The 144,179-nt window shown below is 40.3% G+C and overlaps 2 protein-coding genes across 2 annotated transcripts in view; both read left to right on the forward strand.

Moving 5' to 3' along the window:
- Window positions 1–3,294: 3,294 nt before the first annotated feature.
- On the forward strand, window positions 3,295–116,891 carry chrm3b (cholinergic receptor, muscarinic 3b). Its single transcript, XM_017484339.3, has 3 exons — window positions 3,295–3,679; window positions 35,565–35,648; window positions 113,754–116,891. The coding sequence occupies exon 3, from the start codon at window positions 113,785–113,787 to the stop codon at window positions 115,522–115,524; it is 1,740 nt and encodes a 579-aa protein (XP_017339828.1). The 5' UTR covers window positions 3,295–3,679; window positions 35,565–35,648; window positions 113,754–113,784; the 3' UTR covers window positions 115,525–116,891.
- A 6,742-nt stretch (window positions 116,892–123,633) lies between these two features.
- The window catches only part of fmn2b (formin 2b), an 86,813-nt gene continuing 66,267 nt past the window's right edge, over window positions 123,634–144,179 (forward strand). The window contains exons 1-5 of the mRNA XM_017484338.3: window positions 123,634–123,719; window positions 125,994–128,105; window positions 135,996–136,165; window positions 141,636–141,786; window positions 143,742–143,803. Coding sequence (XP_017339827.2) covers window positions 123,692–123,719; window positions 125,994–128,105; window positions 135,996–136,165; window positions 141,636–141,786; window positions 143,742–143,803 — 2,523 coding nt within the window. The 5' untranslated portion in view covers window positions 123,634–123,691. The remainder of the gene's footprint in view (window positions 123,720–125,993; window positions 128,106–135,995; window positions 136,166–141,635; window positions 141,787–143,741; window positions 143,804–144,179) is intronic.

Below are 144,179 nucleotides of genomic sequence, written 5' to 3' on the forward strand. Positions count from 1 at the left end.
TAATCAAAAGATGCAGGTTCTTTATCAGTACCTAGAATAATGAAGGCTATAGCAGCAGGCAGAAATTTTTCCTTTTTCCTTTTGTCTTTTGATTAGTGTTCAGGACTCAGACACATTCTCGGCCTTTAAGACTGTTTTGAAAACCTATTTGTTTAGTCAGGAATTTAGTTGAATAACCCTTCTATTAGGTTAAGGTGCAGATCTGGGGGTTCATGGTCATGCAGAGTCATGGTAAACTGATATATTTTGATGCTGTTAATGCTGCAATTATTAGAGGACATGTTATTCAGTAATTAGCTGATATTAAACCTACATGTGTGCTTGATGGAAAAAATGCACAAGAGATCCGTAGAAGTGTTCACTTGAGCCCAGTCTCCTATTCGCATTTTCATCTCACAGCTACAGTAATATAGCAGCACACATATCAGAGTAGCCCAGAATGATACTTGAAAATAATACAATTCTTGATGAAAATATGTAGCAAACTAGAAGGTGGCCACTTTATGTTTCTGTGTCATAATGTAATACATGACAATTGTAACATTGTCATTAATTCACACCTGCTAGTGGATGGCCATGAACTCATGAGGCATTTTTGCTGTGATATTTCTCGCAACATGGTTGTTTCACAAACTCTTTGACTGAGGACAGATTTATTTTCTCTGTATTTCTCTGTAAGTTTTAACCTTGAAGCAAGACAGTAAGTGGGGAGCTTCGTCAGTTCTAGGAAAATTGTATGATTATTGCATGCACATACAATCCTCCCTGTTTAAGGTAATGACAAACATACAGAAGGGATAACATGGTGATGACCTCAATCTAGACAGTTAATAAAGAGCTGTAGGACTTCGACCCAGCAGCCTGTTAGTGCCCGAAGGAAGGCTGAATACTGTGGATCCATGTACCGATTTAATCTCACAGGCATTCTTACATTACTTTCCTTTCTTTCTTTTTTTTTTTTTAAACAGATTTTTAATTAGGTGTCACAGATAAGCAGCTGAGCGTTGGCCCAGTGTCAACCCACGTTTACACCCTTCATCTGGCCCAAAAACTGCTATGAACTGATGCTGAGGAACTTCTCTTCACACATCTGAATAAGTCACAACTCAGCTTTGATGAGACCAAATCTCATATCTCAGGCCAGACCTTAAAGTGGGCCACTTTCAGCCTAAAACTGAAATGCTACATACGCACGATTTAGATATTTTTGGTTGCATTTAGGCCACTTTTCGCCCAGAACCCCAAATTCAAATAAAACCTTAACATAATTAGCTGTTTTCAGACTTACCATAACTATAACTGAAATTTGTGTGCTTCAAAAGGAACTATATATTTAGGTCTGTAATCTGATAAATTAGTTACGCAACTGCTTAAGAGACTGTTGTTTATTTTCTCTAAAGAATGACAGACCTAATGTGGAACTTCATAAGCGCTGCCTACCCTTTTGAGTTTCTATTGACTTGATATCTAGATTTTTTTTTTAGTTTACTAATACTCTACAACCTAGCATTATTGTAAATAAAGTAAACAATTATACAGCCAGCTTAAATAAACGACCCATTTTTACCCACAGTATTAATTGGCACTGTGGATTTGTTTAAAGACAGCAAGGTGTTAAAAGTGATCATTTATTGTTCAGCGTGAGTGAGTGCAGATTTCAAATGAACATGGCTATTATACAATAATATGAAAACAGATTTGTTAACCTTTAAATATACACTACAGTTTTGAGCATATGCGTCACATGAATGTTTTCTGTGATTTAGTCAGCATTGCCAAAATGAGTCACAGTCACTGTGGTGAAGAATATCTTTGGACCCGTATGATTATTATAGATACAAATTATTTTTATTCAGTATAAATATCAATTTATTTATTTATTTTATAACTGAAAAGACAGTTGGCTACAGGTTGGCCTGTCGTTTGTTAAGAACGAAGAGTTCTGAGAGAGCGAAATCATAAGGGGAAAAAAAGTCAAAGGAAAATGTTATGATTGGCTGAAGAAGTGTCTTCTACACACAGAAGAATTGTTATGTTTTAATCTTTAGTTTACATTAAATGCAGTTTTTTTTTTTTTTTTTAATTAAAAATAAGCACCACTAAGACCGACAAAAACAAAACATGTAAACTCCTGCTGGTTTACTGAATATTACTTTGAGGTCTACAGGAAAGCAGAAGCTTGTGACGGTGCTGAATAGACTACCACAGAACTTTCCATCAAAGGTGTACTTATTCATTCCTTTTTTTACCATTACCCATTATGCCATGTCTACACAGAGCAGCTACAGAAACTAAAAGCTGACAAGCACTGATAAAACTATACAAGTCCAGTGCACATTTCCTCACACAATAGCATGCGACTATTAACATGAACATTTACAGAAGAGCATCATAGAAAAAACAGGCTTATTTATCTAACAAGCTACACGGTCTCATAGGCCACTTTATTAGATACACGTACAATGTAGGTCCCTCTGTAAGTGTACACTTACTAACTCATCTTTTACTATGTGTGATGTGTCTATCCATGATTATTACGGGATAGGGATCAACACAGGACCACCACTGTCCAGATGATATTTGGCTGGATATTTTTGGATTATTTATTTATTTATTTATTTATTTTACATGGAAAATGATCAGCGTTAGTCTCTAATGATGCATTTACACTCTGGACTAAGAAAGATGGCGTGTCTACTAAAGGTAGCCTATGTGATGCACTCACACCAGCGCCACACACACCACTGAGTGTGAGGATCACTGCTGTGTTGAGAAAGGCCCACCATCACATAACATCTGCTCCATAGATGTCCCTTTATTCATTTTAAAATTGTCCTCATTCATGTAGTGGTTTAGCTGGTCCTTGACCTTATTATTATTATTATTATTATTATTATTATTATTATTATTATTATTATTATTATTGTTTTGCTTCCAGCAGAGCAAAGCATCAAGAACATTCACTTACAGCAGCCTGAAAACAGATACAGAGAGTGCCTTTGTCATTCTTAGATCATATTTAATAACCCTTGAGTAGGCTTAGATTTATTTACATATACCAACTAAAATCATTTTGCATCAGCATGCTGTGAATATAGTGAGTCGTTCAAATCAAACAGAAATAACTGGAGTCAGATACACAGTTATATGATTAGGGATGATGATGATAATAAAAAAAGGTCAAAGGGTATGCTCCAAACCACACTGCTTTGTGTTAAATAGATAGTATTCTAGTACATGTTGCTACATCATTGCATAGTGGCCACAGGTGGCAGGTGCTCCTGCATGTAATCGGAAGTGACCGAATCACCATAGTAACTCCCAAAATAAAACATTTCTTTCTTCCTTTTTCTTTCTTTCTTTCTTTTTTTTTTTTTTTTTTAAATTCCTGCGGCTCTCCACCAGTGCGCGTGCATCCCCGGGTACATGTTTGAATGCCCGGCGCGCCACCTGGCGACGCGCGGTTACGCGCACTCTATAGCGCAGTGCCGGTAGAGCGCGCGGTCAGATTCCAGCGTTAGTTTCACGTGGAGCACGAGCGCGAGAACCACGACTTTCCTCCCCGTTTGTTGCTTCCGTTGAACTGCTTTGCCGTTGAAGCCACCGGATTAGGGCGCTGGACACCGACTCCGCGCTGTACGGAAGTTGTGCCGCGCGCGCTCGCATGGAGATAGTAGAGGTATGAGTTTTCTTTCTTTCTGTGTTTTCTTTTCTGTTCTTATTTATTTATTTATTTATTTATTTATTTTTTAAAAATCACACTTCATTTGTTGCACTTTGACTCGAGCAAAGCTGTGCACTGGCACTGAGAAGCTTTCTGCTTCTTACTGCCTCTAGATTTGGGTACACAGAGATGGTAACTTTTGATAAGATGATATTTCAATGTAAGATGATGTTTAGGGGATTTTATTGCATGCAGCGTTTGGTTGTTAGTTATCACACACACACACACACACACACACACACACACACACACACACACACGCACGCACGCCTGACTTTTTAACTACCTTATCTCTGAGTAAATATAAGGGTTAGGTGTGTGCACTTTGCAAAAGAAAACCAATTACATAACTAGTTCCATTCACTGGTTATTCCAGGCATAACCGGTTAATATTCCAAGACTCATTGATTATTATTATTATTATTGTTATTATTATTATTATTATTATTATTATTATTATTATTATTATTATTATTATTGTGCTTATTTACAGAACTCTGGACTGTGATCATTGTTTTAGAGTATGTAAGGAGGGATTGTTGATTAGTGCAGAAGGTTGCCTCATATTTGTAATTAAGGAAAATATGAATGAAACAAGAAAAATATGTGGAAACTTAGCCCAACATGTACAAATCTGATGGGGATGATTGGAAGGTTATGAGAAAGTTGATTTAACATTTAATTAATCCCTGGATTCCGAGCCTGCTCTAACACAGTACACCTCTCTGTCTCTGTCTCTCTGTCTCCGTCTATCTTTTCGTGTTTAATTTTTATATTGAAGCAATGGCTAGTAGCCTAAATGATTTCTCCTTAAGAGGTACAATATAAACACCTAGCCTTCATTATAATATGTTTAAATGTGTCGAGGCACTAAAAGCCCTCAGCACGTCTCCACTCGCACGCCGTGTAATATTCGTTGGTTGACCGATTGACCATGTTTGTGTTGACACTGGATCTTGGTGAGGTACAATCATGTGTAGAACAGAAACATACATGTTAACACCACCGACAGGGTGGAATTGGAAATTATTAGCAATTCTTGTAGTCAGAATTCTTCCTGAAGTCCAGGTGAGTACATCTGTGGTCCAGTATGGTTGTGGTCTTGGCTGTAGTAGTGGCACGAATTCTGAAGGCATTGTGGGTTGAATTTGTGATAGCCTCAACCGTGAGAATTGCTCTAGAGAGAATATTCCTAGATGCTTTGACCATGTGACGTACCTGATGCTGTAGTTCACTGTTAAATGCCGCGATGTGGTTGTTTACATTTAGTCATTTAGCTGTTAGCGAATGCTCTTTTCCTGACTTAGAAACTGTACAAACTGCTGAAAACCTTGCTAATCAGAACAGATTCATATTCTGAAGATTGAAGTTTGTCTAGTGGTCTGTGAGATAACAAAAAAGACCATTTCAAACCCAAATGCATACATAATATAAATAAGTTAAAAAATAAAGTAGGATAAAGGCAATCAATGTAAAGTAAATACAGAGGAAAATAAAGGTGTTATTCCATTGACCACTCTAGCACCAGATCCACTCAAATCTTCATACACCATTAGATTTTCCTAGACTTGAGACTGTTTGTCGTCTTTTTCAACAGGAATCCCATTCAGAACTCTTCTCTTCTCAATCCATGCATCAAAGGGTTCTGCATCTTCCCATAAGACACTGTTTCTCAATCCTGGTCTTGTTGTATCACCGCCCTGCATCGTTCGGTGACTCTTCTCCTCTGAATTGTTCATTAGCTGATACATTGAGTCTGGTGTGTTGGGAGCAAGCAAAACACAAATGTGAAGAACAGTGGTGCTCCAGGACCAGGATTGAGAAACACCATTGTACATTATAATGCATGGAATCGCTTTAGAGAACTTGTTTATGAACCTGGTTTATGAGCCAGCCGAGGGCAAAATGCTCTGTAGAGAAGATCATTCATATGAATGGAGACAAGCAGGCGTCAAGTCGAACGGGGTGTATGAGGATTCGAGTGCAAGATTCTCGACTGTGTCTGCCAGATGTGCAGTAGGGGTGTCAGTGGTGATCGACAGGTAGAGCTGAGGGGTATTTTTCACTGGTAGGAATATCAGTTCAGTCTTGCCCATGGATGGATGGAGAGGTCCAGTGGGGTTGTATTATTAAAGAGCAGTGGGGTTATCTCTTGGGCTTCAGAGTTGTAATATGGGTGCACAGTGGGTTTGGACATTACTGGGTTTAGATTGTTTGGGTCCAGTGGGGGTTGTTCTGAAATGAAGTGGGCTTGTGTTGATGTTCATTGGGCTTTTGATGAAGTCAAGAAGGTCTCGTGCTATTGGAGTTCAGCGGAATTGTTTTATTGGAGTTGTGTGGTCTTGGGCTGTTGGGTTCCAAGGGTTACACGACTTGCACTTAGGTTAATTTTTGGTTCTGTTATTGCAGTGCAGCCTCAAGGCAATGCTATTTTTTTGTCCTCTGGTTTAATTTGTGGTATTTCCAGACGTTTAAGATGAATTGTTGAAGTCAAGTGGGATTCTGTTGGTGCGGTTCAATGGGGCTGTAGTTGTCTCTTGTGGGATTGTAGCTGTCCAAGACAGCTTGCAGGATTTGTTTCCAGAGTCATTGTGCTACTGGAGCCCAGTGGGGTTGTGTTATTGGGCTGCAATTCATCTAGGATATTTATTTGGCTGCTCTCCAAGTGTTCTTGCCTTTTAAGCTCACATGACTGCAAATGTACTGCAGCTGCCATTCTGCTGTCTCCTGTTTTCTCTCACTCTTTCTTTCTTTTTGCCTCATGGTGACTTTGAGTGAGTGTCATTTCCATGGTGCTTGCTCAGCTAAATGCTTGGTGATCTGAGAGGCTTCACCTCTAATGTGATGCCAGTGGATTGATTGATGATTCTGTCAACCAAGCTGGGTTGTAATACACCACACTGTCTCTATACTGCAACACACACACACACACACACACACACACACACACACACACACACACACCCTTGCCTTGCTTTAGATTTCTTACTGTATTGAGCCCTTTAGGACATGGAATTGCTTCTATTCCTCTATTATTGCTCTGGGAGCTGGTATTAAGCTCACATTTATCTCCTTGAACTAATGTTTGTTGTAGGATTTGTTTGGTGTAGGATTTTTTTTTTAGTATTTTTATTTTTTTAGCTCTGACTGGAAAAGATTGGATTATATCATATCTTTTTGAAGGATAAGGATTTTTTTTTTTCAATAAAATCGTGCAGTTCAGAACTCAAGACTGTTTACGATGTAAAATAGTCTTTTTTTTTTTTCCTGAGGAATCTGTGTGTTTTTTCTTTGTTTATTTATTTCAGATATGATCATACCCTTCAAGTGTAGCGTTAACACTGACTGCAGATTTTCTTGTCAGTGAAGTTAGGCCCTGGCTGAAATATTAAAGCTACCCATCAATCTGTCAGTCAGATATCAGTATAACAGACTGCTGTCACAGAGGCGTACATTCATTAATGCGCAGAGCCACGCTGAGCTGTCAGAGCTGTTGTGCTGTTTCAGTTTTATGAAGGTAACATAAATGCTTTTTGATACCTGGTTTGAGGAGCATTTGTTGTAGTGTGATAATGAAAAGCTGCTGTGATGGCAGGCTTTGTGTGATAAATGTATTCTATTTGTATAGAGAAGGGTGTGCATTCAGACGCGCTGTGTGCGTCGGCATATTATTAAATATACAAATAGCATTGTAAGTCTGTTGTTTTAGCTATTGATATTTACGAGAGATCACTTTTTCGCACAATCCTACTTTACTGATGTAAAAAATTTTTTTTTTAATATTTCCATATGCATTGTGTTATTGTTTACTTAATCTGTATTGTAAAAAAAAAAAAAAAGATATAGTTTTCTGACTAAGCATGTAATAAATGTCCATATAAACATTTCTATATAATAAATGGATGAATAATTAAATGAACATCGATCGCCATAGGCCTGAAAACGTGTCAGTGCTAAAATGTTCCCTGAGGCAAATTCCTTCTGTTCTCTCAATGTTATAATAAATGGAGTGCAATATTCAGGCTCGCACCCATTAGGAAATAAATGATCCTTACTGTTTCTTGGCCGGCATTTTATTTTGATGGTCATTATTGTAATTAAATGTGAATATTTAACACACCTGAATAGACATATGCTAATAATTCTTGTGCACTATAATTCAGTGTATTGATAGCTTCAACACACATTGTTGTTGCTAATGTAAACTTCAGACACCTTTATCATTCATTTTTCCATTCAGTCGGCGTCTCTGCTGAGAGGAAGTTGTTGAGATGTATGATAATATAATACCTATAGGTCATACTGTGATACATACATATACATATAGACATACACAGTGAAAAAGTATGTGCCCCATCCTGATTTCTTCTGTTTTTGTGTATATCTCATACTAAATAGTTTTAGATCTTCAAACGAAATAAAACATAAAACAAAGACGAGCTGAGTAAACACACAATACTGTTTTTATTTTTTTTTTATTTTTTTTTATTAAAGCAAAAAAAGTTATTCAATATCTATGACCCATGTGAAAAAGTAATTAAACCTTAAACCTAAAATCTGGTTGTGAACCTTTAGCAGCAATAACTGCAACCAAACGCTTCTGATAACTGAAGATCAGACTTTCACTTACTTCTAGGACTAGGATTTACTCCTATGCTTTGGATCATTGTCTTGCTGCATAATCCAGTTGAGCTTGAGTTTCAATTCACGGACTGAAGACCGGATATTCTCCTTTAGGATTTTCTGGTAAACAGTAGAATTCATGTTTCCCTCAGATATTGCAAGTTGCCCAGACCCTTAAGCAGTAAAGCATCCCCACACCATCACACTGTCTCCACCATGCTCGACCATAGGTATGATGTTCTTTTTGTTGAGATCTTTGTTTGGTTTAAGCCAGATGTACCGGGACTCCTGTCTTCCAAACAGTTCCACTTTCAACTCATCAGTCCACAGAACAAACAAGAGGTTTGACGATCATCAAGGTGTGTTTTGACAAAATTCGGACGAGGTTTAATGTTCTTCTGGGTTAGCAGTGGTTTTCACCTCACAACTCTTCCATGGATGCCGTTTTTGCCCAGCGTCTTTCTGATAGTGGAGTCATGAACAGTGACCTTTATTGATGCAAGAGAGGCCTGTAGATCCTTTGATGTTGTCCTTGGCTCTTTTATGACTTCCTGGTTGAGTCGCTGCTGTGCTCTTGGAGGGATTTTGGAAGGTCGGCCAATTCTGGGAAGGTTCACTACTGTGCCGTGTTTTTCCATTTGGAGATAATGGCTCTCACTGCGGTTCTTTGGAGTCAAATACTTTTTCCAGCAGTCTATATATAATATACAATCATATCATATAGGCAGATAATTGTTAAATATCATACAGTATGTATTGAAGCCATGTAATGAATCCATTTGGCTGATAATTCAAACTGATTTCTGATGACTCCTTGCACTTTGGGTGAACGGAATGTTTTGGCAGTTTTTTTTTTTTTTACTTTAACATAATTTTATCTTTCTTTAGAATAGCGTAAAATAATTACTACCGGTAAATGCTATTTAAGTGCAGGCATTTGATCTTAGAGCTTACATATTTATGAGCAGTTAGTCAGCCACATGTGGTTACGGTTCAACACATCTTTCTTCCTAACACATCCTTGAACGTTAATATATTATACAGAAATGACATCTGCATCTGCACATATGTACAGTACATGACAAATACTGGATATTCACATCAGTCTATAATTCTCACATTGGTACTTCCCTTGTAGTAGGCTGCACTATTGGTCATTATCGGTCTATGCATCAGAATTGCCATCTGTTCAGATTTACCTTATTATAGATGAGCTTCCCTATTTTGGACAGTTTTAAGAGTTATTACATGTAGATTACGCGAAGAAGGCAAATCCATTAATGTTTCATGATCTCTATTCAGCTAAACTGCTTGCTATCCAGCAAGACTTGGGGATAAAAAAAAAATTAGAAGCTGTAGCTATATAGAAAAGGTGAAGCTCAGCGCTTCTGGTTTGCAACTCAGGAAAACATTACGTTGGTTCACAGAGGCATGATCCGGGCTTGTTTTCATTTCACCTCGGTTCTTTATGATGTGTGAAGCAGCCAAGTGTTGGATCTGAGATGGCGTTCTCTTAATGGGGTCATCAGACGCAGCGTAAACACCAGCCTTTGTTATTTCTCTTTTTATCGGATGTTACGTTAGGAAGTCTTCCAGATGTTCCTGTGGCTCGGACGGCCCTACAGTTTACGGTGCATTTGAGAGCTTGGCATGCATATGGCTTTAGTGTGGAGCATCTTTATGCTGGATATTTTGACCCATCGGTCCTAATTTGGCATAATTATAATTCTGAAATTCTTCTGCATGAGCAGATTGAGTGCCGGTCAGCTCACCTTTTTTTTTTTTTTTTTTAAACTACACCACATGGAAGAAATGTAATACCCTTAGTATTATTCTTAGTGTCTTACATTGCACAACATACCTTATGTAAGTGAACTCAGTTCAAGTTCAAGTATCTGCACTTTAACTAAAAATATCAAACTTTCAGCTATAGACTCCAGTTAAAATTGCATTACTGCATTAGCGGGGTCGGAAGTACAGAACGTCTCACCAGAGCCACTCAGCTGTTTAAATTCTCATTGACTGTAAGTTAAATAATGTATTTATGGTGTCAGAGCATCCGGGGACTGCTGCGCTTGGTTTTTATGGTCATACACTAGGTTTGTCTGGACTGAATTGTGACAAGGAGAATGCTTTCGAAATATATCCCATGTATAAACAGTGATATGTACAGTTGTGATGCAGAACATTTAGTTTTGTTGATGTCTGTAAAATACAAGCAAGTAATTACATACATTTTCTCTCACATCAATGAAGTTCGATGGGTTTCTTTAGTGTTGTACTGAAGACCCAAGGTTAATTTTATTTAACCAGCAATATACTTTAAGTATTTGGAAGTGGCGCTTGAATTTTATTATACTCCAAACAGCATTTTCAAAGCATTCTTCTAAATAAGCGACTGTGTAAAAATGGTAGCGATAGTCCATATTTACACATTTAATTTCAGGAACACTAAGTCATCTACATGACCTCCAGCGTTCGGGTTCAATTTCATCCCCAGACATTGGAAGACAGGACCAAGAACTTGAACGAAACGATTCTGTTAACGAAACAAGTGATTACGAGACGTCACGCTGTGTCTTAAACCATATCAGAATATTTCCGTCATGAGCCTGATGAACTGGACGTCGTGTGATGCAGATGTTTTCAAAGCAACATTAGGCACCAAACACATCTGCGGCTGACTGACTACACTGGGATACGCCGGGGTGCGTATTGTGAACGCAGCACTTGTGTATATCTTTTAAATGTGAGTCATCACTGAGGTTTCATTCAAAGCGCCATAGTATATTCAGCTGCTTAAGTTTGGTAAATAGTTTCCTGACCCTCTTGTTTTAAAGGCTGCCGGAGGCAATTAGATCACGAAAAACATCAGCATTTCAAGAAAGACATTCTCATGCGCATAATCGACCGAGGCAAGCCGAAGATGATGAAATACGAGTGAGCCGAAACTCACTCACTGACGGAGTTCATTAATGCGACTTTTACTCACAGGCAGCCATGTTGAGCTCTTATCACTAATTAAAGTTTTAACCTTGAAATACTTTGTAGCAAGAGAAACTAAGACAGCAAATGAATTGAAATAATCACAGAAACACAACCGGAACCTTAACTGTAATCTATTACCATTAGGATGTAATATGTAAGGAATACAACGCTTGTGATTATCTTTCAATAACAATTACCGAACGAAATGTAATTATTATTGAGGAACGCTTGTGAGACAAGTTACTTCCTGTTAAAATGGTAAATGGTGCACTTATATATGGTTAAAAGCGCTTTACACTGAGTCTCATTCACCCATTCACACACCAATGGTAGCAGAGCTGCCATGCAAGGCGCTAACTTGCCATCGGGAACAACTCGGGGTTCAGTGTCTTGCCCAAGGACACTTCGGCATGTGGCGTCATGTGGGCCGGGAATCGAACCGCCAACCCTACGATTAATGGACGACCCGCTCTACCACTTGAATCACACCTGAGCTTGATGAAAAAGCAGCTTGCCACTAAAAAACTGGATACGGTCTGAGGCAGATACAGTATTTGCAAAGCAACATTGGGCACCAAACACATCTTCGGCTGACTAACTACATTCGGGTACATCGGGTTGCATATTATCAAACGAATCACTTGTATAATGTGTGAATGCATCTACACAGAGTTGTTTCCTCACCAACCAAAACGTGCATAGTCCTCTGTCCTGAAGATTTTATTGCGGCGGAAAACGTGCTAACCGTTACAGAGTGCTGACATCGGAGACTCCTTCCCTAAATGTTAAATAATACTTTCCTATAAATAAACAGAAAAGTTCACCGTAGTGGCACTTATACTTCTCATTGTTAAATGACAACACAGCAACAACGACTGTTTATTAGTCTTTGATTTTGTAGCACATCTGTCATACACGTCTTAGTGAACGAGTATTACAATGAGAACCTTAATGTAAGTTAATGGTTTCGAAGTAAAGCCTACTGTCAAAACTGCCAATCCGCACGATCGTAGCGATCAGAATTCAACCGATTCACTGGACCGGTTGAATTCAACAGCACCGTGGTGTAAATTTGATTAGTTTCTTTCTTTAAAAAAAAAGAAAAAAAAAAGTTTAAACGTCAAACTTGAAACTGAGCTTGAAGGAAGACTTCACCCAATGAGAGCTGGTCATGATATTAAACATGACGGCTGAAACCTAATAGCTTAATAATAAAAATTATTGCACACACACACACACACGTAAAGGCAGATACAGTACACAGCTGGATTTGTGATTTCTAAATAAAATCTGGGGGTGCAAGGTGGTTTAGTGGTTAGCTCGTTCGCCTCACACCTCCAGGGTCCGGGGTTTTTCGCGTCACTCCTCCAGGGTTCTCCCCGTGCTGCGGGGGTTTCCTCCGGGTACTCCGGTTTCCTCCCCCAGTCCAAAGACATGCATGGTAGGCTGATTGGCGTGTCTAAAGTGTCTAAAGTGTCCGTAGTGTATGAATGGGTGTGTGAGTGTGTGTGTGTGATTGTGCCCTGCGATGGACTGGCACCCCGTCCAGGGTGTACCCCGCCTTGTGCCCGATGCTCCCTGCGATAGGCTCCAGGTTCCCCCGTGACCCTGAAAAGGATAAGCGGTATAGAAGATGGATGGATGGATGAAATAAAATCCGTATTGCTTTACCAGCTTCCTGAACGTGTTTCTTCTCACAATCAAACATGGTAAACAGAAAATTTGAGATTTTGTTTAAAAAAAAAATACAACAACGACAAAACAACTAAACTTATGGTTCTGTCCCTTGTCCTTTTGTGTACTTCGATTGGACAATCTCTGCGTAGTCTATCTACTTTTAGTTTCTCCCCAAAATGCGTTTTAGGCAGAAAAAGGATGATAGAGTAAATAATCCACTTTTTTCACCGCATCTCCTTCTCAATCACCGCTCATCAGATCTATGGGTTTCGCGCCATGCAATCACCGGACACGACTGTTACTGATAGGCTGCATGAATCCACAGTGTGGGCTAGAAAGAAATCAGCCCCAACCTCGCTTCTTCATACCTGTCAGGCGGGATAGGCGGGAAAATAAAAACAAAAACGGGTGAAAGTCAGGCAAACAGGATAAACTAGGCAAGATGAGATGTACAGAGGAAGCTATTTCCATGTTTACGAATAATTTGACCCAGAGGTAGCCTATATAAAGTAAAAAGCAGTGGGCCTAAAACAGAACCTTGTGGAACAGCAAACTTTACCTCGGAATGCGCGGAGAAGTCGCCATTTATATCTACGAACCGATAGCGATCAGTCAAATAAGACCTGAGCCAGGAGAGGACCGTTCCCTTAATGCTAACAACGTTTTCTAGTCTAGGCAAGATGAGATGTACAAATGAGAAGGACAAAGATCATAAACAGCTATATATCAACAGCTAGAACAAAGGCATGGAACATGGTTTGGAATTCTTTTAATATCGTGTGATGGAAAATAGGTGTGTGTGTGTGTGAGAGCAGGAGTCAGGTGATTATAACATGACACAGTGAAGCTGTGCGTTAGGAATTGTAGTCCTGAGCGGTCATGTCTGTAGGCTGTGATGCGTTGACATGACTATCCCATTCAACCAAGCGCCGATGGTGGTGTGTTGCTCGCTTTTACAAAAATCCAAAACATTCCTCTGTAAGACGTTTGTGAGCAGCAAATAATCTGATGTGTAGCCCTGCTACACAATTATACCATCCCTGCTAACATGGCTCATCATTTCTAATTTCTTACAGACTTTCATTCATTATTAGCGATTTTTTTTTTTTTTTTTTTGGGGTGACGTGTTTCTTTAACAGTCACAGCACGCACCTTCCGAGGAACACGGCCATGACCTAGAAATGTGACTCCTGTCTCAAATATTTACACTGCTAGATGGAGGATTTTATTCTGAACACCATCATCCATCTATTCAGGAACACTTTCTGTTTTGTAAGGGAAAAAATGTTCAGCATCTGGGTACACATAATCCAGAAGAGAACAACAATCTTTTTACGACTGAATAATTGTCCCGAGAGAGAGAGAGCGAGAGAGCGAGAGAGAGAGAGACAGGAAATGAATTAGCCTGTCAAGGTGTGAATAACATTCTCAGCTGTGTGACTGACTGATTCCAGGGCACAACGCTGGAGTAAATCTCACTGATGTACGTCATTATTATCTGCTCAGCCCTGCACGCCATTCCTAAAATAGACTTACCCTTTGAGCAAAAAATGCAAGATTGATAGCATTATTCAGCAAGGCTGCATGCGGTGTGGAAAAAAAACAAACAAAAAACAACCAAACAAAAAAAAAACCCTTCAGACTCAGAAGATTTTAATTTCCAGAAACTTTCAAAGTTTTAATCGTCAGCAACATGTACACACAGGGGAAAAGAATTCCAAACTCAGAGTGGAATCCAGCCTGCGAAAGTGACACCACCTGGATGGATGATGCATAATTTAAAACAAAAGTCAGAGCATAATTTAAACAAATCACTCAGTAACATAACATTGAAATGAATTGAATATAGAGGAAAAATGGTGTGCTTTTACATGATGCTGCGTGCCACACAGAAAGGCTACATTTAGCATAATCTTTCACTCACCCAGACACGAGCCCTTGCATTAGCTGATGTCTATTGCGTCCGTCTGGCACCGAGTGCCTACAAGGCTTTATTAGGGTTAAACGGGTCTTTGACTGGTCATTTACTTCAGCTGACAGCTTTGACAGGTCGTTAGTGTGACTCTGGCCTGATGTCGCGAGGCTTTTTTCGTAGCCAGACGCCTGCTATGTGAAACACAAACACAGTAACTGAGGCCTTGCAGCTAGTGAGTATCAAACATAAACTTCAGGTACTTAGGGCTCATGTAGTGACCCTGGGCACTGAGCTCACTATGGATCTTAAAAGTGACATTCACAAGCTTGAAGTAAACAGCGTAGACATGATAGCTTGGGTGATTCACAGGTCATGTACTGCTAGTAGCGCTCTTAGAGGGTTGGTTTAAAGTGGAGGTGTGCATTTTTTAATACCCATTTCATTCCTGAACAATCCTGCCCACACTTATTATTGTTCGCACCTGTTGGCCATATTTTCCGCCCATTTCAGTCTCGCTGCTCTTTATCCTAGCAGGTTTTCTAGCTATCTGGCTAGCTAACTTAACTAATGTTAGTGATGCTTTTGTGGTTGCTCTGTGACAAACGGTGGCTGCTAACTAACCATCGTGCCAACTATTGGCTCAAGTTAACATATTTTGATTGTTATGATATGGATTATCGACTGTGATATACTGTGAATAATATGATGATGTAAATCAAGACACAGATACTGAAATCCCACCTATGTCTACTAACCAAGTAAAATCCAACTAATTACTAACTGTTAGTTTGTGACCTAGCAGGTAGTTCGCTAGCAGACAAGGTTATGCTAGTTTTGGGTGATATGGGTAGATAATTTGTCAGTTTATGCAGGTTATTATGCTAAATAGATTATTGTATTGGATTAAAATGAGATTTTAAGGGGTTACTCTAAACGTCTTCCAGCGAATCTATGCCTAAATCACAGGGTGCGTCTCAATCAGATCGCTAGCTCCCTAGGTCGTGAATCAGTGTATAGTGTATACGAGTTGGGTCACTGGTACGGACCCTGGCTCACCACACACTGGTACACTGATGCCTTGGAGTTTTACTCCAGACTTTGTCAAAAGCTTTTTTCTGATGAAGCGTTAATTGATTTTGTGCTCTGAAAGTTCGAGAGTATGTCGACAGTAATCAGTGCAAGTTGGAGTTCAGTGCAGGCCATCCCACATTAAGCTGGTCTATCAAAATGCCACCACTTGGATAAGACAATCGATACATGCGTACTTAATTGACGCCATAAGGGAAATTACCTTGTTACAGCAGCGACACAAAGCACAGAGCACCATCTGCTTCTGAAACATAAAAGAACATCAATAGGCCTAGATGGAAATAACCAGCAGCAGCTGATCTCCTCAATTCATTTACCACCAATACACACGTGTACGATTCTGCTGGAGCTGAATAGATCACACAACTAATTAGAGCAATGATTACTAAGGAAATCAGAGCCATCGGTTTTGTGGATGAAATGAGGTTTTATCTTTAGTGGCATTCATGAACATAACTTGCTGATTTGCATAGATAGCCATATAATATAAATCAATTTACTATATTTTATCTGCACTCATAAAAAAGAAAAAAAAAAGTGCAAATTACTGTTTATATGCCCCATATGAAAGAATATGTCCTCTCATATAAGCTTTGAGCGCCTCCCAAATGTTTGAGTGTGAGGCTGAATTAACGTTGGCCTTTAAAAAAAAATCTGAATCTGAGTGGGCATGAATTTAATAAACTCCGGGTCTTTTAGCATATAAGGTTTAAGCCTCCAGTTTTTGAAGAGGGGTGGAGCGATCGCTGGTTCCTATGTAAATCTAATAGGGTTGTGGTCGGAGATGGATGCAGGAAGATAACATTTGAATGTAAACTATTGAATGTTAGATTAAAAAGACGAATGTTTGAGTAAAAAGAGTAGTCAATTTGATTTGGACAGAAAGTCCGCCACACATCACACAACCCCAGATCAGCCATTTCCTATCTCAGAGTATTTGCTGCTTTGGACTTAAATGATTTTTTCGAGGACCTGTCCTTAAAAGGATCTAATACTAGACTGAAGTCTCTAATTATACACTTGCCCTTGACAACTGCTAAGCGTAACAGCAACTTACTAAAGAATGTGGTGTTGTCATGCTTTGGTCCATAAATATTTACCGGGGTTATGCGTTCTCTGTTCAGTTCACATTCAACAGTTACATATTGTATGGTCAGAGTGTGTCGTAATCAAATTATGCTTTTTTTCCATAATCAAATTATGTCTCCATCTGCTTGATGGAGACATGAGTGCAAAACTGTTTGTGGCAGTTGTAGTCCTAGCCATCATAGTATGACCGTTCATGTAAATTGAGGTCCAAAGCCATCTTTATGGTTTTTAAGTGGTACCATCCTCAGCAATCTCACCGATCTTTATGCTGCACCATGTGGGGCCATCCTCAGCAGCAGCATGTGACTTCCAATTGATGAGGACTCCAACCAGAAGTAGGGCATCAGGATGGATCGGGCCTTTCCGGAGTGCAGAAAGGGTCGGGATCACTGGTATTTCAGGAGTATCATGTGTAGCTTGACAGAAAGAGAGAGGGAGAGAGAGGGAAAGAGAAGGAGAGATTATTAGGTACGGTTATTGTACCGTAATGGTTCAGGACAATGTGCTTTGTGTGATTGCAAGCAGGGAGTCTGGCAAGACTAGTTATGACAACATAACTAAATGGAGAGCCAGAAGGTAACACAGACATGAGTGCTCCCCGGGACATAAGGCAGCCAGCCACCCCACTATCAACAAACATGGTTGAATGCGTGAAAGTTTGGGGGGTGCTGAACAGACCAGCCTTGCCCTCAAAATTACTCCAATTATCTATAAAGCCAACATTGTTTTTGGAGCACCACCTGGACATCCAGCAGTTCCGCGACCATAACCTGCTGTAAGCTACATCTCCATGTCACAGTGGGATGGGGCCAGTGCATACTACTGCATCGGACATCGCCTTCGCTAATTTACACACCTCTACATCGTTACTCTTAACCGCTGACTGACGAAGGCGTATATCATTAGCCCCTACATGAATAACTATCTTTGAAAACCTAGGCTTGCCTAAGACCCTAAGATTACCTGCTATGTCCGGCGCCCTGGCTCCCGGTTTACACCTAACTAAAGCTGCTGGAGCCTTAAAGGCCTAGCTAATTTCACATACCTTAAGGTAGAATCTCCTACAACCAGACCTCTTTCAGGGTTCTCAGCGGTTGCTTCACTGAGGAGAGCAAACCTGTTGGACACGTGAAGTGGAGAGGAGTGGTGCTCCCGTGGGCGAGCCTTAGTGATAGACACTTTGGCTTTGCGATTGCCATTCGTCCCGCTGCGAGGGCTCTAATGACGGAGTTGGGGATTGAGGCATCCAGACTTTCCCCTACAGAAACGACACTGCTGTCACTCTTACTAACCCTCTCTAGAGTCTGGATGCGCACTTCTAATGTTGGAATCCTCTCCAGAGCGCTAACTAATATATACTTAGCATAAATAAAGCTATTACTAACGACGAAGGAAGAATGACTAAACATCCTGCACTCAACACACTGAACAAGCTGAACATTTGCCATATTGAGTGCTTAATGTACTTTAATCGAAGAATAGTTGATATTATTTTAGACGGATCCGATGTCGATGGACTCCGCTTGCTGTACCAGCAAGAAGCTCCCGGCAAACTATTCGAAAACAGGAACTACGTCACAGCATACACATCGATTGGGTTCGAGTTTGTGAAATGAACGCAAACTCAAGGAAACTCTGAGAAATATTCGGAGGAGCTCGCGACTCTTCAGAATTACCGCAGATTTGGGTCAAGACGTATCATGTGATGTCATCACAACGTGCATTCAGCCAAAGCCCTCTTCGATTCACGTGCGTCAAACATGAGTACAGATAAAAGGTCTCATTTACCAACAAACATCACTGTGAAAGACCCTGCATAACAATTTAGTGCAATTGCGATTTAGACAGTTCAAGTAGTTTTCCTCAAAAAAAGCACAAAAAAGGTTGCATCTCAAATTTTGAACAAGAAGCTGCGGCAGAATCTAGCCTTTTTGGCCGCAACAATCACAAAACAGCCACCCACCCACCTTGGGATACATTGGATGCATTATTACTGTAAAGTCTGGCCTTATAGATGAGGGACATCAACTGGGAAAACTATAATCTGTAAAGATGCCTCAGTCTTATCTTAACCTTTTAAAATTTTATCTTAACTTCTTATGAATTTTCTGTGATGATCTTTACCTAGACTGTGTTTTCTCCATCCTAATTAGGACACTGTCGATCGAACTCGGGTGATTTTTTTGGCCTGTTTGGGTTACAGCCTTGATGAATGAACAAATCTGGAAAATAAATGGGGTCATTTTAATGTACGTGTTGGTAATTTGTGAGATTTGGTTCTCTCTTTTCATTTATAATGGCGTGGCATCGATTTTGGGTTGAAGATCACATTGAAGCAGATGCCTGCCAAATTTTACACCACTGTGTAAAATTTACACTTTCAGACAAATAAAAGTTAATAGCATCCAAAAGGGTTCTTCAATTTGCCCCTCTGGTTGGATGTACATGTAGTATGAGTATAGTCTGGAGAACATCATGTTCATCATGTCTATCCCAGAGGTTTTCCAGATGTTCCTTCTCAAAAGGGTTTTTTGGTTTGTCCTTTCTAGGGAACCCCAGAGGTTCTGTGTGGAACCCAACACTACACTTCCTTTTCAGAAAGTGATTTAAGCAAAACCCCTGTAGGAACGTGAGATTGGTTAACTTTGCAAAACAGAGAGTGGGAAAAAAGCTTGTTTCTAGGAAGATCTTGCTGGCTGGTAGAGGAAAAAAGCTACACTTGGCTCAATGGCATCACAACAGTGCCGGCTGTTTTTTTGGGGTGATCACACAGTCCAGGATTTGGATGTTAAGATAGCAATTTCGATTGTTTTTCTCAGATGCATTAGGAGTGGAAAAAACCCCCCCACAGGTTAAATCTTTTTGTACTATATGTCCATACAGTTAGAGAACACCCTGATTGGCTGCATGCTTGACTTAGCTAGCTACCAGCATCCATTTTGACTCAGTTCAATTTTGGAAATGCTAAATTATTATTTAAAACCCTGTTACTACATTCTGGGGCAAAAAAGCCCCCCCCCAAAACAATGGCCGTAAACCATGTAGTCATCATCTGCATCCTGAAAAATGGACGTTTTCTACACTCTCTGTGTGTGGTACTAAAAATAAACTTCGTCAACCAGCCATATACCGCATAGCAGCCGTATTTTCACTGATAAGTGGTGGCCAGTGTGAAAGATGCGCGTCTGGTCTGAGTAAAAAGTGCTTTTATTCGGCTTGACACTGATTGAAGAGTATTTTAAACTTTGTCTAAAGTGGACAATTACTGTATTTCTTTGAGAAATTACAAACCCATGTTTTGGTCTTACAAGGTCATCTCACCAGCGAGAGGAGTGGTAGAGTTCGATTAAGCGTCATTAACGAGGCCATTGTACAGTTTGTCATTTTTGCCCTTGTTCTGATCTGAAGTGATTTTCTGCCTGCCTTGGGGTGCTTTTGTGTTGGGAATGTAATGGGGTTATGAGACCCATCCACAGCACTCTTTTTTTTTTTCTTTCTTTTTTTTTATATCTTGGAAATACTATATAGACACCATGCCACCATGTTAATATTCGCACTTTCACATTTAAATGAATTTGAATACATTTACCAAGATGTTCACGTCTTCGCAGATGGATCTACTGTACACTCTTTAAGTTCAGCAGGAGAGCAGTGTGTCCATTACTAGCTATATTCATAGAATCCATAAACATAATAAAGAGAGAGATAAATTATCTGCTTTTTTTATATGCCATGTGTTAATTCACTAAGTTTCGCTTTGCTGGTTCATTGAAGTCACTTCCACTAAAGACACTAATCTTTTTCTTTTTATTATTATTGCTTTGCTTCTCGTTTTCTTAAAGGATGATGACCACTTCCTGATGTCAGTGACTTTTCTAAATACAATTCTATCAAACCATCCTGAACACCTTTAACAGAAGACCGGATTTTTCCACTAATACACGCAAAAGAGAATTTGGCAATATAAAGTTCAACAAATCCACTTAAAACATTTCTCGACTTTATAATACTGTGCTTTTAAAGATCCCTGTACGAGAAGTGACGCTGTGAAACAGGTGATAAAGCAGAGTAGCTGTGTGGAGGGAAGACGTTTAGATTAAGTAGTTAGAGAGGCAACTTTCCCATACCGGCACTTCCCATTTCACTGCTCTGTCACATTCTTAATAATTAATAATGAATAATGCATTCGTAAAAAATTAATATTCATAATCCCGTTTCAGCACAACTCTGAAAGAACGATCTCCTGCAGGTAGTTCTCACCGCATCTGTTTCCATACTCGATCAAAATGCACTAAACAACAATCATGTATGCCAAAATGTATGTGATGTCATACCAAAGGGATTTGTGTACACCGTTCTTCCTCTCTCTCTCTCTCTCTCTCTCTCTCTCTCTCTCTCTCTCCTTACTTACACATGTTATATATTTACGTTTATTTATTGTACTCTTATTGTACTTACTGTATTCCATTTTGGTCATTTGGTTAAGGTGTGTGTGTGTGTGTGTGTGTGTGTGTGTGTGTGTGTGTGTGTGTATTGTATATTCTGTTACATGTAAGCATCTATGTATCTATCTATCTGTCTGTCTGTCTGTCAATCTGTCTATCTATCTGTCTATCTGTCTCAATCTGTCTGTTTATCTATCTATCTATCCATCTATCTATCTATCTCTCTATCTATCTATCTATCTATCTATCTATCTATCTATCTATCTATCTATCTATCTATCCATCTATCTGTCTATCTATCTATCTATCTATCTATCTATCCATCTATCTATCTGTCTGTCTGTTTATCTATCTATCTATCTCTCTATCTATCTATCTATCTGTCTGTCTGTTTGTCTATCTGTCTATCTATCTATCTATCTATCTCTCTATCTATCTCTCTATCTATCTATCTATCTCTCTATCTATCTATCTATCTATCTGTCTGTTTGTCTATCTATCTATCTATCTATCTATCTATCTATCTATCTATCTAATCTGTCTGTTTGTCTGGCTGCCCCTCTGCCCGCCAGCCTCCCTGTTTGTCCGTCCATCCATCCCTCCATCCCTCCATTTATCCACCCATCCATCTATTTATTTATTTATGCATGTTTCAACAATTTATAAGCTACATGGAAATTCTCATATATACTGTATGTGTATGTGCATTATGGTCTACTGCTGTGAGTGACACGAAGCCAACAAATAAAGCACTTCGATCTTAAATCTTTATCAAATCCACAGTAAAATTCATAATCATGAAAGTCCTAGTTAGCCGAGGCATGCTTTACCCATGCTTAATTCTCATTTGCTAAACGAATAATAATACGAGTGATACCCCAGTGCCATTTCACTTTAAAACAACGGATGAGATGTCCACATGTAACATGAAAGATACACGACTCATGTATCAACTCTTTATTTAAAGCAACAGAAATCGGCGATGACTGAACAGATTTTTCTCTGATCAATTTTATATAATGCTCGTGCGGCCGAGGTGGTTTTCTGGTGCGTGTGTGTGGGTGTGTTTGCCTTTTAGCTCGTATAATTCCTTTCGAATAAAGCACATTTTAGAAAGTCGAAATTGTCTCCCCTGTTTTTCCGACAGGCAGTATATAATGGCATTCTTTTTAATGAAGTTTTCCTAGTAATGAAATAAATACTGCAATATTACACTTTTATTCACTTATTTTTTTATCCCAGTGTGCTGTCAGTATTGCAGGAGAACCGGGAAACCCACTCCTGATCATTTCTTTTCCATGCTGCAGCTTTCTCAGCCACTTCATTCCAGTGGAATAATAAAACACAGCACGGTAATCTGCAAAACATACGGAAAACTGCACTCTGAAATACTGAGTGACGCACACCATCCAGCCCCGTGTTGAGTTACCGGTGCCGAATATTAATGTAGAGAGACAGCAAAGTGGTGTTTTTAAATGGCCTGCAGCTAGACATACATCTTCTTTCTTAGTTGTAAGTGTTGCTCTCATCCTTCTTGTCACAACCAAGATGGATGGGACCGTTTGTGCTCACGGTGGTGCGTCTCTGTGTGATGTTTTGTGGGCTTCGTTACAGTAATGATCATTTTCATTTCCTTTAGCGCCTTTCGAAGAGGACGCTTTGAAGAATCATAATAGAAATGTAATATAGGTAATACAAAACAGATGTTTCCCTGGAAAGCTACAGTGACGAGATGAAAAAGGAGGGAATGGTGATAAGGGGATCTCTGGGACGGTGTTTTGAGTCGACAGGCGTCGAATCGCATTCATTTATTATTGTTTGTGGGCCTTTTTTTTGTGCAGTCATTTAAAATCAACCTTTATGATAAGATGTCTTTTTTTTTGTGTGTGTATGTTTATGATTTGCTCAGATCAAGAAATGTGCCACATTTATTTAGGATACATCTGGCGCAGTCATAAATGATAAGAGCTAGTCATGTGTCAATACGCAAGCGTTGCTTTGCCAGTAGAGGGGTGGGACACGTATAGGGCTCAGGAATTTTCCAATTTCTTTCAGAGGTATCTGTGTTTTTGTGTGTTTTTCTGTTCTCAAATGGCATCCTTTTGTGAAACTGCACTGTCACACATTTATAGAACCCCCCCCGCCCTCCCACACACAAACACACACACACACACTTTCACGATGTTCAAAAGGTTTCTTTGACTTTTAGACCACAAGGACACAGTCAGTCAGTCAGAACGGACCTGGCTATTTTGGCTTCTGTAATGAGGCACGGTTTTACTGTGAAATCGAGCGCAAAGAGTCAAATCGCTGCCGTAAGCCACACGTGAGGGATGAAGGCAGAAATCCTTCCTTCTCCCATCCTAACCCTGTGATTACTTGTATTTTTTTTCCCGCGTAGTGTCATGCTTACAATTCACAAACATTGCACAGGCCAACTTGTATGAAAACGTTTGCATTTTGGTTATACAATAAAACCATTCCGTCCGGGATTTCAGGATCGAACGCAGAAACTGAACGCGAAATCAAGGAAACTCCGCAATATCCGCGAGGAGCTCACAGTGTCTCTAAATTACCGAAGATTACCGTCACGGCACGCGTTCGGCCAAAGCCGTCTCCGGTTCGCGTCCGCCGAACATGAGTGCAGCTAAAAGGTCTCATTTACCGACAAGACGATCGTGCAAAACAGTTTCGCGCAACTGCAATTTGAGCAATTCGAGTCGTTTTCCCGCAAAAAAAAAAGCACAAGAAACTCTGCAAATTGTATCGAGATTTATTTTAAAAATAAATAAATAAAAAAAAAGCAGCAGCAAAATCGAGCATTTTTGGCTGTAACAATCACAAAAAAACTCAGTGAAATCCTGTATGGACTGAATGCAGAATAAAGCACAGTTAAAGAAAGCATTCAGTCTGTGGTAGAATATTCACCATGCGCAATGTGATTATAGCAGACATTTTTAAAGATTCAGCACTGTACCTGTGTTCCATTTTACTGAAGACTACCTAGGATGGAAGATGTCTATTTTGGATAGAGCCCCCCTACCCTCACTTAAATAGGCCTACAGTATGACATGAAAGTTGAATATCATTGCATGCCTACATCACAGGTATATAGGTCACCACCGTCTAAAATGAGTTTTTTTTTTCTCCTGGCATGTTTGAAGCTTGAAAAAATGTAAAGCCTCCATTGCTCTTCTTCCCCCCCCCCCCCCCCTCTTTACTATAGTGAGTTTTGAGTTCTGCAAGGAAGGTGTTTTGCCCTCCTGAGAATATATTTTTTATCTTCTCTCAGACATGATCTTCCATAGTAGAGTTGGATAAGATGAAACTCGGTGTGTCCGGTTTTGATTTGGAGCTCAAAGGAGTCAGACGTGCGTGTGTTTCTTTGGAACGGCACAGATTGCTCTCCTTTCGGTGCACCCTAAGTCACCTGCTCCAGACCAGGTGAGAGATCAGTGAAGACTGGCTGGATAAGAACAATCATGATTTCAGAACAATAAAAGGCCAGGACAATCTTGAAGGAGGATCTGTCTGAGCACTTGGCTCACGTCTGGTGGTGGTCTGGATTGTTTTTGCTGTTGGGAAAGACTGTGTATTCTCAGACCTGAGAGGAGTCGTATAGACCGTATAACTGAGCTCATTTTGTAAGGTTATGCCTCGTTTAGTGTGTAAAGATGTATATATATATATATATATATATATATATATATATATATATATATCCTTAATGCCTGCTTTGATAGTAGTCAAGTATGCTGTGGGAAATTGACTATAATTGATACATGCACATGCAGACAAATGTATATCAAGGGAGGCTTAGATGTCTTCTCATTGTTTGTACACTTTATAGCTAATTCTGCCTTATTGGGGTAGATGTTTTTTTTTTTGTGAAAGTTCTAACTAGGCTAGTTACCTGGAGAATAACTCAGCATGCACATCACATGGTTTTTCTGCTCCATTATGCAGTGTGTCAAAATACAGTGCAATGTCTTAAAAAGGCAGCGTATATTTCTCAAATGTCTTATTATTATTATTATTAACTAAATAAAAACGTTTTACTCAGTCTTAGCTAATCTTAGTAGAAAGGGAGCTATAAACGGTGCACTCTTACAACAAAAAGCTTAATCTAAGACCCTAAATGGTTCTTGAAATGGTTTGTGGTTATGGTTGACATAGATCTTAAAAGGTTCTATATAGATCCCTATAGCAGAGGGTTTCCTTATCAGAGGGGATTCAAAGAAGAATCATTGAGAATTCCTGTCATGAATCCCAGAATCAGAGAAGGGCGGACAGGCCGTGTTCTTATTGTGACATTTTTTTTTTGAATTTTTAAAAATTTCCTGGTTCTGATCCCCTTTTCTGCACTTGGCGGGGTTTCCCATTGTGTTCATTTATTTGTCTTCGGTTCAGTCTCATTCAGTGAATGTGCATTTCCGAGCCTGGGTTCAAGTGTTTCCTTGTTTCTAATTCCTGATCTTTGGTTTTGGTAATATGGATTTGCCGTTTTTGATGCTGCCTGGACGTTTTTCCGTATAATACTGTGGATTATGATGATGGTTGTTGGTTTGCACCTACTAAACATTCTATGCGCTTGTGCTCTGCCTCTTACCAGACGATACAGTTCCCATTTTTAAGGGCATAAGAACAAGGACATAAGGTGGAGGATCTTCTTACGGGCCGGTGAAGTGGGGTTCCACATTGCCTTTGATTTCGATCGGTCAGATTTTAATTTCCCCTACCAAAAGAGTGTATCGTGTGCATTGCATGCCATCTGAGATGCAGTTTGTGTACTTGGAGAGTAGATTTTACCATGTGGCTGACCCATAAATGGTGATGTGTATATATAAACAAATTAAATCTGATAAGGTTTCTTATTTAGCTTAAATTAGAAATCTCATTTGTAGTTACTTTTCTCACCTTTCTTTTTCCTGTGGTGCAATTTTGAGTTCTGATTCTAGACAGGCCATCAGCTTTATTTATCCCTGCTCATTTCATTAAAAAAAACCCCAAAACAACAAAACCTGTTTAGCTATTGAGATTCAGATGAAGCTGGTTAGACACACTGTGATTTGATGAGCAGATGTGCTAGTGCCAGATAACATCTGTTTGTTTGTTTTTCCTGCTAGACTTAGAAGAGACAGTACTCAACTGCCACAATTCTGGTTGTACAAAAAGTCTGGTTTGTTTTCCTAAATAACGAGAGATATTCCTAAGCCTCCACCAGCCCCTCTGGTCCTCATTCCTCCTCTCCTAACTCGTACTCCGAATAATATTCTATAATAATCATAAATATTCGTTTCAAAAAATGGCACAATTCTTCAAAAGAACAAACAACAGCGAAGTGTCTTTAAGGAATGAACGGGGCGACTGAGTCATGGTTGTACTTGCCGTCTCGCCACTGACGCATTACACATGGAGCACATTTGTCAGGAACTGACTTGAGAACAAAAACATTGCCACGAATAATTTTAACCAGGCGTTCACAGTCATGGTTTCCTTGTAACTCTAGGAGTATACACAGCATTCTTGGCACTCTATTATAATGTAGTAAATACTAAATAGCAGTTAATTTTGCTCAAGAGTTTGGCTATCGCAGTACAAACCTGCAGTAAATCAGTAATTACAAATCCAGACCATCCATCATACACAAACATCAGCTAGAAATGGAGCTTCCATGCTCTGCTACAGTAATGTAGGAATTTCATCGTGTTCCGCACATCATGATCTCATGATTTCTAATTAAGCAATATTGCACAAGCAAAAGTATGGTTATAGTGAATATCAGCATTCAGGATATGTCAGGTATTCAGTACAGCCGCACGATCGTGAGCGCGGTATTGCTTTTGTACAAGTTTCATAAATAAGAAATGAACATTGAGGAACTGACATTTCGGACACACTACGGCCAAGTAATTTGTTAATTTTCGCTCTGCTAGCGGAAATGGATCCCGAAGAAGACGCGCTCACTTTATGGCCAGCCGGCTAGCTGGCTAGCTCGCTCGCGTTGATTTGTACATTCCTGTTACAAGTGCATCCGGTGGGAATTAGCTTCCCTTCTTCCTTTTCATCTCAATCCCATGAAGTTTCACGTCTTAAGTCGGAAGTTATAATGAAGAAGAAGATGTTGATGATGTTCCGCTGATGATGTTGCTAACACTACTATAGAGATCGTTTCAGTTGGACTGCTGCTAGAAGTGGAATTTTACTCGGCGATCACAGACAAGTGGAGTGTGAAACATCCCAGTGTGGTTATACTAAATATAAGCATTCTTGGAACACTGCTCGGTCCAATCAGATTAGTGAACCGGAATTAACTGTTGTATACGCCACTCATCAAGAATCCTCAAGAACCTAGTTTGGTTTAGTGTAATTGTTGGTGTAATCGCTTCTAATCATCACTGAAAGCACCCCTTTTATGCATTATGGATCTTTCTACTGTTTATTATTCTTGTATCATGCTTCAGTGTGGTTCACCACTGTAAATAGGGATGTCACGATACCAAAAAAATCTAGTAGTCGGTACTGATACCACCAAAAGTACACGATACTCGACACCAAAGTCGATACCACGGTGTGGTATAAAAATAAAATTAAAAAAATTATTAAATTAAAAACTCTCCTGGAGGACATCCTAGTCTGGCTGATACGGGCAGAGAGAGAGAGGGAGAGAGAGAGATTTTAGTTATCAAACACTGTCTGACAACGAGTGGAGGCTACAGTGGAGGTGCAGCACTCCTAAACACACGCGCGCACACACACACACACACACACCTTATACTCTGAATGCAAGCATTAGTTTAAATTCACTGATATGGTGGCAGGATAAAAAGATTTATTAAAAGCATGAACATTTGAATAATTATTAGTGACATTAGGCTACATGCTGACAGGACACGGGCTGAATGGCGATGCATGGTGGCCCATTAGGAGGTAGTTTATAACATCGCAATGAGTTAGCGTCGTTAACAACTAACAGGCTATCGCTAACATTACATGGAGCATAACGTTAGCTGGTTTCACGGCAACAATGCCAGCTGCCTCAAACAAATATAATATAGGACCGTCTTTCAGGTGCTTCGCCAAATTCCGGGTGTTTCCTCGCTTTTTTGAAATGAACGATAGCATCGGTTGCGCACCGGCTTCAGAGCATCAATTATACGTTTGTTGTCATCCGCCTCGAAGGCGAAGTATTTCCATATTCCCTACCACCTTTCCTCTCAACGAGTCGCGGCGGAGCTCACACTTGGCGTATCTGCTGCCCCCATCAGGTCCGGAAGAATTGCAACCACGGTACCGTCATAACAAACGGTACCCACGCTACTCCAGAAAAACAAGTACCGTCACGTTTTAAGAATGTTGGTACCGACTTGGTACCGAAGTATCGGTTCTCGTGACATCCCTAATTGCAAATAAGCCACACTTTTCTAAACAGCTGCTGCTTGATTCATCATCGAGACAGATGTGTGTTCAATAAGGCATGGAGTCAGGATTCGCGTTGTTTAACATCAATAAGGCTGTACATCTGTCAGCTCTGGATCTCATAAGCTCCTGTTAGGGAATACAATTCTACAAAGGAACTCTGCACGACAGAATCAAATAAATTATGGGTCATTAAGTCTAATTAATGGTTCTTGGAAAATTTACATATGTGTCTTATTATGTGGTTAGATTGGAAGTCGGCTCCCTATGTAGTGGCAGGGCACCCAGGGCACAAGCTAAAACCTGTTAAGTCATGACAACTATGGAGTCGTGTTTAATTTACCCTGTGCAATCGAACAGAACTGAAACATGTGCAGCTTTGTGGAAGTGGAAGAATTTAAAAGGGGGAAAATACATGTAGTCGACAATTTCTTGTCTTCAAAGCACAAGATGTTGGAGCAGGAACGGAGATTCATTGTGTTTTGCAAAATCATGCTCGCTATTCTAGTCACCATGCTAATCCATTCCCATACGTTCCCATACATTTAGCATGCATCTACTGTATGTGCACAGGAATGTCACAATGTGAGTGGTTCTTATCTATCTATCTATCTATCTATCTATCTATTTATTTATTTATTTATTTATTTATTTCTTTTCTAGTTCAAATCCCAGGACAGCCAGGAAGCCGCTCGTCTCTGTGTGAAGTAATATACAGCCTTTGTCCATTCCAGTGACATGTCCTGTATGCAATACACTCTTAATAAATGATATCCTGCTCTGTAGATAATCCTGTTAAGTGGTTTGGCTGAACAGCGAAAGTAGACACACAATGTCCAGTCCAGAATATTCACTGAGAGGACTCAAATAGATATACGGTCTTATATCAAATGTGCAGATCATGAATGTTTAAAATGTTTTAAGCTTTTTAGTATATCTGAGGATATTATATCAACTAAGGGTGGATGCAGTAGTGCACTGTGTTTCTATTTTGGTAGCGTAGTATAGGCTTATCTGCGGTGTACTGTATGGCCAGTAGAACATAATAAGGAATACAGACATAGGAAGGAATGACTTGGATGCCATTTGAGAATGAAATAATTATGTAGCCTGATAGTACTTTTACATATGTATCTTGGTCCAACATTTATGCGTACACTATCAGTTGTTGCAAATTTTTTCAGCAATTGTAATAAGTACCGTAAATTTACAGTACAACATATTTATACAGTAGTAAAGTAATATCTTCTATAGTATAACGTAATTTTGTACATTTGGCCGATGCAGGATACGACGCTGAATGGTTCTTGATCAAGGACGCAACCATGGCAGTTTCACAGTGCTGGGATTTGAATACATGACCTTCTGAGCTCTGAATCAAAGCCTTAACCTCTGAGCCACCATAACTACCTCAGCAAGCTTAAATGGATCAAATGTATGCCATGTAAGCCTTTTATTTAATAAAACACACACAAAAAAGTGTAATCATTGGCAAATTGCTGCGGTATAAGAAGAATAAAACACTTTTGTGTGGTAATATTACCTTCAGTTTGCACTGGGTTGCATCACACTACCTCATCTTTGATTATTTGATTACTAACGTTTTATTCCTGACATATTACTAGCGTAACTGATCATTGGTGCATGTCTGCCGTGAAGCCCAGGTTTTATTTGATTGTCCAGAAAAGGAAACGCAGAGTATAGTAGTATTAACAATAGTTTAATAGATTTCCAGTTTATATAAAAAGACTAGACAGGTCGTATAGCTGAGACACTTTTCTCTACGCTCTGAGACGAGAGGTTGTGTTTTGGTCTGAGGCAAATTGATTTGATTCGCTCTTGCTGAGGAGACTGATGTGTTCTCACACGGAACCAGTTCATATTCTCACGTTCACCTGTGACGATGGCCTTGTCACCACATTTTACCGCAGTGTTTATGTCCGAAACGTTCGACGATGGCAGTCGCAGTAATCATGAGACTAATATCATGTAATGGCAGGAATAGAGTAGAATTAAAAGTAGCCTTGGCCTCGCTGTTGCTTCACTGGAGGTTCTTCAGTGCAAAATACACCTTGCTGATGTATGTTCACAGATCAAAATTTATTATTAACACGATGATATTTTTAGCAGTGGCTGCTATCGGATGGACACCCACGGAGAGACAGAATAAAAGGAACAAGGTTAGACTGTACAACACGTTCTTGTAGCTGCGATCGTCCCAGTTTACAGTGTATACTGTATATCAATATTTGTTCGCTCAATATTTACCATCTGCCATCACCAGACTGACAGATCAAACAGCTTTCTCTGACACGTTTAAAATGATATTACCTGATAATCACTTTGTTCCAAATAAATGCCACATCAGGGGTCAGGCCATTTACCCAACATTATACAATTTAAGGCTAAAAATAACAGCTTTGCCTTTAACCCTAAGCTTAAATTAAACTTAAGCTGGAGGTGCGTATGTGCACTTTGGTGTCATTTCCATCTACTTATTTGGCAGATGCTTCTTTTTTTTTTTTATTGAAAGTGACTTATAATTGAGCAGATGAAAGTTAAGGGTCTTGCTCAGCATCAGACTGGCAGTGCAGGGATTTGAACTCACAACCTTGTCATTAGGAGACATGTCATTAGACGTCTGATCTACACCCACGCTGCACTGTGGGAGAGCTGATTTCCAGCATGATGCAGCTGTCAGACGCAGGAGCAAAGCTGTCTGGGTAAAATGAGGCAGATCACTGTGGTTTCAGCAATTACAACGAACCTCACATTGACACTAAATGCTTTTTTTCCCCTTTCTCCTGGAACGTTCTTTGCACCAGTTCTGTTTGTGTTATGCCGTGCTTAATTTTCAGCAGCAGCATGCATTAATGAAAGCAACACATTTGTGCAGATTTAAGTTTGTTTGTCTAGTTAAGCCGATAGCAACCACAGCGAGAATAAAGACACATTGATGTTAGTCACATAAGGAAACATGATAATAAAATATCATTAGTACATTGGTGTGAGGTTTCAACATACAAACCTCTGGCATACATTATGGCTGCACAATTCATCTTTTAATGTGTTAGAACAGTATTAATATGAGTAAAATAAATCTGTAGTGGTTTCAAAACTAATGCATACAGTAAGTTTAAATAAACACATACATGTTTGTCCGATCATTAGCAGATCGTGAGTTTGAATCCCGACGATGTCACAGCCATCCATGGCCGGGAGGTTGGGAGGGATGACGTACTCTCTATACGCTGTCAATCACAGTGGCACTAGCTAATTGTGGGCATCTGTGAGCTCAGGTATGCGGAAGAGGGTTGATAGCGCTTTCCTCCGACGGAGTTATGTTGCACTGACGCCGCAGAAAGACATGGCTGACTGGCTTCATGTGTCTCAGAAGAAGCAGGAGTTAGCCTTCACGCTCTCTGGTTGCTACAGTAGTAGTGTATGACGGGAGAGAACACTCGAGTCTAAGAGTAATTACAACTAACTATCAGACTGTAAAGTTTCATTTCGTTGTGTTTTGTTTGGCATTCCAAAACATAAAAAGTTCAATCGACTAAGTTCGATGCGCCGGAGCGTGAAATATTCCGTCATTTGCTGTTGACAGATTTGTTATGACAGTTTTCGCGTACAGCCGTAGTTCAAGCTCTAATGACGCTTCTTTAGAAAACATCTTACATTGCATTTATATTTGTAAGCTGTGCAGCGAGCTGGGATTCAGAGCCGCTGTTCACTGGCAGGCGTTTTATGACAGATTCTGTTGCTGCCTTTGGGGAGTTTGGCAGCGTCTGCATTTGCGTTAGAGGGTGAGCTGCAGGATGAGTGCACTTCAGAGGAGAGCGAGGGAGCAGGAACATGCTGATCGAATTTAACTCAATCTTTACCCTCCTGAAAGTGTTGGCGGTCAGTGCAGTGCTGTGCTTCAGCTAAGCAGCTTAGAAAGACTGAACGCGTGTTGGATCAGAATCTGAGTTTGTTTACTGGGACTAGAGCTGGTTATGACATGACTGTACATATCATGGTTATGATCAATACGTTATATTTATACATTGACTTATCACACAAAAGTTTACTTTTACTTATCAAAGAATTTCTTTCGTTGCCTTAAATAAAGATATTGCAGTAGTATGACAGTGCTGGTTTGCTTTTTTTTTATTAAAAACATAAACCACAATATGATCTTTAGCTACTAGATGATGTTTTAATGGTCACAGAGAGAGTGAAAGTTACAACCCACACCAAGTGTTGTAATAATAATAATAATAATAATAATAATAATAAAACATAGCAATAAAGTAGAACATTGTGCAGTGCTGTACATATTCAAGTGAAGTATATGTGAAATAATAGAACAATATATAAAATACAGTGAATTTCTCCCATCAGTCATGTGCTCTTTAGTACAGTACACATCACTGGCTGTTTTATGAAGTGCAAGCAAACTATATAAATGTCTCTATCAGTCCCAGTTCCAGTGGCCCTGAATCATTTTTCAGAAGAAAGTGCTTGGTAAATAGTGTGGTCTGGGTGAAGACAGTCAGTGTGCAATGTAAATTTCCTTAAAATAAAATAAAAATAAATAATAATGATTAAACCTGAGCCTAGCTGTAATCTGGGATAGTATGTGTAATTATTAGGAAAGGACTGTGACAAAATGTATATTTTAAACGGGCGTTTTCCACTTCGGTCAGAACTTCGGAGAGAACTGCGGTACTTTGTTTAATGAAAAAAATGGCGGCACGAACGACGTGCTTTGTCTGGAAAAGAAAACATAGCAAGGTTACGTGGATACATACAGAGAGGTGACAAATGAAAGGAAAGCTCATTATAAAGCATGTCAGTAAGGTGTTTGGGTGACCAGATCAGTGATGTTCAGGTGCTGAATGTTCAAAGCACTGCTTCGGCAAGACATCGTACAGTACAGATAGTAAACGAGTGATGAGCCACATTTTTATCACCTTCATCTGCCTGACATGACATCATAAAAATTGATGGCAGGGTGCAACTGAGTGAATCAATTTAAAGATAGTTCCTACAGCGCATTTTGTTTAACCTGTGGTAAATCAACGGCAATGAAATGAAGACGTGACATTTAGCATTATTATTTTTTTTCTACCCAGAGCGTGTTTATTTTAATGTAAGTGACTGAGTGGTTGAGTGATTCGGATTTCCCTCCATTTTCGCCTCGATTTGGTCACCTGCTCGTTCCCGTCCTCCAGCCAGCTCTCCCCTATCATATCCCAGCTACCAACCAGAGAGGGTCAAGAATAACATGCTCTGCGTTGAAGACGCATGAAGCCAGCCAGCCACATCTTTTCAAACTGCTGCTCTTGCTGTGTAACACACAAGCACAGTGCTTCTCCACCAGGGGGGAGAGATCGCAAAGGGGGCGCAAATTGTTTTCAAGAAAAAAACACAGACGGGGGGTACTATGTGTCATTTTATTGCTTTTCAAATAGAATGTGCATAAATGGGAAAACCTCACATTCCCTCTCCCTCTGTATTATCTTTTAGCTGGGGAGAGGCGGAGCTTAGCCTGCCTTTTAGCTAGCTGTCAGTGCAGACCAGTGTATATATATATGTATTTATGTATGTATGTATATATGTATGTATGTATATATATATATATATATATATATATATAATAGATATATATAATAGATAATCATTATTCCTCAGGTTGATAATCATTATTCCAAAGGTTGAGAACCTCTGTACTAGGAGGAAAGTGCTATCTGCCCTCTTCTGTATACATGAGCACAGAGACACCCACAATTGGCTGGTGTTGCTGTGATTGACAGGGACAGAGAGTATGCTTTTACCTCTTACCCAGACAGCATGCCCAGATGTGCTCTCTTGGCTTGGCCATGGCTGGCTGTGACATCGTCGGGATTCACACTTTTCAAAAAGCGCCTTTAAATGTACATTTTTCAGAACTTTCCCGCGCAATCCCCGTGCAGTTTCAGAGCAGCTCGGCATGCAATTTTTTACAATTCTCCATAAACACTGTTCTTAGGCGCTAGACTAAAGATTAAAACTGCTCTTTCACGGACAGTTATTATTAATTATACCGAATGTCAATTACAGCGCAGGAAAAAATGTATTTTGATCCACCATGGAGTTGTGAATGCCTGTGAAGAGAGGGCGAGTTTTTTTTATCGGCTGTTCGTTCACGCACTCTTGCTCTGTCACTTTTTGTGCAAATGTGTCAAAAGAAATCATGGAATGAAAGCAGTCCTGCTATAAAGGCAGCTGTTCGGATTTTTTGTCGTTGTTGTTGTTGTTGAAGGTCAGCTTTCAACAAAGGCCAGCTTGTGTTCAGTCCGATGCTGTGTCTTACTTGCCGATATAAGAATGTGCATGAAAAATAAACTTTTGTTCGCTTTGTTCATCGCCTTATGACCTTCAAATGAAATCAAACCACGTCACCTTAGCTTATTTGAATGTGTACATTTGTCAAATTTCTCATTTGATTAGTTTGTTCGGTTTCATATTCGGAACCTACATCAATACATGTATTTATCTCTGTTTGAGATCATGTGTAACTCAAATGTAAGCATGAACTGAGTACTTGTTATGCTGTTGTGTTGTCCAGGTGGTGCGTGCGATGTGTGTCAGTGAGGACAGTGTCTAAGGGGGGGGTGGAGTGGACACTGCTGAGACTCATCCTGTACTTCAGGTAGGTTCAGCTCCTCTGTCGTCGTGCCACTTTACCTGCTAGCAGTTCAGTTTTCAGCAGCAGCTTTTATCTCTATTGTATGTTCAATACACCATTTTCAGCTATTGAGGCACATGCTGTAAGAGAGTGATTACAGCAAAGATCTTACATTTGCATAATGCTCTGTGATTATCGTGAATAGACACAAAACCAAATCATGTCTTTAGAGTGCAGCTCTGGTTGAGAAGTCCAGCAGGATGATGTATCTATGATTAGATATCTAATTAGAGATGTCCTTCTGGGATGCAGGTGTGTGTATCTATAGTCAGTTGCAAGTTAAGGTTAAGATTTTATTCACAGAATTGTGTGCAAATGTACGTAAATTGGTAGCGCAGCTGGTTCCTTGAGTTTCCATACGCCTTGCAGAGTCTTCAAAGTCATCTTTAAAATCATTTTTAATCATTTTTTAAAAATAACGATCGCTGTAAAGTGTTATTATTTTGTTTAAAGATCTTACTTTTTCCATTTAGTACCGCCCTTCGGAAGCTACTTAAGATGTTTTCATGTTTCCCAGAAGACAAACTGATAACAATTTAACACCGATCATCTTGTTCAAAAGTTTACACCCCCCGGCTCTTATTGTATCGTGTTGCCTTCTTGAGCATCGGTGAACATTTGCACCTTTTGTAATAGTCGTGTACGAGTCCCTCGGTCGTCCTCGGCGTGAAAAGATGGATCTGAACATCATATAGCCAATGTTGGAAAGGGGTCAAATATGCAGAAGATGCTGGAAAAGTAAAGAATGTGCAGGACCTGGAGGATTTTACTGAAGAACAGTGGGCAGTTTAACTGCTCAGGACAAACAAGGGACTCGTTAATAACTCTCACAAAACATAGACACATAAAGTCGATGATCATCCAGGTAACGACTCACAGTATTAATAAGCAAGGGTATGTAAACTTTTGAACTGGTTCATTAGTGTCAGTTCAGGTATTATTGTGTTTTGTGGACTACATGTGAACACCTGTTATGTGAGATAGCTTATTCAGAGCAGGACTAAATAAACAACGCAATGCAATTTTTATTATCCCTGTTATTTATTAAAAAATCGTTTTTAAATATTCCACAAGGTGTATTTAAACGTATGACCACAACTCAGGATCAGAGACTCATTCTGAACATTATAGGGGTTAATAAATTGACAGTTCTCTACCTTTTCACTCTTACGTGTAAAGGCCACAATTTTATCAATCCCAGCTCCTATATTGTTATCCTGAGTTTACTCCATGGATATTACACTGACTTATCATCCACAGTGCACGATATATCCAGTGTACTACTTGTACAAAAAGCAGAATGTACAGCATAGTGAAATCTTTTGGCTTGGAATTTACTGCTCAGGACATATCACGGTGCATATAAATGTCAATAAACTGTTGTTTAATGACCACTAAATCTAGGTACTTTTGGGTGATTGTTCTATTTATTACAGGAAAATGCTTGTAATAGCCTACTTCTTCCTTTTTTTTTGTGGTATCAGGTTGCTAGGCGATTTGTAACATTCGGATAGTTTATGTAACTGCACATCACGATGAATGCATTTCCAGAGCTCACGCTGTCTGAATTCAGTCTGGTGTCTGATTTACTGCTGCCCTATAGACAGACCAGTCTCTACATCGTAAATAGTGAAGGAGTGAGTGTATAACGGATAAACGGCACTAAAGTAGGGGACGATCGCCGGCACTTTAAGCCACAAAATATATGATGGAATTATTATATCTACAGTTAAAACTGACATCGAATAGTTTGTCTTCATAATTCTGCCGTCTTTTTAAAAATAGTATACAGTATGTTTCAAACATTATCGGTTTTGCAGCTAATTGACTGCATAGCCTTAAATTTACTCCATAGTTTGCAAAAAGTAAAAAAACAAAAAACATAACACCTTAACATTACCAAAGAGCAGAGTACGGGTTGCTTATTTCTTCCACTTCGCACCCAGAGGAAGACCATCTGCATTCTGAAAGAAATCATGGAGCAGGCATATCTCTTACTACTGTGCTTTAGGAAACATCAGAGGCTTAGAATTCTTGCCAGTGACTTGGCAAAGCTGTAGGTTCAAAAGCTGACATAAATCTGTGGAGGAAGAGCAACACAGGAGACCTGTAGCGTATAAACAATCGTGCCTGTTTTCTCTCCAAGTTCCAGCCAGTTGTAGGTCATTTCCACATCATTAGTAAGCACTACCAGCTTAGGAGGAGAGATATATAAACAGAAAGGAATGTAAAAAAATTAATTGCTTCTGAAATCTAATTTGAATATGGATTTGTTTTAGAGTTGTTGTTTTAATTTTTTCTTGGCCTTTTTTTTTTTTTTTTTTTTTTTTTTTACAGTATAAAAATACTACCAGTTCTGAATGATCTTACAAGTGAGATCTTTTTTCAACTTTTTATTTGACCGTTTAAAGACAAATTCTTGAAGTCAGTCCCTCCAGGATTTTTTTTTTTTTTTGCGAATGCAGAAATGAACATAAACGTGAAGGAAACTCGCAGGAGCGTGCAATTTTTCAAAAGAAATCGAGTCGTTACTTTCAAGACGCGTCATGTGACATCGTCACAACGCGCATTCAGCCAACGCCACCTTCGAATCACGTCTAAAAGGTCTCATTTACCAAACAACAGTTTCGTGCAATTGCAATTTCGCCAATTCAAGTAGTTTTCCAAAAAAAAAAAAAAAAAAGCGACAAAAAAAAAAAAAAAAGTTCGCAAATTGCATCACAAATTTTTTCAACAGCTGCAGCAAAATCACGCGTTTTTGGCCATGACGATCACAAAACAACTCTGCGAATTCTTGTACGGACTGACTCGTCGTTTACAGATAGCAGACTGTGTCTGATTGGCTAGCGTCTGCTCTGCCCTGCTGGAAAAAAAACCCAACAGAAACCATGACATCAATTCTAATGGTTTCTACTAAATATACCATTACAAACCATCTGCTAACCATTAAAACCATTAATATTATCATTATTGGGCCTTAATGGTATCTACTAGGCATAACATGCTACCAATAGAAGGCAATAAATTACCGGAAGAGACCCACAGGGACCATTATAGTTCCCATTGAAACCATTACAATTCCCATTATAACCATTAAAACCATTACAAACTCTATGAGAGTTTCAGGTCGTTTATTTTCTCAGGTAGGGGACTCCGCTACAGATATTTATGAAATTGTCTGGATTTGAATTCACAGCTTCCTAGGTACTAGGGCAGATGCTTAGTATGATTGTTTGTCAGCTCTGAGTATGTAAGCTCTCGAATGCAGTGGTGCTAGTATTAGCCACGTAGCTCCCACTCGTGTCGTTGCTGCTGTGCGATACAGTTGTTTCTTCCTCAGACCAACCATTCGTGATTGTGATATTACTTTTGCTTTATTCCTTCCAGGACAATAATCATCTAAACCCTTGTTGCTTTTTCTTAAATTCAGCTGTTGCCATGGTGACAAAATGACACTGGCTCCAAGCTCGCATATCATCGGGTTCCCTGGCTCCACTCCAGCAGCATTTTAGTACTGGAACAGAACCGTCTTTTGGTGGATAATACTTGTCTTTTTTTTTTTTTTGTGACGGAAAAGTGTGAGATGGTTAAGCATGGGGGCTTTGTTTCTGGAAGGAGGGTAATGGGTCAAAATCGATATGAATTTTGAACCAATCGACATAAACCTTACTGCATTCATACTGTATATATTATTTTCTTCGTTGTAGAGGTGTTTCCCTTTAGTGAGTAACGGAAAAGCGTTTACACCAAACTCACTTATACCGCATGCCTTAAAGGCAGTTGTCAAATCCAGCAGTAAACATTTAAAGGGGCAACAGACAGTTTGCTTTCTTCCTCACTTGTACAAATAACCTGGAAGATGCAGAACATCTTAGCAAAAGCGTATCGAGTCGCTGAGAAAACTTCGAGCCCGGAATGCTTGTTTGTGTTTGTATACGACTCCTTGACACTCTATGGGACGCCATAGATCCTGGAGGCGGAGCTTCGTGAACATGGGCGGGAAACATTCAAATGTCGTACTTACCTAACCATTAACCCTAATCTTACCTAATGCACCTTTAAAAGACATGACTTTATAATTTAGAGCAACCAATCCGTATCCACATACTGGCAAGGGTTTGGGAGGCGGGGCTTAATATGTGCAAGGTGAACATGTGACAATTTGCACAGGCGATAACCAGCAGCACCACAGAGCAACAAATTCTGGAATTCTGGTGACTTTAAGGTGCATTTTTTTTCAAGATTAGCTCTCTAACGGTCAAGTAGGATGATTGGTCATTTCAGTTATTATTGAGGAGACGAGATCTTTAACTGCAGTGTTAATTATTCTAAAATTATACTTATAATTAATTATCAAAGGAGGCTGTTTATGAGCATTTCTGAAAGGTCAACACATGCTCCACAGTCTGTCTAGAGATCAGGCACTGTAAGCACATGCGCGCGCACACACACACACGCACACACACACATTTTTAAGACCTGATTTACAGCCTGATGCCAGGGCTATCTCTGGCTGAAGTATTAATTATTGAACAGTGCTCTGTTTATGTAGGAGTCGGCAAACGTGGTGTTCATAGACACTGAATTTTGGAGTTGTATTGGTATTGGTGTATTCGATTTCCCGCCCCCACCCTGTGTGCACAGTACTGTACTGTATGTGGTTTTTTGACAAAAGTTTGGTTAATGAGCAGAAACCTGCCATCCTTCTCTTGCTTATTCATCTCGGTCTCTGAAATCACATACTGTTCTGTCCTTTTGAGTGTCTTTCTAATCCATTTGCTGGTTGGAAGAGCAAAATAAATGCAGTGTTAGGAATAAAATTGCCTTTGAATCCTACATCGCTTAAAAAATACTATTATTTTTAAACCATGGGTGTAGGAGCCATTATACATGTCCCCCCCACATTTAAAAGCTAGTCCCCCTCCCCCCCCCGAAATGGATTTCAGACTTGGACAGTGTCCAAATTAATCCATTCCGCAGCTTTTACAAACACAATTCAGTAAAAAAAAAAAAAAAACGAACTTTCACTATAATAAGCGCATGGGTCAGACTCGAGTAGCTAGGGCTCGCTGAACCCGTTTGCATGTGAGCTTGTTTCCAAGCTTGACGAGAGCAAAGTGTCTGTCTCTGCAAGGTAACAAGCAAAACCTGGTATGGATTTTCAGAGAGGTGGCTAGTCTTCCGCGATGAAAGCGGGGGAAAAAAACGACACAGCTTTCAGGCGATCTCGAGCACACTAACGTATAGATGAAAGATTTACCACTTTGTATTTGAGGTAGGATATCGTAGCTGTTTCAGCCCATGAAATCGCTGATCGTTGGCTGGTTCCCATCGACAGTTTGGTTGTGGAAATAATTATTTAGCCTGTGAAACTGTCAAATATGCATGAGTTTGCAAGCTAGCTCGCACACCAAAATTGTACGTACGTGCCATCGCTACGTGTCCATAAACGCTTTAATGGTAACGTTAGTCAGAATGTTCACACAGAGATGAGCATCCTGCAATATTTGAAGAGGAAGAGGACAGAATAGGAGTAGAAAAGACTGAGGATAGCTACCAGTTAGCCAGCTAGTTCACGTCACACAGTGTTGGATGTTTTGGACGGGAGCGCCATCGTGTGAAGATCGCTCCCACTGTTGGTGAGCAGGAGCTAAGAGGTGGCATTCCTCACAGAATGGCCCCCACGTCTCAACATGTACTGTGGCTAGCTACATTGACTAGCAGCTGTTCTTAATGACTATAGTAGCTAGTGTTTTAAATGAACAATCCTCTGTTGGGAGTAATATTAATGAATAAATTGAGCTTCATTCAGTGACCTACATCAGAACTTGTATCTCCGTATTTAGGTTTTTTTTCTTTTCTTTTTTCTTTTTCCACAAATCAATGCTATTGGTCACCCTTTATGTCTGTCTGCGTGTTTTACAAATATTCAACCAATGAAAAGTATTAAAGGAGGTTGTGACTAAATCTCCCCAGTATTCTCAATCTTCTGTCACTGCAAATACGCTCTTACAACCACAGTAATTAGTACATTCTGGTCCCTATAGTGATTAGAAATGAGCTTTTAAGTGCTTAATTAAAAAAACAAAAAAAAAACCCCTAGCATCCTAGCATTTCAGCTTCCAACCCCCCCGTTCAAAATCGTCCCCACGCCCCTGTTTTAAACATTAGATGGGAAGTGGTGTTCATATCGGACCCATAGTTTACGCCCAAAATCCATAAATGATATGTTTTTTCATACCTTTGCTCATCACACACAGTCACACACACACACACACACACACACACACACACACACACACACACACACACACACACACACACACACAGGCATCTCTTATTTTCTGTTCCTTCTATAGAGATAGCTATAGACATTGCTTCACAAATAATAGTCTGGGTTTAGCAAACCTACAGCTGAATATATCGCAAGCGTGTGTGACAGAAAGAGAGACAGAAAATGCTTTTAATGCTTTTAACACCTAAATGTCTTCATCACTATTTAACACAAAGCCTGTGTTCTTGCTTTTGAACTGTCTTAGCCCATGACAGCGCTTTGGCATCGCTCTAAAAAAAAAAAAAAGAAAAAAAAGGAAAAAACAAAAAAAAACCCCACACACTTTTCTCGCCACATGGCACATTACCTTCCACTCATTACCCATTTCGATGGCGTGTTTGTTGATTTACCCATAACATTTGGGAATGGGCGAGTGATCAGCCTCTCGTTTTTTCAGATTGCGTAATGGACACTAATAGCCCCACGGGGGTGTGTGTTTTGATTGAACAACAAAAGCAGCATCCTTTCCTGTGATGCGCGTTAACAGTCCGCTTCGTTAACGGCAGCGTGTGATCGAGTCTGCTCCGAGTGCTCTCCGTGCGCTACACACAGATGGGACCGCAGCCAACCAAACCGACTTGTGATCTTTGGACGAGAGTTGAGGTTTAAATTAAGTTCTGGACAGCTTTCGGATACCATGCTAGCAACACCTTCTAAAGTACTGCCATGATTCTATAAGATGAATGTGACCTGTAATTGTGCATACTTGCATTTACTTAGTGTTCGTACAACACATCTCTGGGTCCTTTAGATTATCAAGAGTTCTTAGCGTTTAAAAGGGGTACGTGGAACCTCTTGTGAAAAAGAAACCCCGTTAAAAATGAAAATCTGCACCACATCAGCTTTTCAACTTTCCAGGTCCTACAAGAGAATATATTAATAGCCTTCAGAGATTTTTTGCAAGTCAGCGTTAGAATCCGTTATGGTTCTCGATTCAGCCATTTTTTATCCATGTTTGCACTTTGTAAGCACTTTTTTAAAAAATGTCTGCACAACAAAACATTTTTTCATCGCCCCATGTCTGAAATTGTGCTCTTCAACCTTCGGTAAAATTTTAGGGTACAAGATTGCACTAACCCTGTCCAGGGTGTACCCCGCCTTGTGCCCGATGCCTCCTGGGATTGGCTCCAGGTTCCCTCGCGACCCTGAAAAGGAGTAAGCGGGTGAAGATGGATGGATGGATGGATGGAAGATTGAGCTATTTTAATAAATTTTTCCCCACATTATCAGCTCTTGAAAAACAGGCACAGGTCATAGAACACTTTTCTTGCACCATGTCTGAAACTGTCCCCTAAATGGTTCTTTGGTTTGGCTCTGTAGGAGACCTAAAAGTTCTTTTAAGAATCTTGCAACACAGTTGCAACCAGATCTGTTAACCACCCAGAGAACGGCAGAGGAACCTTTTTTTTCTTTCCCGATGAGTACTCCCTATTTCCTATAATTGGTAAAAAGTATTATAGGTATTCTGCACCCTCTAGGGTACATCATTTGTCATTCGTGCTACGCTTTTGCAATGCATGTTGGGATTTGATGAGTGCACTGAATGTTCTCCATATGCTTTCGGACATGGCTACAGAATGACAGAAATCCCAGAATGGTGGCTGGGTGAAGTTTCATACATACCACTGATTGCTGAGGGACTGTCTTTTTCCCCACAATGCACTGTGAGCACACGGTTTTAAAATTGAGAAATGGCTACAAGAACTAAGTTGGTAAATGCAAGGTTTTAAGGCTGTTTAAAGCTAGTGATATTGTGGAGTGCTGTACCCTCAGGGGATCTCATCCATGCCTCTAATTAGCATGGTAGCTAGGAAGTTATTAATTTACTATTGACTGGACTAGCTACTTATTATTTAGCTGAGCTTATTATTGACTGAGCTAGCTAGGTATGAGGTTGTCTTTGTTTATTTGAGTGATTTCTGTTTCATGTAGTGTTTATCTAATCGTTTATTACTTTATTTGACCACTGTTGAATGGATTGTAATAAGAACTCTTCTATCAAGTATAGTTCGGTGTGAGCATTTGTCATCAGTGTTTTTTGGAGGCAATCCCCATTTTTGAAATTAAATTATTCAAACTCCTGCCAAAAGCAGTAGTGGAAGGAGTGTTCGGGGCCCACACAATTTTAGCACGGCGGAATAACCTCAGCATGCCAAAACGCATTAAAATTTTTATTACAAAGTCTAAGAGATCAATTCCTGCTATAAGCACTCTAGCAAAAATTACCAAGTTCAGTCATGTACAGCTATGCGGAAAAAATGACACCTTAAGGAAATTGTTGGCTTTTTTTTTGGACATATTTGGATAAGCAAACATTGGATCCTCTTTGAAACAGTGCCTATTAATAAAGTTTACAATTTTACAATTTAAATTAACAAAAAAACAGATCATGGAAAATATAAGTACACCCCTACATTTTTCGCAATGATTTTGTGCCGGTGATTAGAACCTGCTCAGGGAGTGCAGGTGGAACCGGTCTTATTTATACCCCTCTCATATCTAGTGTCTGGTGTTCCCTTTATTATTGAGGTGTGTGCTGTTATCATGCCAAGATCTAAAGAGTTCTGTAAGGCCTTCAGAAAAAAAAAAAAGGTTGTGGTTGCCTATGAGTCTGGCAAGATATTTAAAAAAGATTTCCAAGTGATTTGAAATACATCATTCCACTGTAAGGAAAATAATCTACAAGTGGTGCAGATTTCAAACGACTGGCAATTTGGCCAGGACTGGCCGTCCCAGCCAATTCAGCCCAAGAGCAGACCGTCTGATGAAAAAAGAAGTCTTCAAGGACCCCGAAATTTCATCACAGGACCTGCTAATAAGTCTTGGAACTGTTGGTATCAAAGTTCACGCTTCTACAATCAGAAAGACATTGCACAAATTTAACCTGTATGCGAGGCGTGACTGGAAAAAGCCTTTGCTGTCTAATAAGAACATTAAAGCAAGACTACAGTTTGCCAATGAGCATATAGGCAAAGACCAGGCCTTTTGGAATAATGTGCTCTGGACAGACGAATCAAAGATGGAGTTGTTTGGCCACAGTACCAGCAGACATGTTTGGTGCAGACCAAAGACAGCTTTTCAGGAGAAGCACCTCATACCAACTGTGAAGCACAGTGGTGGAAATGTTCTGGTTTGGGGTTGCTTCATTGCCACAGGGACTGGACAGCTTGCATTCATGAATCAACTATGAATTCTGCATCATAATGTGAGGCCATCTGTCCAAAAGTTGAGGTTGAAACGAAAGTGGAACTTTTCAACAGGATAATGATCCTAAGCGCACTAGCAAATCCACCAAGGAATGTCTCAAAAAGAAGAAAGGGTTAGGGAATAGCCTTGTCAAAGTCCGGATTTGAATCCCATTGAAATGTGGTGGGAGGATTTGAAACGGACCGTACATGCTAGAAAACCCTCAGACATCTTCTGAAAGAATATTGCATGGAAGAGTGGTCAAAAATTCTGGCAAGCCTGGTGGACAATTCTGCAAAATGCCTGCAAAAAGGCAGTTATTTTTTACTAAAGGAGGATATACTGGCTAAAAGGTAAGTACCTTTTCCACAGAAGAATATCACATCTATTGATATTTCTGTTGAATAAATGATTGAAAAGGCTCATTTTCCTTTGTGGTTTTGTTCAAGTATATCAACTTTATTAATAGGCACTGTTTCTCAAATGTTTGCTTGTCCAAATATGTCCTAAAGCAAACAATTTCCATGGGGTATACTTATTTTTTCACATGAATGTATGTGTGCACATGTCAAGAAAGGTACTTGGTCCTACTCGGACTTTGTACTGCCCTGATGTCTAAGCATTATATGCCCACGTTCGGGGATGTGTCAAGCAGTCACTGTGCATCCTTTAATGAAACAGCTTAGCACTGACGTAATGCCTGGTGCAATGCATTTCTAAATGACATATTCCATTAAAGAAAACTGCTCTATATATACACATATAAATGCCTCCAGTATGGTTTCCATTAGTGCAAATCAATATATAATAATGCACCAGCTAGTGCATTATCTAATTAGGAGAAAAAATTGTTTATTTGGGCACAGATGGAAAGTAAGTGGCAAACTAGTCCCAGCGTTTATTTTATTAAATAGGAGGCAAATGTTTACAGTATTGACTTGACTTCACAGTGCCTATAATTTCTCATCTGGGAGGAAAAGGACAGATTTGTGACAGCAACTTCTTTTGTGATTATTATGCCAAATTGGCATTCAAAGCCTTCAACAGCTTCACATTCCTGCTGCAAAAACAGGGGGAAATGGGGAAGACTGAGGTAAAAACAAAACAAAACAAAAAACCAATTAAATAATAGCTGTGAAATGATCCCTAGATTAGATACTGTCTGCTCTCAGGTAACTACTACACCAGTAGTTACTTTACTTGTACTTGCTGAGTTAGAAAATGTGCTCTACAACTTTGGGGCTGTGTAATATCCAGAGATTGTAAGACAGAGTTCAAAGTTCAAAGTTATCTGCAAAGGGAACAAGGTTCAGTTGATTTTTTTGACTGATCAGTTCATTTTTTTTTTGGCAATTAAGGGTTCTTAGTCTCCAAAAAAACAATTTCATCCATCCGTCCATCCAGTCATCCATCCATCCAGCCATCTATCCAGCCACCCATCCAGCCACCCATCCATTTATCCATCCATCCATCATCAACAACCACCATTATTGACAACAACATTATTGACTAACTTGAGTGAAAAGTAAAATCTTTGAAATATTTACACGAATTTCAGAGTTTCTTAGTTCTTGGTACGTCCCCTTTTTGCTTTAATGACAGACCTTGCAAAAACCTTATGATCCATTTTAGAACAAATCCATCGTCTGAACACGTGCTTCAGTAGTAGAAGAGATTAGACATGAGGAAAATCTGACTTTTTGTACAGAGCAGTTAACATGGTCAATATCACAACATTGCTTATGTTTAAATAGGGACCTAGAAAATGTGCCGAATCATGAATATTAAATATTCAAGCTGTCGATCGTTTACTTACGTTGTTTGAAAGATTTCAAAATTATAAAACCTTCTGCAGAAACGCCCAACTGCTTGGGCTAAGTGATATTTTCAGGGTAATAAAGCTAAGATTTACCTAAAACAAATCCAAAACAGTCTGTTGCTTTCACTTTCACCGTTGATGTAATGAGCATATGGCTGTTGAGACAATTTGCCGTTTTCTAAGGCTGTTGTGCTGTATTTTGGGAGCTTGTACAGTCATGCTGCATCTCTAGATAGTGCCACATGTTTGCCTCGTCATCTTTAGGTTTAGATTCAGCCAGAGGTGGAAGGCACTTTTGATTAAACTTTGGATAAAAGGCTAACACTGGCTTCCTCCAAACTCTGTTGCTCATTCTGTACTTGACAGTGGAGAGAGTAATGCCATCATTCTTTCCAAGTAAGCAGGACCAGTTAGGCCTGGTTTATTCTTCTGTATCAGTGGATTTGTGAGTACCATAGGTTCAACATAGCTAGAATCCAATCAAAGTCTCAAGAGCCCCGTTGTGTGTTAGGGTGTAAGTTTAAATCCCAGGACTATCAGTCACCAGCACAAAAACTATTTGTGAGACTTGGGTTCCTCCTGTTCCTCCTATTACGCTGAAGCCAGGCAACAGATGCTCAGCTTGCTGTTTGGGGTGAAAAACCCTCACTAATAAGAAGCGAAGGTCTCGTTTTCAATTTAACCTCACAGTAGCAGGATGTATCAGAAACCTGTGTAGGTGTATGGGTTTGTGTGTCTGTCATGGCGTCTTTCTTCATCTGAGCCATGTGTGAAAGGCCAGTTCTCTCTTCTCCGTCACCTCAATAGACCTGTGCCCTTCTGTCTTTGTCTCTGTGTAAAACTCAATTTTAAAGAAGGACAGAGAAGCATGCCGTGACCTCTGGTGATTGATAAAGCCTTATAGGCTTTCTTGTTTGCGAGCAAATGCACTGTCTTTGGGAGCGGTCCAAACCCTTACATCTCTCTGTCCCTTCCTCATGGCTTTGTGTAGCGCTGGCTTGAAGTAGCTGTGATGGGTGCTGATAGTTTCCTTTTGCTTGGTTTCAGGTCTTTGTGTGCTAATCCCGAGAGGTCAAGCGGTCAATGGGAGTTTTATTTTCGTCATGTTTTTACTGTACCACGAAACACCCCCAATCAACCTCCACTGTATGCCATTTCCTGTTTATAGCCTTGAATAATGTAACACGAATTCCTGAGGAAAGAGGGTGAATTTGATCTCACCATAAATCTACATGGCCCACTGAGTTTTCACCTTTAGAAAAACCTTTAGGAAAGTTGCGACATTTTGACAGTTAGCAGTCGGGTCTTCCTGAATGCTTCCACGGTCCTCGTTTCTGCCCAGTGTGTTTCGTTTAAAAGGTGACGTGGACACTCCAGTCTGAAATCACTGGAATGATCTGTGCAGCCTTTGTAGACAGTAAAGTCCTGCCTCGATTCCCAGTGTAACCGGTCAGACTGCACTTCTCTATCAGAATGCCTGTCATATCACAGCAAACCAGCGACTACATTTCCCATCCTGCACTGCGGCCTACAAACATGGCCACCACGGACTGCAATTCCCAGAACACTCACATTCATTCTACTCACACACAACTGCATCAAATTCACAGCACTCACAACCACAGTATAAAGAGACTGTTTGAACACAATGACTTTGTGAAGTATTGAGTGTTATCACCGCACCAGCGTTTCTACCCTGTGCGTCATTTTGCTTCATGGTCACTGATCTTGTTCTCATTTCTTGCCTTACCTCTTCATGTTTATGTCTGTTTGCAGATCACCTGACCCATTGTTTGTTTTTTGACGACGCTATTGTCATATGATTTGGATTTGTCTACCTGCTTCTCTTTATTAAAAGCTCTTATCTGCACTTGCATCCATCCTAACTTCCATTACATGGATTTCATGACAATTCCATTGTGACTATTCTCAGACATTCACTTTTCCTTGTTACTCAGTTTCATTCATTTGATGAAGGTCCATCCATCCATCTTCTATACCGCTTAATCCTTTTCAGGGTCACGGGGAACCTGGAGCCTATCCCAGGGAGCATCGGGCACAAGGCACCCTGGACAGGGTGCCAATCCATCGCAGGGCAGGGCATTCATACACCCATTCATACACTACAGACACTTTAGACACTTAGACACTTAGACACTACCATGCATGTATTTGGACTGGGGGAGGAAACCGGAGTACCCGGAGGAAACCCCCGCAGCACGGGGAGAACATGCAAACTCCGCACACACAGAGCCGCGGGAATCGAACCCCCGACCCTGGAGGTGTGAGGCGAACGTGCTAACCACTAAGCCACCCTGCGCCCCTTATTTGATGAAGGTACAAAATAAAAATATTTATTTCCCCCTGTCTTTCGGCTGCTCTCGTTTGGGGGGCATGATGCAACTCTACCCATTTTCCGGGCTTGGGACTGGCAGTAATAGTGCAACCCTCCAATGGCTGGGATTGGTTCCCTGACCAGGAATCAAACCCGGGCTGCAGCGGTGAGAGTGCCACACGCTAGCCACTAGTGGATTGTTTCTGTCTCTTGTGAATAGTTGTGCTCACTCCTATCGTCTCTGGTATCCATGTTTATGTCCTTGGTTTTCTTATTTATTTGTACTTTTGTTTTCCTGTATGTTTATTCCCAGATTTTCTTGTATCATTCTTACCTTGGCTTCCTTGTACCTGCTTCCATGTTTTCCATGCTTTCTTGGACCCTTGTAAAAGTGATTCATGTTTCTTGCAACTTTCTTGTAAGCACTCAAATTCCTGGATAATGAGGAAGAGTTTGTTTCTTGCGATGTTGTGTCCTTGTACAAGTGTTGTTGTTTTTTTTTTCCTGTTTACTTGCATCCTTGTTTCCTTGTTTAACTGCTTTCCCATGTTTTCTTTTTACTCATGTTTTCTTCTGTCCTTGTACCTTGTGAGTTTTCTGGGAAAAGAGCGTGAGTTTGATTCTTGTACCCTGCCGTTCTTGTACCGTCGTTTTGCCTAGACTTCTCGTGTACTTGTATTTTCCTAGTTTAGTTCCAATGATTTATTCTTTTAATGATGACTTGTCTGTACAGACAGAAATGTCCATCAGTGCACATCCTATTGCTTCTGACTACACTTCCAGATAAGCAGGAAAAAAAAGAAATGCAGATCTAGTAGAATCCCATGCTTGCACTAAGTCTATAAGGATGAACATGGGATCACTTCATGGAATGGAAAAAGAAATAAATACATGAACTATAATGGGATTTAGATGGAGTTTTACGTTTGTCTTTCTCACTGAGGTTCCTATTGAAGGAATTTGCCCATTATATGCAGACATGTTACTCAGAGGCGTGAAGAAGATGAACTTTCTATTAATGTTAATGGGCTTCTACAATTCACATTTTAATTATCTCTGTTGACACATTTCTCTCTCTCTCTCTCTCTCTCTCTCTCTCTCTCTCTCTATTTTATTTTCACTTTCGTTATTTGCTCCATGCTGCGTTTGACTTTTGTTTATTGTGCTGTCTCAGTCTCTCTTTCTCCCTCATTTTCTCGCTCCCTCATTCTTTCTTTTTTCCCCCCGTCCCTCTTTCTCTAGCTCTCTTGCCCCTCCCCACTTGCTCTTACATCCTTCTCCCTCTTTTGTCTTCCCTTAGTCCGGACTCTGAAGGTCAGAAATCTGTGTTTGGCACGGTCACTTGAGTTTTTCCTCTTCATTCTTGCTGTGTGGACATCCAATTACTCTGTTAGGACTTTGGTGTTTGGCCAGCATTCAGATTTAATCCCCACTGCCCTGCCCTGTGTGTGTGTGTGTGTGTGTGTGTGTGTGTGTGTGTGTGTGTGTGTGTGTGTGTGTGAAAAAGCTGAATAACTGAGTAGCTGTGGTGTGTGTGATATGGAATCTCTGAAGCTTGATCAATACGCTCGCTGCTCAGTGTGGCTCCGCTGTAACGTGAGCACGCTGCATGATAATAAAGAGCACAGACGGGGAAAATAAAAGGCTGCTTGGCTGCTGGCCAGTGTAAATTACCGAACTTGTTAGACAGCGAGGTTTCCTCTGTCAGCAGAAAGTGTTTCATTCCATGTCACTGCAGATAAGGTTGTTGCTGCATGTCTCAGATTTTGTTCATTCTTTTTATTTATTTATTTATTTATTTATTTGTTGCTTGTGACTTAAAACCAAAGTCTTTGGAGTGAATTCTAATATCGTCACATTTTTTTTTTTTCATTCCCATGAAAAACTATAATGTTTTCTAATAAAATTCTTATAATCTTGTTTTATCATGTTTAGGATTTAATATCTCCAGATGTATTATTCCAGGCCAGATGAAATCTGGCAGAAATAAACACAAACTAACTAACTTTAAAAACAGACTGTGACTTTTAGCATCTGTTCCTATTCCATTAGGGTTTATAAGCCCTGACTATTGCTCACTGTCACAGCTCAGTCAGATCAGAACTCAAATTCCCAAGATGCAACACTCACTTCTCATGCACGCATGCGCTCACCATCCCCGGAGTTCTGATCTGACTGAGCTGTGACAGAATGTGATTGGTGCCAGGTGCGTCTGATCAGAACCGTGGGGATGGTGAGCGCATGTGCATGAGAAGTGAGTGTTGCATCTTGGGAATTTGAGTTCTGATCTGACTGAGCTGTGACACTCACATTTGGAAATTTGCACTTTTTCCTAGTTTGAGAACCCCAGAAGAAAGGAACTGTGGTGACTTCTGAGCATTTAGACAGATAGAAGACTAATCTGTGTTTATGTCATGTCTTCTCTTCTCTTCTCTTCTCATATCTTCTCTTCATTTCTCTCTCCTCTCATCCCTTCACACTTCCTCATATTTCGTCTCTCCTTTACTCTCTCCTCACTCATCTCTTCACATTTCTTCTCTGCTTTTCACATCTCTTCTCTTCTTTATTTGGATAAAGAATACATACATTTGTAAGAAGGTAGGAACTTGGAAATTCTACACAAAGTCCCATCCATAATATATCAGTGCCAACTTTGTAGATTCTTAACCAGAATGTCCCCATTGTCTCCTAGAACTAAGAAGCTTGTCTATGGGCTCAACAAAATCACTTTGTATATAGTCCGGAACGTGAGCTACAGTGTACAACTGTTCAGAACAGTCAGCATGTACACATTCCTGCGTAATGCACAACGACGATGTGTGAGAGTGTACTCAGTACATTAGAGAGGACACAAACAAAGAGACAGAGATAACAGGGATACCTGGACAGAACAGGACACACTGACCCTGATGCAGAAGGGACGAGTATGAGCAACAGCCTGAAATGAATTTCTGCCCTGGGAAATAGTTCTAGGCTGAATGGGTGTATTCCAAACAGAAAGGAAGCAATCATTTGTTTAGCCTTCAAGTCTACTCCTACAACCACCACTGATAACAACAACAACAACAACAACAACAACAATGACTAAAGAGGACAGCAAAACAAAACTGGATAAATTTTATAGCATGGCTGAAGAAGAAGAGCTGAACATGGCTATACAGTTGTGTATTTACAGCAGCAAATGACTATAAACCAAAGCAAACAATGTAGACTCTACGTGGAAAAGCTGTCTGTGATGCACTATAGAATCTGTGCCAGTAACACTGTTCCCTCAGTACACTCACAAGCTGCACACATGCATGGCCGAGCACTTCTGATGATGCTCCCGTGCAGAAAAAAATGACATTTTGCTCTACAAGAAAGAAGCAGCAGCAGCATTATTACAGCAGGATTGTTCGTTGTAGCATAATAGCACCCATATTACAGTCCATGACACAATGCTGGGATTTTAAAGTACAGATGTGGAGCGATGGTCCTGTCGGGGGGCGGGGGGGGGGGGGGGGGGGGGGGGGGGGGTTGTGCTGCAGAGCTTTAAATAGTCAGCTTTAGGAAGACAGCTCAGTTTTGAAGATAAGAAGTGAGTAAGATTGACAGTTAGAGGGAGGGAGCTCCCGAGATGAAGTGCTTTCCCAGAGTGTCTCAAACTACAAAGGTTGGAAGATACTGTAGGATAGTGATCCAGCATGTAGAGAATAGAAGGATGGATTTTTTTTTTTTTCGAGATGAAGTGCTGAATGATTTGGAGCCTGTGGACGGAGTCTGCGCTAATGCCAATAAGGAGAGCGTTTCCGTAGTCAAGAAAGCTGGAAATGTAAGTGTGGATGATCGATTCGGATGAAAGCTTATGGTGTCTAGCGGTTATGGAGATGAATGAAAGATGTTTTTACTATAGTGCTGACATGTTTGTCAAAAGAGAGTTTGGAGATTGAGATGATGAAGGCATCGAAGCTTGTTCGATGTGCGGACCGACTAAATAAACGAAGAACCGACCGGATCGACCTCTAACACCTCGAAACCATCCGTTAGTACACACCAATAAATACTGTGGATATGAAATGAATAATTTACAATATTCAAAACCAGTGAGCATGCAGTGATCCAAGAAGCAAGTTCAAGGTAATTCCAAGTCCATAGTAGAAGTCGAAGCACAGACAGGCCGAGTTTTAAAAAAGGATAAATCAATAATCAGAAATAAGGGATCAGGCAAGGGTCTAAACTAGGAAAATGTAGAAGTAGGAAATCCCCAGAAACACAGAAAAATCAAGGTTGGGTCTTACTGAAACAAAAGTATGCATGACGTCACAAGTAAACATTGACGCAACAGGGTTTAAATGAACAGACTAATTAGAACTAAACACAGAACAAGTGAACACAATCAGGCAACAAAACAGTGAAAGGACAGAAGCCTGTTTCAAAAAGCGGGTTGAACAAACTCAGACAGTACGTTTACATGGACAACAATAGTCCGATATGAACCCGATTAAGACGATACTCTGATTAAGAAACTAGCATGTAAACAGCGACTACTGATGACCTTAATCTGATTAAAGTCATACTCGAAGTAAACACAAATGGGATTAAGGCGTGTGGAGTATTCCTGTTTTAGTCACGTTATCGACGTGCGTTACAGACATGTACACACCTTAATCACACTATTAGCGTCTTGTGGGAGTTTTCACCGCATTTTGAGACAGGACGCGTACACACACGGCAGCGCTCAACGGATTGACAGCAAACAAGAGAGCACGGCTGCGTCCCAAACTATGCACTTTCCTGCTACAGTATATAGAAGGAGAAATACAGTATTTCAGCTACTATACAGTAGGCAAGTATGTGGGTTGGGACGCAGCCCACGGCTTCAACAGTCGTCTATTTGCACGTATAGCACGACAAATAATTAACCGCACTTGAAGCTTTCGTAAAAATTAAAAATGAAACAGCCAAAACTGTATACGGTCCCATAACGAAGACCAACTGTACGTCGATACGTGAAACTCTGGAGGGAACGTCGGACGGCGTGGCGTGGGGACGTAATGACGTGTGCCGTTAATCGATCTAAGTTCTATAACACGTAAAACGGGAACATGAAAGTTAAATTCTAAAAGCGACTCATGTAAACACCTTAATCACGATATTGTCTTATTCAGAATAAGGTCAGTAATTAGATTACTGCTCTCCATGTAAACGTAATCAGTGATGCAGAGTAAGTTTTGAGTTGACAAAACCAAACAAATCCAATCTGGGTTAATTATGGTTAGCAGGTTTCATGATGCGGGTTACCAACTTTCTCAGTCAACCCAGGTTTTAACCCTGAATTAAGGTTTACTCGTCATGCGTGTGTACTTGCAATCCAGACATTTGCAGCAAACAGCCAATAGTGTTCAACATGGAGAAAAGCAGGTGCGCATACTTCCGGGTGAAGAGCAATCATTATGTAAAATTAAATTAAATTATATTCAATTATTATGCAGAAATATGAAGAATTTAAACCTACACTAAACGCAAAAATCACACCGTTGGAGCTCGGGAACATTGCTGATTGTGTAAAATGCATAAGTTTACTTTCATAGGCATACGATGCGAATAAATGGATTGAAAATGTATAACCCCAACATATGCCATATAAGTTCATTTGATATAAATGTCAATTGTTTTAATAATAATAATAATAATAAAATAAATATAAAGCTATGAAAATATATTAGGACAGGAATAATGCCACTGCATGCAAATATGTACCATTTGTAAAGAACCGCAAAGCAATACATACAGTTTGCAGTACAGTAAGAGTGTGGCTTCGGTGTGTCCGATTTTTAATGTGTGGCTCAATATTCCGGCGTAGATAAACTCTACCCTCTACTGAAAATCGATATCTTTCATACAGATGGTCATCCGGAAAAACCAAGGGGATTGTGTCTGTCCCAAAAACTTCTTTCCCTTCGAAGTGCTCTTCTTATTATTTGCGCTCCTAGCTCCACAGGATTCTCCACAACCGACCGTAGCGACAAACACCAAAGGGTTCACTTTGATGTGTCAGATTTATACCACTTTGCTCGTATCTGATTGGTCCAATTTGGGCTTGCGTTTTCTTACGCAGAATACAACCTGCGCCAGAACAGGTTAGCCCGTGTGGTTTACATTACCATGGCGATTAAAACCGCTAAAAACCAATCCACCATGTACAGACCAAAAAACACAAGCACATGGTGTTCGTTTCCATGAAAACTAGGACACAAATATACGTGGTAATTCGATAAAGAAGGTAATGGTCCACATTGACAAACTGGGGCTCATCGCTAGGCCATTTTCTGTAGTTTTTGCAGGAAAAAAGCCGCATCTCTTTGATTCCAAGTACTGAGAACTGTTCGTAAACACAGTCGTCTAAAGACAAGAGGGAATTTGTCTGTATAGGTTTATGGGGTTATGAAGTTCTTCATCCAGGATTTCATTTCAAATAAAGATTTTTGTATCATTCAACTACATGCCATGTTTTCAACCAATCAAATTGCACTTTAAACATTTTGTTCATTGGAGAAGTATTTAAAAAAAAAAAAAAAAAACATGTTGGTTTGTTTTGTTGGCTTTCAAATGGTTCCTGATATCCAGTGTTCTGAAGGACGACTTGATGACTCTGGCTTTAATTAGTATAGCCTGTATTAGTGATGTGATCAGTTCTTTACAGGCTATGCTAATCTATGCCAGAATCAGCAAAGCACGGGAGCCAGACCTGTCCATAAAACTGCCAAATTAATTATTGTTTTTTTATTTTGTTATTTTTAAAAAAAAAAAAGAATTCTCTTTATCTTGGGCCTCATTTAGCAGTCTTTCAGTACAATCATTTTTAAATGTTTTTGAAGGCCGAACCTAAATAAAACGATATTTTCTTCATACTCTCTTGTATTTGTCGGTAAATGCTAAATTACCGAATGTGTTCATTTTAGTCATGCTTACCAAATCCCATAAATGACAAAGCTCACAGACAGCTGAACGTGACAGAAATGACAACTGAATGGTTAGAAAGCACCTATTAGATATCAAGGGTGCTAAATCTTTCGGTAACGCGGCCGAGCCATTGCAGCGTGTCAGCTAACACAGACTAAATATTCCAACTTGTATAGGGTGCCATTACTTTTGCCCTAGTTGAATAGCTAATCTTAGTTCATGGATAAGTTTAGTTTAATGTATTTGTTCGGGAAACGCTCAAGTATCACTACAGTTTGATGAAATTTATGCTTGCAGTTAAAAATAAATAAGAGACTTTAGCTTGACAGGGTAATCTGCATATACATTTACAGTAACTCAGATTATACGATTTGAAGCCTGTCAATTGAGGTTTGCATTAGTGATTATTCTGATTATTCTCCTCATACGTAAATTTACGTGTTTAGGAGCCCTTGTAGGACACGAACATTAAACAAGTAACACAGTGTTCATGACTACCGCAGTCCTTGTGTAAATGCTCCTGTGAACAGTTTATTCACCAAATTCGAACAATTTATTGAATTTGCAGCTTGATAAATGAGGCCCCTTGTATTTCATTTGCAAGTTGTTTGCCAGCGTTTATTAATGAGTGTCTGTGTATGTTTACTGCAGCCTGATCTCATGAGAAAATTGTATCAAATTTAATGAGGGAGTGTGATGTGGTAGGATTCGGTTTTTGATTTTATATTAGAGATGCACCAACGTATCGGCCGATAAAGGCAATTTTTCACGCCGTCGGCCGATAGTTTAAAAGCATCCGATGATCAGGGCCGGTTATATCCTGTCAATCAAAAGAGGGCGGGAAAACACATCGATTTGGTGCTGTGTGTAAAGAAGATGTCTCTTGTGTGGAACGATGACAGAACTGCAGTTTGTAATGTCTGTAATCTCTGCACTGCTGAAAATTTACACCGGAAGTGAGCAGCAGTGAAGCGGGAGATTCAGCGTCGAGTCTAATTTTTTTGCACCGCTCGTGCTGAGTTAAAGGGCCAGTACACTGTTGAAAGATTTAAACGAAGATGAGTTGACAAAAAGGTATATCTTGCACAGAAAAATATATGTGTGGAGTAGTGTATTTCATATCCAGTTAATGTTAACATATAAAAAAGTTGATATTATATATTACCAGTTTGATGTTAATGATGAAGTAGAAATGCTTTTGTTTGTGGAGAGTGAATGTGAGACTAACAGGAGGTCTTTTAGAAATCAGTCGATGTTAATATGAATTAATAAAATTCAATAAGTTAATAATCTTACTTTAATCTTCAGAATTGAGTTCATGTGTTAATGTTAATTAGAGTAGTGTGTTTTTTTGTTTATGAGACCAGTTACTCTTAAACAACTTGTTGAAATGGAGAGAATAAAGTTTTTATTTGCATTTCCTTCAGAATTGAGGAATTAACTATTATTCATTTAAAAGAAGCCATAGAAGGCAGAACTATCGGTATCGGTATCGGTATCGGCCGATATCACTCTGAATAATCGGTTACCGGTATCGGCTGAGAAATTCAGTATCAGTGCATCTCAAATTTTATACATAAGAAATGGTATACCCCAACCTTAACCTTAACAGCCTTTACTACTTTTCATACAAATGCAGTCATGAGAAACGTTTGTAAGTATGATGAGGTCTTAGGGGTTACTTGATTTGTTTACCTTGTTTGTGTGTTTCTTTTACTGTTTTTAAGAAACTATTTTGTTGGAACCATGAAAGTCAATGCACGTCTACTGATCACCTTTTATTCTGTAAGTAATAGAGAATCGAACCGCATACCCATTCAGAGAAATCATGAATGCAGAAGGTCAGCATGTGAAAAGCTGAAAACACTGATGACCCTGTCATTTTTTTTTTTTTTTTTGCTGCCATGTTTTGGCTCCCCTTAGAGAGTATCACCACTGCAAGTTCTTAAGACTAATCACATTTATCCTATGATGAAACAATTTTGTCTTGATGGGTGTGGTCTTCAAGGATGACTCCGCCCATAATCACAGTGCAGGAGATCTCACCATTACATTTATATTTATATTAGATTTATTCATTTAGCAGACGCTTTTATCCAAAGCGACTTATAAATGAGGAAATACAAGCAAAGCGATATATCAAACGGAGAACAATACAAGTAGTGCTACCGTACAAGTCCTTTAGTTGAGTTTAGAGAAGCAAAGTGCGCAGGGTAGAGCTGTAAGAGCCAGAGTGACTTTATTTATTTATTTTTTTAATAATGTAGGGTTGGCATTTTAGGGGTTAGTGAAGTACTTATGGAAGAGGATAGTGACAGGTTCTGCTGTCCGGATTGAGGTTGGAAGTTCATTCCACCACTGAGGGACAGTTAGTTTGAAGGTTCCGGAAAGGGACCTTGAGCCACGCTAAGCGTCGGTCATTAACCGATCGCAGATTGCATGAGGGAGCATAAGCGTCAAGGAGAGTGTTGAGGTAGGGGGGTGCCGTTCCGGACAAGGTCTTGGACGTGAGCATCAAGGCCTTGAATTTGATACGGGCGGCTACATTAAAATGAAGTTAACCTTAATAAAACACTTTGTAACTAATCTGTGACTTGAATAACAAAAAGGATCATACCACAATGCCCCATAATGCATCTGTGCAATTATTCTTTAATAAATGTTTTGGTTTGTAGAACAGTAATAGTCTGTGTTTGTCAATTAAGTTATTCATTTTCAGTCTGACGGACGTTTTAGCTTTGTTCTATAAGACGTTTAGGGCCGAAGCTACACGATTAGTCGCTTTAGGAGTTTAGCATGTTTGTTTAATCACTTAAGTGCTCTTATTTCATGTCATGGTATACATGCTTGAATTTCTATTATGTATGTATATGTACATGTGTGTGTGAGTATACATACACCATGCAAAATATCAGTTAGATATTTATACAGTCCCGTCTGAAACTATTGGAACTGTTTTTTTTTTTGTTGTTGTTGTTTTTTTTTTTGCTGTAGACTGAAGATATTTGGGTTTGAGATCAAAAGATGAATACGAGAAGAGAGTTTAGAATTTCAGCTCTTGTTTCCTGGTATTTATATGCAGACGTGTTAAACAGCATAGAACATAGCACATTTTGTATCAGACCGCCCGATTTGTACGAGCAAAAATATTGGAACATGTGACTGATAGCAGTTTGTTTTTACCCAGGTGTGTCCTGTTAGATTGATTGTTTAAACAATAAATAGCAGAAAGAGCAGAAATATACCATACCACAAGACGCAAACCACTCATCAGCAGGAATTCACAAAGAAATACAGAGATGAGCCACAAAAGTTCTGGAATCAAGATGAACCTCTACCAAAGTGATGGAAAGACCAAAGTGTGGAGAAAGAAAGGATCTGCTCTTGATCCAAAACATACAAGCTGATCTGTGAAACATGGTGGAGGTAGTGTCATGGCTTGGGCTTGCATGGATCAATAATCTTTACTGATGGTGTAACTCATGATGGTAGCAGCAGAATGAATTGAAAAGTCTACAGAAACAATCTTTCAATTCGTTCAATTTACAGAGAAACACATCCAGATTTATTGGGAGGAACTTTATCATGCAGCAAGACAATGATCCAAAACACAGTTCCAACTCAACGAAGGACTTCATCGGCGGGGTGGTGGAAGGTTTTAGACTGGCCAAGTCCATCACCAGACCTTAACCCAGTTGAGCAGCATTCTACCTCCTGAAGAGGCGACTGAACGGAGAAACCCCCTGAAACAGATAACCACTGAACGAGGCTGCAGTAAAAGCATCACAGAAGGGAAAAACCAACAGTCCGGTGATGGCAGTGAGTCACAGGTTTGATGCAGTTATTGCAAGCAAGGGATGTCCAACGGAATATTACGTGTTATTTCCTTTAATTCACTTCAAGACGTATCTGTTCCTATACTTTTGCTCGCCTAATAATTGGGTGGTCGGATACAAAAGGCTCTCTATTTTATGTCCTTTAACACATCTAGACGTAAATACTAGGAAAATAAAAGCTGAAATCCTAAATATTCATCTCATCTCGTCTTTCGGATGAAACGTCAAACCGAGGTCCTGTCTCTCTGTGGTCATTAAAAATCCCAGGACACTTATCGTAAAAGAGTAGGGGTATAACCTCGGTGTCCTGGCGAAATTCCCCCATTAGCCCTTCTCTGTCATGGCCCCCTAATAATCTCCATCTCTGAATTGGCTACATCACTCTGTTCTCCACTAATAGCTGGTGTGTGGTGGGAGTTCTGGCGCACTATGGCTGCTGTCGCATCATCCAGGTGGATGCTACACACTAGTGGTGGCTGAGAAGACCCCCCCCGTACTATGTTAACCGCTTTGAGTGTCTAGAAAAGCACTAAATAAATGTAACTCTAACATCTCATATCCATGTTTTGATCTCAAAACTAAATGTCTTCGGTGTAACAGCACAAACAAATGAACTGGCCTTGCTGTTCCGATAGTTTCAGAGGGGACTCTAGGTTACAACTAGATTCGATTAGGATTCATAAATATGATGTCAGCAAAGATAACAGAATGCCGTCTATATAAAATGATACAGTACGGTAGGTCGAAGCGTTCTGCAAGGAAGCGTTTTTCACTGCAAATCCGCACATTAGATTCATGACGAGGCGAATGACTGGCTCTGACAAGTGAAAGCTTCTCACTATTGATTCAGCCTCACACGGGAAAAAAGGCAGCGAGCGGTGGTGTTATGAAGAATTTCTTTATTCTGGTATTTGAGTCTGAAAGGGATAAACTGTATTCTGATCGCTCGCTGTCAAGCGAAGCTCGTCACATTGCTGATGTTTAAGGACTTTTAAGGACAAGAAATATCTTTGCTGAATTATGTATTTCAGGAGCTTGTGATGGAATTACCAAAGAAGGTGCGATCCTCTTACTTCTCTAGTGTTCTCAGCTTTGTTGATTTGTGCCACGGCCAGTGGTTCAGAGCAGTACATTAATTCATCAGATAGGATTTCATATTTAGGAAAGTGTGTGTGTGTGTGTGTGTGTGTGTCTCCAAAAACCGGTAATACATTCGCTCCCATAATAATTAAAACAGTGACAGTTTTTGTTATTTGCCTTGTGCACTCCAGTCAGGGCTCAATTAGAGTAAACAAAAATAATCTGTTTTTTTTTTTTTCTTTCTACTAACTGCTGTTCTCCTGTTCCATCCTCTTCTGCAGTTTCAATAACTTTTAAGTGGAAAAAAAAAAGGAATAATATATTTATTCAATAATAAATATTTAATAGCAATAATAATTACTATAACGCGTACGACAATAGTTTTAAAAGATGTCCCTTTGTCAAATGTAACAAAAGGTAAATAAACGGTGTACGTTCTTAACAGGGAACTTGTAATCAACTTGTTTTCCCACTCGTTGCCTTTATAACTGCATCCAAACTCGTATCCAAGCTTATCTGCAAAGCTGATGATTTTGTATCATGTACTGGATTGTTTAATACAATCCAGGGGGGGGGGGTGTCAAAATTTTTGGACTCACCTGTAGATATCTCTAGAGAGCTGATAACATTTTCTTGTTGCGGCTAATGAGATCTATAAACTAGAACTTTCTTTGGCAATGCAAGACTACTGTAATAACTTAAATTCTGATTAAGAGCATAGATTTACTTTATATATATATATATATATATATACACGCACACACACACACACGGATGCTCTATTTACAGTATCACGCCAGCAACATCTTAAAATCCTTTTTTTTTTTTTTCCTGAGCTAAAACGTAAGCATAGTTGCGTTATAAATTATTAAATCAAAACCAACCTCAAAAGAACTGCCAATCCCTAGTGAAAATATTTTAATAATTGATCACCGACTGTAGCACTGCCTAGTTGCCTAGCATTGATTAGTGCCTCAGGAAGTTGGCAGTGTATCTTGGGCAAAGGTTCAATAGTGGTAATTTGTGATTTCCCTGCTCTAGTGCATCAGATTCTAGCAAGTTTCACAATTAGGAGATGGATTAAATGAGGTGTAATTAAAAAAAAAAAACCCCAGACTCTTTGGTTGGATGGACAAAGACCCACTGGGACACAGAATGTGCTAGATGTGCAAAAATCACTCCGGGAAAGAAAAGCCAAAATGTCTCTGTGCAAATCTACAAGAAGACTCGTCGGTAAACCATCGGATGCTTTCTGTAAGACACGGTGTGTGACTTTAGCTTCACTACAAGTGTGTATAGCGTAGGTATGTTAATCGAGGCGTGTACTGCGTCGCCCTTGTGCTGTGGAGCTCATTAGATTTGTGCAAACTTCATTTGCTGAGCTGTTATTAAACCAGCGAAGTGGAACCTCAGCCACAGTCAGCATAAATTCCTTTACAATGTTCTTGGCGGCAAAATAATATTCTAATTAAAAAACCAACACGTCTAAATACTTCAAAAATAAAAAAAACCTACAAAGCAACTTTGTAAGGCTTAGGAAGTGAACAACCCTACAAAGCATCTTAGCTCAGATGTTGATCGCTCAGTGATGATGATGTTGGACTACCGATTGGAAAGCTCATATCCCAGCTCTGCCAAGTTGCCACTGCTGAGCCCTTGAACAAGGCCCTTAACCCTCAACTGCTCAGCTGGATAAATGAGATAAATGCAAGTCACACTGTATAGGAACATCTGCCAAATGCTGTTAATGTACCTTTGGTCAACAAAACATTAGGAACTTTATAAAAATAAGTTTCCATACTTGTAACTTTTTTTTTTTTTTAAACCACAGTGCTTTTGAACGCTTGATTTCAACTGATGAGAAGGTGTTTATTAATTTTCTTTATATCACCGCAGGGTTTAATTCTCGAATCTGATTGGCCAGAAGGTGTACATTATTGTTGCATAACAACACAGCTTGGAAAGTAGTTCTGGCTGTAACTTGAAAACTGGGTTAATATTAATGCACTCGTTTTAAAACACTATTGTTTCCATATAACAGCTCATACAAAGGGACCTGTACAGAAGATGGGTACTTAATCTAAGAATAATAATAAACCCGATTTTTTAAAACGAGCTGTTTTTGAACAAAGGAAAACATATCATCGTCGATGTGCCTTTTTTTGTTAGGAGACATTTATTTAACATTTATGCCTGGCTTGTAAGCACTTCGGAACAGTCATGGTACTTTGTGACGCTGATCGGCTCAGGAAAGTCTTCAGCACCGAGGAGGTTACGCTTTCTGGTTTCTCGTTAAAACGCCAAGCTGCAATTTTTTATTTTTTTTGAAAGAGAGAGAGAGAGAGAGAACGAGCTAGGCTGGTCAGGGAATGTCTGTTTATTGTGGCATAACAACAAGCGAGAACGGGATCTAGCTTGTCTTTTGTACGTCCGAAACATTACTTCGAACTATAAACTGGTGAAATGTTTGATGATTTGTACATTAATAAATGAATCGTTGTGAGCGGAATAACACAATCCTGACCGTGCTCCATCCATCCATCCATCTTCTATACCGCTTATCCTTTTCAGGGTCACGGGGGAACCTGGAGCCTATCCCAGGGAGCACCGGGCACAAGGCGGGGTACACCCTGGACAGGGTGCTAATCCATCGCAGGATCCTGACCGTGCTGTTATACAAAAATAATAGACTTCGGGGGGGTAGTGGCACTCTGCTTGTACTTGTGTTTTTGTCGTATTATTGTCAAGAGAGAGAAAGAAAAAAGAGACTGGTGAGAAATATATACAGCTGCAGTAACATATGTAATAACAGGAACTAACTTGCGGACATTTTGCGGGCATTCTACAGCATTAAATGTAACTATAAAAGGATAAATGTGTTGTTCCTGAATCACACCACCATGTTGTTGATTATTGAAGTATAATGTTTCAATCCTAACTTAACAGTGACATGCGATACCACACAGCAGGCCTCCTGATTGTTTACTACATGTAGATATGTTGGTTGGTCATGTGACTTAGGTACTTGTTGACCTGTGTCCATCACTTACTCGCCGAGTTCCTTTTGTGTACCTTTTACACAGGAAACCGCGTTGGAGCCGTAGGCTGTTTTTTTAAAATGACGAACATCAGACACATGACAAGTATTTAATCAAACAGAAACAAAAACAATATGTCGAGCAGTGATTAAAGCTGAGCCTCTTTAGCTCGAGCAGCAGAGCCCGATCTTCTATCCTCTTACACGCCGTGGAGCTCTTTAATCCTGTTTGTCACTGACTCAATCACAGTTTGTCCCTTTGAGAAAAGGGTCAATTAAGTATTACCACATGATTATGCTTGACATTTAATATGTAATGGTTACCTGTCAAATAGTGTAGACGTGGCTTGCCAAGGAAATGTCAGGACAGCGCTTATTGTACTTATCACACACTTTGTATACCTGACTTATATACCTGAAGGTTTGTAGCGTAGTAATTTCTTTTTAAAAAAAAAAAAAAAAGAATGCAACAATAATTTATAAGGAAGTGAATGTGAACATAATTAAATGTAGTCCTGAATTGATTTATGCATCCATCCATCAATCCATATATTTTCTGTACCGCTTATCCTACACAGGGTCATGGGCGAGCCTGGAGCCTATCCCAGGGAACTCGGGGCACAGGGTGGGGGACACCCTGGACGGGGTGCCAACCCATCGCAGGGCACAATCACACACAGACACACTCGCATACCCATTCACACACTACGGACAATTTTAAGATGCCAATCAGCCTCCGGCGCATGTCTTTGGACTGGCGAGGAAATCTGAGGAAACCTCCGAAGCATGGGGAGAACATGCGAACTCTACGCACACATGGCGGAGGCAGGAATTGAACCCCCAACCCTGGAGGTGCGAGGCGAATGTGGTAACCGTGCCCTCCTAAATTGATTGACGGAATGAAACCATGTCGGCTAAAAACAACTTAAAGCGTAAAGGGTCACTTTCATCCATCACGAGCAGGCTCGAGCACATCCTGTTGCTTGACAAGTTCTTGTCATGACATGTTTTGGATATTGAACTCAAGTTTATAAGTTTTCAAAAATGAAACTTGAATCAATTCGACGTCTTGACTTGCAAAGCTGGTAAATCGTAACTTTTTGAGTTGAAACAAAGGTCGTCTTCACGTCGAGTTTCCTCACACGTATAGGGCAGCAGGTGGACTTTTGTTTCCTGAAAAGTTGAACCGCCTGAAATGTTTTACAGTGTGTCATTTCTCGATTAAAGATTTGGACTCACCTGTTTTCTGGATAAGGAAGGGATGGATAAGCAATGGCCTCAAATGGCCTGTTTTGGACTATGACTATGAGTATTGAAAAAACCCAATAGTCATCCTTTAATAATGACTCACTGTGACCATTCCAATAAGTGTGTAATAAATCCATATAAAACTCGAAATATGTGCGGGAGTTTAAGACGCAAACCGGTCGTGCTTTGCCAGTGTTGCCGATCACGAAACGGAGAACTGTTGCATAGGCAGAATGAAACAAAAACGATGGAGATGCCCTTCATGAAGTAAGAGCCACAGCTTTAGTAAAGCTGGAATTCATATGTGTGTGATTCAGGCAACTGTATAAGGAGAGGTTTCTCTGGATCCGAAACCGGCTGTTTAAATTGGCACAAAAATCCCAGGACCAAGTGCGCAGGAATGACAAACGACGGCGCGAGCGGATACGAGGGAGTCTTTGTGTTTTTTGTTTTTTTTTTGGTCAGATATTCTCAAATTAGATTTTAACTGCATATCTATTTTCATCTCTTTGTTTAAGTAATTTTCATCACACTCGTATTTCCAACAGGAATGATGGAGTCATTAGCAGAGGGAAATCTGATCGTGTGGGTCTGATTAAGCGAGCGGCAGAAAGTGCACCGATGGGATTTTTGTGCTTCGCAAATTCATTTTAAAACGTACGAGCTGTGAAATTATGGATAACCGGAGTGATAACTTTTACAAAATGACGTCAGTTTCAGTGAAGTCAGAATTATACAGTTTAGATGAAAAACACTTTAAAAAAAAAAAAAACGAAGGCTTTAAAAGTCATAGTTAATAAACTATGATCTTAAACATTACACTTTGTAACTTGTTTTTTTTTTTTTTTTTTTTAATCCCACAGTCATTAACACGCCTTTCAATCATCATTAGTTGTATCAGGTGTATTTAATCATGGAAAATACCAAACAGTGAGATTAACTTTCAGGACTGGAGTTGTTTATAATAGTGCAATTCCAGGCAAATATCTATCTCACCATGTAAAAATAAAGCGTATACAGAAAAATCTCACTTCATTCTATTTAACGCCGATAGTACCAGATTCAAGTGTTCGAAAGTTATTTGTGGTTGAGACACATGCAAAAGAGAAACGTATTTCAGCTCAGAAATGTCGATAATTTACAGAACTATATGTAGTAGAAAATGCGCAAATTTCACAATATGAAGGGTTTTCCCAGTCCTGATTTTGTTTTTTGAATGTTTATCTGCGTGTTCCCTGAAAGGTCACATGACCAGACCTGTAGCTTGTAAATCGTCTCACTGATGTTCAGCTTGTACACATCCTGTAATGCGACACTTTGTAAAATATTGTGAGACCTGATGGCATATCTATCATATTAGAATTGCATGGCTAAATATTAGTAGTAGTAATAGTGTAATATTACTATCGTAGGACTGCAACATCAATTTACTCTCAGTTTTTCATTTACATTTAACCAAGAGATACATATCCCAATGACATTTGAGTCAGAGTTCAATACGAACGAAGAATCGCAGAAACGAGCAGATTGGGGTTCAAAATCTTGCCGGAGAACCCAGCAATCTGGGATTTAAACACACGAACTTCCGGTCACTAGCACAGAAATGTAATCTACCAGCATGGCATTATATAATTTAAAGCAGTCCACCCACATAACTGCAATGTGTTCAGCGGAAATATGATTTGTATTGAAGCATTTGGCCAGTTTCTGACAGGCGTTTGCTCTTTCACTGCGGTGCGAAAGGAAAGATATGTGTTGATTGTGTGTGTCGGGGGTGGGGGGTGGGTGGGCGGGGGGGTAAAAGATGGCTGGCCTCTTGAGAGCTGTAAAAATTGAAGGAGTGTCTCTGGTGAGAGACTGAAGTGCTTTTTACAAAAAAGAAAATGTCTGCACACTCTCACCCTTAAAGTAGCAGTGTAGTGGTTTCTTTCCATCTGACAGGGCTGATGAGGAGTAGCTCTGATGCCGTACAGCCTCAGGCCTTTTTTCTGCTGTCATTTATTTAAATCCCTGAGTGGGAAGAACTTCAGATGCAAGGCCACGTTGCAGCATGCTGCTACAGGGGATGATGGGAATTTTATCAAGGTGAGCGGTCACTGGTGCCTTCTAAGCTGAGAGCAAGGCTAAGTTCTTTAGAAAGAGAGATGCTAAAAATGGAGGGGGGGGCATCTGTTAAGCAAGGTAAAAACTATTGTATACACAAGCCACACTTTCTCTCACTCTTGGTTATCTTTATACGGTGCCCTCCACTAATATTGGCACCCTTGGTAAATATGAGAAAAGAAGGCTGTGAGAAATTGTCTTTATTGTTTAACCTTTTGTTTAAAAAATTCACAAAAACGCTCTCATGGATATCAGACAATTACAAACAAAACACAGGTTTATGCAAAAATATATATATAAATAAAATATATTTGTTAAATATGTGTGTGCCACAATTATTGGCACCCTTTTAGTCAATACTTTGTGCTACCTCCCTTTGCCAAGATAACAGCTCTGAGTCTTCTCCTATAATGCCTGATGAGGTTGGAGAATACATGGCAAGGGATCTGAGACCGTTCCTCCGTACAGGATCTCTCCAGATCCTTCACATTTTGATGTCCATGCTGGTGGACTCTCCTCTTCAGTTCACCCCACAGGTTTTTTATGGGGTTAAAGTCAGGGGACTGGGATGGCCATGGCAGGACCTTGATTTTGTGGTCAGTAAACCATTTTTGTGTTGATTTTGATGATGTTTTGGATCGTTGTCCTGCTGGAAGATCCAACCACGGCCCATTTTAAACTTTCTGGCAGAGGCAGTCAGGTTTTCATTTAATATCTGTTGATATTTGATAGAGGCCATCATTGCATGTATCCTAACAAAATGTCCAGGTCCTCAAGAGTAACCGCCGTATTTAACCGTGGGCATGAGGTACTTTTCCATATGGCTACCTCTCTGTGTGCACCAAAACCACCTCTGGTGTTTATTGCCAAAAAGCTCTATTTTGGCTTGACCATAGACCCCGATCCCGTTTGAAGGTCCAGTAGTGTCTGGCAGACTGAAGACGCTCGAGTTTGTTTTTGGATGAGAGTAGAGGCTTTTTTCTTGAAACCTTTCCAAACAACTTGTGGTGATGTAGGAGACTTCGGATTGTAGTTTTAGAGACTTTCTGACCCCAAGACGCAACTAACTTCTGCAATTCTCCAGCTGTGATCCTTGGAGATGTTTTGTCCACTCGAACCATCCTCTTACAGTGCGTTGAGACGATATAGACACACATCCAATTCCAGGTTGATTCATAACATTTCCAGTTGACTGGAACTTCTTAATTATTGCCCTGATGGTGGAAATGGGCATTTTCAATGCTTGTGCGATTTTCTTATAGCCACTTCCTATTTTGTGAAGCTCAACAACCTTTTACTGCAGATCACAACTATAGTCCTTGGTCTCACTAATTGTGATGAATGACTAAGGGAATTTGGCCGATGTGTTGCCTCATATTTATACCCAGTCATGATTGTCATGGTTGAATAATTTCCTGTTCCTAGTCACCCAGGTGTACTAAAAAATGTAAAATATCAAAGGGAATATACATCTAATATATTTTTCTCATATGAATTCATAGGAGTGCCAATAATTATGGCACACATATTTAACAAAATTTTTTTTTTTTTTTTTGATAAACCTGTGTTTTGTTTGCAATTGTTTGCTGTCCATGAGAGCAGAATATTTTTGTGAATTTATTGAATAAAAGATCAAAAGGTTAAACAATAAAGACAATTTTTCACCGCCTTCTTTACTCATATTTACCGAGGTTGCCAATATTAGCGGAGGGCACCGTATAATGCACCACAGTCGAACCGAAAACCTGGCATGCTCATAGATTGGCCTTGTGCAGTGGTAGATAAGTCAGCCAGGTGGAGTAAAGCTCTTCGTGCGTCAGGACTGGATGCCTGGAGAGCTCAAAAGCAGCTGAGATGATAACAGGTATATCTTCAGTCTCCAGGTGGACAGCCACAGAGTGGGGTTAGAGGAAGGTGAATAGGAGTGGTCATGGTGGTTGCTTTTGTTGGTTTGGATTCAGGCAAGACAAGCTTAAAGTGGACCAGTGTAACATGACCGGTTATAGCATGGGACTTTTGGAGGCAGTATATTTTATAAAGGTATCTAAAATTAGGATGTTAGAATGTTAAAAAAATGAATGATCTTGATCTCATTGTTGGGAGTCCAAGGAACCAAGGGTAACTCTAAAGGAACTAGAGTGAACACCATCTCAGATGGGAGATGCTGTTCACAAGATAATCATAACCTGGACACTCCACAAAGCTGGGCTTTATGTAAGAGTGGTGAACCATATGAAATCCATATGTTCCCATGAGTTCCCAAATTGAACTTTTTGGACAATCTATATTTGATGGAAATCCAACACCCAGAGGACACCATCCCCAGGGGGGTGAAGCATGGTGGTGGTAGCATCATGTTAAATATTGCCTTTAGTCTCTTGGTGGCTTCTCTCACCAATGCCCTTCTTACCCAGGCACTGACTTTTGATTGGCAGACAACTCTTGCGCCTGTGCTTTTTGGGGGGATGTAGGATACATACATACATACATACATACATATATATATATATATATATATATATATATATATATATATATATATATATATATATATAATTGATACTTTTCCAGAGCAGGTGTATTTATATTAAGTAACTATATAACTTGGTATAGGGCGCACGGCGGCTTAGTGGTTAGCACGTTTGCCTCACACCTGTGAGGCAAGTCTGGGCTCTGGCTGGGCCACTCAAGGACATTCACAGAGTTGTCCTGTAGACACTCCTTTTTTATCTTGGCTGTGTGCTTACGGTCGTTGTCCTGTTGGAAGATGAACCTTCAGCCCAGTCTGAGGTCCAGAGCGCTCTGGAGCAGGTTTTCATCAAGGACGTCTCTGTACATTGCTGCATTCATCTTTCCCTCGATCCTGACTAGTCTCCCAGTTCCTGCCGCTGAAAATGCTTCACTGCCACCACCATGCTTCACTGTAGGGATGGTATTGGCCAGGTGATGACTGGTCCTGTCTGTCCACTCTACCATACAGGCCTGATTGGTGGAGTGCTGCAGAGATGGCTGTTCTTCCTGAAGGTTCTCCTCTCTCCACAAAGACACGCTGGAGCTCTGTCAGAGCGACCATCGGGTTTTTGGTCACCTCCCTGACTAAGGCCCTTCTCCCCCCGATCGCTCAGTTTGGCCGGGCGATCAGCTCTAGGAAGAGTCCTGGTGGTTCCAAACTTCTTCCATTTACAGATGATGGAGGCCACTGTGCTCATTGGGACCTTCAATTCTGCAGAAACGTTTCTGTACCCTTCCCCAGATCTGTGCCTCGATACAATCCTGCCTCGGAGGTCTACAGACAGTTCCTTGGACTTCACGGCTTGGTCTGTGCTCTGACATGCATTGTTAACTGTGGGACCTTATATAGACAGGTGTGTGCCTTTCCAAATCATGTCCTAATCAACTGAATTTACCACACGTGGACTCCAATCAAGTTGTAGAAACATCTCAAGGATGATCAGCGGAAACAGGATGCACCTGAGCTCAATTTTGAGTGTCATGGCAACGGCTGTGAATACTTATGTACATGTGCTTTTTTTTAGTTTTTTATTTTTAATAAATTTGCAAAGATTTCAAACGAACGTCTTTCACGTTGTCAATCTGGGGTATTGTTCGTAGAATTTTAAGGAAAATAATGGATTTAACCCATTTTGGAATAAGGCTGTAACAACATAAAATGTGGAAAAAGTGGAGCGCTGTGAATACTTTCCGGATGCACCGTATGTGAATGTAATCGGTGTCTTTTTGGACAAGTGTCTTCTAGCAGCTACAGGATCTCACTGTGTCTCTTATTCACACATACTGACACATATACTCTATAGTGCGCACTAACTGGCTGAGCATACTGACAGGTCATGTGACAATGAGACAGGTCTTAATGTGCCTGATGAGTTGTACTCCTAGCTCTCTGTCTCCGAGGTGCTTTTTCCATTATCTCCTCTCTCCCACTGCCTTTGTGCGTAGATCAGTCTGCTTCTCAGTCTTTCTCTTTCATGCACGTTCGGTCTCTGAGTGCTGAATGCGTCTCCGTGGTGCAGTTGAGTATGATGCCGTGACACACTGCAAAAAAAAAAAAAAGTAAATAAAATATATATATATTCGCTTGCCCGCTTTCCTCCAGCAAACAGGCATCTGCTCTTGGCATCCTGTGATTCACAGGCCAGTCCAGGATTCGTGATGCAGTCCACGCATCAGGCATGATCCTGTTTATTTTAATCGCTTCCTGAACAAGTGGCTGATAGGGTGATTGTTATAAATAAATCATTTAAATGATCATCGTAGGAAGTAAAGTATTAAGGTCAGGGATGTTTTGGTCAGGCTGAGATTGTTTGATTAGGTTTTTATGGGAGTTTGTAGCTTAGCTGGGAGGGTGATGCTGTTCATGCATTTCATATTGGACAGTTTTTGAGTGATAAATCATTCTCTGCATCTCTCTGCATCATTCTCTACCTCGCTGAGAAGGGAAGCTCGCGTTTATTGTCATATATACCGTATGTTTAGAGTTTAGTGAAATGTTTTTCTTTACTGTACATATCCCAGTTGTGTAGAATTTAGAGCCCTATAGTCCCACCAGATATGTTTAAGGACGTTGCTCAAGGGCCCAACAGTGGCAGCTTGGTAGTAGCTTTGGGTGGCTGTGGCGCAGGTTGTAGAGCGGGTCGTCCATTAATCGTAGGGTTGGCGGTTCGATTCCCGGCCCACGTGACTCCACATACCGAAGTGTCCTTGGGCAAGACAGTGAACCCCGAGTTGCTCCCGATGGCAAGGTAGCGGCTTGCATGGCAGCTCTGCTACCGTTGGTGTGTGAGTGTGTGTGTGAATGGGTGAGTGAGACACAGTGTAAAGCGCTTTGGATCTGCTAAGGTTAAAAAAGTGCTATATAAGTGCAGACCATTTACCATAATGGTACTTAAACTCACGATCTTCTGATCAGTAGAAGACACCTTAACCACCCAGCTTAGACTTTCACTTTATGCTGATGAGCGTAGCTGTGGGAATTTGTGCTCATTCAGCTACTAGAGCATTAGCGAGGTCATGCACTGATGTTTGGCAGGGAATCTGGTGTGCAGTCGGTGTCCCAGTTCGTCTCAAAGGTGTTCGTGGGGTTGAAGTCAGGGTTCTGTGCAGACCACTCACGTTCTTCCACTCTAACCTAGGCAACCATGTCTTCATCGAGCTCGCTTTGTGTACAGGGACATTGTCATGATGGAACAGGTTTGGGCCTCTTAGTTCCAGGGAATGGAAATGTCAATGCTACAGTATACAAAGACATTCTATACGATCGTGTGCTTCCAACATTGTGGCAACAGTTTGGGGAAGAACTCCATAAACATATGGGTGTGATGATCAAACTTTTGGCTTCACTGTGTCCTACACTCTGGAATTATGATTGTACTAGTGCTTTATGTTGATCTATGTTTAATGATAATCCCAGAAAGGGGTTCTGATTCGAATCACAATTCATCATTCACAGACTTTACTGGATAAATAGCATGTACAGTTTAATCTACGACTGAGTGTTTCCCCAACTGTACGTCACTAAATAAGGCACACTGTGAGCGCAGCTGTCATGTCTGCTACCATCTGACGTACACCTATACTTTCTTTTGAGAAATCGGAAGATGCAAACATGGCCGAGAGCAACATTTCCAGGCAACACTACTGACTCGGGAGATTATTTGAAAAACGTCACCCTTTATTTCAGTCATTGTCGAGTAACGTAATGAAAAATGTCAACTCGGGTCGAGTTGATGACATCACATTTCAGACGCTTTATCGGATGGTTCGACTGTAAACATGATGAAAGTGTACTTTAATAAACTGATTATACGCGGTGTAAAAAATGTCTTATGCACGTCCTCCGAGTTCACGTGTTAAAACCAAACTGGTGAGAAGGTTTGGTTTCTCCCTGAGTGTCATCCTCCTGTCCATTTGATAATTGACCTTAGTACTGTCACTCAATCTCATAACTCACGTCTCTGAAACCCCCTGCTACTCTAAGACTCCTTGCCATATTAGAGACTCACAGGATGCTCAGTAACTGCATATGTGCTGCCATGTGGAGGCCCAGTAGGAGTCCTGGTTATCTGGAGACTATATAATGCCATATTTCAAGAGCTGCACTCCTGTTCACCATATGGAGCAGTGAGTCGGAGAATGCTTGTATATGAGTGTTGTAAGGAGGTACAAATGTGCTTCATCTCTAGTTACCGCACTACTGGACCACTTAGTGGGACACACCGCCTTACAAAGCATTGACTTATGCTCCAAAATGACATGTAATGAGAGTTTTATAGTTCTATTCAAGTGGTAACCGTCATTCCTCGTTCGCGTACTACATGGCTAGGTAGCTACAGGTTTGGAGTTTATTATGAGTGCTTCAACATTGTTAAACTTTTAACAGCTGTAGCTCGGAGTTATGCCTGTGGAGCCGGCACTCGTGCTTCAAATAAAAGATTAACACAGACTAGAGATGGAAGACAACATGTCGTCTATGTCTAAAAGTACATCTCCAAGATGTTTGTTTGTTTGTTTGTTTTTTCAAGCACACAGTGAACAGTAGTTTTTGGCTCTTGTCAATGCCACAGTGATTACTCTGCAGTATCCAGATCACATTTTGGAGCATGTCATTGATGAGCAGAGCTGATTTCCAAAAGATCCTCATATTTGCCGCATTAGAGATTATTATTATAACATTGTTGTGGAATTAATCCTGGGGCGCACGGTGGCTTAGCGGTTCGCATGTTCGCCTCACACCTTCAGGGTTGGGAGTTTGATTCCCACTGGGGCCCTGTGTGTGTGGAGTTTGCATGTTCTCCCCATGCTGCGGGGGTTTCCTCCCCCAGTCCAAAGACATGCATGTCTAAAGTGTCCGTAGTGTATGAATGGGTGTGTGAGTGTGTATGTGATTGTGCCCTGCGATGGATTGGCACCCTGTCCAGGGTGTACCCCACCTTGTGCCCCATGCTCCCTGGGATAGGCTCCAGGTTTCCCCGTGACCCTGAAAAGGGTAAGCGGCATAGAAGATGGATGGATCGATGGATGTTTAACAATAATGCATTGTATGGACGTGATAAACTCATAAATTCAAACGAACATCATCCAAAATGCACCGGTCGGCTTAAAAGGAGCTTTTAAATCCAGTGACTTTTGTATTTGCCATTTAATTTACTAGTAATGCCATTTTATTTACACACATGTTTATGAACAGCTTCATAACCGTTTTAACCCTTATATAGGGCATTACATTTGTGCCAAAAGGATTGAACGTAACAAATATACACAGTGAGAAAGAAGAAAAACACTTTGAAACTGAAAACAGTGAACCCGGTGGCAAAAATTTTAACACGGTCGTCAGATAAACAGCGTCCTCCGTTAACGGTTTTCTAAGCTTCCTTTTCGCTAATCACGGTTTATGAACGCGCTGCCAGAGTTTTCATTTACGCTTTCAAAGTTTTCGTTTACACAACGCAATCCAAATCTCTCTAGCCAATGAGAGTAAATCGCGGTTAAGCCCCGCCCACACAAGAGCTTTGTGCCAGAATCCCAAACATAAACATGCGAAGCATGAACGAAAACTTTGGCAGCACGTTCATAAACCATGCTTAGAAGCCATTCATAACCGCTTAGAAAACTGTTAACAGAGAATGCTGTTTAATGAAAGGCCATGGTCAGTTCTGGCCACGGAGTTCATTGTTTTTAGTTTCCGAGTGTTTTTCTTTTTTTATCATTGTATATTTTTGTTCATTTTCATTTTTGAAAAGGTTACGTTTAATACCTTCGGCACAAATTTAATCCCGTACTTATAGAGCTATACATCCCTGAGCTTGAAGGTGTATTATCCGGTAACTACATAAAAACACAAGGCAAACTGATCACACTAATACGACATTGTAGATGTAACACCGGCTCAAGATGTTACCCCTTCCCACTAGCAGAAATCTCACTCTCCTGAGTTCTAACATGACCTCTGACCCCAATTTCCTATTTACTTCCTCATGTTATCTATATGAGCTCAGTAGTGAAGTTTCACCAATTCTCTAGTAGTGCTGAGTTCTTGAGCCATATTCACTTTTTTTGTTAGAGTATCTAGACCCTTTTCCCGTTCATTAGACTACTCTTCTCCTATAGTTCTGTTGTTTGCCTGACTAGGTTTTAAATTGTGCATGATGTATTGGTACTGTCAGTGAAACCTTCCTGTGTCCAGTGTCCAGTATCCATGTAATGAATAATAATGTTCAAATGATAATTGAAATGTCGTTTACCTCTCATGCAGTTGGATTGTCTAATAAGCCATTTAAAATGTCATTATATCTTTATCTAAGCCATTACGTGTTCTCGTCACTGTGCAGATTGTATGGGAAAAATAGATTTAGAAGTCCGTCCTGAATGAAAAGCATTTTCATTTCCACCGCCTTTCATCTGTCAGTCTTCCTCCCGTCGAATGGGGTCACATCACTCGGCAAATCTAGCGGTACTTCAAATAATGAAACAGGAAGAAGACTAAAAAGAACCTCAGTTGAAAATTTTATTCAAAAAGAACTCGTTGTATATCTTTCCAGTACATTGTTTTTGAGACAGAATGGCTTTAAGAGGGCTGTGAGGTCTGCTTCACACACTGGCAGTGCAGTCAGGTCGGTTTTAACAGTTGAACAGTTCAACAGGGCAGTGGTTAAAGGCTCTGGGTTACTGATCAGAAGGTCAGGAGTTCAAGCCCCAGCACTGCCAATCTACCACTGTTGGGCCCTTGAGCAAAGCCCTTAACCCTCAAGTGCTCAGTTGTATAAATGAGATAAATGTAAGTCGCTCTGGACAAGGGCGTCTGCCAAATGCCGTAAATGTAAACTGTGGCAGCAGGAAACTTTTTTAGGGTTAGACTTTAAAAGCAGTGTATAGGGTTTGGAAGGTGTATTTTTTTGGAGTATTACTATGGGCTGTTTGGTTTGGTGATCTGGTCAAACTGAAGACATCAACAGAAAATAGCAGTGTTGGTGGTGAAAGAGGCACAAAAACGCAGTAGATAGAGATGCTGGATGTAGTGTTTTACGATAAGAGATGATACGGAGGTGGCATTTGAGTTTTTCCTCAAATATATTTTGCGGTGCGGTTTCACAGTGTGAGCAAATGTGCAGCCAGAATGCGTCCTATTTATTTTGAGCTACGATTGGGAATAGGGAAAACACAGCACGTTCGTTTTCCTGTGGATTTCGGGTGCATTCTTCACTTCTCAAAGGCTCTGTATTATTGTAACCTAGTGATCTTTGTGGTAACAGGCTTTAGGACAGGGGTTCACAAACTTTTTTGCAGCCAGAGACGCCTTTAGCGGTAAAATGAATTCTACAGATCGGGCAACCCTGCAGGCCGGCGTGGGTACCGATTATTTTCTCATGTACATGTAGATTCAGGTCAGTGATCACCAACCCTCTTCGTTGAGATCGATCTTCTTATATGTTCTCAAAGGATTCAGTTGCAGCTTCAGTCCAGCCGCGCTGATCCAACTACTCAAATAGGCCGATGATCTGGAACAGGTGTCTTTGAGTAGTGCTGGAATTAAATGATGACGGGACACATGCACAGGAACCCTGGTACTATAGATTTAAGACCGTACACGATGATCCTGGCAGTCTCTCACAACTGCGTACAGCAATATGAACGAAAAACAAAGAAAGAAAACCTTAGCAGCAGAACGGCTTATTTAAAATGGGAGGCATTTATATATGAAGATTTGAGCGGTTTGAAGTCTGGAAGCTCCAGAAAAAAAAAAAACTAATCACGTGAGACTAGATTTCGGGGAAGGGGAACCTTGTATAAAATACATTATATTGGTGAAACTTACCTTTGAGTTACGTTTGGACTGATAGTATTGTGTGTGAAACGGTGACACTGATTAAGATGGTGTGTGTGTGTGTGTGTGTGTGTGTGTGTGTGGCGGGGGAGGGGGGGGAGGGTTGCATGAGTGTGAGTGTGTGTGTTTGTGTGTATTAGAGGGTGTGTGTAGGGTGGTGTACTGGTATATAGAACTGTGTGCAGGTGTGTGTGTGTGTGTGTGTGTGTCTTTGTTATAAAGCCAAATGAACAGACTGCACGCACAGTGATAATGACTCACTGTCAGCTTCTAAAGGAACACAGAAAAGAAAGACACATGGGACTTGCTCGACTTTTTGTCTTTTTTTTTTCTCTTCTGTCACCGTCAGCAGCCTACGTCTGTACCGAGCGTCGCCGCTTCACTTGGAACAGATTCTAACGTAAGTGAGGTTTTCACACTATCGCACGTTTCCAAGGATCAGCCCGCTTTCATGGATTATCAGCACGCTTATTTGTCTGTCTGTCTGTCTGTCTGTCTGTCTGTCTGTCTTCCCTCCTGTGCCTCTCTCAGAGCTGGAGCGTCTTCACTGTCTCATTTCGATGGGTACAGAGATTCACCGGAGAATAATACGGTATAATAATCTGCGGTCAAAGCGTTTGGCCTAACAAGGCGACGCAAAAGTGCTGTGTACATAAATGAAGATTGCTCAAACAACTGTCATTTTGGGAACACCTTTTGTTAATATTTACACTGGGAATAAAAGCAATCCAGCAGCAACACTAAGGCTGTGTTTGTCGCTGAGGCTTTTAGAGCGGCGAATAGCACAATGTTGAAAATGTCAGAGAATGACCGGTCAGCACAGACACACACACACACACCCACGCACACACACGGACACAGTACTCATGCCTTCGTCTTGTGCGAAATAAAAAAATATAGACTGCCATGATATTTAGGGATGTTAAATCCTGTTTTATTATATTAAGTTTTCATACAGTTGGTTGAGTTGTGCTTAGTTCAGTAAAATAAATATATCTATATGTTTGAGTCATTTTTTTTAAGCAATTATTGTATTATTACAGGAATGTTATGGGAATAAAGGAATCTCATTAACGCACACCGAGTGCTCAATAGGTGTTGATTCATTTTCTATATTTGCAGCTCTGACCATAGTTCTGCATGCAAAGTTTATATTCGTTCCCCATTTCTAATGCACTGTAGTTTATATACTAACAACTAATTCACTGCTGGCATGTACACACATTAAAAAAAATAAAAAAATAAAAAATCAGTTGAGCATTTCTCCAGAGAAGGAGTCTCTTTATATCAGGTAATGCGGAGGTAATATCCGAGAAAGCCTTCAGGACGGACGAGTTGACGCGTTGCGGTTTCTCTAACATGACAAGCCGTGTTGTTAACTTCAGTACAGAGGAAGAATAAGAGAGTCTGCTCTGTCGAGGGAAGGACTGTTTATAGACCGTTTATAATGAGAGTAACTTGTTTCATGAACGTTCCACATGAAATGTACCTCCGAAATGGATAAAGAGTACGATGTGCCATACTTTCATGGATAAAACATGGGCAGATTGCTGCGGTTTAAGAGGAATAAAACGCTTTCGGTATGTAGTGTTATAAGAACATCCCGATTATTAACAGCACATACCGAAGTCTTTTATTCCTAGGTAGCAGGCTAACCCTAGCTTGTTAGCTTCCTTCAATTTGCTTTATTGTGATCCTTCAAATCGTGATCTGATTACTTATATTCATTCATACATCACGCAAGGATGATTATATAAATAATTCAGATTCTTTTAAAGTGTAAACGGTGAGCAGGAAAAATCGGTGTTGCACAGTACTGTCTTTACACCATGCATGCTCTCAGAGGCTAATCTTAACTTCCCTGTGCAAAACTTCACTTATTTATCTTCACCTCCAGGCCTTTATGTATGATCTCTCTCTCTCTCTCTCTCTATCTCTGTCTTCCTCTCCTTTTACTCTTGCTGATTGTGGCTCTCAGGGGTGCTACCTCCTGATTTGTCACCATACTGTGTGTGTTTTGTAGTGTTACCGATGATTGCGCAATAGTTTGCATCAGTAAACAAAACAAAACAAAACAAAAACAGAATGAAAAGAAGAATGCAGTGTTCAGTGTTTTTCCTCAGATTTCACTTGACGAAGTGTTGAGAAGCAGCCCGGCACAACCGCCTGCTGATAATCAGCCTCACACTCTGTCTGAACCTGAACACACACACTCACACTCCACACACACACAAAATTCTCCACCAGGTCACTCACACAAGGTGCATTCAAGCAACCGTTCTGCACTGTTCGGGCCAGGTTTAGTTCTCACATCTGTGAGCTCATACAACTGTTTTCGTGTAAACTAGAGAGTGCGACGTTCATCTGTATAAACACCGGCGTGACATTGTCTAATAATATGGACTTTTACTCATGGAAGAAAAACCCTCACAAGACAAATGAAACATCTGAACCATTCACCGATCATTTTAATAGGAACACCTGTGAGGAGCACAGGCACTTGCAGGCAATTATTCAGTCAGACAATCATGTGGCAGCAGCACAAGGCATAAAATCAGGCAGATACAGCTCAAGAGCTTCAGTTAATCTTCACATCAAACATCGGAATGGGGAAATAATTCCTGTGTGATTTTAACCGTGGCATGATTGTTGGTGCCAGATGTGCTGATTTGAGTATTTCAGAAACTCCTGGGATTTTCACGCACAGCTGTCTGGAGAAAAACAACAAGCATCCAGTGAGCGTCCGTTCTGAGGAGCTGAAACCAAAGCCTTGTTGATGAGAGAGAGAGCGATCCGAGGAAAATCACCAGATTGGTTTGAGCTGCCGGGAAGGCTACAGTAACTCTAATAGCCACTTTATACAATGACGGTGAGCAGAAAAACATCTCAGAACACATAACATGTTAAAACACAACGTGGCTTGGCTATAAGAGCAGAAGGAATCCGACACTATGGTGGGAGCAGACCGTTGAAAAGTGTCAACATTTGTGAATCATGGGTTTTGATACATGATTGGATAATGATCAGGGCAGGTGTTGGTAAATGGTCTGCACTTATATAGCGCTTTTTTAACCTTAGCCGTTCCAAAGCGCTTTACACTGTGTCTCATTCACCCGTTCACACAAACACTCACACACCAACGGTAGCAGAGCTGCCATGCAAGGCGCTAACTTGCCATCGGGAGCAACTCGGGGTTCAGTGTCTTACCCAAGGACACTTCGGCATGTGGAGTCACGTGGGCCGGGAATCGAACCGCCGACCCTACGATTAATGGACGACCCGCTCTACCACAGTCGCCTATGTATGGTGGTTTCTTTAATAGGTGTTCCTATTAAAGTGGCTGTGAGTGTAGACACAATGTAGATTGTGGTGTTTACACTTTGTGCATGCGTTTATATGTTTATGCAAGCGACAGCTGGGTTGTGGAAAGCCACTTTCATAAAGATAGTTAGCAAAGAACAGTGAGGGCCATCATGAATTCTCAAGAAAAGGTCCATATAATATATAAACACACACGCACGCACATGCACACACAGTATCTCTATTATTGCGACAAAAAACTCCCCTTATTCATAACTCGAAATCTTATCCTTTAGTAACCAAAATAACTCTTTGGGCTCTTTTAGGCAGTATACGGACCCAGACTAACACATATAGTCGTAAAAAAGAAAAAGGGGAGGAGAGGGCGAGCGTAACGAAAGGCGTAAAAAAGTGGATCGATATTCTCGTTCTTGTTTCGGTGCCGCGATCACGACTTCCACTCTAACAATTGGAGGACTAATTAAAGTATCTCTAAATCAAATGCAAAGTTAATGTTAAAAGCCTTTCACTCATCATGGCGTGAGCTGAAACACGTTCAAATTCATAAATATTCATCCCCTTTTAAGATAAGCTCTGAAGTGCAGTTAACAAAGGAGGTTTTCACCTCTGAGGGCAATTAGCTCTGCTTAAAAGAGCAGGAAAAGTTTCAAATCAACAAAGTACTTACACTCAGCCTCCGGCTGCCACACGCTCCGTCTTATACTGTACGATAGCAGTACCCTGTGGATCTGGGGAACTTTTCGTTGGCTTATTGTTGTTTTTTTTTAGAGCTCACTATAGGATGCTGTGGCACTAGTTGTGTAGTGTTTGTCTAATTTGCGGATTTGCGCAGAGGTCATAGTCAGAACACTGATATGTTTTGTTAGATAATAACTGCATTATGAACTAAGACTAAACATGAAAGATCTAGATGCAAATGGATCTATTTGGTTAAGTTGTTTGGTTAGGTCTGATATTTTGGCACATCTGAGCAGGTATATTTGATCAGGTTAGATTTTCTTCTTTCTTGCCTTCTGAATGATAAAAAAAAAAAGAAAAGAAAAAAAACCACACACACAAACATTAAATGTAAAATCTTTGTGACATTTCTGTGGACATTCATCTCGGTGACTTGGTGACCAGTGAGTTTAGATTTTTTTTTTGTTTTGTCCTTGAAGTCATGACACGGACATTTTCAAGTTTCCCTTCCTTGTTAATGGTCTGGTTGCTAACTTGTAGCAACTAGTAACGGGCAGTGGTAGCACAGTGATTGGTCTACTGCTCAGAAGGTCATGAGTTGACCTTCAAAACCCCATTTCTGCCAACCTGAGACTACTGGGTCCTTGAACCAGGCCCTTAATCCTCAACTGCTCAGATGTATAAATGAGATAAGTCGTGTTTGCTAAATGACGAAAATGTAAAAAGTCAGCTTCAAATTCACAAATTGATCTACTGAACATGTCTTTGAACAAAACATTTGCTATTTTCTCCGCATATAACGTTCTATTGAGCGCAAAATGCATCCTCCTCCACAGTCAGCGACTCGTAACATGTAGACCCGCAACACGTTTTCAACACGAGTGTTAGAACGTGGCCTATAGATAAATAATTCAAATCAATATCAATTTCTCGTTGCCAGTGGCATGTGGAGACGCCCGTTCAGCTCCTCAGACCGTTGCTCTTGGAGAATTAGTAAAGAGAGACTCACAGCTTACGCTGAAAACCACTGATTTAAGAAACAATTCCAGTTCTGATCCATCAGCAATTGTTTTATTCTTGCACAAGGGCCATTTAGTGTAAAGTGCTTAGAATTAGAACCAAGATTTGACCCAAAAATGTTATAATAGTAGTTTTAGATATATTATATTTTATATAGTAACTCCTAAGACAGTTCTGCTGGATTAACCTTACTAAAATACAACCATACAACCAGGAAATTCTGATTTATTTCATAGAAATCTTTGATTAATGTCACTACTAGCCTTTTCCTCTGCGAATCATGTCTCAAGCTGCATCCGTCAATAGCACAAACTCCCAAGAATTTCCCAAAGGGAATCCTCGAACAGTTATTTTGTTGTCCTTTAAAGTTACATTGAACGACTACACTGTAGTATAGTGAATTCCAGCATGCAGTCATGCAGTCATGCAGGTGGCATTTCACTAGCCAATCCCACTCAGGTAGCTTAGAGTGACGTGAGCCACAGTGACACAGACCCAAGCAGACTTATTTTCAGACGCTTGTGAGGCCGGAGTTGAGTACGGCGGGTTATTATCAGCCTAGAAATACTTCCCAGACACTGCTGTAGTCACAGCATCGTCCATCCAAGGACAGCCTGTGATTGAGCTATAAGGATGGCTCTGTCGATGGGCGTGAGCTTCCATGCTGCACACTCTCAGTTCCAAAAATCAACGATTTCGGCTGGCAAGGCAAAAGCATTCAAGCTGGAAATGTAATTCGTAGCCCGTGTATGCTGGTAATTGAAGCGAGGCTTCAATTGATCAGCATTTAACTGCACTTATAAAATAGCCTGAAAATAGTAATAGTAATTATGAATAGTAATGGGGAAAAAAATTGTCATGCAACCCCTGATTAGTAATCATGCACATTTGTTCCCAATCACACTAATCTCCTCAAATAACATGGACATTCTCCTGTTCCGTGCAAAGTCTCGCTCCTGCTGCTATGCCTTTCTGTTCTGATCTGGTTCTGACTTAGTTCCATATACCTTACAATGACTACGTTTACATGCACATCAAATTCCTTTTAATGTCTATATTCGGCTTGCAGTCATATTCCGAGTACGCATCGGAATATTCCTGTATACGTGGTCGTAGTAAGTATGCCCGATTTGTCATTCTTAAATACCTAGCCTACAGCTAAGCGTCTGTTAGCACTCACAATTCCTAGCGGACTCAGCATGCGCATAAATCCTTCTAGTAGATTTTCCAGAATGAGGTGTTTACATGCATCAAATTTTCAATTAAAACAGACACGTTAAAGGGGTGGGGATCAGAATTTGTGGCATCAGGATATTGTCTTGATCTGAATCGGGGCAATCAGATCGCGGTGTTTACATGACTCGATGCTAATTAGAATATTGCCCAGTTCCGATGAATATCGGAGTATTGCTGTGCATGTAAACATAGTCATTGTTTGCTCTGGTGTATCCTGTTAGCTGATTACCAGACCTCATCTCCTACTTCACCCTTTGGAACATGTGTTTTATTCTGTTTAATAAAGCTACATTTGCATTTAAACCCCTGTGCGATCTTCTGGCACCGAGTTTCAGATGAGATTAATTCCAATTCGTATTAAACACCGCGTAGAGAAATCACCGTGGAGAAGCTTGCATAACTGTCGTACCCAAAGTGACACTCGCACCCAGTACGGCAGATGCTCAGAAGCATGACACGACGATAAATGTAAAACACAACCCATGTCAGAACAAGTTGCATTATTTGAATGCGAGTTATTGTTATGTTTATATACTCAAAGGCCAAAAATGTTATGGAATAAGAGCCCATGGTTTACTTTTAATTTCCTTACTCAGGTCTATCAGATGAGCGCGCACGGTGGCTTAGTGGTTAGCACGTTCGCGTCACATCTCCAGGGTCGGGGGGTTCGATTCGTGCCATGGACCTGCGTGCGCGTGGTTCGCATGTTCTCCCCGTGCTGCCGGGGTTTCCTCCGGGTACGCTGGTTTCCTCCCCCAGCTGATTGGCACGTCTGAAGTGTCCGTAGTGTGAACGTGTATGTGATTGTGTCCTGCGGTGGTTTGGCACCCCGTCCAAGGTGTCCCGCGCCTTGTCCCCATGTTACCTGGGATAGGCTCCAGGATCCCCACGATCCTGAAAGATAAGATAAGATAAGATAATACTTTATTAATCCCCAGATGGAGAAATTAGGATGTCACAGCAGCAGCCAAAAAAAACAAAGTATAAGCAGTATAGAAGATGGATGGATAGAAGACTATCAGATGTCCATTTTCTACAGTGTTGGGCTTTTTATGCGGTCGAATCTCAGACAGTGTTGCATTGGGCATATGTTCCCTATATCCAATGTATTACAGAGTATACAGAGCGACTCAGAAGCTGTTTGGGATTTGTTTATGGGAAAACCGTGTTATAAAAGTGTCCTGATTGCACGTATTTCTGATGAATTACTTTAGCACAATCGCGTCACACACATTGCACCACAGAACGCTACGATTTTTCCCATAGTTAAACTGCACCTGATGAAATCAGGAAGTAAATGGTTCATAAAGACATTTTAAATGCCATTTTATTATGTAGGGAAATTTTGCAGCGCATCCATTTTTTTTCTGATGAAGTGTCCTCATTAAACCTACTCTCACAGCCCCAGAGGTCATTTCTCCGACGTCGGATGAGGTCCCTAAGCAAGCAGAACTCTGCGTTCTCTACAGATTCTATTTGCTCATCTGTATCTCCTAACTTTACCCCGCACAGAGTTTTCCCTCCTCTAGCGGATCTCATACATCCTAATTCAACTTTTAGCACACAGTAGCAGTAGTAGTTCGATTATCAAGGCATGAAAAACCTATCAGCGTCTTGTAAATTGATGTGCGAATGATGCGGCAGGAAATTTTTCAGAGGCTCCGAGTGCTCCATATTCATCTGCGCTGCATTATGTAAGAAGCCATTATAGACATTAGCAAACAGGAGCATAAATCACATTGGCATGCCTTTATAAAAGTCCAATTAATCTGATGCACTATAAAAACCTCATGCATGTTTTATGGCGAAGGTTTGCATCTAAAATTGTGTGTGTGTGTGTGTGTGTGTGTGTGTGAGAACAAAAGAAGAGTACACTTGTTTCAGCTCTGTCAGGTTTTGAATGAAATGAAAGTGAGTGCATAAGTGACAGCACCTAGGAACAAGGGGACGGAAGACATTTTGGACCGCTGTCGAATTCAACCGGGCAAATAGAACTGACACACTCAATCTGCCTGTTTATATTGTGTGACATCTGTGGGTTTGACTAATGTTTTAACAGTTCGTTTATTCGTTTGATCAATTAGTCATGTGAGAAGAACTTGCAGTGATCTGAGCCCTTAAATCTAGAGGTATTAAAAAAATGACGGGAACTTGGATTTATGATTCCGACGTCAACGAAACGTGGCCGACTTTACAACGTCTGCACGAATGTTGCAGCAAGCTCGCATAACTTTTAACCTCGTGAGACACAATCCTCTGTGATAGCTAGTGAGGGTGTTAAATGGGAGGCGAAAATCAAGTATCTATCAGTAGCTGGACAACGAAACTGTTAAGATTGAGCAGCGCATTAGATCAGGAGGTCTGATTGATGGCATAAGAAGAATAATTTGGAGTAAAATATTACACACCCAGTTAAAGGCAGCGTTTGAAGTCTGTAATACTGGACGGGGTTCATGATGTATTTCCTTCGGATACCAAACAGGGTAAACCGAAATTTGTGACCGTTTTGTTTAAAAAAAAACAACAATAAAAAACCTCTAAACGTACAGTTCTGTCTTCTGTCCCTTTGTGTGATTTGTACTTTGATTGGACAGTGTGTGTTTTTAGTTTTTCATCCAAAAAAAGGATAATATAGTAATAATAATAGACTAATAAGAACAATAGACAGATAGACTGCATGAATCTACAATCTGGGCTAGAAAGAAATCAGCCCCAGTCTCACTTCTTCATAACAATCTGTGTATTATTATTACAACCATCAGTAGTGCTGCTGCATTTCCATCCATCCATCCACCCATTTTCCATAACGCTTATCCTACATAGGGTCTTGTGGGAGCCTGGAGCCTGTCCCAGGGAACTTGGGGGACACCTTGGACAGGGTGCCAACCTATCGCACACCCATTCACACACCCATTCACACACTACAGACAATTTAGGAAATGCCAATAAGCTTACAACGCGAGTAGGCTGGTGAGGAAAACGGAGTACCCGGAGGAAACCCCCGAAACATGGGGAGAACATGCAAACTCTGTGCACACAGGGCGGAGGTGAGATTCGAACCCCCAACCCTGGTTCCAGCAAATTTGTAAAATAGTTAAGTGCAAACAATCTAATGGAGATACCAAAAACTCCTAGTGATGTCTTTCATCTTTCAGTAAATGTCAATCATGAATGTTCTGCAGAGTATCAGACCATACACTGAGAGTTTATTCCAGATAAAGCCCATTATTGAAACTCTCATTAAAGAAAGAACAATAAATACATTTAAAATCCTGAAGCTACTATAGAATTAAAAGACAGTAAGTAGAAACAGGCAGGGAAAACGGGTGCATTTTTTAAATCCAGATTTTAGAAAGCTAACATATATTCTTAATGTTCTCCCGAACGCTCTTTTGAATAGAGTTTAGGGCCTTTTTCAAGAACTCTTCTTCAGATGGGGTGTTCATAGTAAACGAGTGCTTTTTTTTTGGCCCTTTTGTGTGTTTGCACTCATACGAGAAACATGTTATATGCCGCTATTAGTTAATGTAGTTTCTACATATGAGTATCCACTGTTTAAAATAATTCTGCTAATATGTATAGTTAAAGCATTACGAGAAGTCATCTGCTTTTCTTGTCTTAAAGCTGTCAAATTATCGACACTTTAATGCATTCTCGTGAGCATAGCCTGAGGTACTGTCTTTTAGTTTGCATCGAGATCCTGGAGGAAAGATCTTTCACCCCAACGTAAAAATAATAACGGTAAAAATGAACAGAGAACGTGGCAACATAATGACATAATAGCAGGATAATGAACATGCAGAGGAATGTAAAACAAAATACACGTATATAATGATAAGTACAAAAATAATACAAAGGTTCTCATGGGGACGTTGGCTTATAGTGATTCATTGAAGCTTAATAATGCTAGAAGAGATCTGATATTTGACACCGTAATAAAAAAAATCCTATAGTGCGGTGTAGGATATAGAGATACAGTAGATATATCTTTTTAAATATCGCAAAAATACTGGCATCAAGGTTGGCAAGTGTCTTCGATGCTAAACCTGGTGGGATCTTGTCAGTCCAGCCTTCATTTAAAATTCCATTCAGTGTGAAATCCCTGAGAGTGAGTCAGCTCATGATCACTTACTTTCAATCTCATGTTTGCAGTGTTGTGATATTACACCTGAGTGTAATCTCCTATGAAGCAGGTGAGTAATCCAATTTCCATCTAATCTGTTCACGAGTTTCCCACAAGAGTCACTTGACACACGCTAGGGAGATAGGAACAGCTTTCTTTTTCTGTTTTCTCAAATTGTTGTAGGTATGTAGACGACATAAGGTGTATGGATGAATAAAACATGTCGAATATGGGAAATCTGAATCGTATTTTTCATTATAATTAGAAAATTACTATAAGATGGGGTGCACGGTGGCTTAGCGGTTAGCACGTTCGCCTCAGACCTCCAGGGTCGGGGGTTCGATTCCCACCGTGGCCCTGTGTGTGCGGAGTTTGCATGTTCTCCTCGTGCTGCGGGGGTTTCCTCCGGGTACTCCGGTTTCCTCCCCCAGTCCAAAGACATGCATGGTAGGCTGATTGGCGTGTCCAAAGTGTCCGTAGTGTATGAATGGGTGTGTGAGTGTGTATGTGATTGTGCCCTGCGATGGATTGGGACCCTGTCCAGAGTGTACCCCGCCTCGTGCCCCATGCTCCCTGGGATAGGCTCCAGCTTCCCCGTAACCCTGAAAAGGATAAGCGGTATATAAGATGGATGGATACTATAAGATGATTGAACCTTTTCCTAAGCATTTCTAGTCATTTAAAAATGATCATGGCAAAATGATTGTTCTGCTTCATTGCTTAAAAACAAACAAATAAACATTTGTTGTTTACCCATGTCAACCCTAAGTATTATTGCCTACATGAAAAAAAAAAAAACAGTATCAACACTGAGTGCTATCATATTTTAACAGTTTTTATCCTCAATAAGAGAACATTGCCAATGATCAATAGAGTACGCCATCAGCGTACGTTGTAAGTACTGTCCAGGAACTGCGCTAACAGGACATATTACAAACCATTGTGACTTCTGATATTGATATGACGTCTTATGTGTTGATTTGTAATATACGGCCTCCAGTAATTCCAAAGAAAAGTGTTTGTTCTGCCAGTCAGGAATTTGTGGAAGTAGAATGGAAGGTTATACTTTTGACCCAGAGACAAAGCTGAGCCAGCTGGCCTTACATTATCATGCATTTTGTATCAGTATTTACCAAATGATTTATTCATTTGTCACAAGGTATCAATTTGAAGCGATGTTATAAACGAAAAATCATTTTCATTACGAAAAATAGGATGATGGAACTGCATAGCAACCTCGGACACCTGTAGGTGATTAACGCTGATCCACGGAATCTGATCTTACAGTGAATAATGCGAAAGATTTGAAAACGTCGACCCTGTTTCTTGTATCTTCTTATAATATCTGCTTACATGATCATTATACTGCAGTTTTTTATCATTGTACTCCTGTTTTTTTTTTTAAATCTACTGCTCCTATATTTGTTTTGGCTGTTAGTAGGTGGTTTTTGTGAGTTAAAGCATATTTCTTTCTTTTTGAAGTGGCCTATAAGAGAATAATGTGTAGTACAGTGTGGTGTTGCATGTCATGTGAAAATGGCAGCATGTGGAGCTAGCAGAGCATGAAGTCAGTGCTCTGAACCTAATCACAGCAGCGATGTGCACCAGTCCTTAATCAGATGTGGCAGTGTGTGTGTGTGTGTGTGTGTGTGTGTGTGTGTGTGTGTGTGTGTGTGTGTGAGGGAGAGAGAAATGCGAAGTGAATGCCAAGACTTTAGACCCATACTGTTAGAATGATTTTTTTTGTTATTGTTTTGCTTTCCCAACTTACAGTATATACATTCACCTTACACTTAAATTCATTAATGTGGTTATATAATCCACCATCCAAGGTTATATTATATATATATATATATATATATATATATATATATACACAGTGATGTGAAAAAATAAGTACACCCCATGGCAATTGTTGTTTTTTATACATATTTGGACAAGCAAACATTTGATCCTCTTTGAAACAATGCCCATTCATAAAGTTGTTACCCTCTATCACATGACTCATAAAATTGACATTTTGACATTTAGTCATTTAAATGAACAACAACAACAACAAAAAAACAGATCAGTCCCATGGAAAATGTAAGTACACCCCTACATTTATCACACCTTCAAATCAATATAATTAGAAGCGGGTGTTGAAGATCTCATACCTAGTGTCTGGTGTTCCCTTTGTTATTGAGGTGTGTGATCTAAAGAGTTCTGTAAGGCCTTCAGAAAAAAAGGTTGTGGATGCCTATGAGTCTGGCAAGGGATTTAAAAAGATCTCCAAATTATTTGAAATACATCATTCCACTGTAAGGAAAATCATCTACAAATGGCAGAGATTTCAAACAACTGGAGATTTCTAAAGGACTCAATTTCTAAAGGTCCCAGGAAATTCAGCCCAAGAGCAGACCGTCTGATGCAAAAAGAAATCTCCAAGAACCCCCAGATTTCATCACAGGATCTGTCTTGCAACAAGCCTTGCAACTGTCAGTGTCAACGTGCATGCTTTTACAATCAGGAAGACATTGAACAAATTTGACCTGTATGCGAGGCGCGCCAGGAAAAAAACCTTTGTCTGAAAAGAACATTAAAGCAAGTCTACAGTTTGCCAATGAGCATATAGGCAAAGACCAGGCCTTTTAAAATAATGCGGACAGCTTGCATTCATTGATTCGACTATGAATTCTGCATCATATCAAAGAGTGCTTGAAGATAATGTGAGGCCATCTGTCCAAAAGTCGACATTAAACCGAAAGTGGAGTTTTCAACAGGATAATGATCCTAAACGCACTAGTAAATCCACCAAGGAATAGCTCAAAAAGAAGAAATGGAGGGTTATGGAATGGCCGAGTCTTTCATGGGTAAGAGTCTGCTGTTTTACCGGTTCCTTGCGTTCTTGGCGTCCAGTTCCTACTTATCTAGTCATCATTGTTTTAACACTATCCTGCCTGTTAAAATTTTGATTATGGTTTTACGTTAGATTTTTTCCCCTAAACCCGGCTTTGGAATTCTGGAAAAGCATTTGCAACAATTAAAAGCTACTACCTCTTGGAGACCATGTTTAAATCTCTGGATTTCTCCTAGATAATTAACTATAATTTCTCATCTCTTTCCCTTTTGTTCCTCATAATACAGTTTCCGCATCCACCCATGCATTCATTCATATATTCCATCCATCTGTTCCATCTGTCCATCCCTGTATTGCATCCATCCATCCATCATCCATCCATATATTCCATCCATCCATCCATCTATTCCATCTGTCCATCCCTGTATTACATCCATCCCTCATCCATCCATCCATCCATATATTCCATCCATCTATTCCATGTCCATCCATCATCCGTCCATCCATCCATCTATTCCATCTGTCCATCCCTGTATTACATCCATCCATCCATATATTCCATCCATCTATTCCATCTGTCCATCCCTGTATTGCATCCATCCATCCATCCATCATCCGTCCATCCATCCATCTATTCCATCTGTCCATCCCTGTATTACATACATACATCCATCCTTCCATCCATCTACCCATCCATCGTTATATGCTCATCCATCCATATTTCCTACCCAAACATCCATCTTTTGTTCTGTCCGTCTATCTATTTCTTTGTATATATCTACATTTACATTTATTCATATATAAGCAAATACAAGGATATCTGTATATGTCCATCCACTCATTTATTTATCCATGCAAGCTTACATCCATCCATCCATCCATCCATCCATCTGCTCTACCCAACAATCCATCTATTGCACTTCCACTCTATCTATTTCTTCATCTGTATCCATCCATCTGTCCATCCGTCCATCCAATTATCCGTATATGTGCATCCATCCATTTGTCCTAATAAAAATGTTATTAACTCATTGCAGTTTAAAGAATTTGGGATTTAAAGGTTTTCCGAGATGTCGCAGTGGAGCAGTTAAAGTACCAAGGAGGTGAAACAGCCCAGACACAATGCCTAAAAACGAATTCATGAACACTGGTCTCTAAAAGAAGCCTCGCATTGTGGCTGTACATGTTTTGTAGATGACTTCCCAAATCGAGAATGTTAATATGCAGCCCAATGTGGATATGAAAGGTCATCAGCTCAATAATTATGCCATTTTAAACATCCTGACAGACACATATTCCTCCTTCCTGCCTGCCCTCATACCACAGAGAGCCATTCCAGACAGTTTTGTGATTTATCTTACTCTCTATTATCATTCTGTTCACAACACGCCACTCTGACACAAACAAGACAACAGCTTGGTCCTCGCCCAGAGCTATGGGATGGGAGCACTCCTGCCTCTGTGACTTTGCAAAATGTTGATTACAGTAGTTTTGCGTACTACATTAATGCCATCACACTTATGTAAAAGCATTCGTAATTGTTCAAGACTTGAAAGGATATCAGAGTCAGAAGCTAAAGCTCTAGGGTAAAATAGTGATGAAGATATTGACTGAAGTAGGAGAATGTACACAACATATTACTATAATGTCTACAAATAAGCAATATAGTAATACTTAACTAATGTTTACATAATGATGAATTACTGCATGCACTAATCCTTATTGCATCAGGATATAATACAGCTTTAGAGTCATATATAAATCGTATTAATAGTACTAATCAATGTCATGACTTGCCGTATTAATAAAAATCTTTTGTTTACATGAATGGATCTTCCTCCTAGAATGTCATCATCATCCCCCATTTGTATAACATCACACTGATAAATTGGTTTGGTTTAGATCATGTGATCTCAAAGCAACCTGTTATTGGTGCTGACTTCACATTGCACTTTGTCCCAAGTTATTTAAATAGCCTAAGGTTTTGGTTAAACTACATTGTGTACAAAAAGACAACGCTGTTTAGAAATACTGCTGAAGTTTTGATATTATTTAACCGTATGCATTAACAAGATGTTAATGACCATTCATAATATTAATAGTTATTATTCCTATATGACTCATTTGATTGTTAATGTGTACATTTTTATTATTAATTCATCCTCACGAAAGCATTCGTTAATCAAGTGTCAATCTGTGCGTATTCGCGGATGTTATGGTAAAAGGTTCCCGCGATTTGATCAAAACGAGCTTGTCAGGGAAATCACCTTCATCTGTTATTTTATTTTCCTCAGGAGCTTCATTTATCGAGTCTGATCTTGTTGTAGCATGAAATATTATTTTAATTGATGTAATAATAGAAACACATAATTTGTTTCTTGAGACTGAGAGGGAGTTGAACAGATGGCCCGAATACATCAAATTGGGCAACTTTATTATGAAGAAATGAATAAAACAGGATCCATTATGTAATTCAGTTTGCATATCTCCTGGATATACTCCTGGGAGGCCTGATTGCTGTCTGGCTGGTGGTTGATTTTCAGCATTGTGGGCTAATCTGATATTTGGCAATGGTGGAAGCACATTAGAGTGAGTTAAGAGGGGATGTCTCACACATTTTAGAGGACTTTTGGTAATTATGTAAACCTTTTCTCCCCACTGACTCTTCTTGAAATCCTGTTTCAGCAAGAAATAAAAAAAGGGCCACAATACACAAGGTGACACAAAACACCCATGTTTATGCACTAATCAGAAGTTCAGAAGTTCTCTATAACGTCGATATTTAGAGTCGTACATCCGGCTGGCGTTTGTGCTGCATACTCACGTGTCTACGCAGGTTTCTTGACAACCGGTGTGTTGGTAGTAACAGGCTACTATTTGTATGTGTGTCTTTGTTTATTATTGATTAGACTGTTATATAATACAATGGATTACATTTGTCTAAGCTCGCTGTGTGTAAAGAAGGTTTTCATTGCATGCTGAAAGCAGGAAGAAGAGTGCGGTCATATCCTACAGTCAGACGGGGCAAACCCAGTTTGTAATCAAAGGGCTAAACTCACAGATCTTGGGTCAGGTGACTGTCAGTCATCGATCAAACTAAATCACACTAATACTTTTCTTTATTCTCTTAGTCTTGGGTTGCTTGTATTACTGTATTACTGTTGCTTGATTTGTGATTAATCCATTGGAGACCATTGGAAACCTTGTATTTAAATAATAATAATAATAATAATAACAACGTTATTATTAGTATTTGCGTTAGTATTGTTATATAATAATATATACTAGTATATAACAATTTGCTCAAGTATGACTTTTCATAGTTCAGCTTAGTACCTCTTTTCGCCAAATTGCACAAACATAAAAAAGAAAAAAGCTCACATGCACAGAGCTATTAAAGCAGAATTGCTCAAATATGAACTTACATAATCCATCTTAGCAAAACGAGAGAAAACTTGGCTGCCCCAACGCCTACAGCTTTTGCATTTTACATCCAAACTACTGACAGAGCTGTATTTAGTTTCAGCAGCTGCTCTAATAATCACCACTAGTGTAGAAAATCAATATAAATTTGACATCAAGTAAAATAAATACACTCAAAATGGCACTTGCAAATATAATAAATGCACAGTTTAAACCAATCACAAGTGAAAGTACCGTCTTAGTATCGCCACAATGAGAGTGGGAAATTAAAAAAAAAGGAGATTTTAACAGGATTCTCCTGACAAATGGGTTTTTTCTGTGTTTTGGGCAAATACATTATTGTGGTCAGTGTCACTGCTTTGAAATTTATAGCTGTTTCAACATTTATCTCTGTGCCACGTTCTATTAGAGCAGGCTAAATAACAATAGTGAAAAGTCCTGGAATTCAGCAGAGATTCTGCATTTTTACCCACAATGCTTTGCACACAATGTACTATATGTGACATTGAAACTGGTGGAAAAGCCCTGCTTACGGGCAGAGAAGCAATGCTGTTCAATTCTTCCAGTCTCCATTAATTACACAGGTAGGTGTTGACCTACCATGGTATTTTACTGCCTGTCGCACCTCCACCGTTGCACATAGGGTTACCCCGCTCGTCCTTCAGCCTTACCAGCATGCATAATGCAACCAAAGCCATACAGGCATACAGGGACTAAGGCTGTAGTGAGCCCTACTGGCACTGTTAATGCATGCTAAGTGCCACTGGTTCCACATTAGCTGAAAATGTGTAATGAAGGTGAATATCTCAGATGATTTGAATCAGTTGTGCTCAGTTGCTTGGTGTTGTAAGAATGGGCACACTATGAGATTGCTTCCGCCTCTGTGCCTGTCAGGATCACTGAAGGAGGTGTGGCTTCTGTGCCTGTCAGGATCACTGAAGGCGGTGTGGCCTCTGTGCCTGTCAGGATCACTGAAGGAGGTGTGGCTTCTGTGCCTGTCAGGATCACTGAAGGAGGTGTGGCCTCTGTGCCTGTCAGGATCACTAAAGGAGGAAAGGAGGTGTGGCCTCTATGCCTGTCAGGATCACTGAAGGAGGTGTGGCCTCTGTGCCTGTCAGTCCCAAAAAAGGAGGTGTGGTCTCTGTGTCTGTCAGTCCCAAAAAAGGAGGTGTGGCCTCCATGTCTGTCAGTCCCAAAAAAGGAGGTGTGACCTCTGTGTCTGTCAGTCCCAAAAAAGGAGGTGTGGCCTCTGTGTCTGTCAGTCCCAAAAAAGGAGGTGTGACCTCTGTGTCTGTCAGTCCCAAAAAAGGAGGTGTGGTCTCTGTGTCTGTCAGTCCCAAAAAAGGAGGTGTGGCCTCCATGTCTGTCAGTCCCAAAAAAGGAGGTGTGGCCTCTGTGTCTGTCAGTCCCAAAAAAGGAGGTGTGGCTTTTATACCACTCCTTCCCTTGATGTTGTTTCTCTGGCTGTGGATTAATTGACAATAACAATGGACTTGTGTGACACACTTCTTGGCACTGGCATACACAAAAAGTGGCCTATTTAAATTTGACCTCAGTAGCAGTGATATTGTTGGCTAAATCCATTCATTTTACTAATCCACGCATATTCTCACAATAAGCAGCCTATGTAGTACAGACATTATGGAGACATTTTACACAGCTTATTTTTAGACATTATTATATATTAGCTGCTGATTATATTTTTTGTGGTTGTTGTTCTTGGAGAACATTATCAACACGACGCAGCTCTACCATGAGGGACTGAATGACCGTTACATAAAGATCCCTGATGGTGTGGTGGCCATCTGTCAGGCTGGCTCAATAGCTGATTTGTTCTGCATGTGAGACACAGGTGCTTTGAACAGCCTGCATGAATTGCAGTGTTTGGATCGATCTCCAATTTATGGGCTTGAACATGAGCAGTGATTTTAATTAGGTTATGCTCGTTTTGGTGGACAAAAGGTCACATTAAAGACCAGCACTGGATAAGCTTGGAGCTAGTGTTCTTCTTGTAGTTTTCTTTACGGTGTGTGACAAAATGGATGATCCTGACAGACTGGAGTAAATGAAACGTTTGAATAATGGAGCAAATACAGTCCCCTCTGAAAGTATTGGAACGGCAAGGCCAATTCAATTGTTTTTGCTTTAGACTGAAGTCATTTTGGATTTGAGATCAAAAGATGAATATGAGGAAAGAGTTTATAATTTCAGCTTTTATTCCCATGTAAATGTGTTAAATGACATTGAACATAGCACATTTTGTATGAGACCAAAATGCTGTGGCTCAGGTGGTAGAGCAGGTTGTCCACTAATCACTAATCCACTGAACCTAAAGGTGCTCCCGATGGCAGACTAGTGCCTTGCATGGCAACTCTGCTGCCACTGGTGTGTGTGTGGCTGAATGAGAAACAGTGTAAAGTGTTTTGTAGAACTGCTAAGGTTAAAAGGTGCTATATGAGTGCAGACCATTCAATTTTTAGCTGAGCAAAAAATATTGGAACATGTGACTGGCAGGTGTTTCTTGTTAACCAGGTGTGTCCTGTTAGATTGATTGTTTAAACAATAAATAGCTCTGAACATCTACTCTTGGTTTTAACCTTCAGTTTCACCCGTGAATACTGCATTTGTTGTTTAAATGGATAATCCAACATGAAGATCAGAGAGCTGTCTATGGGAGAAAAGCAAGTCGTTTTGGTGTTGAACAAACACTGGGTGTAGCCAATACAACAATTTGGAATGTCCTTAAAAATCAAGAAACCACTGTGCACTGAGCAACAGACACCAAATGGGTCGACCGAGGAAACAACAATAGCTGATGACAGATACTTTGTGAGAGCTGTGAAGAAAAACCCAAAAACAACAGTCAGTGACATCACCAACAACCTCCACAGGGCAGGGGTGAAAGTATCACAATCCATTGCTCGAAGAAGACTTCGTGAGTTGAAATACAGAGGTGTACCACAAGATGCAAACCACCCTTCAGCAGTAAGAATTAGAAAGCCAGATTGGAATTCGCAAAGAAATACAGAGACGAGCCACAAAAGTTCTAGAACCAAGATGAACCTCTACCAAAGTGATGGAAAGGCCAAAGTGTGGAGAAAGAAAGGATCTGCTCATGATCCAAAACATACAAGCTGATCTGTGAAACATGGTGGAGGTAGTGTCATGGCTTGGGCTTGCATGGCTGCTTCTGGAACATTCTCACTAATCTTTACTGATCATGTAACTCATGATGGTAGCAGCAGAATGCATTCAGAAGTTTACAGGAACATTGTGTCTGCCAATTTATAGAGAAACGCATACAAATTAATTGTGAGGAACTTTGGCATGCAGCAAGACAATGATCCAAAACACACCGCCAACTCAACAGGGGGGAAAGTGGAAGGTTTTAGACTGACCATCACCAGACCTTAACCCAATTAAACATCATTTCACCTCCTGAAGAAGCGACTGAAGGGAGAACCCCCCCGAAACAAACAACAACTGAAAGAAGCTGTGGTAAAAGCCTGGAAAAGCATCACAGAAGAAGAAACCAACAGATTGATGATGTCAGTGAGCCTCAGGCTTGATGCAGTTATTGCAAGTACGGGATGTGCAACGAAATATTAAGTGCTATTTACTTCAAGACTTATCTGTTCCTGTACTTTTGCTCGCCTAAAAATTGGGTGCCGAAAAAAAAGGTTCTATGTTTTATGTTGTTTAACAAATCGCGATTTAAATACTAGGAAATAAAATCTGAAATCCTAAACTCTCGTCTCATATCCGTATTTTGATCTCAAACCAAGTCTTCGGAGTATAGCACAAACAAATAAAAACAACAACAACAACAACAAATAACACCCCCCCCCCCAAATTTGCCTTGCCGTTCCAATAGTTTCGGCGGGGGAATGTATGCTAAAATCGATAGTGCTAATGATAATGGAAATTAGCCTGGGGTAACAGCTATCTCTCCACAGAATTGAATGTGGATTGCGGTGTAGTATTTACACAGGTTCAAGTCTGAGATTAGATTGTGTTTCCTGCAATCGGCTCACAAATCAGATTTTCATCATCAAACGGCATATTTTTGCCAACCAGAAAGTGCTTTGGGTTGTTTGCTGCTGATACATGAAATGGGCCTCAATTATCATGGTTGTAAACACAAACAGTTGTCCTAGCGTTCAGAAATCACCAAACTGTAGAGAAACTAAAGTTGTCAAAGCTGTAAAACTCTGACATATAAAATCAAGAATTTATCCTACAGCTGTCTGTTTCTCTCTGGTCTTATGTAAATCTTGAGCTCGAATGACTACGCACATCATATCAGTGTGAAATGAGACACTAGCGTTAGCATGGCAGTTCAGGAGAGATAAAAGCAACAGAGGACATGTTAACATAGTTACAGTCTATGAAAGTTGGTCCTGTTCAACTTTCCCATCCAGATAGACTTCTGCCTCACATGTACATACTCATATACACAGCATAATAGTCATATAATCATGTCATTTTGAGATATGTCATTCTGAGTAAACAGGCTAATCTGCAGCTTCTCGGAGGGAAGGTGATATCAGCAATTGGTGTTTTTGCTAGACATGTAGGAGAAGGAATTAATCATTTTCTTCACGGAGTTGAAATGTTGAAAAAAAAAAAAAAGAGAGAAAAGAAATAGCAGTTATACTTTTAGCTTTCCAATTTGCCGATATATAATGTTTTAGGACCTTATTACAGCCAGGCTTGTTTGGTTTCACCACCTCGCTACCGCCAGAGGGTTTTCTCTTTCTGATCTAATTCCAGTCCCAGGTGTCATTCAGCGATATGATTTCACTTATTTTACAAGAGTGGCTCAATGCAGAAACGTGTCCTCGGGTTTCAGCTCATGAAGGAGAAGCGATCCCCGTGAGCCGCTCAGTATCGAATCAAAACTGCGAGATGTAATGAAATAAGGGTTATTGTTTCATGATAGACAACCTGAAAATAAAGGTGTGAATAAAGTAAAGCCTTCAGAAATGAAGAATGGTGGGTTCTTCAGGTCATGTAGTGGCCAAAGCAAGCTTGAGCTGGCTGTTTATTAGAAAGATGCATCACATTAATGCACAGCCATGGCAAAGCTCTGGAGTATCCATCTGTTTACCAGTCCGGTCAGTAATACTGTATATGTATGTGTGTACTTCTTATGGGGTTAGGAAATACTATCACACATACTATCATACATACGCCCCATTCCAAATTGCACATTTCAGTGGCATTGACGAGGTACAGGCTTGCAGTGCACTGGTTCTTGAAGGTGTATTAGTGTTGGGGATGCATTGACACAAACTCGATGTTAGGGTGGATCGCATTCCAATAAATCTCAAAGTAAATCCAACAATCGCTGCATTCACGTGCCCCCGTCCGATCTTCGCTATATGATGAAAGTGGACTGCTGGCTTAATATAGTGCACTTCATATATTGAGTTCATCACAACCGAGCCTGAGTGTGTTCATGGAAACCTTCCAAAGTGCCTATAGTGTACATACATACACATTCTGTTCACCTAGACTCCATGTTATAGGTGTACAGTATATCGATCTGTCAGTCCGTCCGTCCAAAAAGCTAGTAATTAAGTAATAGAGCAATTTTTCAGAAGAAGTTTATAAAAAAAAAACGTAATGCAGGTGATTTCCATGGCTGCATGACAGTATACGTAAGAGAAGCGATGCAGCTTTCAAGGTGAAGGATGGTCGTGGCAAATATGGATTTGGTTTCAGCTCTTTAGCCGTTTTTATTTATAGAAACCAGGGGGTGTGATTCTCTTTCTTTCACACGATACGATACGATTCATGCCTAATTCAGTATGATCCAGTGATAGTTTTCTCAAAACTTTCCTAACACTGACTACGTTTACATGGAGAGCAGTAATCTAATTACTGACCTTATTCTGAATAAGACAATATTGTGATTAAGGTGTTTACATGAGTTGCTTCTAGAATACTGCTTTCATGTTCCCGTTTTACATGTTATAGAACATAGATCGAGTAACGGTACACGTCATTACGTCCCCACGCCACGCCGTCCGACGTTCCCGCCAGAGTTTCACGTATCGACATACAGTTGGTCTTCGTTATGGGACCGTATACAGTTTTGGGTGTTTGATTTTTAATTTTACGAAAGCTTCAAGTGCGGTTAATTATTTGTCGTGCTATACGTGCAAATAAACCACTGCTTGAAGCCATGGGCTGCGTCCCAAACCGCGTACTGACCTACTGTATAGTAGCTGAAATACTGTATTTCACCTTCTATATACTGTAGCAGGTTAGTACGCGGTTTGGGATGCAGCCGTGTTCTCTTGTTTGCCGTCAAACGGTCGAGCGCTGCCGTGTGTGTACGCGTCCTGTCTCAAAATGCGGTGAAAACTCCCACATGACGCTAATAGTGTGGTTAAGGTGTGTACATGTCTGTAACGCACGTCGATAACGTGACTCAAACAGGAATACTCCACACGTCTTAATTCCATTTGTGTTTACTTCGAGTATGACTTTAATCGGATTAAGGTCATCAATAATCGCTGTTTACACGCTAGTTTCTTAATCACAGTATCGTCTAAATCGGGTTAATATCGGATTATTGTCGTCCATGTAAACGTACTGACTAAGTACTTCGTTATCTCGTCCGTAAGAAGGTTCTTTAATTAACGAGAGTTTCTCAAAACGCTTTTGTACATAAACTCGTCCTCCGTCATTCTGATCACGCGTACAGTTCTACGTCACAAATGCAGAGGTCGCTAATTAATATACAAAAGTGCTCGCAGTTAGATAGAGTGAGCGTGATCCATTGCCCTAGCGTTATCTTTATTAGTAGAATCGTCCGTGCCACAACGTTGTTTTTATTAATCATATTAGCAGCATCAGAACAAATGAACCAAACTTCATTTAAAGCCGTGTTCATGTCAGCCAATTCACATGGAACCAACAAGTTAATTGAACAAGTATAAGAGCTGAATTTCTGTTGAAGTAACATCAATTCCATTCGTATGGAACAGATGTACACATTTGCATGAAGTAAATTCACTGAAATGTTTATTTTTTTTTTTTTCTTTTTAGCGTAGCTACTGTAGGCTGTACATCCTTTGGCCGTGGTTTTGTACGCTGAAAAATAAGTGAATTGAATTTACTTGCGTCACTTGGTTCTCTTGTGCACATTAGTTCCACGTGAATGAATAGATTCGGATTAATGCAGTTTGATCATGTATATTCAAAGCCCTGGAGTAAAACTGAACCCTTCACCTTCACTCAAGCTCAGGATCGAACCCAGATCAGATCCGTCGAGATGTAAGGGAACAATGCTAAGTCGAGTTAGTAGATTAGATATGTTATTTTTACATACTGTAGGATGTAGTGTAAGCAGTCGGTATGTTCTGAACAAACATACACTCTGATTGCTTACTCATGGATTTATTGTCCACTGTGTATCAGTCCTGTCTATCTTCATCTGTTTATGCTGTTTAAATCACAGATACGTCTTTTAAGTGAACCTCTAGACTGCGAATCGATTGTTTGACTATCGACTCGCGTGGCTTTTTGCCAGACTTGGGCTGGACGGAGTTAACGAAGAATGACTTACAACTCGTTTGTTACATGTCTGATAAGGAAGGCTTTCAGGAAACACTCACAAAACAGGCTCGTACTTAACGTACGTTTTTCTTTAAGTTATTTGTTATTCCTTCATCATCGGGGAACCCATGTCACTTCAGGTAAAATGATGCTTTGCATGTAGAGGTCCTTTTGTGCTTTTAGTTTATTTCTTGCCGAGCTTTTGTTTTTCTTTCGTTTCTTTTGGTTTGACTTGGTGGTGTTCTCTCTCTCACTCTCTCTCTCTCTCTCTCTCTCTGTTTCTCTGTCTAACACAGACACACATGCTCATGCATTTTCTTCGTTGTGTGTATTGATTATCAATGCAAATTCTGATTCTGATTTCTAATAGAACCAGATTTAGGCTTGTAAGCAGATGGAGCCCTATTGGAAACTTTTAGACGGATTTTTCAATTTCACTTCAAAAAAATGTTTTCACATTCCTTATATTCCATTCAATTATGTTTGCTTTATATCATTTCATGTGTGTGTGTGTGTGTGTGTGTGTAGGACCTTTGCGCTTGCTGTCATGCTACATGACAGGACAGCTGAACACACTCGAAGGAAAGTGTCTGCCCTCTTCCACATAAACAAGTTCGCAGACACCCACAATTAGCTAGTGTTGCTCTGATTGACAGGTGAGAGAGTAATGTGAGCCTTCTCACCCAGACAGCATGGCCAGTTTTGCTCTATTGGGCTCTTGATGGCTGGCTGGCTTTCACAATGTTGCAATTCGAACTCTCAATAGGCTGCAATTTCTGTTGCTCCACTCAGGAGCCCCATTTCTCAGACCTATTAGTTATTCCCTACAATCATTCTCAGCAATGTATACAAACAAGGTCGATTGTGTGTGTGTGTGTGTGTGTGTGTGTGTGTGACAAGTTGCAGATTATAATGCATCAAAATGATAGGTGCAGCAGTTGACGGACAGGAGAGTGGATAGGTATTTGTATGAGAATATACTGACTGTGTGAAGTGTACTGAACTATCGATCCCCCAGGCTCTCAGCAGGGTACGTGTGTGTGTGTGTGTGTGTGTGTGTGTGTGTGTAGCTAACCGACTGTACACTGCACATGCCTGAAGCTGGTCTCTGTTTCTCCGTGCTGCTCTTCAGTAGAGTAAGAGCGAAGCCTGGAGTGTACAGGATGTCGTCTCTGTTTACTGTTCACTACAGAGCGAGATGAATCGTTTAAGAAACAGCTCCTAACCCATCTGTTTACTTTCTAATTGAACAATTTAATCAGTTATATTAATGACCATTCTCCATAATTGATGTCAGTGTATTCCACAGCATGAATCTGATTTGTTAGATCTTGATTAAATCCAGGTTTATATTAATATGTTATTATTTCTATATAGTAGCAACTTTCCAGGGTGTCTCTCGCCTTTGGCCCCGAGTCCCCTGGGATAGGCTCCAGGCTCCCTGCGACCCTGTGTAGGCCAAGCGGTACAGAAAATGGATGGATGGATGGATTTTATGTGGACTTTCAAGCTGACGATGTACAGATGCTAATACTGACCCAAACAATGTCTTCTGAGGCATTTATTTAGAATTTTGTTTAAAATGTATGACATTTTAATTCAATTCAATTCAGTTTGATCTGTATAGCGCTTTTAACAGTGGACATTGTCTCAAAGCAGCTTTACAGAAATATATAAACACAGGATAGAGATTTTAAGTGTGTGAATTTATCCCTATTGAGCGAGCCGGTGGTGACGGTGGTGAGGAAATACTCCTTAAGATAAAATGAGGAATTAACCTTGAGCGGAACCAGACTCAGAAGGGAACTCGTCCTCATCTGGGTAACGACGGACCATGTGAAAGCAAAGGAAAGTTTATTATGGTTTTTATATGAAGTCTGTTTTGTTGAACTAGTCCACCGTTCACTAAAGGAGACTTGAGTGCAAAACTGCATGTGGGAATTGCAGTCCCAAGACCATCTCTGCAACCGTAGTCCCAGCAACCACAGCGAAAATGTCCATATAAAATTGAGGTCCAAAACCATTTGCATGGTACTTCAAGTGGTACCATCCCCAGAAATCTCCAGGCTGCACTGCTTGGGGTCGTCCTCAGTGGCAGAATGTAGCTTCCAGTTGATGAGAGCTCCGTCCACAGGTAGGACATCAGGATGGAACAGGCAGGTCCGGATAGCAGAAAGGGTGAGGATCACTGGCATCTCCTTAATATCATGTGTAGCTCAACAGCAGGAGAGAGGTCGAGCGAGGTAAAGAGAGTAAGAGATTATTAGGTATGCTTACTATCCGGCAATGGATAAGACTGTGTACTTTGCGTAAAAGAAAGTCTATTCATGGTAAGCTTGAGTAAACAACTATGTTTTCAGCTTGGACTTAAACACTGAGACTGTGTCTGAGTCCCGAACAATAATTGGAAGGCTGTTCCATAACTGTGGTGCTTTGTAAGAGAAATCTCTTCGCCCTGCTGTGGCCTTCACTATTCGATCGTTTTCTAATATCAGACGTCTTAGTTAATTCTTGCCCATTTTCCGAGCGTAACGAGTGAATATAGCGACTCTGACCACTCTTCTTTTCAAGACTAAAGAAAAACTTAGATGGGGCGTCCATTTGCGTTAAATTCTGAAAACGAAGCATTTTTGAGAGCTCCATCCAGAGGTAGGGAATCAGGATGGATCAGGCAGGTTCGGAGAGCAGAGAGGGTCAGGATCACTAGCATCTCCATAAAATCATGTGGAGCTCGACAACTCAGAAAGATGTTCCATCCAAATTCCATACCGCTTATCTTACACAGGGTCACTGGGGAGCCTGGAAACTATCCCAGGGAACTCGGGGCACGAGGCAGGGGACACCCTGGAGAGGGTGCCAACCCATTGCCAATTTTCACAAACTACGGACAATTTAGATATGCCAATGCCAAACGTGCTTTGGATTGGGGAGGAAACCCCCAAAGCACGAGGAGAACATGCATGCTCTGCACACACACACAGGGCAGAGGCGGGATTCAAACCCCAAACCCCGGATGTGTGAGGCAAACGAGCTAGACAGCAAGTGCCCCCTCAGAACATGTTCTGTACTCTGAAACTGAAAGTGTACTCTGTTTTGCTCATTTCTGGACAAAATGTCCTCATATGAATCGATAGTCTGTGTATAAATGCTTTTGCTGCAGAGGATATAGACACCTCACTATTCGTCCTAAATCTGGCTTTAAATTTCGCTGTGCCGAACAAGTGAGACGATGATTAGAACTTTCACTGGATGCATTTCAATCAGTGTGGCACAGAGTGAGCAAAGAGCAAAACACTCAGAATCTGCAGGCAGCCACTCACCTCCTCACTGGTGCACTTTACTGAAACCGTGCTGGGTGCATAAATCTTGTGTATGAAATTAAATAATGTAGTCTTAAACACCTAATCTGCTTTTTTTTTTTTTTTTTTTTTTAAGTTTAAAACTCTTGAAAATCTAATATTTTATATATATTTACAAAAATTCACAAAAACACTCTGCTCTCGTGGATATCAAACAATTGCAAACACAACACAGGTTTATCCAAAGACAAATCTTTGTTAAATATAGGTGTGCAACAATTATTGGCACCACTATGAATTCATATGAGAAAAATATATATAAAGTATGTTCCCACTGATATTTTACATTTTATTAGCACACCTGGCTGACTAGGAACAGGAAATCAACGACTTCCTGTTTCACAGGGGGATAGATAAGTAACACATAGGCCAAATTCCCTTAGTTATTCAGAACAATGGGTGAGACCAAGGAATATAGCTGTGATGTGCGGCAAAAGGTTGTTGAGCTTCACAAAATGGGAGGAGGCTGTAAGAAAATAGCACAAGCATTGAAAATGCCCATTTCCACCATCAGGGCAATAATTAAGAAGCTCCAGTCAACTGGAAATGTTATGAATCAACCTGGAATTGGACGTGTGTCTATATCGTCTCAACGCACTGTGAAGAGGATGGTTCGAGTGGACAAAACATCTCCAAGGATCACAGCTGGAGAATTACAGACGTTAGTTGTGTCTTGGGGTCACCACAAGTTGTTTGGAAGGGTTTCAAGAAAAAAGCCTCTACTCTCATCCAAAAACAATCTCGAGCGTCTTCAGTCTGCCAGACACTACTGGAACTTCAAACGGGATCGGGGTCTATGGTCAGATGAAACCAAAATAGAGCTTTTTGGTAATAAACACCAGAGGTGGTTTTGGTGCACACAGAGAGGTAGCCATATGGAAAAGTACCTCATGCCCACGGTTAAATACGGTGGTGACTACTATGTAATCAGAAAGCTTACTTCTAGCTCCACGTGGTCCTAATACAAGTACTTCTGTCTTGTCAGAATTAAATAGAAGGAAGTTAATAAGCATCCAATGTCTAATGTCCTTTACACATTCCTCAACTTTAGTAAGTTGCTGTCTGTCGTCTGGCTTCGCTGAAACATACGGCATAACATCAGCTTAACAGTGGAAGCCAATTCCATGTTTACGAATAATTTGACCTAGAGGTAGCATATATAAAGTAAAAAGCAGTGGGCCTAAAACAGAACCCTGTGGAACACCAAATTTAACCTCGGTATGCGTAGAGAAGTCACCATTTATATCTACGAACTGATAATGATCGGTCAAATAAGACCTGAGCCAGGACAGGACCGTTCCCTTAATGCTAACATCGTTTTCTAACCTATCAAGGAGAATGGTATGATCTATTGTATCAAAAGCTGCACTAAGGTCAAGCAACACAAGCAAGGAGACACAACCCTAATCAGAAGCCAGTAGTAGGTCGTTTATCACTTTAACTAACGCTGTCTCTGTGCTATGATGAGGTCTAAACCCCGACTGATACATTTCATGAATGTTGTTCCTATGTAGATACGAGCGTAGCTGCTGTGCTACAACCTTTTCTAAGCTCTTGGAGACAAAGGGGCGATTTGATATAGGTGTATAGCTGGACAGCTGACAGGAGTCAAGGTCAGGTTTTTTAATCATGGGTTTAATAACTGCTAGGTTAAATGATTTAGGTACATAACCAGTGCTAAAGGAAGAATTGATTATTTTTTTTTACAAGGGGTTTGATTACTTATGGAATAATCTGTTTAAAGAAACACGTAGGTTAAGGATCTAGTATACAAGTTGATGAGTTTGCTGAAGAGATTAATGAAATTAGTTCAGTCTCTCTAAGGGGACCAAAACATTCTAATTGTTGATCTGATTTTGCTATATTATTATCTACAGGGCTAGTTATAAAACTGTCTGCTTTTAAATTTATAGTCTGAATTTCATATGTAATATTTTCAACTTCGCTAATGAAAAAATTAAAGTAATCATCGCTGCTATGTAACGACTGTGTGCCCGTTTCTGTGGTGGACTTATTCCTAGTTCATTTTGCTGTCGTGTTGAATAGAAATCTAGGATTGTTTTTGTTTTCTTCTATTAAGGTGGAGAGAGAGACTGATCTAGCAGCACTAAGAGATTTTCTATAGTTCAAGGAGGCGCTCCTTCCGCACTGTTTGTAATATTACCAATTTGTTTTGACGCCATTTACACTCTAATTGTCGAGTGGTCTGTTTTAAGGTACGCGTTTGATCGTTATACCAGGGTGCTAGCTTTTTCTCTCTAATTATTTTTCTTATAAGTGGAGCTACCTTATCTAGCGTAGCGGAGCGTTGACTCTAAGCATTCAGTCACCTGATTAAATTCTTTGGGATCAGACGGTGATCCAAATATAACTGATGTCTCTGGGAGGTTATTGATGAAACTCGATGCAGTAAAAATACATATATATATATATATATATATATATATATATATATATATATATATATATATATATATATATATAGTACATACACTCATCCTATTGTGATGGACTGGCGTCCTGGATGTATTAGAACTTCACACCCTATGTTTCCAGGATAGGGTCTCGATCTAACGCGACCTTGACCAGAATAACGTGATTACAATCTGATGGATGGATGGATGGATGGTCTGTAATGTGTCTCTGAAGTTTTGCACGTCCCAAAAATTGTTTATGCCCAATTCTGTCCCTCGTTTGAGTGTATAATCTCGCCAGAATTCCAGGACTCTTATTCACAATCTGCTCATACTGAACATCCTTTCACCACACTTAGTTCTGTTTGACTTTATAATATTCAGTTGTAAACGTGTAATGAAGTACAATCCCACTATCCGGTGTCACCCAGAAGAGGATGGGCTCACTTTAGAGTCTGGATTCTGTCAAGATTTCTTCCTCACGTCATCTCAGGGAGTTTTTCTTGTCTTCCTCATTAAATCTGCATTCGGATTTCTGTAAAGCTGCCTTGTGACAGTGTTTATTTGGGCTAAACAGTCTTGTTCTTGATAATCAAGTCACCTTGAAATGGCGTGTATTTCACTATTTTATACTGTATTCCAGTAGAGCATAGCATTAATGCTATAGTGCTCAGATTTTCTAAGCATGGTACTGAGAGCAAGTTCACGTTTGACATTTTAATGAACATGACTAAGAGAAATCATCAGATCCTACCTCACTACTCTTGTCTTTTAACACATTCTGTGCTCTGATCTCAGAAAATGGAGCAGCTCTGAGGTCTCGAGGTGACCGGGCATGCTTGACCTCACTGTGTAACATTCACATTCTGCATAATGTATGACGGCAGCATCACAGTGGGAGGAAGAGTGGAACATACTGCAGGTGTACAGCAGCCTTGAAAGACCTATAAAGTTTTTCGAGCATTTTCAAGAGCTTGGACAGTTTTAGAGACTGGACTTGTAGAGTGTCCAGACGTTCATGAAGAAACGCTGTATGACAGCAACATGAAAGATTAAACACTGTTCTTGTAAAATCTGGAGCGCCACTCCAGCTAAATTATTCAGTTCGTTCACTGACACTATATGTAAGCGTCTTCAATATAAAGTACCAGAACTCTCATTTTTGATTGTTAAGTGTTCTGTTATTTAGCCTGTACATGTCTTTATGAAACCATATTATATATACATCTCTAGCTAAATAATCAGCGTTTTAGTGTGTTTAAATGAAATGAAATTGTAAAAAAAAAAAAAAAAAAAAAATCTCAGGGGACGGGAGAATCAGTTGGTGCTTGGGATCGACTCCAGTAAGGCACAGGCTTTGACGTTTTGACCCTCATTTGTTCCCATACCTCGCCTGTGCTCTTTTATAAAAGGAGATAAGATGATTAGTCCTAATTCTGTCTGTCTCTTGGATATGTGTGTGTAGGTAGATAGAGATAGAGAAAGTACTGACGTTCAAAGGTAGGTATTTATTGTTTGTCTCTGGTACAGGTCCTAGGGAAGAGTTCATGTAATGTCAGCTGTTTTAATAACTATTCTACAAAAAATGAATTAATGTCTTTCTGTGCCAGACTAACATAACGATTAGCCATTAAACTCAGCCAATATGGCGCTAGAATGGCACAATAAGAAAGCATTTGCCCTCTCTTTGAGAGATTGCAGGTTCAAATCTAGACAGTCCCAGTGGAGTCCAAGAAAGCATAATGGGATCTGCTGTCTGGGTAGGAACAATGCCCTTACTCTGTCCCATCAATCATAACAACAGTAGCCAATCATGGGCGTCTGTGAGTTCATGTATACGGAAGAAGGCAGCTGTCACGCGATAATTAAGAAATAACTAGTGGCGGGGAATTGGCATGTTTTTCCTGTTCATTTCTAAAGTCAGTTGTGTTCACCTAGATTACTGTGACAGCATCAGGATTTAACCTCATGAAATCCTGGTCCTCTTGAAAAAAGGTTGTCTTCAGCTGAGGAAGCTACACACAGTGCCCCATACCAAGTAGCATGATTGATTCAATTTGTCACATTACTTCCTGTTTCTACTTTCATGATGGCTGGAAAAGTATTATTAGTGTTACTGATATATAAAACATAAAAATGATGGTATGTCATGCATTCAAAAAGCAATGTTATCTTTTAATGTAAGTGTATGACGTGAGTATAACTAAGAGTCTTAGTTGGTTGTTTCAGAAATATGCATTCCAACATTATACATGTCTCTGAGCTTGGCAGAGATAAAAGCAGCCATGCCAGTGAAGCAATCTGTAAATTAAATGGACCTGCCGTGCAGCATTGAAGCTATATCAGCATTTCGGAAATGACCCAGTGGTTAGTTAGGTAGACAGGTAGGTAGACAGGTAGACAGGTAGGTAGATAGGTATGTGGATGGGTGGATGGGTAGGTAGGTGGGTGGGTGGGTAGGTAGTTAGGTAGGTGGGTGGGTGGGTGGGTGGTTAGGTAAGTAGGTAGGTGGGTGGGTAGTTAGGTAGGTAGGTGGGTGGGTGGGTGGGTGGGTGGGTAGGTAGGTAGGTAGGTAAGTAGGTGGGTGGGTAGGTAGGTAGGTGGGTGGGTGGGTAGGTAGGTAGGTAGGTAAGTAGGTGGGTGGGTAGGTAGGTAGGTGGGTGGGTGGGTGGGTAGGTAGGTAGGTAGGTAAGTAGGTGGGTGGGTAGGTAGGTAGGTGGGTAGGTGGCTAGGTAGGTGGGTGGGTGGGTAGTTAGGTAGGTAGGTGGGTGGGTGGGTGGGTGGGTGTTTAGGTAAGTAGGTAGGTTTAGTTAGGTAGGTAGGTGGGTAGGTGGGTGGGTAGTTAGGTAGGTAGGTGGGTGGGTGGGTGGGTGGGTAGGTAGGTAGGTGGGTAGGTAGGTAGGTGGGTAGGTAGGTAGGTACTATACAATATAATGCTGAACTGCAATATAAAACATAGTGTGAAGTCCACTGTATAACAAAATAGCATTCTAGAAACTCTGAAGTTCACTATACAATATAATCACGCTCTAGAACCTGGAAAATACACTATGAAACCCAGTAGTATTCTGGAGCACCATTACACTGTATAGTGAACTTCAGAGTTTCTAGAATATAATGGTGTTCTAGAACTTGGGAAATACACTATAAAATCTAATACCATTCTAGAACCTGTGATATGCACCGTTCATAATATTGGCATTCTAGCACCGATGAAGTACACTATACCAGTGGTTTTCAAAGTGGGGGCCGCCAGGGGGCCTCAACAATATGGTGTGCCCATCCCTCCCACTAGTATGTTTTTTCTTTCTCACTCTCAGACAACCACATACACAACCAATGTAATGTAATGTAAGGATTAAAAGGGAGATATATTCAGAAGTCTGTATTTTTTGTGTGTTTTAAAGACATCTTGCAAAAGGGGGGCCTCGGTCAAATGTTAATGCCATTTGGGGGGCCTTGCCCTGGAAAAGTTTGGGAACCCCTGCCCTATACAACATAATAACATCTGTAATCTGTAAAGAACAGTACACATCACAATGACATTTAGAACCTTTGAAGTACATACTGCATAAGTATGTTCCAGATCCTGTGAAGTGCATTATACAACATGAACATTCCTGAGCCTGTGAAGTAGACTTAGACAACATACTGTCATTCTAGTACATGTGGGGTACTCTATACACCATGATGGTTCTCTAAAACCTGTAAAATGCACTTCATAATATAATGGCATTCTAGAACCTGTGAACTGCACAACACAACCTAATGGTGTTTTAGAAACAAGGAAGTGCACCATACAGGTTTTAAACAAAGGTTTCATCCAGTAGAGTTGTCGATTGACTGCCAGAAGTTATAAATGACAGTATGAAGTGTGTTATGAGTTATGATACATTGCATTGCTTTTGACACAGTGCACAGAGAACCACACAGGGCTTTTAGCCTCAGATCTCTGTTTTACTGTGAGAAAAAATTCCTTTATATTAATTTTCCTCTCTGTTTCCTCTCTCTCAGGCTGACTCTGTCTTCCCCAAAGCGCCTCTGCTGGTTAAAAGGCAATCGAACAATCTAATCACAATCGGATGTGATCCATAAAGTGGATCCATTAAGTAAAAACTATGGATTCTGCCATTTGTTTGCTCTTTAGAAAGTAATCACAAGCTGGTGTTTGGCATAAACACAAATCTGATTAAGAATCATGAAATTGGAAAGCCAGTAATCATTTGGGTGTTATCCACTATTATAATAGTGTGTATTCCATGCCAAACTCCCTCTTCCTTTTACCTGTCCAGTCTTACACTGCAAAAAGATCATGTAAAACCTACTGTAAGATTACAGTAAATCAAATATTTGATACTTAAAGCTATGTTTAGACATTTTTTACTCATTTCAAGTTTGAAACAGTCTCGTTTTATTGGCCAATGTACGGTATTCCTAGAAAGAAGCAAAATGATCTGCCAATAGAATACGAAAGATTAAAACTTAAAATGAGTTAAAGCATCTAAAAACAGGCTGAACAACCTTATGTTTGATTTATACTAATCTCATCATAGGAAATATGATTAAAATTGCCCATGTTCAGGGTATTTTCACTTGCTCAGATACCCATCTTTTGCAGTGTTTTCATTTATTTGTTTTCCTTCTTTCTCTACCTCCCCTTTTAATTCTTGTGCCCCTCTCTCTTTCTCCATCTTTCTTTCCTTGTGTTCTCTTGGCTGTCCTGCTGGTGCACTGCTGTCAAGTCTCCTGCTGCTTTACCTGACATGGAACTCCATGTTCCCTCATTTCCGGCACCCTGACTCGACCTTTCTTTCTCCCTGCAGGTGGCTATTCATGTATGCCAGAACTTACGAGCGAGCACATTTCCGGTGTGCAGCAGCTCTACTCCCTCACTACTCAGTGGCAGCTGAATGAGTTTTGCCTCCAGCGACTACAGGGCAGCTTCAAATTTATACTAAAACTTTATTAAAAATATACTGTGACTCAGTTACCAGTTTATAAGGGTGGAAACATCACTGGAAGATTTTTCTAGTGATTATATATATATATATATATATATATAAACAATATGTTTCAACATGTGTGGTTTGTTAACTGGCCAAATCCATTAAATTGTGTCCTTGTCATGGTCCCATCATAGAGTGTGGCTGTGTTTGAGGGTTTTTTCCCCCCCTATCTTTTCTTATTACTTTTTGGCAGTAAATCGAATGAAATCCAGCCACATTGCTTTCACTCATTCGAATTCACACACATCTCTTATGAGATCAGATTGCCTGAGAGAGAGAGCAATATGTGTTAATTACGGGTTAGTTACAGATGTTGTTAGCAATGTAAAATGAAATGATTAAATATCACTATGTGGTGACACTGAAGGTATGTGTGTGTCCACTTAATGTTGTAGCAAGTATAAAGAAAACAAAACTACTCAAAACATTTTTACCAAAGAGCAGCAACCTAACTGTTTCTAGAGTGACTGTAACCTCTCAGAAAATGAAAAGCCGCACTGATTATATGTGGAAAAGGTCAATGAGGTACAGGTGAGACTGATCAGCATTCTAGGTTGCCAGTGTGACTTTTTTTTTGTACAAACTTTGTTATTTATTTTTATTGGATGACTTCTGTATTATCGAGTCATTACAAAAACATTTTAGATTTCCAATCCATTTTAGATAAGTGTTCTAGCACAAAATCAAATGTTACAGAAAAAATGTTTGTATGTCAGTAAAGAAAGCAGAGTATTAAGTGGTAAGAGACACTTTTCAGACAAAAAAAAAACACAATGAAGGCTGCTGGGTTTTGCTGCAAAAATAAGAAGCGAGTGCGACAGTCAAAGTCTCCAGAAGAACCGTGGCTGGTTCTGCAAGATGCTCAATAAAACCTACAGCTCATTTCCTTATAAAACTGCACTAATTCTAGTGGAGACTACTATTTTTTTTTTTTTACGCAAAGGGTCATCACACCAAATATTGTCTTTGTTTCATGTATTACTATTTACTGCTATTTATAGGTTTTTTTAATGGAGGAACTTTTAATTGTATTCTTTTTGAAGGCATCTTTGCTCTATAGCATTTCTTTGCATGTGCCTAAAACTTTTGCACAGTACTGTATGTACTTATGATTTTTAATATTTAGCTTGTAGCTCTTGTAACTGGTCCAGTCCAGTTGAGGTTAACTCCAACTAGGATTACACTGGGGCAGACTTCACATTAAAATAACAGCTTTATTTTCACTCCGTTGGTGGTAGGAACTTGCTGGTTTGTTTTTGTTTTTAAATTTGTTCATAAATTGTCTTTCTATATGGCTAAACACTTATTGTTTCTCCCTGTCAGCTTTGTCCTCAGAATATGCCCAGGCATCACCATGAATCTGACACTGAGCTCCAAGCCTGGATTCTTCCTCACCAACAGCTCTCCTGGAATGAGAGCTAATGCCGACATTGCTGTCATTCCTCAAGAGTTCTGGCCAGAGGGTGACAGTCATCAAGCCAATGTTTCCCACCTCACACGGGGCAACAACTTGACCAGCTCCCCAAATGCCACACTTACACCCATTGTGGTGTATGATCCCTTAGGTGGACACTCCGTCTGGCAAGTCATCATTATTGTACTACTAACAGGGTCATTGTCCCTGGTAACAATCATTGGAAATATCTTGGTGGTTGTGTCGTTTAAAGTTAACAAACAGTTGAAGACAGTGAATAACTATTATCTGCTCAGCCTGGCCTTTGCTGACCTCATTATTGGCATATTGTCAATGAATCTTTACACTACATACATTATCATGGGCAGGTGGGCACTTGGAAACTGGGCATGTGACTTATGGCTGGCTATCGATTATGTGGCTAGCAATGCGTCTGTCATGAACTTGCTGGTAATTAGCTTTGACAGATACTTCTCGGTCACAAGGCCACTTACATACATGGCCAAACGGACCACTAAAAGAGCAATGACAATGATTGGCCTTGCTTGGTTTATTTCCTTTGTGCTCTGGGCCCCTGCCATTTTGTTTTGGCAGTACTTTGTGGGGAAACGAACAGTACCTCCAGGAGAGTGCTACATCCAGTTTCTCTCAGAGCCGATTATCACATTCTGCACTGCAATTGCAGCCTTTTACCTGCCTGTGACCATTATGACAGTCCTATACTGGCGGATCTATAAAGAGACAGAGAACCGATCAAAGGACCTGGCAGGACTGAAGGGCTCAGGGAACCAGGCCAAGCAAATCAGCGAAGAGGAATCTGCTGCGATGATGCCCTCAACAGACAGCTCTTACAGTTGTGTCAACTACACCCTGAACCAGCCTGTTCAAATGGACTCTGAGAAAAAGGTAGGAAATAGTTGCCGCTTCTGGCTGCTGGGTCGCAGTGGTCAAAAGGGTTGCAGCACCGATGCAGCGCAAGAACACAGCAGTAGTGATATCTGGAATAACAATGATGGCGGAGCATCAATGGACCAATCAGATGAAGAGGAACAGAACGAAGAAGGTGTCAGTGCAAGTGCCATTTACTCCATTGTGGTGGACATGGCTGAAGTGACGACAGATGACAACTCTGGGATATCTAAGCAAGGACAACTAAAGCCTGAAAACATTGCTGCAGACAAACCATCTAGAAAAGTCTTTTCCAAAACCCCCACCCAGTCCTTGCCCACTATGGATAACTCTAAGCCTTGTGGGAGCTCGTCTGCCTCAAAATCACCTTCAGTACCTCTGTCCTTAAAGGATGAATCTATGGCAAAGGATTTGGTCTCAAAGACCAAGACACAAGCCAACAAACGCAAGAAGGTATCACTTGTCAAAGAGAAAAAAGCAGCACAGACATTAAGTGCCATCCTCCTTGCCTTCATCATCACCTGGACTCCATATAACATCATGGTCCTTGTAAATACATTTTGTGATAACTGTATCCCTGTGGGACTTTGGGCTCTGGGATACTGGCTGTGCTATGTGAATAGTACAGTGAACCCTATGTGCTATGCACTGTGTAACAAAAACTTCCGCATCACCTTCAAAATGATCCTGCTGTGCCAGTGGGACAGACAGAAACAAAATAAGCCTCACCTTCAACAGAAGCCAGCAGTAGTGGCCTACAGGAAGAATTAACTAATGTAGAGATAGAAATGAGACGTCAGATTTAAGAGCGTAGACTGTTATGAACTCCTGGGTCAACCATCCATCGGTGCCAGTGTTTAGATTTGCAACACTAAAGCTTACAGACCATTTGCAAGAGTACACTCTTAGAAAATAGTTCCTCAATGTCTCCTTGGAGACGTAGGGTTCTTTATTTCCTAATGTGGCTGTACTCGAAACCACCTTTAGGAAGGATTACCCCCCCCCACCCCCCACCCCCCCCCCAAATTGTGCAGTTCAACATAGAACCTTTAAGGGTTCCCCAAGGGACAAACTATTGAACCTTTAAGGGTACTAGATTTGACTTTTTTTCCCTGTGTGTATTGCCTTCAGTGTTTGTCAAAAGGGCTGTTGAGTTTGTAGTTGTAGAAGTACGCTGTTAGAAAAGAGGTTTCCACGAGGGTCCCTTGATAGTTATAGTTTTCGAATTATAAAGCGGTTCTACAGGACCCAGTGCTGAAGGGTTCACCTTAGAGGGACAAATCAGATAACCATTTTGGGATACTAGATCAAACTTTTTTTTTCTTAGAATGAATGTGATTGATTAGTGCCTCTATTCTATCCAAGTGTTTAAGGTCCTGTGGGGAAAGGTTACACAGCCTCCTGTTGTACCAGCCGAGCGAGAGCTGGGTCAACACGGCGTTTATTTTATTTTTTTTATCTTCGGTGTAAACTGTAAACATTTTCTTCACTGTACGCTGATATATTTGGCCATTGTCTGTAGTTATCATCACTGATGCATACTCTTAGAAAGAAAAAAAAAAAAAGAAGTTCTTTGGATAGTTTGGGTTATTCGCTTCTGAAAGGGTTCCACTTGATGGGGTAATTTAAGGGATCTTTAATGGTTCCTCAGATGGGCAAACCAAATAACTGCCAAGGGTCCTAGTTTTTTTTTTCCCTCAGTGTGTAGGTAGTAGTTAGAATGTATTGGTCTCTGTTGTGTTTGATCAAAAATGCAGTGTTTTCCACACAGAAACTGTTGTATGAAGCTGCTTATATATGAATCGTACGAGGTGGTATTTATCACATTTTAGGCAAGTAAGTGCTTCTGTTGATGTCCTCATTATGCAGCCCGCTGTTCATTCTGTACAAATCATTTTCTATTTTTCAAACATTTATTCAGATAAGGACTCTTTTAAGGTGTATACTGGGGAGCATGTTTTGCAATAAAGACAAAATTAAGTGTTTTCTTGCTAGGAAAAAAAAAAAATTTGATTTAAAATTTTATATAACTGTTATTATTTTTATTATATTGGCATAAAACGTACTGGGGCTGTATTCCCAAAGAATTTTAAGATTGAAAGTAGCTCCACATTGGCTGATTTAAGAGAAAAATGAAATATTTATCGTTAATTCTGATATTAAGCCTCTTCGTTTAATTCACAAAGCATTTTAGATCTAAATGCAAGTCCTAGGAGTAGACCAGAGGTCAGATATGACTGAATCACGGACCAATCTAACGTCGCTGACGACGTTTAACTGCACAAAGTTCATGTGTTTGATGTATCTCATGTCAAACAGGCTTTTAAAAGGTATCATGTGAATTGTGGGAGTATTTCAATGATGGTGGAGTTGTAAGGACCGCCAGCTCGCCTGTTAAGTACTGCACTGCTGCCGGAGATCACAGTTTCCACAATTCTCTGCTACTTGCTCCGGTGAAAATCGCAGTTACACAGCAAAGATGAACTGCAGATGTTATCCGCAAGTCGTGTTTTTACATCAAACAATAAATGCTACTGCTACTAACAGTTCAGTTGTTGCTACCGATGATGTCATTGTTCATAACTGAATATCAACAGTGATGCTCAGTGACTGGCTGATGTAGAGGTCTTCATTGTAAACTAAAAAGCAAACTCATGTCATATTACAATGTGATGGATAGAATAAGTGTTGTCGATTTCATAGCACATGGAAACAAAAATCTGAACGCTCATATTTGGTTCAGATGTTTGCAAACTACAGAACCATGAGTACAGGACTACTGGATGGATGGGTGGATGGATGGATACACTACTGCACTTCTACGTACTGTATGGAGTGTGTTCATTGACGCTCGAATTAATTATACATAAACATCCTTCAGAAAATGTATGTGAGCATTTATGTACGCAAACAAATAGCAAGAGCTATTATTATTATTATTATTATTATTATTATTATTATTATTCATTTTTATATTTAATTTGAGTGCCACGGTGGATTAGCGGTCAGCACGTTTGCCGTGCACCTCCGGGGCTGGGGATTCAAATCCCGCCTCCGCCCTGTATACGTGGAGTTTGCATGTTCTCCCTAGAATAACGGGGGTTTCCTCCGGGTACTCCGGTTTCCTCCTCCAGTCCACAGACATGCACTGCAGTCTGACTGTCATTTCCAAATTGTCCATAGAGTGTGAACCTGTGTGCAATTGTGCTCTGCGATGGGTTGGCACCCTGTACAGGATGTCCCTCGCTCTGTGCCCCGAGTTCCCTGGGATAGGCCCCAGACTCCTGCGCGACCCTGTGTACGGATGGATGGATGGATGGATTTTATATTTAATTTGCTTAAGAATGTATTGCACAGACTCCTACTGCATCAGCCAATCACTGTTGATATTCCTACATGAGCCATGCTGTCATCTGTTTCTCTTAATTTAGTAATTTCTTACAAAAAGTCTCGTCCAGGGTGTATTCCTCAGTCTCTCCCAGAGTTCCCAGTATTAGCTCAGGATGCACCTCCACCCTGAGAAGGATAAAGCAGTTAGTTGTTAGAAGGTGAATGATTAAAGGAAGTTCCACTCAGCCGTTTTGTGAATAGATTTGAAAGGGAATGTCTTATGTAGGATTTTTGTGCTATTTAGAAGGACACTTTAAGATTAAGATTTAAGATTATTTGTGACCATGACCCCCATATACAAATATGACGATCAATGCTGCCCTCTAGTGGTTGTTAGTGGAGAAAAGCATTCAAGGGTTAGTCTAAAAATTTACTTACATTATCAGTATCGCTATAATTTCTCTGTTTTGCATTTATAATGCTGTTTTTATCTAAAAGACATGTTCTGACATGAATAATAAAGTAATAGGCACAGTAGGTTCTTTTCTATATACAATTATTATTATTATTATTATTATTATTATTATTATTATTATTATATTTTAAATAACATTTCATTTGACAATTTAGAGCCTTGGATGAAATTTCTAAAATAAAGCCATCATCCTTAATAATAATAATAATAATAATAATAATAATAATAATAATAATAATAATAATAATAATTAACTAGGCTTTCCATCTTTGTTTTTTTTTTTCCTTTGTCTTATTTTGTGTTACTGTAATATAAAAGAAACTTGACTACAAATGTATCTATAATGACATGTCTTGTTGTATGATATTTTTGGATGATATTTATGTACAGTTCTGTACATTACAAGACACAATTACTGAAGAAAAAGCTATTTTTTATTGTATTTAAAATGTTTTAATGTGGATAAAAACTCAATGTTTCTGTAAGACGATTCATAAAGTACACACTAGAATTTTCTAATTCGATACTCTTTGTTATAAGACATTCATTTGATCAGTGCCATGTTTTTTGTTTTTTTTTCTCTCTCTCTCTCTCTTTAGAGTTTATTTAATGACTGCCGTATGTATGTGTGCGAATTATGTTGCTTGTTTAGATTTATTTTGGGGCAGTGGGTAAAGTTCTGAATACATTACGGTCAAAATGACTCTTTTTCTCAGATGTTTATCCAGAACGAGGAATGTTCCAGAACAGGGCCTCGTACAGTGTTCGGTCAATTAGTCCAGAACTGTATTCCAGTTTTATTCAAATCTATACAATTCTTTAAGATTCGAAATCTAGGGTTATTTACCTCTTATACATTTGAGTGCAAATGTTTGCATCCCCTGAAGACGACATAAAGAATACAAAGAGTTTTTATTTATAGCAACAATACATTTAGTGTGTTCTGTTTCACAGGCGCTCCTTCATTATCACAAGTAAGCAGAAATACTGTAGGTTAATGTATTAAAAGTAAAAAAAAATAAAACTTCAAAATGCTACAAAGATTTGCCTCCCCCTTTTTGAATGTGTCATAAATATGATGTAGTAGCTTGCATGTCAGGATAATGAGGCCTGTTACGATGATGACATTTTACTCAGAAGATTAATTCTCTTACACATTATTAATAATGTGATGAATGATTTCATGTTTTTAATGTTGACTTGTTGACATGTAATGAATTTATATATATATATATATATATATATATATATATATATATATATATATATATATACACACACACACACACACACACACACACAGTTGTGTCCAAAAGTTTGTAGGTGTAAATTGTTATTATTTTGTCTTCTGGGAAACATGTAAATATCTTATTAAGCGTCTGAAGGGTGGTACTAAATGAAAATAAAAAAAGATCTTCAAACAAAATAATAACAATTTACACTGAGCATCCTGCTCAAAAGTTTACACCCCCCTGGCTCTTCATGTATCGTGTTGCCTTCTTGAGCATCGGTGAACGTTTGCACCTTTTGTAATAGTCGTGTACGAGTCCCTCGGTCGTCCTCGGTGTGAAAAGATGGATCTGAACATCATATAGCCAATGTTGGAAAGGGGTCAAATATGCAGAAGATGCTGGAATGTGCAGGACCTGGAGGATTTTTCTGAAGAACAGTGGGCAGTTTAACTGCTCAGGACAAACAAGGGACTCGTTAATAACTCTCACAAAACATAAACACATAAAGTCGATGATCATCCAGGTAACGACACACAGTATTAAGAATCAAGCGTGTGTAAACTTTTGAACGGGGTAATTTTTCAAAATTCAGCTATAATCTTGTCTTGTGGACTATATGTATACATCTGTTATGTGAAATAGCTGAGTCAGGACAGGACTAAATATAAAACAACATGGGATTTTTATGATCGCTCTTATTTTGTTAACAGTATTAAGGTTTAGCAGATTCTGGAAGGGGTATGCAAACTTTTGGGCACAACTATGTGTGTGTGTATATGTATATGTATATATATATATATATATATATATATATATATATATATATATATATATATATATATATATATAATCACCAACAATCTAGGATATAAAATAGGGCAAAAAGTGCATTTTTCTTTGTATTTTTATTTATCAATAAATAAAAATCTTACAGAGATACTAAAGACTGACACAACATCTGGAATAGCTTTTCCCTTACTTTTAATGATTTATTTTCAAATAAAAAAGTCAGATGATAGACCAGCTGTTAAGAAGCTGTGTTAGGAGTATTAACATGAAGTGGATCCTGACTTTAAATGAACTGTGTACATACCCTTCTATAGCACAAATATACAGTATATAAAAAAAAAGATTCTACTCGGGAATCGGACGGTAACAATCGGACAGTTTGGATCGATGCACCGATTTTAAAGGCAGCGGTTGAAACGAGTCGGGGAAACGATCATGAATCATGAATAGATTCTTATTGACTATTATTTATTATAAATTGATTATTATTGAAAATAGGCTAGCAATGTGATCGGCCCTGTGATAATCCTGATCAGTTCTACATCATGGTTATTCAGCAATAACAGTAGGCCTGCCCCTGATTCTGAACAAAGCTGGCCACATTTTGACCATCGGCTATTAATTGTATCGTATAGAATGTTGAATCAAATATTGCTTTAAGAATGGAAATCATATCATAGTGTGAGGAGGCCTGCGGGTAACACTTCTAAACCGTCGGGGGGGTGCAGACTTTTGCACTTGAATGTAGGTATCTGATCACTGATAACCAGAGTTAATAAGGATGTTTCGTTAAATCCGCTAGTAAGAATGGATCAATTAATCTTTGTCCACTCTAATCATATAAATGATAAACTGCATATTTTCATGCCACCCTGCCTTTCAAGAATGGAAATTTTTAACATGTACAATAATATAATGTCGATTCAGGCATGACTGAACAAGAGGAACCTTTAATCTCTGAATGCTCCAAGTTACTTGCCATCAGGATTGTACATGCCTAATACATTATCAGTATAAAATGATGAACTTTTTTAATGACCCCCCCCCCCCCCCCCCCCGCCACCGCCATCTGGTCTTATCAAAACATAAATTCAGTTAAGACTAGTTTCATTTGATGTTGATTTTCTTGCTTTTTCTCCATAACAGCCTTTCTTTCTGTCGTTTTTTTTTCTCCTTTTCATAAATGTTGTTCATTTATGACATGCATGACAGTTTTTGTAACCAGACTATTCTTAAATGGCTATTTTCACTTTTTGTCTTACTTGAGAACCTTTCCTTTCATATTTAAGAGCGGTGATATGTATGCACCTCTCACATCTGTGGGAACGTGATCTCAAACTGTGAAGTGTGTTTTAATGTTGTGACACAGCCTTTGTGCTTATCTACAGAGATTTAGACACACAATGGCAGTTGATTTGTATGAATGTTTCTTATCGTATTGTTGTTATGATTCATTTTCTCATTAAATATTAAAAAACGAACAAGTGTGTGTGTGTGTGTGTGTGTGTGTGTGTGTGTGTGTGTGTGTGTGTGTGTGTGTTTTGTGTTTTTCCTTCTCTCTTCTCTCATCTCACTCGGTGCCAATGACAGGATCAGGCCACTAGGGGTCAGGGTTGTACCAATTCAGCAAGAAAACACAGCTGCATTATAATTTCAGATGGAGAAATACTTCAATTGAAGAAATTCTGAAATTACAGCAATATTTTATATTATTATTATTATTGATGATTATGATGATGATGATAATAATAATAATAATAATAATAATAATAATAATAATAATAATAATAAACAATACTTTTCACACAGTATTTTCTTCAGCTGTGGTTGTTGGTAGTGGTTAATGGTAATCAGTGGGAAAAAAGCCCCAAAATATTTTAATGACAATGAAATAATTGGTTAAAGCATGAAATATATATTATTTAAGACATTACACAGAATCTATCTGGTAAAGCATTTCTGAAATATTTTACAAACATGATAATTATAATGAGTTTTGTCAAATCATTCAAGAAACTATTGTCTGAAATTACTATTATGTTTTACAACACACACACACACACACACACACACACACACACACACACACACACACACACACACACATTCTCTACATATTTATTATTTTAATATTAATATTTTGTTCAGACATGGGGCTTTAATTAAAATAGATTTATTGATATATTGCTCTAGTTTATGCACGCTAGTGCTGCTGACAGTGTGCAACAATAAAAATAAATAAATAAATAAATAAATTTATTAATGTATTACATGTAATACATTTTAATCATTTTACACATAGGATACAGGCCCCTTTAAACTTTCATTTAAACAAATAAACGTCTTAAAAATAATTTAAAATAATGTCTTTTCTTCTATTCAGGAAGTTCCTGATTCTGCTAATTGAGATGGGCGGAACCCCAAGTAGCTCCCTACTTTCTTCACAGGTGCACTACGTTGAGCCTGAAACAACGGTGTTCTACGCCCTACTTAGTGCACTTTACATCCAATAGAGTGACAACGGCGCTCGGTACAAGCAGGTGCAGTTACACTTGGGCGTTGCCTAGTGACGCCACGCGCTCGTTAGAGCGGTAACTCTTTTTTAACCAATCAGGGAGGAGCAGTAACGGGGCGTGGTCAGGATGATTATGACGAGCTGATAGTTGTTGTTTTTTTAAGCATTAAGTATTGTTTCCCCTCACAGATATAGTCTGTACAAATATATATTATATATAAATTCCCCCCTCTTTATTTTAATTGTATGTGGTTTATAAGTTAGTTTATTGAGTGACTGGTGCGGTTAGGCTGAGTCTGGGTAGGGTTTTAAAAAGAGTTTTAGCAGTTAGATATTTTAGCTTATAAAATGGCGGCCCTGAGTCAGCAGGTCCTGTATTAATGGAAAGCTTTGTTTGAGTTTCATATTGTGTATTCCGTCTGGTTTTTTTGTTTGTTTGTTTGTTTTGTTGTTGTTTTTTAACCTGGCGACGTATTAATAGAAAACACATCTCGTTTTGTTTAGCTAAATAGCATACCTCGTTGTAAATTCGCCGAAAACGCCTCCATGATGGATCTTTAAAATTGTGAAAAAGTTAGGCCGAGACACTTGCTGCGCATGCGCAGAGTCCGCATCAACATCTCGGGTAAGTTTGTTTAAAGCATGGTTGGTTGTCTTGTGTTGGGAAGCAATGGGATTTGGCTGGTGATTGAGTTTCAATTGGGAGTTGTTAATTAGTTTAATTTTCAGCAGGTAAATAAAACTGTGTTACTGTGTTAAAGTAAGTTTTTGCTTACTGGGTGATGTTGAATTTAGGAACCGGGTCTATTTACTAAACACTGGGAACTGAAATGCTACAAAAGTCAAAGAGTCATAAATGAACATGTATAAATAATCTAATCACTCCATAAATATGTTCTGTATTTAAACAATAAATATGAAGAAGTGAGAACACGGATATTTCAGTTATTAAACCTGGAAAGATTTATTTGCTTTAGCTGTAGGTTTTACTGGTCCTTTTATTTAATCCACCGAATTCACCCAAAACGAGTAAATTTCCCGTAAAATTAAGGTATATTCCCCAAGTTTTACTACAATTCTTTCTTGGAAACCAAACAAAACATTATATTAAGACTTGAGTAATACAATAAAGAAACTGGAGAGAGAAAAATTGTCCTAAAGTAACTGAAAGCTAGTTTGATAATTTCCTTTAAAAAAAAAAAAAAAATTGTATAGCTGTATATTGCTTTTACTAAATTAAAAAATAAACAAATAAAAATATTGTTGCAGAATGCTTTCTCCAACTGAAGTGAAATTAAATGGATTTAAAGTAAATGGAAAAAAAATCTTGAAAGCTTTTATATGAATAATTACGTAATTGTTAATTGAATTATTTGTGCTGAAATTAAATATTTAGGAACATGTGTGTGGCCGTCTGGGGAAAATCCATCGGCTGTCGGAAAATTCAATGGACAGGATAAAAACCAAAACACCTTTTGACACAAAATGACATTTTCTGACACATCTACTAAAATAAAATGTGGATATATTTGTCCGAAACGACATGGAGATGTTTTTATGCTTTTCTTTAACCTTATTTTGGTGTCAGCCTGCAGAGATGAACAAATGCATTGGTAAACACAGTCGGTCTGCTTAAACGTCTGAAACCTCACTAGCCATGTGGGATTTTCTCAACGCACAGTGAAGATCTTGCGTTGATGAAGTATTTTGCTAGTTGCATGCTGTAGAGAAACTGACTTGGTCTTGGTTATCAAAGTTGTGTGTAAATGTTGTGTAAATGCACACAAATCAAACCGGAATAAAAAATTTCTGCCAGATTCACAGAGGTTTCGGAAATGCAGATTTTCTTCGTAAAATAAGCAATAAAAAATGATATTGAATCACCCCCCCCCCCCCCCCCCCCCAAAAAAAAAAAATAATAAAAAATTTACGGGATTTTCACGAATGGCAAATTTTCTTTAGTAACCGCTCATATGAAGGATTTACGAATAGATCTGTTTGTATCCAGCTTGATAAGAGGCCCAGTGTGTTTAAATAATTGATGACCGAGAGACCGATATGGACGATGATGATCAAAGTGGGGACTCGTTTCATATTTTCAACTTGGTTTTCTTCAAAAATCTGCTAGTTTTTTTTTTTTTTTTTTTTTTTCCGTACATAGATTGGGTTATAGCCTACATGTAGAGGCAGGATTGGTGTCTTTCAGTGGAACTGGAATGAAGTCTTTAAATGCTTTTCACTTTTGAATTTTTAAATGGTAGTCTTTTATTTTACTTTACTACTGTATTTGAGTCTTGTAGTCATGTAGTAGAATATGTTGAGGGTTTTCCTGGGCTGCAACACCTATTCAGCAACCCTACATTTTGGCCTGATTGGCGTAATTGGTACAGCCTTTGCAGCTAATGGGATTTCCAAGTGCTTGGGATGTGACTGTGAGGAAATCTTCCCACCGTTTCATACCGGCAATTCAAATTCGTGACAGTTCGGGGGAGGCAATTGCTTGAATGGTGGGTTCATTATTATTCTTAATGAAAAACGCAACAAAAAATCCAAAATATTGCCAAATAGGTGCTTTTACATTTCGCTTTGAAACCAAATCTTCCGCCATCGTCTTGTCAGTCAGCTCGTCTCACTCTCGTCACGAAATCCGACTCCTGCTGATCTGTACTGCGACTCGGACTCGTTCGGCTCTTGCTGAATTGAGCAGACGCGTTCAGTTTTTAATCATAGCGTCCGTACTCTAACTGAACTAAATGCTTTTTATTACTGTAAAAAAGCAAAACGACAGTGGGGGCGGTGCTGCGGTGGGTCATTTGGCGGAGTTAATTTCAGACCCTTTTAGTAGGTTTATTTTTTTTCCACATTCAGTAATCTGTACATTCTGTTATTTGTGTTGCAGTGGGTGTGTGTGTGAACGCTCCTTTGGCTGTGTTTGCAATGCAGCCTCTGTTACTGGTGGATTCCTCATTGCCTGGGAATGAGGAAAGCCACCCCCACCTTCCCCTTAGAGAGAGACTGCTGGAGGCTTTAAGTCTAGGGAAATACCGGCACTACTACATTTCCCATCAGCCCTTTAACCACAGTCAGGAGGAGGAGGAGGAGGAGCGGTGCATTGAGAATGTCCTCAGGGTGCGCTCCCCCTCCCTCCCCAGCTCTCTGTGCAGAGCGAGAGATGAACAGACGAAGGGGGGAGGGAGCGAGAGCGATAGTGACCTGCTGTTCTTCTCTTTTGCCTCATCCTCCTCCTGCCTGTTCCTTTCCTCGTCATCAGAAGGCGAGACCGTTTCGCGGATCAGTCAGGGCCGCTCGCGTAAACGAAAGCGCTTTCGCACGCTCTTCAGCAGTCATGGCCTGAGCTCATACAGCGCCATGGGCAACCAGGATGCGAAGCCGAAGCGCTCTGTCCCCGTGGGAGATGGAGAGAGCGCGGTGGATGAGTGCAGCCATGCTGACACCACAAAGAAAGGATTTCACACCAAGAAATCCCACGGCAAGCATGGCAAGGGTGGAGACGGAGGAGGAAAGAAGAAGGGCAAGTCCGAATCCAAATCGGTCTTCAACATCCGCAAGCGAAAAAATCTAGCCAAGGTTAAGGGCCTGCTCAGCGGCTCGCGAGAAGATGCTCTGGACTCGCAGCATGACGAGCTGGACACCAAAACACCCGAGCTGTCGGCCGATGAACTCGGCCAATCCGACGCTGAGGACCAGAGACCTGTTCTCTCCGATAACAACAGCAGACTGGAGACGCCGGACGCTCCAGAGAAGAAGGCCAGCTCTGGATCGGATACGGATATTTACAGCTTTCACTCTGCGGCTGAGCACGAGGACCTGCTGGCTGACATTCAGCATGCCATCAGACTCCAGCAGCAGGGAAAAGAGTGGAAACAAAATGGCATCCCCGAGGCTGAAAATAAACAACGCTTCTACACCAAATCAGAGCCGTTCACCATGCTGGAGATGCCTCGCTGTCAGGAGAACGGCCTGGGGACACACTCTGAACTCGTTAAGAGCGATACAGATGGAAAAAGAGATGCTGCGAAGAAGGGGGACGAGAAGAACGAAGCGGGAGAGAAGGAGAGGTGGGGGGAGGAGATTGGTAACGGCAAGACCGGTGCTTCCGAGCTGGCCCTTTGTGCTGCTATCACCGTAGCAACTGAGACAAAAGAGCCAGAGGCAGCGCTTGACGCAGCCCCCTTCGTTGCTGAGGAGACGGTTGAGGAGACAGTCGGAAGGGTTGTGAGTTTAGTCACCAAGACAACCAGTGAGGCCAGCTTTCCAGACTTCACGGCTTCGTTTGAGAGTGCGGTGGAGGTCGCTGAGGAAGTGGAGGAAGATGACAATGTGGATCTTCTGCTTCAAGAGGAGGACTCGAGTTCGGACACGAAACGGCCAGAGACTGGCGCTTCATCATCATCTCTGGACATCGAATGCATCGACGCCGAGGTTTTGACCGCTGAGCCGACCGCAGGCGATAAGGAGGAAGATGAAGAGGAAGTGCCGATTGCAAGGGGGAGGAAGAGTAGTATATCGCTTCCACAGTGGCTCCAGCAGGAGAGTCCTGTAGCCACGAGGCACGTGAAGCCCAGCATCCCAACAATCGGCAGTCCAGTAGTAAAACCCTACCCTCCCATCCACCCTTCATACATCAAAACCACCACGCGCCAGCTTAGCTCACCTGTTCCTTCTCCCGTACCCTCGCCCTCCCACAGCCCACTCTGCACACGCCGCTCCCATGAGGCTCCACCCACCACCAACACCATCGCCGCCACTCGGGCAGGACGGATGCGCCCAAAACAACGGCAGCGCTCTTACAGCGTCACCGGACCCATCAGTCGCTCCGCCGATTGGACCGAAGAGCTCCGTCCCCTTCCACCCAAAACCGGCTCAGAGGACTTCCTCGAGTACGGCGGCTCAGAGGGGACGCTCCGGACAGGAGTGACGCCGCTTGAGGCTGGTCGCAGGGCTTCAGCCGGACAAGTCTCCACCTGCAGCTTTCAGGATGTGTTCACAGGTGAGGAAAATAAAATTCTTTTCTAATCATGATCATTCACCTGTGTTTATTCTGTATAGGTAGCATTTTCCAGAGTAACCTTCTTGGTCCGATCTGACCGAGACTTCCGAGAGTCGCAAGTTAATATACGATACACGGAAAGTTTTAGGTAGCGCTGGGTAATGATGATGCTAAAGCTAAAATCATGATTTGATTTTAAATGCTGTGTAAAAAGAAATCATCTGACACAAGAATGATCAGAAAGGTAAGGACTGACACATTTTGGAGTTCTGTGCAGGTTTATTGAGGGCTTAATTATAGGCAGGATAAGTAAATAGTGGTGGACTGCGGCATGATGGGGAAATGTCACTCTGAGGATCTGATGTTGGACAAACATCCGAGAACATCTAAATCGGAGTGTGTGGGTGTGTAAGGATGATGGATTGGAAGATGGGTACAGAAATTGTTTGCAAGTGCGTGAGTAAGCAACTGAGAGAAATAATACAAGAAAGGGCGAATGCAGAGACGGTACTGGAGTAAATAAGATAAATACTGTTATTTATTTATCATTATGTAATGTATGTGTGATCACACTGTCTTGAATACAGACATGAAGCTGGTGCTCTTTTAGAGAACCAGTAAACCATTATAAAATGTTTTTCTGTAAACATTAAATAAACTTCAGGTAATGTTTTTATTATTATTATTATTTTTTTTTAAATGCAGCAGTTCTGTATTGAGCACATGTATACAGTATATTGAGATATCGTAGAAATTCCTGAGAATCATGGTTTGGTATTTTTGTCATATCTTCCTCCCCTGTGTACAAGCTGGATTAAGAAAGGTAGATTCTAAAATATATATAATAATAATTTAGAAAATAACCTTGCTAAATCTCTTTCCTTATACCTTCCCATATCTGAAATGCCTAACCTAAATGTGTGTTGTGCTTGAACTTTTCTGCTTTCTCCCCTCTTCTTTTTCCTTTCTTTCTTCTTTTTCCTTTCTTTCTTCTTTTTCCTTTCTTTTTAATTTTCCATTTCTTTCTTCTTTTTCATTTCTTTCTTTTTCCTTTTTCTTTCTTTTTCCTTTTTCTTTCTTTTTCCTTTTTCCTTTCTTTCTTTCTTTCTTTCTTTCTTTTTCCTTTCTTTTTTTCTTCTTCCTTTCCCCCTTTCTTTCTTTCTTTCTTTCTTTCTTTTCCCTTTTTCTTTCTTTCTTTCTCTTTCTTTTCCCTTTCCTTTCTTTCTTTTTCTTTTCCCTTTCTTCCTTTTTCCTTTCTTTCTTCTTTTTCCTTTTTCTTTTCCCTCTTTCTTTCTTTCTTTCTTTCTTTCTTTCTTTCTTTTCCCTTTCTTTTTCCTTTCTTTCTTTTTCCTTTCTTTCTTCCTTTTCCCTTTCCTTTCTTTTCCCTTTCCTTTCTTTTCCCTTTCCTTTCTTTTCCCTTTCCTTTCTTTTCCCTTTCCTTTCTTTTTCCTTTCCTTTCTTTTTCCTTTCTTTCTTTTTCTTTCTTTTTCCTTTCTTTCTTTTTCTTTCTTTTTCCTTTCTTTCTTTTTCTTTCTTTTTCCTTTCTTCTTCTTTTCCCTCTTTCTTTCTCTCTTTTCCCTTTCTTTCTTTTTCTTTCTTTCTTCCTTTTCCCTTTCTTTCTTTCTTTTTCTTTCTTTCTTCCTTTTCCCTTTCTTTCTTTCTCTCTTTTCCCTTTCTTTCTTTTTCTTTCTTTCTTCCTTTTCCCTTTCTTTCTTTTTCGTTTTTCTTTTTCCTTTCTTTCTTTTTCCTTTTTCTTCTTTTTTCTTTCTTTCTTCTTTTTCCTTTTTCCTTCTTTTTCCTTAATCTCTTTTTTCTTCCTTCTTTTTCTTTTCTTTCTTCTTTCTCCTTCTTTTTCTTTTTCTATTTTTTTCTTTTTTCTTTGCTTTCTTTCTTTCTTTCTTCTTTCTCCTTCTTTTTCTATTTCTTTTTCTTTTTTTCTTTGCTTTCTTTCTTTCTTTCTTTCTTTCTTTCTTTTTCCTTTCCACTTGCGCATGTGTGACACCGAACACACGCACACAACTTTTTGCTCTTTTCCTCTCTAAAATCAATACTGTTGGCTCTGTGATGGCTCTCTATCCTGAAAGATGTCTATTAATAATTCACGCCACTTATATAGCAGACGGCACCCGTTTATCTGAACCTTATGACCTCAAAAGGTGCAAATCTGTTACTAGAACAGAGTTCTTTATACTGTATGAACATACAACGTGGAAACGAACGCAGTGATGTGGTTTGTAGGATTATGATCACTTTTATAAAATCTAGTTAAATTTTTAAGTGTTCATGGCCTTCCTGTGACGGTAATGCTACCTTTTATATATTTCTAGCGAATCGGCCGTGCGTGAGAATGTCATCACCCTATCGGTCCGAATGATAAAACGCGCATTATTGCTTATTCCTTATCTCTATACTTTTCCATCATCAGTACAGGTTAAGCACAGAAAACTAGAGCATGCTTACATTTCTGCCCCTCAATCAAGGGAAACCTCGGAATAAATTAAACATGGTAGAGAATTAAATCATTCTGCTTTTTGTTTAATACACAGACATGTATAAAAGAACTCAGCAATGTAGCATGTCGTACTTGAAGATCTTTACTCACTCAAACAAAGGACCAGGTTCATTTCAAAGGCTTAATAATTTGCCCGAAATAAAGGCTAGACATTGTTCTGTAAATGTTGAGTAATGTAAGTGTGCTGTAATAGATCTACTGCATGCGATATCGGTATCGTTTGGTAAGGGCTTAGCTCAGGCATATCTCCCTGATCTTCTGAAGCCCATCTTCTAGCCCATCCCAAGCACTTCACTAACCCGAGACCTAACCTGCTGGGAGACCTGAATATCGGTCGCAGCTCGGCCTGTGGGAAATGACTTTCCTTAATGTCCTTTATTAGAAATCCAGAACAACATGGGACAAATTAACGGAAGAACCAACATGGTGTCGGATGACGTGAGCCTCCAGAACAACTTAGCATTGGTTCTTCACACACAAGCGATGAACACCATTCTTCCAAAAGATTTCCCCCCTCCGTTGGAGTTTAGATGATGGTGGTGAAGAGCACTGTTTAACAGTTTGCTCAGATCTATCATAAATGTTCAATCGGGTTGAAATGTGGTAACCGTGAAGGTCGTACGATATCGTGTTTTTTTTTTTTTTTTTTTTTTTTTTTTTTTTTTTTTTTTTTTTTTTTTTTTTTATATATATAATCCTGATCAAATTATTTGGAGAGGCCTTGTGGATGGGGAGGGACCACACCCATCAGGATAGAAATGTTTCATCTAGCTAGTCAGTCCAAAAATGGCAGTATTGACTTGCGATCTCTTTTTCACCCTAATGGAAAACCTCATCAGACATTTGAGTCCAGAATGATCTGCACAGGTGTCGAGCGCTCCGCTCGAGACGTGCTGACGAGGCGCCCTCGTTAATGTAAAATAGAACTAACAAGGTATGTCTGAGTTATCCACTATTAAATAAGAATACAGATAACATCAGTTAACTGTGTTTATTAGGCATAAGTTCTTAAATTCTGTGGGGAGAAAGTTTTTGAATATGTCTGCTCTAGGACTCGAACCATGGCGGCAGAAATAAACTCCTCCCACAGCATAGCAAAGCGGCTGGGATTTCCTTTTATTGTTCTGTATAGTGTGTCAATGTTCTGGACTTTTGCATGGAAAGCATTAGGAGATTTTAAACTCCAAATGAAAAGTGCAGGATAATAATAATAATAATAATAGTAGTAGTAGTAGTAGTAGTAGTAGTAGTAGTAGTAACAGTAAGTTTTAATTTTCACCTCTTGCAGTGTGTTTGGATGTGTTCACTTAATACTGTGAAGCAGTAATATTAGCTGTCAAATGATCAAACCGGAACACTCTTACCTCCAGCACACCGGTGTAATAATTTGGAGAACGGTACGGTGACTGAATTACATGCCTTCTGCCATCTCCGTTTAATGTTATCTGTTGTGCAGCCTAAATCTGTGCAGATTTATACGCTCTCCTCTTGGCTCATTATGCGTCTGGCACATTCTGCCTCTTTCTCCCTCCACACCTCTCTTTCCTTTCTCGTGACAGGCCCACATTTATCCTCTCTGTCTGTGAGACAGAGTCAGGGGAAGGGGGGTCAGTTTTGTTTTGTTTCTGTACACATCAGAGAGGGAGAGACAAACAGTCACATCAGCTGTGATCTATTACCCAGTAATCACTAACGTTTCTGTTGATCAGGTCATGCTTTGTGTTCAGCAGCGGAGCGAGCGGTCTCTGATCAAGCATGGTCCATCTTCTGCTTCTGGATGTCTTATTACTAATCACTATAATGCAGTGGAGTGTGTGTGTGTGTGCGCGCGTGTATGATGAGTCACACTCATAACCTGGGAGAAAGCCCTAATCATTGTGCTCTCTCTCTCTCTCTCTCTCCCTCCATCTGTCCTCCTGTCTCTTTTTCTCTATCACTTTCTTCATCTCTCTCTCTTTCTCTTCCTGTCTGTCCTCTGTCTCTTTTTCTCTCTCTCTCCACCTGTGTCCTCCTGTCTTTTTCTCTTTCCCTTTCTTTCTGTCTTTCTGTCTATCCACCTGTCTGTCTTTTTCTCTATTGCTACCTTCATCTCTCTTTCTCTCCCTGTCTGTTCTCTCTTTTTCTCTATTGCTCCCTTTCTCTCTCTCCATCTGTGTCCTCCTGTCTTTTTCTCTCTCCCTTTCTTTGTCTTTCTCTCTCTCTCTCTCTCCGTCTGTCCTCCTGTGTCTTTCTTTATCGCTCCCTTCATCTCCCTCTCTCTCTCCACCTGTGTCCTGTCTTTTTCTCTTTTCCTTTCTTTCTGTCTCTCTCTCTCTCCGTCTGTCTTTTTCTCTATCGCTCCCTTTATCTCTCTCTCTCTCATCTGTATCCTCCTGTCTTTCTCTCTCGTTCTTTCTCTGCTTGTCTGTGTCCTCCTCTGTCTTTTTCTCGCTCCCTTTCTCTCTCTCCCTGTCTTTGTGTCCTCCTCTTTCTTGGTGTTTTTCTCTCCCTGTCTCTCCCCCTCCCTTTTTCACTGTCTCTCCCGTTCTCTCTATCTGCCTCTTTCCCCATGTCCCCCTGCCTCTCAGTCCCTTTCTCAGGCTGCGTCTTCCCGTCTCTCCTCTTCCTCTGCCTGCATAAAGTCTGACTGAAAGCTGACATTAGTAAACAAATAATTCCTTCTTATTTTAAAATCTTTTTTTCCTTCAGCTCTCTGGCAGACGTGAGGGCTCTGCTGTCTTTAATACGTCACCGCCTCATTTCCAGGTACAGACGTATCGACGAAGCGGTAAAACGCATTTCGTCTGTGTTGTGCAGCTTTCACGCCGCGTTCCCTTGAGTGTAGAGCGAGTTTCTCGTGATTGAGTTCTCACGTCATGGCTCTCTGTTCAGGTTCAGGTGCTAAAGTTTAATCTTCTATTAATAGAATCCATGGCGCCAGTTTTGTGTTCTGCTGGTTCTGTTTGTCTGAGCATGCAGGTGACCGGGCTCTTTGTGTAGTTTTAACGGTCTCTCTCTCTAATATATATATAAATATAATATAATATAATATAAAAAATGTATGTGTATATATATATGTAATATATATAATATAAAAAATGTATGTGTGTATATATATATATGTGTGTGTGTATAATATATACTTGGATTTGCAGGATTTTTTGTGTATATGTGATGAGTTTGTGTTTGCAGCTCCTCTACCATGCTGCCATGGTTTATCTTCATATTGACAAAGCAGTAGAGTGTTAACGAAATTAGGACTGTTAGCGGTAATCTGCAGAGAAAGACCCCCTCAAACAAGTGTGTGTGGCTGGGACGAGGCCCAGTGCTAATGAACACCACTACTAATGAGACTGACACAGAGTTGACTGTGTTAATCTCCTAGAAAATCTCCGTTACACTCCCGGACGAACCATCTGAAGTGATTAACTGCAGATGACGTATGTGTAGTTCGACACCGTATTGTGCTTGTTTTGCTGTTTGTTTTTGAGAGAGAGTTGCTCTAAATTGACCACTCGGTCCTGCGCAGTGTAACTGGCAACCATTTATGATCTACATAATGCAAATGTCAATATAGTGATTATGAGAGATCATTTAGTGTCCCAAAGTATTCGAATAAAAACCGCTGCGGGCGAAGTGAACGCTGGGAGATTTATTATTTTATCATAAACATGAGCGGTGGTAGCCGAGCAACCCGACACTGCTTGGTTATAATCTGACACAGGAATCTGTCAAGACGAGTCTGATACATTCGCTAAAATGTTCACGTAGTATTAGGGATTACCGGATTAATTTTTAAAACTCGACTTGCTTAAGTGTTTTGGAGTGCTCCTAAAAATCACCATCGTCTACGTTTTATTTATTTATTTATTTATTTATTTATTTATTTATTTTTAACAGCCAGATGGCACAGCTGAGCCCAAGTGCTACACGTCACCCTTACGTGTTCATATGAACCCTATGTAGTGTGCTATAGACCCAGTAGAGAGCGGTTTTAATATTCTGCCGCGTTTCTTTCTGTTTAGATTTCATAATTAGTGAAAGCTTACGAAAATGGGCTCCGTTGTGGCACAACGGAGAAGCGTCCAAGAGGGCGATATCGGCCGTGCTGTGTAGGTGGAGGATCGATGGGATTTGGCGTACACGCTCTCCGCTGTCAGTCACAGCTACACTAGGCAATCACGGGCGTCTGTGGGCTCGTGTATGCAGGAGTGGGCGTGAAACACGTCGTTTTTGCTCAGCAGTTTGGGAAACAAACGTAGGAAAGTAAAAGCAGAACACTGGATAGTGTCTGAAATATTTGAATGACACACACATCAATTTCAGAGTTGTTATGTAAGCAAATGGTGATCTGTAAAATATGTCTGGGAGTAGAATACAGACCGAACCTTTATTACGTGGGGCCCTGCTTTATTCTCAACAGCGTAACAATACACTCTGTTCTGAAGGGTTTGTGTGCGGCATCAGCGTTTATTTTTAAGGATCTGGGAATTGCTTAATTAATTGTGGGTAGTGTGGGGCTTTTTATTTTAGTGCTGAGAGAGAGAGACGGGGAAAGGGAGGCCTGGAGGTTTTCGTGGGAAGTGAATCCAGCATCCATGAGTGCGGGGGTTTAAATCAGAAATGCAGGGACGAGCTCTGGATGGAAATGCGGATGTAAAGGATGAACGAAGAGAAAGCCGGAGAGTTTCCCGGCGAGACGAGGTGTACTGCAGCAGTGTGAGTCATTCAGACGAGCTGCCCGTAGTGAGAAATCCCCCAGCCTACCTGCGGTTAGGATTCTTCGAGAAAGCGCACAGTTCTTTCCCGCAAATGACGTCTTTAGGTAGTTTCCATTACCCGTGGTGCTGCAGGTTTAGAGGTCTAGAGGTGCTTTCGTTCATGGTTTACGCCTAACACCGACGGTTTACGAGCGCACTAATAATACGAGCGTTATCCGATTACCGCGGTTACCACCAGTAGTCATGTCCGTTACGCTGTATCGGATCGGACTTCGATTCGGCTGCATTTCAGTTTTGTTTTCCGTAGCACGTTTAACAATAGATATCTTCACGAAGCAGCTTTACAGAAAACTCGTACGCCATCCATAGAGATGCCAACAATCTGATACAATGATGGATCGGATCTAGAGGGGGAAACAAGGAATGAATTGCAATCTGATCCTGTAACCAATGGAAAGATTGGAATTGGATCCAAATGAAAGTAGTTGTCTCACACATCTTTATATATTTTGTATCGTTGATCGAGTATTAAGACTTGCGTTTTATGCGCTATGTGCGGTGTGTGTACTGGGACACTATGTACAATTAGGCTTAAGGAGACATGCAGGAACCTCCTGTTGCGTTCTTTAGGCAGTCCAACTTGACGATGTTCTCCTTTCGCTAAATGTTTGTTTCCAGGACGCACTCTGTTGGAGAGGTTCTTCCAGCAGCAGGAGAAGTCCGGGTGCGAAGAAGAGGCGGAGAAGCTGTGCTCGCGAATCCTTGCCATGGGGCTCCTCCTGCCCTTCAGCGACTGTTTTGGAGAGCAGTATGGAGGAAGCAGCACCCACGTCAGCCCTCAGTTCAGCGTGAGTCTCAAATCCTCCCTGCAAAACGCCTAATGTACCGTAGTATAGCATTCTGATCAGACTCCAGTGTCGATAGTCTTGGACATGGATCAGCCAGAAAAATTTACATAATGTTCCTCATGCCGAATGATGTCCGTTACCTAGAGATGTTTCGATTTGAACTTGGGTCGATGTCTGTGTGTTTGAGCTACAAAGTAGGGATGGGGAAAAAAAAAACCACACGGACGCCTCCGAGATCACCTTTTGTGGGTTCCGAGTTGAGAGGGTGTTTCAATTTACAAGTTTTAGTCAAATGCAGCATTACCCTTGTGGGAGGCGTGGCCCAAAGTCTGAAGGCGGGGTTTAGAAGTGATGACATATTTCTGATTTGATTTAAATGTTTGAATATTTAACACTTTTTATTTTTATTTTTTATTTTTTATTTTATGAAGCTGTTTTTCTAAACGTGCTATTAATGAACAGTGAGATGACTAATGACGTGAGTGTGTGGTGGTGTAGACATGCAGAAGGCCATGAGATTCGGTGATTGATTGATTGAACACTAGCCTTGTACTTCCAATGCTAAAACTAAGGAAGCCAGCGTTATGTGCAAAACATGCTTGACTACATCTGGAAAATGATATAAATGTGATTTTCGTGTTTCTCATTTTTGTGTGTGTGTGTGTGTTGGAGAGAGAAGGAGGGAGAGAGAAAGAGTGGTTGCAGTATCAGTGCTGCAGTGACTTTCTGACTTGCTTTGTGTTTATGCGATTAAGCAAAGAAAGTGCTGAATAAACACTTGCTCACTACACACACACTCAGTGCTGAACAAACTCTGGTGTTAAGCCAGACCACAGGCTGTGATTGTCACCTGCCTCGGGAAGAAAACTGTTCATAGGACCCCCTGCCTCGACACTCTGCCCTCTTCTCCTTATCTCATCATCTTTGCTTGTGTCCCCCAGTAATTTGATCCTACTGCAGGCATCTCTCTCTCTCTCTCTCTCACACACACACACACACACACACACACACTCTCACTCTCACTCTCTCTCTCTCTCTCTCTCTCTCTCTCTCTCTCTCTCTCTCTCTGAGCTCAGATGTTTTCTGTCCCTCAAGCATGTGGCTTAAATGCCCTTGTGCCAGTCTACCACAGTCATTGTAATAAAAATATATTATATAATTGTTTTTTTTGTTTTTTTTTGTTTTTTTTTTTGTTGTTTTTTTTTTAAACCACAGGATTTCCAATGCATTGATGCCTCACTTGGAAATCTCCGCTCTGCTCGGATATAAGTACACTTGGACGCTGCCTCGCGTGGCTTGTGGGCAGATTCAGAAAGTGGGATGGGTCATGACTTGAGGAAATGTTATTTTTAAAGTGGAATTGTAGATTAGGGTGGAACAGCTGACGTCTGCTCTTGTGGCTTGGCACGTCTCAGCTGTGAGCCAGCTGTGTTTGTGTGTGTACAAGTGCATCTCTATTTTCCATATCAGAAGTTGTTACTTAAGACTTTATGTTCTGCTCTGGATGTAAGCGAATGAGCAAGCAAACGCGCGTCACTCGTTGTTGTTGTTGTTGTTGTTCGTGCCTGGCTGAGTGCATGTGCTCCGGGGTGATGGCACACCTTCTCTGACATCTACTGTGCAAACTGTGTAACTGCACCTGGACGCACACCTACTGCATTGCTGTTCCACACACAGCCTTCAGTGACGAGTAGCGGAGTTTCCGGGAGCATGGACGGCGCTACAGCGAGCTGTGTAACGGACCTCTTTCAGGACACCCTTTGTGAGGTGTTGGATTTTGTGTGCGAGTCGCTGGCGGTTGTTTTTTCGCCAAGCGAGGAGGAGAAAGACCAGCGTCTCGATGTGGCCTGGCTCAACCTCAAACGCACCATCTGCAGGACATGCGGTCTGCTCCAACATCTGCAGGTTGGCAACCGAAGGGGATATGCAGCTGTTTTACAACATTGTTATTGCTTTTAGCGATAGGACGTCGGGCAGGACGAGACTGCTCTCTATAGAGTGCACAGTGTGTGTTCCTGGCTTCCGATTGTGTGCGTCTGCTTTGTTCCGAATGAGCAGGATGAGTTCTTGTGAATGAGTAAATGATTTACTGAGCATCCAACTTCATCATTCTGATGCAAATCGCGCTCAGTGCTGAAGTATGACATTTCTTTTGTCATCTGTATTGCCTGTGTGAGTGTGTGCTGGAATTTTACAGTTTAGCTCAAACGAATTCAAGCTGATATTTCATTGTGAAACGTCACTGCTTTTTCCGTTCTCTGTAGTACTTAAGCGGAGATCTTGTATATTGTAAGAGCTTAACAGTTAGATCGATTGCAACGTGGGAACCAGTTTCACTGTTCAGTTGTGTTGAATATTAATCTATTTGAAGGCGAAGGAACACAGTTGAATGTTTTAAGATGCGGTATGCTGCAAAGCAGAACACAGTAAGTCTATCGGAACTGTCACTTCCTAAACTTTCGGCTTAAATCTGCCCGATTTTTCATAAATGAATATAAATAAACGTGTGTCATTTATGGAATGCTGTTAGCGATGCCGTGGCATACTAATAAATATAATGCGCATTCTTTCGTTTACTTGATATGAACAGTGTAGCAAGATTATTACTACTACTACTTATAGTTATAATAAAATTGGCTCATTAATATTCTAGTGCTTTCAGATATTTCAAGTTAAAAAAAAAAAAGGCATGTATTTAAAGATGTAGTTTTGTGTATAATAATTGACCGATTTTATATTACATTAAACTACAAACACGATTGGTATCTGATTGGATGTATACACATACACATGTTCACTCACTCTTTATGCGCTATATTCAGTTACTCGGATAAGAAGCAGTCGTTAGTGGCAGATATCATTTATTATAAGGCGAATGTGTTTGAAAAATCTTTCTCCGGCCTCAGGGTGCAGCCAAAGCAGAGCACCTGGCCCTTTCTCTTCCTCTTTTGTCCTCTTCGTTTTGTTATCCTAACTCTTTCTCTTTCACTCTCTCTGTTTGGAGTTCTCTTTCTCTCTTCTGTTCCTCCATTATCTTTGTCTCTCTCTCTCTCTCTCTCTCTCTCTCTCTCTCTCTCTCTCTCTCTCTCTCTCTCTCTCTCTCTCTCTCTCGCCCTCGAGCTGACATCACTCACCGATGCTGTGAAACTACTGAAACGGTTCGGGTCGCCCTCTCGTCTGCGTAATGATGCATGGCAGGTTCTTAACCTCATCGTTAATCAACATTTTCTCTTTTTATAATGAGTCTCTAACTGCAGAAGCCTCAATATTGGGACATTTATTTCAAGGGACCTTTTAGCAGTCCTGCCAGGATTTTGCAATTGCAGAAATAAATGCAAAATCAAACTCTACAATATTCTGAAGTTTTTCCACAGGTTTGGGCCAAGATGTGTCATGTGATGTCACCACATCGCACATTGTCCAGAGCCCTCTTCAATTCATGTGCTTCGAACCCGAGTACAGCTAGAAGGTCTCCGTTACCAACAAACACCACTGTGAAAAACAATTTAGTGCAATCGCAGGCTTCGCCAATTCAAGTAGTTTTCCACCAAAAGGCACAGAAATCTTCATCGCAAATTTTAAGGGGGGAAAAACTTGCCAAGATGAAGCATTTTTGGCCACAACAGTTTCCAAAAATAATAATAATAAAAGAATAATTAATAAATAAAAACTCCAGGAAATCATGTACGTACTGATTCGGACTCTAGTGCAACAGTTGAATTCATTTCAGTAGCTGTGCTACAAGGTCAGAGGTGAAATAAGGTAAACATTTCAAATAAAGCTTGCACCACGTGCATCCGATTTTAGTAGCTGGAGTTCAGTAGCTTCCCTAAATGTTTTATTAGGGAAATTACACTTGTCATAACATTTTATAACACGATTTGGCAATCCATAAAAGAAGAAATTTCAGTAATTAACGTGACCTCTAAGTGTTAAGTGCTGTACTGTAAGACTAAAGCCTGATTTTACTCAGATTTTTGACCTGGTTGTGTCTCAGACACATCACACGTAAAATATGTAATTAGAAGTGGTTTTCGGCCTTGCCCTTTTACACACCGAGATTTGACCGGATCCTTAAATCTTATAATTATATTGTGCACTGTAGAAGGTGAAATGCCCAAAATCCTACCGATTTGTCTTTGGGGAATGTTGTTCTCAAAGTGTTGGCGTATCCGCTGACTCATCTGTTGGCAGATCGGCGAGCCTCGACTCATCCTTGCTCTTGCAGGTCTAGGCCATTTTTGGAGGCTCCATATATACTATGATTAGACGATTGCCTCACTTGTTTCCCATCACCTGTGGGTGGCTGTGGCTCAGGTGGTAGAGCGGGTTGTCCACTAATCGTAGGGTTGGCAGTCCGATTTCCGGCCCACGTGACTCCACATACCGAAGTGTCTTTGGGCAAGACACTGAACCCCGAGTTGCTCCCGATGGCAAGGTAGCACCTTGCATGGCAGCTCTGCTACCGTGTGTGTGTGAATGGGTGAATGAGAACCAGTGTAAAGCGCTTTGGATAAAAGCGCTATGTAAGAGCAGACCATTTACCTTCTTATTTCAACTCTTCACATGGCTTTTAGTCCAAAATCGCCCCTGTCCCAATATTTTTGGAACGTGTTGCATGCATCAATTTCAAAATAAATGTTTATTTTCAAAAAACTCTACAGTTGATAAGGTAAAACATTTGTCTTTTTACGTGTTTTCTGTTTAAATACAAGTCAAAGTACATTTAGAAATCACTCCTCGTCGTTGTTGTTGTTGTTGTTGTTGTTGTTGTTGTTGTTGTTGTTAACTTCTTCAGAATTGGGGTTGTAATCTGCCACACGCATTATCCCCCAGTCTGTTAACGTTCCATCTGTGATCTTTGCTCTTCTCTTTTGCGTTTTGAATCTGGATACGTGCTTCATTTCAGCGTGAGGTTTAAATGCTTTTGTGCTAGCATTAGAGTAATATTGTAGTGTTGCACTGTACTGTGTGTACTCGGTGTTTCCGTATCCCTTTATGTTCCCGATGCTGGAGAGAGCGTCTTTTCATCCACGCAAGCTAATTATTACGGCTACTAAAAATAGTCCTTATGGATCGGCATGTCATTCCACACCGATGTGTTGTAGCAGCAAGGCAGACAGCTGGATTCGGGTGTAACACACACGCTAGTTACGTCGTCACCGCGTCACAGCACCATGCATCATGTTACACTTCATTTACTTTGTGTTTCTCTGGTCGTTAAATGGGGAAGAACGTTTTGGAGACTGCTCCATCAGGACATATTTGTCCTCCGGGTAACTATAAATAAAAGCTAAAAGCCTGAACACATCATCTGTTTGTGTCAGACACCCAGATTAGAAATTTGTCCAGCCCTGACATCTCGTATTCTAGTTAGTTTTTGTGTGTGTATATATATTTTTCTTATAACTTTGATTTGCATTCCTCTTCGGTCTTTTGATGGTCTCTCCTTTTCTTTGTCTCTCTGTAGCAAGATCAGCTGTACACCTGGGCCCCGGTGAGTCAGCCCCCCCTGTCGCTGGAGCACTTCGAGGGCCGTTTACCGGGTCACATCAAGTCCCTGTGGCCTCCCGCTCGAGCCGAAAATGACGATCGACCAGGACTGAAGTACACTGAAGCAGGTACACGCACACACTGTGCTGAGAATTATCCCCCACTCCCTGTTCCCTGTTCTCTACCTGCTAGGGTACGCCGTTTGTACACTGACTCACTGCAGTGCATTGTGGGATTTCAGGAGTGTACAGGATTTACTTAGTGGGCAGGATGAATGAAACATCCAGTGCTGAGTTCTGGCTCTTTTTCCCATTACACCCATGTACACACTCGCACCCAAACACGTGTTCCATCGCTGTAGACCCCTCCTCTTCCTCATCCTCTCACATGCACATTCTTCCTTTCCTGCCCTTCCTGATCATTCTTTTCTCTGATGTCTTTTCTACTTTCTTTTTGCTTTCTTTTGACATCAAAACTTATTCAGCCTCTCTCTTTCTCTCCTTGTCTGCATGACTTTATCCCTATCTCTCTGTCTTGCTGTCTTTCTCGCTCTGTCTTTCTCTCCTTGTCTGTCTCTCTGCATGACTTTATCCCTGTCTCTCTGTCTTGCTGTCTCTCTCTCTCTCGCTCTCTTTCTCTCCTTGTCTGTCTCTCTGCATGACTTTATCCCTGTCTCTCTGTCTTGCTGTCTGTCTCTCTCTCTCTCTCTCTCTCTGTATGTGTCTGTCTCTCTGCCTTTCTGTCTGTATGTCTTTCTTTCTCCCTCTCTATTTCTCTTCTTTGTCTGTCACCTTGTCACTCACACTTGATCTCTCTCTCTCTCTCTCTCTCTCTCTCTCTCTCTCTCTCTCTCTCTCTCTCTCCCTCTCTCCAATTTTCTTTGTAACTCTCTCTCCCTCCATTCCTTAGTCTGTCTCTCCCCTCTGTCCGTCTGTCTGTCTCTATTCCTTAGTACCTCTGTCTCTCTCGCTCTCTCTCTTCCTTATTCCCTCGGTCTCTATCTGTCTCTCTCTATTCCTTAGTCTCTCTCTCATGTAAAGGGCTTTTGTTGGTGCTGAAATTATGCAGTGTTGAAGAAAACATGAAGGCGAGAGAGAGGAAATAGCGGTGTTAAAATATGCAGTCTCACAGTTTTGTGTAAATGTGCAGAGCTCTAGCTGTAGGTGTTGCAGCTCTCTGGATAGGAATAAGAGAAGGGGTTATTGTTTGTTTGTTTGTTTGTTTGTTTGTTTGTTTGTTTATTGTTTGTTAGGGTAGGTTTGAAAAGTCTAAACTGAATATTTCTCCCTTACTTTGCATTAAACCTATAGAGGATGATGAAGGTAAGTAATTAACCTTTTTCTTAAAAAACAAACAGAAAAAAGCATTTCACTTTTATTTTGTTGATTCTGTTCACTTTTACTGGCCTCCGGTAGAATGCGTTTAATGCGGACACTTCATTCACCATTTTCTTTTGCATACTTTTATTGGGGTTTGTTTACTGCAGAGATTCCCTCGCAACAGGACCCGGATCCGAAAACACCGACTCAGTCCAGAACTGCAACCTTTTGTCTCTATTTCTTTTAACTGTTCAGAACATAAGAGCCTAACAGTACGCACCATCATTTTCTGACTCCGGCTTTCTTAAAACACCCTACTAACACTCCGCTCCATCCGTGAAGCTCTTGGTCTCTGTGTGTCATCAGGCTGTAACGCGTAACCACGGAAAAGTACAATAAAAGCGGAACACGAATCCGTTCCTGGTCTTTATTACAAATGTCATCCTTACCCCAAATTATTCTCGTCATTTAACGTTCAAACAGTGGCTAATGTAAACTTCTGTTAAGCTCCTGAGCACAAGCATGTGCTACACACACAGTCTTCAGACACACAGAGAATCCTGACTGTTCTGTGTGTCTGCAGTGTTCTTCACACATCTTTAGTGGGGGTTTTTTTTTTGTTTGTTTCTGCAGCATCTCCTCATTAGTATAGTATGCATGTTGGATTTCAGAAAATGTCTCACTTAACCTGCTTTGTGTGTGTGTGTGTGTGTGTGTGTGTGTGTGTGTGTGTGTGTGTGTGTGTGTGTGTGTGTGTGTTACAGAGCACCAAGCTGTTGTATTAGGGTTGAAGAAACAACAGCAGGAGGAAATCCAGGAGATTCAGGTATATGAGTATTCGTTTTTGTCATTTGTATGAAAATGATGAGCAGTGAGGTTGTGTGATGCCGCTCGACATGAATCTACATGAGTTAATGTTACCACCCTGTAGTTGATGCTTTTCCTGTAGCAGCATGAAGTGTGTTATCTCACACATAGAGCAATGTGCACACAGTGCTGACGCAATAGTACAGTTGGTTAATATGGTTGTATACGACTATGCTAACCTGTAAACGAGCCGGTATCAGTACTGCGCAAAAGTGTTTCACATGACCTCTTTCCAAAAAGTCCAAACACTTCAGATTTGGAAATGTTGCACGTTTGACTGATAAACGGTGTAAATGTCATAGTGGTGTCACTAGCGCTTTATTCATCCACAGCAG

The sequence above is a fragment of the Ictalurus punctatus genome, chromosome 13 (assembly GCF_001660625.3).
Source record: "Ictalurus punctatus breed USDA103 chromosome 13, Coco_2.0, whole genome shotgun sequence".
Taxonomy (NCBI): domain Eukaryota; kingdom Metazoa; phylum Chordata; class Actinopteri; order Siluriformes; family Ictaluridae; genus Ictalurus; species Ictalurus punctatus.

Bases quoted from the DNA above. Each gene is read 5' to 3' on its own strand.
- chrm3b (XM_017484339.3), top strand. From the start codon at position 113,785: ATGAATCTGACACTGAGCTCCAAGCCTGGATTCTTCCTCACCAACAGC.